Source organism: Cheilinus undulatus, linkage group 14 (genome assembly GCF_018320785.1).
Source record: "Cheilinus undulatus linkage group 14, ASM1832078v1, whole genome shotgun sequence".
NCBI lineage: Eukaryota > Metazoa > Chordata > Actinopteri > Labriformes > Labridae > Cheilinus > Cheilinus undulatus.
Window position 1 is genome coordinate 15,426,303 of NC_054878.1, and position 144,179 is coordinate 15,570,481.

A 144,179-nucleotide genomic window follows, 5' to 3' on the forward strand; every position below is an offset into this window, starting at 1 on the left:
ACTGTGTTATTCTTTTTCAAGCTTTGGATTTTTGTAGGAAGGGTGCAGCAGATCGGTCGGGTTGAGAGACAGAACACTAAAGGTATAAAACAGAAAATAAGAGAACTGAAGCACATGGAGCAGCCAGCAGGTGGAGCTGCAGAACAGCACATGTAGCCTCATTATTATTCTGCAGTGTGTTGATGAGTGCAGGGCTGAGAGTGCTGAACGTTTCTGAGCTCATTTACCTCTGAAACGAGTTTGTCAGATAAACAACAGTTGCCATTTTTATAGTTTTCCTCCCAGTGTGAACATGTGTGCTGAACTCAACACCTGTGACTCATGTGGCTCTGCTCTCTGTTACAGACTTCATTAGTAATTGATTGTCTCCTCGCCCATGAGTTTGTCTGGCAGCAGAAAGCTTGTGTTTGTTTTTTTATCATCTTTGCACTCACAGAAACTTTGAAACAGCCAAGAATCCAAAGGGGAGGTAAATGAAAACTTTCAAGGAGGAATCAGAAACCGTCAAGCTATGTTTAACAGAAACTGCCAGAGGAGATAAAAGGCAGAAACAATATGGAGATCTAGCCTTAGATGAAGTCTTGTTTATCATATGGTCACTTGTGTTTGAGTGTAGAGGCTCAGCTTGTCCGTCTTGGATCAGTTCGACATCGTGAACATGAAGGTGTTGAGTTGTGCCTGTCAAAACAAGCTGGCAGCCGATCACGCCGACCGCTTATCATGACGGGATCTTTTTCATCCAGAAATAAGACTCTGCTGGAGCAATGATTCATCCAAACAATGAGCCGTGAGCCAGCCAGCTTACTCCTCAGTCACATGTGATCAGAGTACTGTCTGAAAACAGTCGACTCAAGCAAGGATCAAACTGTTTTCCCTGATGAAACTCATCATACGGTGTGTTCAAATACATGGAGAGAGGAACTATTGACTTTGGGGTTTCAGTTTCTGTGTCTGCTCTTAGTTTCCTGAACTTCTTTTAAGAGTTTTTGATGAACAAGAGGTTATACACACAGTAACCTTCATGTCATATCAACCATGGATGCATTTACATTGTTTACAGGTTTAAATTCTAAGGCAGTTTTAAAACTACAGTTCTAGCTTCAAAGGACCTCAAAATAAGGTCGTTTTAGACGTGCATCAAATGTTATTACCATGTCGAAAGTTACTCCAGTGACCAAGATGTGTATTTTGAATGTAAATAAGGGATGGAAAAGTCCTTGAGGAGGACACCTACGCACCCTGGCACCCACAGCAAGGTCCAACCCCCTTAAAAAGTCCCAAAACATCTTCATTTCAGGAAAATAAAAGTGAAATGGATACCTATAGAAATATTTAGTCAATGATTTGGTGGATTACTGTGTGATAAAATGGCATGCAATAAGTCAAATGTGAAATTATTGATAAAATACAAAGATTGTGATCATAAATGTTTCATTGTCAGAAGTTACACCTGGTCTAGAAGCATGTTAGAATATTATGATGTGTTAAATCCGAGTTATGAGACTCCTCTTCTAGGAACTGATGGAGAACTGTGAGGTGTTTTTGGCTTTGGCTATGTTACCTGAAAACATGTTTCAAACTTTTTGTTTTTCACTAAGTATGATTGATTTGAGATTAATGGGGAGAGGGCCTATCTAGGTCTTTGGCTGGGGCCTCCAAACACCAGCTCTGGGTATACTAACCAGGTCCGTTTGAGTATCTATGGTGCAATTTTCCCACTACTCCATTTCAGATAAGGTTAAGGTGGATTTATGATCTGGACAGCCATACATTTATCTTATTCTTTGTTGTTGCTCTGCTTGTTTGTCTTTGTCTCTACGTCTTCCTCCTTCTTCATCTCCCTCTTCTCTATGCATCTCTCCTTTTTCCCTCTCTCTTTCTACATTTCTCTCTTTCTGTCTTCTTAGTTTTCTCTCCATGTCCCTCTTTCCTTTTTTCTTCACACTTTCTGAATATCCCTCTTCTCTCTTTATAAATCTTAGTTTTCTCTGCATCTCCCTCTTCCCTTTTTCCTGCTCTCTTTCTGCACTTCTTCTCTCTTCCTGTGTCTTCTTAGTTTTCTCTGCATCCTTCTCTTCTTTTTTGTGTCCACTCTTTCTGCATCTCCCTCTTCTTTTTCTGTCACACTTGTTTTCTTTGCAACCACAGCACATCTTTAGATTGCTGTTCAACATGGGTCTGGTCCTGTCAAGGATTCTGCCTCTTAAAGGGAATGTTTCCTTGCTTCTGTGGCTTTGCTAAATGTCTCTTAGTGCTGAACTCATAGTGAATTAATGTTGGGTTAAACCTAGACCTGCCCTCTTTGTAAAGTGTCTGGGGATAACTTTGGTTATTAATTGGAGCTATACAAACAAAGATGGATTGAATTCGTGCATGACTTAACTTCAGGAATATCAGTCTGAGCATTTAGGAGGCACAAGTGACTGTGAACCAGTTTCACCCTCTGTGGTGCAAATGGAAATAGTTTTGCAAGTGAAGATCACAGACAATCTATTCTCTGACTTCTTCTCTGGGAGTGTGCTCTGCTGATGTCTTTCGTTTTTCACTTCCGGTACCTGCGGACCAACTAATTGCAAAGCTCCTCTAGGATGGCACATCTGTACATGAAAAAAGGTTAGCTATGTCTCCCAGAGCAGTCTGAAGAGAATGGAGGAGATACCAGGAGACTTGCAGTTACATGAGAAGAGCTGGACTGTGCCCCATAGTTCATTCATTATCACAGAAAATCTCTACATGTACTTTTCAGGTTAAAATTAATCCAGGATCACATCTAAAACTCAGAGAAACTTGATTTTAAAAAAGTAGCTTAATTTCTGAGGTACAGTGACGGCCTGCGGACATGGACGATATAAAGATGAGTTCTCATGTGTGGAGGTTAAAGTGACACAGCGTCCCTGTGGTCAGAGCGTCTGTTAGTGAATTAGCTAGTGTTGATGCTGGACTGACAGTTAATCAGAGGTGGCATCAATTAAACAGTCCGGCTCGGGTTGCTGCTCCTCCGGGCTGGACGTTTTGCACGCCGATGACCCCTGTGACTCATACCTACACACATAAACAGACACAGTGATGGCATTATCAGGAGGCCAGTTAACCATCGCGCCACCCTGGACCGCTCCTCCCTGTGAGGTGAAACTCAATTATGGATGACCATCATTAGAAACTAGACACGCAGGAACACAGGTTTGCCCAGACTCTCTCACACACACTGATGTGCATGGCGTTTATCCTCAGAGACACCCAAGACTATTGAAGTGCTAATGGAGTAACACCATCCACTTCATTCTGAAACCACTGTGACCTCCAGGTGACCACCGCTGTCATTTTTCATACTGGTATCACTCTGGTTTATTAATATTGGCATCAAAATATGATACTGCCCCTGACTAATTACTGGACATGGCAGAAGTCATGAATACATTTACAGGAGCCCTGCTTTATATGGTTTTACTGTCATTGTATCTAAAAGTTGACGTTGAGGGCAGCTGCATCAGTGCTCTTTTGTTCCAACTTATCTCTCATCAGGTATTAACTCAGGGATTAAGCTGCTCTACACGAGCTGATGGCATATTGCAAGCATCTACAATGTACACACAAAGGTCTCTGCTTTCAAATGTAAGTCAACATGTGTCACTTTAAAGTGGATTAATCTGCATCCACTTATTGTAACAACTTCTGTAAAAATACAAGGGTTGTCATTGTAAATGCAAATAACAGGAGGTAAAAGGTTAAAGCTTTCTGGGGCCCAAAGTCATGGAGGGGCCCTTATTCATGCAATGATCAGGGGCAGTTTTAAAGTGAAATCCAAAATGGGATCTTTAACAAACTAGATATGTTGGAATATGTTGCTGAAAACATGTGAAAACACTGAGATCTACATGTGACTGAATTTTGAATTTAGACCATTAGAAAGTTTTTCGTCCCTGACCTTGCTGGGTTTAATTTGGGCGGGGCAAATATGTGGGCTGGTGATGTCACCAGCTAACAGTGGGGAATGACCCCACTTCTATTACTACACTACAATATAAAATCACAGAGCAGTTCATCTCAGTACAGCCTGTTTTAGCTGATATCACTGCCTTAAATGAAAGTTAACAGTCAGTTAAATGATGTTTTTTTGCTCATTGTGAGGTAAATTTACCAAATCTATCAGCCACAGGAGCCAGTGGTTTATTTAAAGCATCATAACAGAGATTTGAGCCAGAAAACAGACTTTATCTCTTTCTGGCACAGAGCCAGGCAGCTGCAGGTCAATGTAAGGTCAAGGGGCAGGCTAATGTCGTAAGTTTTTTTTCCTCCATTCAGATTGTAGCTTGTTTTTAATTTGAGGATATCGTATTTCTCCTGAGTGGGCGTGGCTTCAGATCATTCACCAGACACGCCCCACATGCCCACACCATCCTGGAGCAAATTTTACTGCCTCATTTTTCATGATTTTGAAGCTTAATTTTATAAACTTTGAAATGTTTTTCATGACTGAAGTTTGACCTGGAGGTTCATAATACAGTGGCCTGTCAAAAACAACAACAAAAAACTAAACCTAAATGATTTGGAGATCCCAAACAAAGACCTATTTGAGGCCCTTCCAAGAGTTCTAAAATCTTTTCAAAAAGTAGAAAATACACGCTCACTATTGGTGCACTCTTTTGCCACAAATCTTTCAAAAATAATACATTTTTCATTTATTTAACACCAGTTTACCACAAAACAATCCACCAGTATACTGATTCAACATCACTATTTGAATCTAAGTATAGGTAACTTTTTATGGAGACATTTTGGAGCATTTTGAGGGGTTTAGGCCTTAGTATTATGGACTTGGACAGTAAGGATGCTCCAAAGCTGATTGGAGGAGCCAGACTACAGGTGAATGTTAACCAGAAGGCTAATGGCACCTGGAGAGGGCCCATTACAGAATTCAAGTCAGAAGTCAGAATTTAAACCTCAAAATAGTTCCAATAAATTGTAATGATTTGGATATTTGTTTCCCACAAGGAATTGGAAAATGTCACTTGGGGGAGGGATGTCTGGGTTGGCTTGCTTGCTCTTGATAAGCAGAGGAAAATGGATTCATGTATTATTCTTATGTCTCCTATATTAAATCATTACCCTTGAAGCAAACATTCAGAAGGTTCAACATGTTTCTACCCACATTTATTTAACATATTCAATCTTGAACCTACTACTAAAAAACAAACAAAAAAAAAATCTGCCTTAAGAGGGGCTCTGTAAGCCTGTTATATCCTGTACAGAGTCTCAAGTCAGACTGGCTGTAACACACATCGCTCACTTCACTTTGTGTCTGAACACCTTGTTCCTACTTTAAATAAGACACATTGAGTCCACATCCAAACAGCTTTACAACCTCACATTCCTCTGCCAAGGTGAAAATATAAAACACAAGGAAACCTCAGGACCTGTTTAAATCTTCTTTACTTGCACCAGCATACATCCCTGTCTGTTCTGAGGCTTCTCTAATAAGTAACTAGAACAGCCCAAAGTATTTAAAAAACACTGAGGAAACAGATGAAGGTAGAGAAGTACCATGAGCATGTCCAGGCATGTGTTTGGTCCCTAGTAAAGCCAACAAAACCAATAAAACACACATGGATCATTAACTCCCACTCACCATAACTGTCTATAGAATCTCAGCTAATGGGACGCGACAGCCGTTAAAGCTTTACAGCAACTTAACGTACTTTTTCTCCAGAAGCAGGAGACCTGGAGCGATCAAGAGGAACCATCAGTCAAACTTCAAGTTTGGTGATGCCACAGGATAAAAGAAAAGATCATATGTAGGAGATAATTACATGCACTGCTCGTTCTGTAGTGTGTCAACATTTAACACAGACATTCATACACTGATGGCTGAGGCTTCTTACTGAAGGATAAAATCACACACTGACCGACTTCTCATATCTTTTTAAAAAACTTTTTATCACTTTTGTTAACTTTTTATATTTGTTTTGCAAACTTATTCAAAAATGTTGTAAACTTTTTCATTGTTTGTGCAAACTTTTTCATTTTGTTTTTTCAACTTTTTCATTATATTCTGACATATTTTTTGAAACTTCTGTCTGCTTCAAAAAATGTCAGAATTAGAGAAATTTTCTCAAAATATTCAATTGAAAAATTGTAAAATTAGAAAATATATATTCATTAAAAAAATTTCTTGTCCAAATGAAATTTTAATTTTTTTTTTTTTTTTTTTTTTAAGTGAAAAAAAAAGAAAACAAAATCTTTAAATCCAAATGTAAACTTGACACATAATGTTGTTAGACCTCTGGCTGATAAACAAGATCAATAATTCCATAAACTTCAGTAAAAACATTAGAAAATGTGTACATGTATTTTAAACAGTGTTTTGCATATTTTTTTTTCATTGTTATACACTTTTGAAATATCCATTACAATTGTTTTTAGACAAATTAACTAAAACATTTTGCCAAACTGTTCTCAAAGATCTTTTAAAACTTGTGTCAGATTTCAGAAAATATATCAGAGTAATTAAGGAAATTCTGTCAATGAATTTCAAAACAGTCAGAACATTTTGAGAATTTCTGTCAAAAATTTCCCAGTCAGAGATTTTAAACTTCAGTCAGGAACACTCTCGTCATAGATTTTGGATGTGGATATGCAGTTTTACTTGGTAGAGAAGGCTCTGCTCAAAGGATGCTCCCTGGGTTAGTCACAAGCGACAACCTCCGGTCCTGAAAAATGAAACCAAGATTATATTGAGGAAAAACCTCACTGCGCACTGATTGGCATGTCATATTTGATTGACAGATAGCTCGTCAGGCAGAGGCTATATTTCTATCAACCACAATGCTAGCTAGCTAGCTGACAGGAAGTCACGCTTAGTGGGCGGGCTGTTAGGTTGATCCAAAGTTCGGTTGAGACTGCGATTTCAATATAGAAGCCACCACAGATTGGCTTCAAGAGCAGTTTGAGTCTGCCTATTGTAAGCAGACGGCTGACGTCACACAGGAGTTGTCTAATTTACAGCATCTCAGCAATCTCCACCCCAGTCTCCAAAGGAGAAAGCTGGGGTGGAGGAGGTTAAGCTTTGCCAGCAGTAGCAGCGTGGTGCACCAGCATTTATGCAAACAGGGAATAGTGGGAAGAATGCAGTATTAAAATTCACCACTGTGTTGAGAGAGAGCTGTGATTGGCTGTGGGAGCAGGGAGGTGATAACTGGGATCAGCTGGCTGTCAGCTGACCGGGCATATGGCTACTGTGTCCTGCATGAACCAATCCTGAGCCTCATTTAACTTTCAGTCAAACTCCTTTAGAAACTTTGTTCATAATCCTTTGAAAAATAATGTTAGTTTTCAAAAAGAGAAATATAATATAATCATCAAAAAGATTCCAAACTTAAGTGAAAAATTTTTGAAGATTTTTTTTAATGTGAAAAATGACTTCAATGTTTTCTTTTTTAGTAAAATATTTTCTAATCATTTGTTGAAAAATTATGCTACAACTTTTTTAGGTGTTTTCAAGAACATCTTTTTGTAAACTTTAGTAAATGATTTGATGAAGTTTTTTTCAAAATCTTTTGAAACTCTTGTTGGTTTTATTAAAAAAAAAAGTCAAAAACACTGGTCAAAATGTTTGAACAACTTTGTCAAAGTTTCAGAAAAACTCTCAGAATGTTATTTATATATGTCAGATATTTTCAATCGTTCTTTTGATATTCGTAATCCCAAAGCAAAGATTTTTTTAACTTAAATATGTATGTAGAATGTTTTGTCAAAAATATTTTGAAACTTTGGCCAAATATCTTCAATCTTTTGTGTAGAATTTTGATTTTTTTTTCACTCACATAAAAATTTTTAGCTTTCATCAACAGTGAGCAGAAATTCTTCTTAGAATCCATTAAATGTGTTGCAAACCTCCACGTCTTCTGTGGTTTCTCCTCCCAGTCAAACACTTTGAGCTCAGTGGAAGGACATGAAAGTGAGTGTGTTATTGATGACTGAGTGTGACCTCACGGAAACGTCACAGTTTGACATTTCCGATACAGGCACAGCCTCCTCCAACAAAGCAATGTTGACTGCGGCATGTATGTTAGAGCAATGTTCCAGTAGCCATGGATACGTCTGTAGGTGTAACATGCATTATTAATACATTTTCCATACCCTGTTTGTGCAATTCTTATGCACATGCAGCTTTCATAATCAGGCCGACTGAGCTGAGCTCTGAATATGAGGGGGGGGGGGGATAATGGCATCTTCAGGATACAAACAGGCTTTGCTGTCATGTTACCTGCATGGCTGTTCTATTTATTAATGTCAGAACTATATTAGGAGTGTTAAATGCCCCAGTATTCTTGTAGGAATACTTTATTTATTTGGCAGACAGAGCAGCCGCTCTTGTTCTTGTCATTGTGCCGTTTGAGGTGAGTGTTTGTCTGATACTGTATCAGAGCTTACTGGTTCATATCAGTGTTAAGTAGCCAGAGTGGTAACTAGAGTGGGGGGACGTCTCCAGATCAGTGGGTTCAATCTGTCCTTATTGGGCACACACAGAACATAGGCCTTACACAAAGACACACATACACGATAAACAGAGTATCAGGTAACATCACCTTCATTATTCAGCAGCTGAGAAGAGCGCCACAAAGCGGCAACCAGATTCCTCTGCCTGTTTTCAGCACGCATGAATATTAATGATCCAGAGGGAGGGAGACGAGGAAAGACAAGTGCAAAGACAAGAGTGTGTGGAAAAGAAGACCTACTGTATGTCAGAGATTTTAGCTAGATTCATTAAAGTGGTAGGAAATGTTAAGTAAGCATGCTGAAGTGGCACCATCACAATGGACTGGTGAATAATTGTTTTGGGGCATTTCCACATGAACCAGTTGAACTTGACTGTGCCTGTTTTTTTTATATAAGGCACTTTGTCACATTGTATGCAGCTTTTTGTCAAAGCAAGGAGACAAGTTTTATTCCTAGAGATGGCTGCAAGCAACAGACAAAATACTCAAGTGCTTATCACATCCTTGCAAGATAATATCAGTGACATCCAAGTTAATCTGTGAGAATGTATAACTGGTTTCATGCCTGAATGTGTGAAAATAAAACAAAAAAACACCAGGAAGAGAATTGGATCCAGCTTTATTTTTACTTTGACTTTTAAAACAGTACAAAAACATTTTCAAGAGCAGTGTAAAATATACAAATATAACAGTATACAGTGCTTCTGTGCGTTCTGCACTTCACATTGGTTTGTGTAGAAATGAACACATCGAAGTTGCAGCAGAAAGTTGTCAGCAGTAATGACCAAAGCAGATTGCTACCAAAAGATGAGCTTAAGAGGAGTTTTGTATTTTTGGCACGGTAGCTAACAAAAGTCACTTCCTGTGTTGATGGTTTGCAAAGAAGTGCTGGTCATAGGTGAGGCATGAGAGGAACAGTAAAGGATTACCTTTTTTAGGCTCAGTTTTCAGTTGATTTTATCTGATGTCATGTTGTTCTGTTGTGTTTCAGGTTTACGTATCTTATATCAATCAGGAATGTGACAAGTGTTATCATTTTACTGCCTCTTAATTGATGAGCCAATGATGAGACAATGGGCAGTGACAATCCTAAAGGACATTACCCCCATAAAATTATCTGAACTTAGCACAAAAATTAAGGAAATTTGTGTTTGGTAGATTTCTTTGTTGTGACAATGCTTCTTGGGATGAGCAGCAGAGCTGAGTATGTGGGTTGGGCCCATGAAAAATATCCCATATCTTTGCTGCATATGCCAAGTGGCTAATTCTGCTGTTGCTACTGACTCTCGTTTTGAGCTCCTGGTACCCCCAGCTGTTGACCTGATCTAGATAGGGCCTGTGCAAAAGGGCAACTTTTAGCTGGTGTTCCACAAAACCAAGTTGTAACTTTTTTTGTACAAGCCGATGTACCATCTACAAACTGACAGGCAAGCTCCTTATGAAGGGGGGGATGTCAGAGACAGGCCATGAAGTGGGCGTCCCAGAGGACAGCACATTGTGCTCAGCGATGAGTCCAGATTTTGCCTATGGCAGCTGAGTTGTAGGGTCAAACTGTGAAGAAGTTGTGGAGAATACTATTTCTGCACCAACAGAGTAACATCTTTTGGTGGAGGCAGTGTGATGGTGTGGGGCAACATCTTCCTCACTGGAAAAGCAAGGCTTGTCATCATTATGGGTAAACTCAATGCTGAACAATCCACAGTCTCGGACCGAACTCAATCCTCCAAGATGACAACGCTCGCCCCCACAGGATGGGGTTTAACAGAGACTACCTCCAGACTGGGGGATCAGCTTGGCTGTGCTGTTAATGCCAGAGTGACCAACACAACCACGTTGGCTGACTTGAGACAAATGGGATGCCATCCCACAGCAGTGTGTGACCAGGCTACCAGCATGAGGAGGAGATGTCAGGCTGTTGTGGCTGTGTATGGTTCAATATGCCTTGTTTCTTCAGACTTCAACCACCCAGTCCACCTGATAAGAGCCAATGGCAGAATAAGCTGTTTGGCACTGGTAGACAGGATTTGGCAAATTTTTTCTTGGATGCAGCTCACATGCTCAGCTCTGCTGCTCATCCCACAAATGCATGATCCTTATAAATGTGAGGAACAGTAATCAGGCATCTGAGAAGGTAGGATGCATAAGGGAATATAACATTAGGTAACAGCTAATGTTTGCATTCACTTTCTTGCCTATACTGTTACTATATCATGGGGAAAATGCATGTTGAAATGTTCACCAGGAGACGGTTAAAGGTTAATATAAGCTTTTATCTAAGGTAGCATATAAGATTTTGTACTTTACCTAAGTATGATCTTATGTTCCTGCAGATTCACACTGTCCATTGTCTTTTCAGGTTCTTATACAGTAAATAGAAAAGCAGTGGTATGATAAAATACGCCTTGGTTATATGTTTTGTAAACCAGTATAACATTATAACATTTGAGTTACCCACCCTGAGCATGACATCAGAGTGAAATGGCCTCTTTGTTCATCTTAATGTTGCACCTTTGTTTAAACAGACTAGTGTTACCTGACTACAAATCTGCCTTCTAACCTCAGTCTTATATCCTTGTGCTATTTTATTTCTCTCTTGCTGTCCCGTCTATGATTCAGAAGTCCATGCTGGGCAGCTGGTTTTTATTCCTCTCTGTCTTCCCCTGCAGTGCTGCAGGAAGAAGTGGCAGGTTTAGGTCTGCTACTCGATGCTGGAGAGATGAACGTATCTGCACTGAGTTCTTTTTTGCTGCGTTTATACCTCCTCCAGTTGTCCCTCTGTCTCCTCCTGCAGCTGTCAGATCTCTCCTCCTGCTCCTCTCCTGTCTTAGACTTTTAATCACTAAAGTGTGTTGTCTCTGCGAGGGGAAGGCAGGAGGTTTAGACCCATTCACCAGGAGTCCTGGGGGTCCTGGTCGAGTCAACCCCACCCATGTCATCTTCCTGCTTCGTCCATCTTTCAGTCCCACATTGCGCAGGCGGGGCAGAGGTGCTGAGGGCGACTTCTGGGTGTTCTCCACGGTGCCGCGTCTGTCTTTCTCTGAGGCGTTAGTGTCGGCCCCCAGGAGCATCCTGGGAGAGATTCTGTTCTTTTCTGTGGAATAAAATGTCTGCAGCTTCTCCAGACGCTCAGTGATGCTCAGGTGATGAGAGTGGTCGTCCTGGTGACGGTTGTCGTGAAAGCAGTCTGAGCCGGGGTCTGCAGCCCCGTCTGACTGAGTTGTCCTGAGAAGATGCGTGTTTCTGATTGGTTTTGAAGTGCTGCTGTCTCTGATTGGCTCGGCTGGTAAGGGTACTTGGCAAGGGGCAGAGTCACAGAGCTGGGATGCGGAGCTTTTAGGAGGGGAAAGATGGACGAGTTCTCTGTCTCCAAATACAGACACTGAAACACAGAGACATCACAAACCTCACCAGCTGTACTATAAATGTGCACACGGTCTGTGGTTTTATGTCTATGCTTTACCTTCAGGGAACAGGGGCGTCTCCCTGGTGTCCAAAGTGATGCCAATCTCCTCATCGGTAGCCACGCCCTCTGCGGACAGATGGGCAGGTGAGGGGGACGGACGGCGAGGAGGAATTAAAGGAGAAGCAGAGTGAGGTAGTTTGGGTAGAGTTGGAGAGGGCGGGTGGTTCTCTGTGTCCTCCCGATGGTCCTTTCTGTGCAGGTCCTCAGTCCTCTTCCTGGTGCTCTGATATTCTGTCGTCTGTTGGGCTCTCAGCGGCCTGCTGGTCTTCTTTGAGCTCTTCTCATTGACTGGTTCATTCTAAAAAAAAGCACAGATTAGTCGCAAGAATTCAGATCAGATCATTTCCCAAAAGCATTCCTGCCGTTGCTTGTCACTTTTTCAGTCACATTGTAGATGTGTTTGCAGTGATGTCAATGCAACAGGGACATTTTTATGGACAGTGCCTCCTGCAGCAAAAGGATATACTAAGTTGAGAATGCTTCTAATATTTTAAATCTTCAGCTGAGTGTGAGAGAAATTATCTCCAGTTTGTGATGTACAAAACTTTTTAGAAGGCTTGAAGTAATGTTGATCCAAAAATCAAGATTATCCATCAGAGGTTGGTTTGCACTGAATTACAAGAACAAAATGTAACTGTGATTTATGCAACTTTTCAAACAAAAAAAAAAATCTCACTTTGGACACACCCCCTTCATCTCTCAGCCCCCTCTACATTTCCCTGACCTCCATTTCCTGTTTCACCAGTAAGTATCTGTGAGATGGAGATAAAATATTAGCATTTCAAAGTAATACAAGATGAGCTGCAGCTCAAATTTGATTGTGAATTGTCTTTAAGGCCAAGCCTGTTTGGGAAGTCTGTTTTTTCTACAGTTTTACTCTTGAAATGACAATCTGCTATTATGTCTCAAGAAATAGCAACCCTATTGCCCCATAAGGCAGTAGAGCTAGAAGTTCCTGAGTGTGAACACAGAGCTGAAAACAAACCCAGAGAGAGATATATTCCACTTTTTTTTAGAAAGTCGTTACTCAACATGATATTTACAGGCAATGTTTTGGATTTTTACCACAGTAATAATCAGAATTCCATACAGGTCATTCAGAAGGTATTCAGACCTTCACTTTTTTCTATTTCATTATAGCCTGATGTTACAGCCAAAAAAATAATTTTATTCCCATTAATCTACACTTGTAACCCTATAAAGGCAAAGTAAAAACAGAATTTTAGACATCTCTGAAAATGTATAAAAAATAAAAGCATATTGACGAGTTTTCAGACCCTTTACAATAACACTGAAAATTTGGCTTAAGTTTCTCCACCTTTTCTGAGATGTTTCTACACCTTGACTGGAGTCCACCTGTGGTAAATTAGATAAATTGGACATTATTTGGAAAGGCACACACCTCTCTATAGAAGGCCTCACAGCTAAAAGTGCATATCAGAGCAAAAACCAAGCCATGAGGTCAAAGGAACTGTCTGCAGAGCTCAGAGACAGGATTGTTGACAGTCACAGATCTGTGAAAGACTATACTGAAAGCTCCCAAGAGCACAGTGGCCTCCATAATTCTCAAATGGAAGAAGTCTGGCACATCCAGGACTTTCCCTGAACTGGTCACCCAGCTAAACTGAGCTATCAGGGGAGAAGAGTCTTGGTAAGAGAGGTGACCGAGAATCTGATGGTCACTCTGACTGAGCTCCAGAGATCCTGTGTGGAGATGGGACAAAGTTCCAGAAGGACAACCATCACTACTGGTCCCTGCTGATCTGGGCTTTATGGCAGAGAGGCTAGATGGAAACCACTCCTCTGTGTAAAACAGAGAAGAGGATGCTTGGCTTTCACATGGGGGTTTTTTAGAAATCCAAGCCTTCTAGAGAGAGGTGTGCCTTTCCAAATCATGTCCAGTCAATCTAATTTACCACAGGTGGACTCCAGTCAAGGTGTAGAAACATTTCAGAAAAGATCAAGAGAACTGGGATAAACCTGAGCTAAATTTAGAGTGTTTTGCAAGGTGTCTAAATATTTATGTCAATGTGATATTTTAGTTTTCTATATATTGCATATATTTGCAAAAACTTCTAAAACTCTGCTTTCACTTTGACATGATGGGGTACTGAGTGTAGATCAATAAGAATAAAAATAAATGTTTTGACTTTAGCATCAGGCTGCAACAAAAGAAAATTAACTGAAGTGAAGGGGATCTGATTACTCTCTGAATGCGCTGTACATCCTTAAATGATCACCGTGTTTGTTTAAAGATGGTTAAAGTGGTGTTGGTGAACGTTACCTGTTGCTGAGCCTTTGACTCAATAATAGTCCTCTCTCTCCATGTGTTCTTGCTTGGTAGACTCCAGTCATTGCTCTCCAGCTTCTAACATATCAACAATTTGTAGTTAAAACTCCACAACAGAACACCAGGAGTGTAACTTGTGATAATTGGAATCAGAAAAGTGGTGCTGGTTCAGGCCTTTGTGTGTATGTGTCGGAGAACGAGGTGTGAACCTTGCTGGCTTTGGCTCCTTTCTGGCTCCTGGTCAGCTTGTGGAGCAGCAGGTGATAGGAGGCCATGATGGCAGAAGGTCTGTTAGTTGTGAGTGTATGTATGACTTCAGAGAGGGAGTAACCCAGCGTCTCTGTCATGTAGGAGAGCACAGATGAGTTGAGATCTTCTGGACACAGTCTGGAAGTAATGAAAGAGAAAAACGGGAAAACAGTCTTAGATAAAGTGTGAAGAATGAATCAGAGAGAAATTTGAGCTGCCAATAAGGATTTGTTAGTAATTTTGGTTTGCTGAGCAGAACAAAGTTGGAACATTTGTCGGTTTATTCACTTCAGAAAAATGTAGCATTGCCAGGAAGAGCCATACATGATTACATTTCCACACTGTGTAAAGTGATAAAAGCCTTTAAGCTGTGCTATAATATACTAAACTGTTAGCCTACCAACCACAGAAATTTTCATTTTGTCAGAAAACTTGAAGAGATTTCCTTCTTGGTTCTTTGGCCAGAATTATAACGTTTTCTGAAGACTTTTAAAGAGCAGAGTCTTTGTGTCGGGCTCTACTCTTGTGGCTCAAAAACACCATAAAAATGTTGCTTTGAAAGGAAGGATATTTGTTTAAAAGAGAATGTTAATTCACATTACAAACCCATAAACCAGTGAAGCTGGGACATAGAAATATACACAGATTCAGGCTTTGCTGTCTGCAATGCATTCCAAAAAAGTTAGGACAGGAGCAAGAGGACACTGATGAAGTACAGGTAACAGGTGATGGTACTATGATAGAGTATGACATTAGCACTCTGAAAGGCTCAGTTCTCACACTAAGTGATAGTATGAGGTTCTCCTCTTTAAGAACATCCTACAGTTCAACATGTAATTGCAAAGAATTTGGGGATTTCACCATCTGTAGTCACATATCATCAAAAGATTCAGAGAGGAATCTCTGTATAAGTGGCAAGGCCGAAAACCGACACTGAATGCCTGTGACCTTCAATCCTTCTGGCAGCACTGTGTTATAAACTTTCATCATTCTGTGATAAATATTACCACATGGGCTCAGGAACACTCCATAAATCCACTATCAATTAACACAGTATTCCTCTGTGTCTACAAATGTAAGTTAAGACTCTACCATGTAAAGCCATACATCAACAACATCCAGAAACGCCAATGACTCCTCCGAGCCTGGGCTCATCTGAGATGGACTGACCTAAAGTGGAAAAGTGTGCTGTGGTCTGATGAGTCTACATTTGAATACTTTCTTGGAAATAGTGGTCATCAATCCTCAGGGCTTAAAAGAGGAAAAGGACCAGCCAAGTTGTTAACAACACAAAGTTCAAAAGCCAGATTCTGTGATGGAGTGTGGGTGTATTAGGTCTCACGCCATGGGTAACTTGCACATCTGTGAGACCAGATTATGTCTTTCTTTCAGGGACTTCTCTGCTTATTTCAGTAAACCCAAGCCAAGCCACATTCTGCAGGAGCTCCAACACTAACCTAGTGAAAGAGTGTGGGTGCTAGACCTGAGTAGCATAAAAAATGTACTGGAAATTATCCAGTGCCAAATACAGCAACAGAAATCCTACACTGTTGGGAAACTTATCATATACATCAAGCTCGAATGTGAAATCATTTCACTCTCAGTACCTCAACAGTTGGTGTTTTTGGTCCCCAGACACTTACAGAGTGTTCTTAAAGAAAAGATGACGCAACACAGTGGTAAACATGCTCCTGTCCCAGCTTTTTTGAAACATTTGCAGGCATTTTATTCCTAAAATACATTTATTTCCAAAAATCACAAGAAGAACATTGAATAGCGTGTCTCTGTGCTCTATTTAAGAGAATATAAGTTGACATGGATTTGCCTATCCCTGTACGTCTGAACGTTTTTGGAATTGGGATTTGTACAGAGATTGTTTTTTTCCTTGCTCCAACAGTCAAATCCAATCCTGATTTTCGTCTGTGTTCCTAAATTTTCACTTGTGCTCTTTCTCACGTTCTCCTTCATAAATCATGTTGGCATCAGGAATAGCTGTGTTAATTTAGCCTATGGCCATTAGGGGCCATAGGCTAGGCCAGGTAGCATCAGCTTCGTCAGTACCTGAAGCTTGCAAGTACAGAGCCTGGGTCTGCTGAGGGTGGCGATACTGTTTTAGCTTTGATGTGGTCGGGTAGGTAGGATAAAGAATTTCTTCATGTTGGTATGGTGGACAGTGAGATCTAGCATGTAGAGGGAAAGCTCTGGGACACCAGGGTTCACTGTTCAGTCTTCTGGGGTTTTAGTGGGACTAACTGAAAAAAAAACACTGGTGAAGGGGGCAAGCACGCCCATAAGGGGGGATAAAGGGGAGAGCTTTCTGAGGACTAGACAAAAGAGTGGTCCATGGAGGTCAACACAATCATAGTCCATTGTAAAGTGAAGCTGTGATAACAATATTTTTATTATTATTATTTTTTTTAAGATTTATTTTTGGGCATTTTTATGCCTTTATTAGATAGAGGAGGACAGTGGACAGAGTTGGAAACAGGGTCAAGAGTGGGGAAGAGACATGTGGTAAAAGGCCTCAGGGCGGATTCAAACCCCGGCCGCCCGCATACATGGGGAGCACCTTTAACCACTAGGCCATCTGCTTCCTGATCACAATATTTTTCAACTGAATAATAACCACTCCTATCAAAGCAACAAAAAATATTTTTTCATGCTGTAGCACAATAAAACTTTTTCAAAATATAAATCCCTTTTCATAAAACACATCCCTTTATTGGTGATTTTAACAGTGTGGATGGACACACTGAACTAAATGATTAGGAAAGTAATGTCAGACTTCATAGCTAGGAAATAATGTGCATAATTGTCAGGATGCCAGAAATTAAAGAAACTGAGAAAACTTTTTGGAAAAGAACAGAATAATTGTGAAAAGAGTTTTTTAAAAAGTGGAAAAAATTAATTAAAATAGTTAAAGTAAAAGCAAAAATGGGTGAAAATTGGCGAAAAATAGCAAAAAAGAGGAAAATTGGTATAAATTCATTAAAAATGGCAAAAATTGGCAAAACTATTAAAAAAAGAAGTTGCAGAAATTGACAACAAGTGGCAAAAATTGTGTGAGGTTGCAAAAAGAAGTTAGTAAATTTAGGCAACAAGTTGCAAAAACCAATGCAAAATGGTTAAAAAATGGCAAAAATAGGCATAAAGCAGCAGAAAAAGTGGCATCATTGAGCAAAAGTGGCTACAAAGAGGCAAAAAAAAAAAAAGAAAACTTGGGCCAAAATGTGGCAAAATGGGTGAAAAGCAGCAAAAATGAGCAAAAAGTTTCAAAAATAGGCAAAAAAACCCCGGCAAACTAAAGCAGGCAAGAAGTTTCAAAAACATGTTGTAGAAATGGGGAAAAAATTGTAAAAAATAAATAAATAAAAGTGTCAGAGATGGGTGAAAAAGGGTAACAATCCATTAAAAGTTCTGCAAAATTGCTGAAAGTGGCATAAATAGGTGAAAATTAGCTAAAAATGGAAAAATGCAGTAAAATGGCTAAAAAATGGCATAAAGACCTGGCAATAATGGAGGGTAAAAGCCAAGTACAGCAAATAGGTAATTTCAACACCAGAACCCAACAGTTGACTCTATTCATCTCAAACATGAGTTAACTGTTGGCCAGTATGCAACCACCAATGCTGCAGATCCGACACACATGCACCAATGGGGCAGTTTCAAAGGGGGAATCCCTCTTGACAACCCTGGTGAAGTGCTGGCTTTTTGATGCCCATTGGTCAGCACAGTGGACTTGTGGGGGGCAAAACTGATCACTTTTTCTTTTGGTATGGCACAAGTATCTTGTATTTTTTGCAAACTCTCAGGTTTAGGCCTACTGTCTCATAGTGTGTTTGTAGGCCATGTCAAACTGCATTCACACAGCAGATGTCTACCTGTTCTTATGACAGATTGTGTGCAGAGGCTTCTTGGCGTATCCCTCGTTGATCCACCTTTCCTCCATTGCAGCTCTCACACTCGGCCTCTTATCTGGGTCTGGCTCCAGGAGAGACAACATAAATGCTGCTGCACCTGCAGTAGAAACACAGTTAAAGCAAGCATTATGTTTGTATTCTTATCACAATTTTGAATTAATTGATTTCTGCATTTGATCTGGTGTAATCTCAGAAATCTTTGGTGATCATTGTCTGTAATCAGCTGATATACATAAACCCTATGCCTCTGGAAGCAGATGCACATTTCTCCATACTCCAAGGCCTGATTTGATCTTCTGTGGCATTAATGTCTGCAATGTAAAAACCATCATTTGTTTGTCCATAGTATCTCTGGATTGGTGCTGTTCATCTGATAGCTGCAGTGTGCTATGTAGGGTTTGTGTCTTCACTCACATTCACTTCAGAAGTATGTGCCAAAAAGAGAAACTAATTTCAATGTGACTGCTTCATAATTAAGGGGAATTTAGTTTGCGCCAGTTATGAAGTCAAAGTACAGATTCATAAAAAGTCAAAAGTCAAAACAACTTTTAAAGTGATTTCTGAATGGAGTTTCTTTTGATCCTCTCTGATGTGTTTCAGGTGGTGAGCTAACCCAACCGCTGGATAAGCTTTCACCGCACCGTGTCAAGCAGATTCTACATCTTCTAATCTGTAAATCTAGATTAAGTCAAAACTGTGATTGGATATGTAATGTTAAAAGTATTATTTTTAACCACTGAAAGTTACCAGGCCAACTTTTTAGTACCTCTTAACACTTGAGACAGCTTTATTAGTTTAAAGATCAATAAAAAACCTAAAAACATATCCATATCTGACCAGTACAAAGCAACAGATGATTGAAATTAGAGACCAGCTGCTGAACTTAGACTAAAATTTCCCCAAAGGAGTTCATTAAGAAGAAAACAATTCAGGGAACAGTGATTAATCAAGACAAGTTGGTCAGAAAAACAACTTAAGAAGTTCAGCTTCGTGCCAAAGCAGCCATGTGTCAGCCATGAGAAGCCAAAGACTCAGCTTACATCACATGAAGAAGTCTGAGTCATGGTTTGTAGGAATATGTCAGACAGTCATAAAAACCAGGGGACTCATTTTCTCAGTAGCCCTTGCAGCACTTTACACCGATGTGTGAAAAGGACACATTCTCCTCTCTGATAGGAAGAGACCAGAGGAGAAATGGCAAGGGGTCCAAGTCTTGAAAAGCTCTCATGACCTCTTCTGAGCTCTTCTTCACACCACTCTCTGGAGTACAGCAGACCAGCTGCCTTCCACTGTGTACTTTGTGCTCTCTTAACCTGAAAGTCTGGCAAAGTCAGCCATCGACCGGTCAAGTACAAAGAGCTGTTTTTCTTTCCTTTGATGCCATCCCAACAGGATTGCTGCAGAAAGCCCACTGATATCCACAGAAGGACAAGCAACTCTTCTCTTGCTTTAAGAAAGACGATATGAGCCCTGTTCTCATCTTGAAGCTGAATCTTGATGCCATAAGACTTTTCACTTGCTGAACCGTGGAAGAAACTTTAATGGACTGACCTCTGCTCACTCCTCGACCTTGTTGAAGATCACAATCTAATTACAAGTGATATGGGCAGATAGCCGTAAGAAGCATTTCATGTGCATTTGTCGAAAGCTGTTGCTGTCTTATTGTCTCAGCTTATGTGTGGCTGATTAACTTTGCTGTGTCCATTTATATCCTGTACAGTGCCTTCACCTACACAAACACTAGTGTGGCTGCTGTAGAATCAAAGTCACTGGGTTTCTGAGTGGTGAAATTACCATACTGAGTTGGAAGACGCCAGGGAGCTTTCCTTACTCTGAGTCCACCGTCTTTGAAGTCACATGTGAAGCCACATGTGATGCAGCCATTTTTAGACCATTAGCCATTTTATTCCTATGTTGAGTGTGATGTGGTTTTTACTTGAATGTGTGTCTTGGTATGGATCGTGCAGTCTGTGAAGATAGTTTTAACACTGAATGAACGTGTTACTTTCTAACTTCTATGCACTCTTACTTTTGCTGTACCCTGTTAAACAATGACAATAAAGGCTTTCAGTTCATTGTGACTCAGTGTGATTGAACTGAAACTGTATCAGAGACAGCGGCATTGAGAGAGGCAGGATTTCCCTTCAGGTGAACTCATTCAACCTGCCAGCCTGTGACACCGAGCCGCTGTGCGACAGCCAAGCGTGGCTGACAGTTTGACTCCAGATGGGGATTCCTGATAAACTCCACAGTCTGGTGGAGAATTCACAGAAACACAAACCCAGACTGCTTCATTCAGTTTGATCCTATCAGCTTCCTTTGCTGTTAATGATAGAGTTGAAGCAGCTTGTGTAAGATCAGTTCCCTCTGTAAGTAACTGGATAGAGCCCTGCTGGAATGAGTCCTAAAGTCTGGAAATAAATAAGCATTTTAGCACTTCTTCGTCCAATGGCCCGAAATCCACTGGATTTTTGAGCCAGTTTTCTGTTAGATGTCTGGCGCTCAAGAAGGGTTCCTGCTTTTTCAACTATATAAAATACATCCAAAAGTGTCTCTACTGTGAATTTTGAAGTTATTGTTACATCTTATGAAGATGGTTATGAACAAGAGAGAGAACAAAAGTTTTTCAGGGACATCATGCCATCATGCCAATCATGTAATTGAGGCTACTTATCTGACTTTCATTTGATGTCTTTTTCACACCAAAGCTACTCAGAGGCAAGCTTTGCAATTTGTTGGTCACACTGAGAAGAAAGTCTTTCATAGAAGATGTAAAAAATCAAAATAAAGAGTTGGAGGCCGAGTGGTGGTGATGGTCATGTCAGTCATCCCTGGTTTAGTTCCTTTATTTATTCATTTTCCATTGCCAGCCTGTCATCAGGCAAATCCATCTTTAAAAGCTCCACATCACATTGTTTGTGCCAAACCAAAACACTTCTGACCAGTCATCATTTGAGGAGAAAAAGACAGCGGCCATGGGTGGGGTTAAGATGTACTGTGAGCCATTAGCAATGGCTGCCCCAGTGTAGTTGTAGATATAGTGTAGCAGCAGTTTTCTCAGAACTGGACCACATTTTGTTATGAAATAAAGAGCAAAGAACAATACTGAAAGTTTTTCAAGTTGTAAAAGATGTTTCCACTCTTCTGCCAACCAGTTTCAGCCTGAGTTTGTGATCATTTCAGGCGGGGTTGAGTTGTGCTGTAAGCTGTGAATACAACAGCTACCACCACAGTAGCAACGAGCTTAAGTAGCTGTAGAAAAGTAGCAGATTAATCAGACTTTGACCACATTTCTTTATTAAAACAAGAGCAAAGAGCCACACTAACAACTTCTCTTGGCAAAGAAGATGTTTTTGCACATCCCTGATAGGTTTTAGCATGAATTTTAGCCACCGACATACTTCACCATTTAAAACACTACGGTAGCCTTAGCCTGTATAGCTCAGGTTAGCACTGGAGCATGTCAACTACCTCACTTTGTTTTGTCACTTTGATCGGCCAGTCATGAATGTGACAGAACACTTGCCAATTCACCTTCCAAGATTTTTATAAAAACTCCTGCCCCAGCTGGATGTGAAATATATTCATGCAATGGAGACATAAAGCAGTGTGGTGTGTCTGGTTACTAATTTTCAGCAGTAATTTGCAAAAACAAAGAAAAAAAAGCCATAGGCTTTTTGTGAATGGCTGGATGACGCTAAAGTGTGTCATCCCTGTGGAAGGCTATTTCAGTGGGCACAATATTTGATTCTAGTTCATAGCCACTGGAAAAATAGTTTTCTAAGTCACAGTTCATGATAAGAAGCTTAAAAATGTAAAGGTTAAAGATGAAGACTAAAAAACTATTTATTATTTATAAGGTTAAAAAGGGCTTCACAAAAACATACAGGAAAAAGCAATGATAGAATGAGGAAAACAGACTAAGATTTAAAATAACAGATTAATCGAGCAAAACAGACACAAAAAAGAGAAAATGAAAATAAGGGCATTAAATTACAAGTAAAAAAGTGACAGAGAAAACAGCATTTAAAAGGAGCAGCCAAGCAGAAGAAAAAACATGCAGCCATACTGAGTCAGTATGAAGTCTGAACGTTCATGTCGACGTCTCAGATGTCCGTCTGTGGCATTGATACAAACACTAATTTGATCTTGACACAGTTTCCCCACAGAGTAACAGGAGCTGTGTTTGTTTGTGCTGATGTGGAGCCATGAGTGTGACAGAGTGACTGTAGAGACTAAAATACAGTAGAGAGCCACTAAGGCTGCAGTGTGCTTGTTGAAAGATGTCAAGTGAAATAACAGTGAAATGTTTTTTCCTCTGATTCATGGTGTCATGCTTGGTAGTCAGCAGACAGAATCCTAGTTTGTGTTTACAAAGACATATTCACCAAGCTGATCAGGAAATCCTCTCTGCTATGACTGCATGTTTAGGATCTCTCATCAAATTTTCACATAGATTTAACCTAAAAACTTGAGGTGACTTTTAAAAATCGATGTCCACCTAGTGTGTCAAAAACCTTTGCATTTGGCCATTTTTGAAATTTGCAAGTTTCTGCAAATTTGAATCTTGATTCATGTACAGTTTTTTAGTGATTCAAAACATTAATTGCACCCTGAATTGTTGTTCTTTCTTTCTTTCTTTCTTTCTTTCTTTCTTTTCTTTTCACCTGCCAACAACCTCAGACTTCAGAAAAAAAAAAAAAAAAAACACGGATGTCTGTTGAAACCCTCTTGCTGTCTCTCCACAACAGGCTGCCCTGGTATGTGTTACAGGTGCAGAAAAAAAAATCATAAAACAAGGGAAACACTCAGGATGAAATCCTGGCTGGAATGAAGGTACACATTTGTTTATGGTTGTGAGCAGTGAAAGTAGGTACAATCCAGCTGGTGACCCTACCCCGTCTGCTCACTCTCATTGGTTGTTGTGGGTGCTACGTTGGAAGCACTACGACCTAGAATCATAAATATCAGACATGTTTGATATTTACGACTCAGGTGGCTTCAGGTGACACGATTTGGAGCAAAAAAACAATCGTGTTGACACCACACATGAGGATTATTAGACAAATAGTCGTTTGCGATGATGCTCCACTTGGGGTACGGCCCCACGAGTGCCAGGGAGGCAAATTTTGCTTTAAATCGGCCTTAATATCCTGTGATGTGTGGCCAGTCTTAAGGTACCATTCAGACAGGTAGTAGGGTTGCCAGGAGACCCTGGTCATGCTGTGCATGTCTCAAGTGCCTGAAAAGCCGCAGTCTCCTGGCATTTTACCAGGGTTAATACATACAGTAGGTGTGTGTTTTTCATATGTTTTATAGGGCTTTTGACAACTTAGCACATTATCATGAGAAAACCAGATTTGTAAACTCAGGACAATGAGATAAATACATCAAGTTCTCACCAAGCTCTCAAGAAAATAATCAAACGTCACCCATTATCACAGCAAAATGGAATGAAATAAAACATATGGAGTACTGCCCCAATAACTTCTTTTCTAGGCACACATTTGTGACTCACTGAAAATGCTCTGGGACCCCTTTCTGGGTTCCAACACACTAGTTGGGAACCACTGTTTGTGGAAAATTATGATGATGATAATCTTTTTTAAAAAAAGAGTGAAGTAAACCTCTTTCTAGGTTTGTTGTTCTCAGCTCTGTGTTCACACTCATAATGGTGCTTCCCTCAGCTAGTTTATGTTTCACTTCTGGGCCTAAATATGTTTTATTTATGTTTTTACATGCCTTTTTTGTATTATTTTGCGAGTTTTTCCTATTCATGCAGCTGGCCCTAACACCACATGAAGGAAGAGAGACAGCCCTACCTGCACAGATTTACTGTTTCTAGGTGCATAATATCGTACTGTCATCACAAGAGGACAACTCAGGGAGAACTGACTGACTCTCCAAACAGAAGAAATGACATTAATTGACTCATAAAGACAGCTGAATCCACTATAAGCACATGTCTGCCACTCTGTGTCTCACAGACACTGGCTGGTTAAAACAGGAAGGGAGGGGCAGGGGAAGTGTGGAGACAGGAGGAAAGGAAGGAGCTGAGGAATGGAGGAGTCCTGCCTAAAGAGAGCGTTTGTTTTGGTCTGAAAATCTGACCTAAAAGTCACACAGTAAGTTTATGTTGTTGGAGCAAATGTACTCCTTAATCTAACTTATTGTACACATTTAACATCTTTGTTTTTTTTGCTGAGATGACACAGAAGACAAAGAGAGACAGTTAATTAATGGAGTTACCTTTGCTGACATCAGTGGGGATGCTGCCAATCTCTCCGTTCACCATCTTCTGGTGCAGCTGTTTGATGTTGAACGGCTCCACAGTGAAGGGCAGAGTCCCAGTCAGCATGGCAAACATACTCACACCTCTGCACAACAATGAAGAAAGTAGAGAAACAAACAGATTTATTACAAGATAAACGGGTTCTTTAATTAATTTCATTCAACAAGGAGCAGGTGAAGCATGAAAGAGTACTAGAGGTAGCAGAAGTCATCAACAGATACCCTGCAGTTTCCTCACTTACATGGACCAGACGTCCACTTTGGGCCCATACTTCCTGTGAGCGAGAAGCTCTGGGGCCGCGTAGGCCGGACTTCCACACTGGGTGTTGAGAAGCTCCAGAGACAAAGACTCAGTCTTCAGAGTGTTACTGAGGCCAAAGTCTGTATGAAACATCAGCATTTCAACAAAGGAGCACATTTACAGATGTACTAATGACTAAGACAGTTTTCACAGCTGATCCAGCCAACATTTACATCAGTCAGTCACATGTCTTTGGAGAAATAAGGAATGTTGACATACCAACAATCTTTATGTTGTTATGCTCGTCCAGCAGGAAGTTTTCAATCTTTAAATCTCTGCAGAAGAAATAAAGACAAAGAGAGGGAGTGAGCTGTCAAGATGAGGAAATGTGGCTGACTCTGATCATTTTATTTATTTAGAGGAGGTTGAAAAAATATTACAGAGAATTGGCAACAGAGAGTAAGTACAGTGAGTAGTGTTTGCAGCAAATGAAGCACTTCTTGAACAACTTTCCTTCTCGTATTATATGAAGAGGAATGTGTAGTTACATTAATGTACACGCATAAAAGAAAGAAACATCAGAAACAAAAGAAGCAGCAAAATACACCAAAAAATCCATAACTACACACTGAAACATAAGTAAGGCATTAGTAAAAGTTCACTCAGCATCTATGCTTCATCAGTGTGTCATTGCTGCATTTGTAAAGGTTTGCTGCTATGGGTAAGGGGAAGGGTCATGAGAGCCTTACTAATGCATTCATTAAACTTCCATAGCTACAGTATGTTCATACATTTCATACAAGAGTAATGTGTTTAGATCAGGGGTTTTAAACGTGTATATTCCCCTGGTTTGGTCACTAGACTAAGGCTCATACTGAGCAGTTTACTCAGCCTTATGCTGTCATTGGCTTGTACATCTTGGCTAATTAAACACTGTGGCTGTTAAGCATCATCAGGACCAATGCAAGAAAATCCTAACTTAAATATCGACTCTTGTATAGTCTCATTAGTCTCATAGTTTCAGTTGTACACAGGACTTTGGACCACTCAGCAATGGTCCAGTTCTTTTTCTCTTTAGCCCAGGTTAGAAGGGCATAACATTGTCTGTGGTTCAGGATTGATTTGACACTAGGAACTTGACACTTGTAGTCCATGTTCTGGACACGTCTGTTTGTGGTGGCTCTTGACCCACTGCCTCCAGCCTCAGTCCACTCCTTGTGAAGCTCCCCTAAGTTCTTGGATCTGCTTTGTTTGACAGTCCTCTGAAGGCTGAGCTCATCTCTGTTGCTTATGCATCTTCTCTTACCAAACTTTTACCTTCTAGTCAATTTCCCATGAATGCGCTTTGATACAGCCTCTGAGAACAGCCTGCCATTTCCGCAGGGACCTTCTGTGGCTTACCCTCCTTGACAATAACTGCTGTCTGGACAGCTGTCAGGTCAGCCGTCATCCTCCTGATTGCAGTTGTGTATACTGAACCAGAGAGAGAATAAAGGCTTTGCAGATTGGACTTTTCCACAATATTCTAATAATATTTTAAGATAGTGGATTTTTGATTTTGTGACTTGTAATCTTAGAGATTTAAACAAAAAAATTCAATTCAGAATGAATGGAGGTTTAACTCTTTTAAGTAAATCATGGGAGAAATTCCTCCTTTTTAGTTTTAATAAGGATGTTGATTTATGTTTTGGCAAGCTGACACGATGTAGCTGTTTGTCAGGAGGATTAACTGACACAGTTGGTCAAGTTACTATGCATAGTGCGCAGAGGTCGTTATAGCTGCAAAGGCTGGACCGACATCATATTAAACCCTATGGATTAACTCACTTAAGTTCATATGCAGGTCAAGGCAGGTGAACAAATACTTTTGGCGATATAGTGTATGTGGAAAAGTGGGTTTGTCATTATGTCCACTTTAAGAAGGTCAACTTTCCTCACTAGCCTCACTTTCGTGAGCTCCGGCCTTATTCCTAGAGGAAGCTGTTTTTCTGCACAGACAAGCATTTTATAGTTTAATGTACCTCTCTACAGCAGCTGCTTTAATTTCAGAACTTCTGCAGTATGAGTTTCTCTGTATATTTATGGAAAACTGGATTAGACTGGACAAGACTGGACTCACAGTAGCACAGGAAACCGAGGCTAAATTTGGGCTCAAGCATTAAAATCACTGGTGAAAAATAGTTTTTATTTGCAGCTTTATAAAATGAACATTAAAGAGTCATTTGAAGAGCTCATATGTTCTGGACTCCATCCATCATGGTTTCTGAGTGAAGGAAACTTAAATTTCGCAGCAATTCTACATTTACTTTCCCTTATTCACCTATGTGAAGTCGCTGTTCACCTGGAAAAGTTGCCCGACTCCCCTGAAAGAACCCCGGCCTCACCACCAACCACACGGCCTGCTCTCAAACTACTGAGCTAAATGAAAATGTGCGGTCAGGAGAGAGAGATCCCCTATAAACTCCAGCCTGGGAATCAGCCACGCTCTTTTCATCTGCCCTCATCTAACCAACAGACACAAAATCCAGAAAACACCGCTCACACAACCCGAGACAAGTTCAAAGACAGACAGAGGAAGGAAAAGAGCGAGGGCAGACATCGTTATAAAGGAGAAAATGTATGTGGTGAGCCGGTTGGATGTGGGTGGCACGAGGTGTATTTAAGTGCAAATTTTCCATTTATTTCCACTTTAATCATCTCTGTGTGAGCCTGTGGTGAGAGCGTATGAATATGTGGGTGTGTGAGAGACAGAGAGAGGTGTCACTGACGGGCTGAGGGCGACGTCGTTGAGGGACTTCATTAGAGAGGAAGTCCATGATTTTGTGATGATGTGTGAATCATGGCGCCGGCGCAGGATGATGAGGTCATTGCCTGGTAATCACATTCCCACCTTCAGAGGAGCCAAGGTCTTAAACTAAAGCCCAGCGCGGAGAATAATGTGTGGATACAGAGAGTGAGAGAGAGTATGGAGTCTCCAACACCTACACAAACTAAATACCATTAAAATAACACCCTGAACCCTCACACTGCTCTGTGCCACCTTATTTCCTCTCGCTAAGCGTTTCCTCCTCTGTCAGCTGTTAATGCCCTGAAAACTACTCTGTGTGAGTCTGAGTGAACAAGGCTGACCTTAACTCCACTCTGCAACAAACAGCTACTGTGAGGGAGAGTTTTAGCCTCCTATGTCATAGGCATGTATTTAAAGAGAAAAAATATAGAAACATCTGTCATTCTTTTTTTTCATGCAGAGACAAAGTGACTACTGATTCACTTTTCCTAAATTGTGGTCATCTTTTGCATGATCCTTACACAATGCCTGAGTTGCCAACAGTAAATCTTAGAAAAGGGGTTTATTCTGTATATAAGGGGCATTTTAACTCATAATATGTGACAATGATGAAGGCTTTATGCTGAAACGCATCCATTGTTGGTCTTATGTCTCTTAACCTGACATGCCTGGCAAACTTTCACATGGGTTAGGTTTGGGGTTAGTGTTAGGAAAAAACAGGAAAATCTGTGGGATACAGTCCCAATCCATCTGGGCATCAGCCCATTAATGGTGTCTGAGAAAGGCAGAGCCTTTAAAAAGGTGAAGCTGGTTGGAGAAGATCAAAAACTTCCAACATAAAAAGCTTTCAGTGAGGTTCTTTGCTCTTCTTTTAAAGGGATATTTTTGCATTTTTTCAAGTTGGGTTGTATAAGGTACTTGGCACTTAGCAATAGCAGTGGCATTATCCTCCAGGGATTTCAGTGAATGGGCTGCATGGCGGCGCAGTGGTTAGCATGGTTGCAGCAAGGTTTCTGGTTCGCTACCAGGAGTTTGCATGTTCTTCCTGTGCATTCATGGTACCCTGGCTTCCTCCCACCACCAAAAACATGCGCGTTAGGTTAATTGGTGACTCAAAGGCTACGTTCACACTGCAGGCCTTAATGCTCTATTCTGATCTTTTCTCAGATCTGATTTTTTTGTTTGCCTGTTCACACTGCAGTCAACTTCCAAAGATCAGATACATATCTGATTTAGAACCACATATGAGAGCGGCCTGAATCTGATTAGAAAAGGTCAGATTCAATGTGACTTGTGCTGTTCACAATGTCAAAAAAATCTGATACAAGTGACATGTGAGCAAAACGTCAGATTCAGGTCACTTTTGACTGCAGTGTGAACATAGCTTAAGTCAGCCCTGCGATTGACTAGCAACCAGTCCAGGGTGTACACCCCCTCTTGCCTAATGAGGCTCCAGCCTCAGGGGGAGGCAGGGGTGCGTCTTATGCCCTACAGTACCTGGATGGACTGGGTAACGGGTTGGGAGACAGGGGCAGCGAACTGTGGAGTGTCATTTTGCAAAGTCCAGATGACTGATCTGTCATAATGGTGATGTTGTCAAAAAAGACCCAAACAGTGAGTTTCAGCTGTTTGAAAAATTAACAAGATTTTTCCTTCAGCATTTTAAAAGTCAGAAAGAAACTGATTCATTTGTCACCAAAAATGAAAAATACTATTAATGGATAACCAAAGACATGCAGTGTTAAATCACAGGCAAAAATTAAACACATTATCTGGTGCAAATGGCAAACAGTTTGAATATTATGCATGACAGAATGCCTTAAATAATGAGTAAGTAATCAGAATAACCATCAACATTGACTGTTGATTAACATCAGTAAACACACCATGATCTTGTTGGCCCAATGCTCATGAATTTTGATTCAGGAGGCTAAAACACTACTCAAACAACTGGCCTCCGCAATAAAAGAAATTTTTGAAAGGAATCATCCATTTATGGAAGGTGTAACAGCATGATATAAAAAGAATGAAAGTAATTCTCAAGAAAAAGACTCTTTAAACTGTAAGATGATAAAGAAATTCTCAAATGTGTCTGTTAACCATACTGCACATGGTTTGTGTGTTTCTAACCTGTGTACGATGCCGTGTTTGTGCAGGTGATCCACTGCAGAGAGGATCTGTCTGGTGTAGCGTCGCACCTCCCTCTCCTCCAGCCTCTTCCTGTCACAGATCCGGTACATCAGGTCTCCTCCGGCACACAGCTCCATGGCCATGTAGTAACTGTTCTCTGTCTCCAGGGTCTGACGCAGAGATTCATGTGTAGGTTCACTTATGTAACAGGAGCATGTATCCAGTAACCATGTCAGTTACAGTAAACATACACTACTGTTGACATGAGTAAATATGAGATACTGTTTACATAACATCATAGTAGACCATAGGCGGAGCTTACAGGGTTTGAGTCCTGGATGTGGCTTAAAGCCCTGAGTCTTTCAGGTTGGTCAGACAGTGTTTTACTGCTTAGTGTTAAGATAGATAAATGCAAAAAGGATAAGATTATAATAAAAAAATGAGATGTTCCGATTATGAAATGGAAATTTCTTTCTTGCAGCCAAACTAAAAAAACAGACAGTTTTTCTTAACTTTTAGCACCTTATATAGCACATGCTGCATGATGGAGAATACTTTGAATATCATATTAAATTTTAACTTTTTGTTACATTTCCAATATAGATCAATACCTAGAATCATAAATTTTGCTTCCTATGTTTTTTTTTTTTTTTAAATGAAAAGTTCCAATTGTAAACTTAACTTTAAATTCCCTCCTTAGCTATCGAATGCAACTTAATGATACAAAAAAAAACAAAAAAAAAATAAGGCAGTTGTTGCCTGATGTTTATTCATGTTAATAGGAAAATTTTGAGAACAATAATATTGATTTCAAATTCTGCTCTTTGTTTTTCTGGCTTAAACCAGTTCATTTTTGCCCAAATGGTGTATCAATATTTGAAGTCTAAATTTATATAGAAACTTGTTGAAACAACTGAATGATGAGCAAAAACATGAGGAAGCATGGACCCTCCTAAGTTTGGAATAATCCTTGGATATATGACAATTCAATATGAAAATGTGTTTCAGTTTTATTTTTCTACCTCCAGCAGGACGACGATGTGAGGATGTCGCACCATCTGATGAATCCGAGGTTCTCTCTTCATGTTCTTCAGCACGTATGAGTCCTGTCGAGCTTTCTTTTTGTCGATCACTTTTATGGCCACCTAAAAATAACACAGACACATGGGCACATGCAGATGTTACACAGCTGTTTACTACATCTAAATATTGATAGAAACTAAATTAAAAATATCACTTTTTTGAAAGTCTTCTTCTAAATTTTGCAAAACCTATTTGCTCTCACGTGAACGGGAACACGAGCAAACATTACCCAGCTTTTGGATCAGAAGTTGTTGTTTGAAAGAAATACTCAAGTGCACTTAAACATCTGCTTGTTTGGAGTGGTGTTTCTAAGACCACTGACTTCATTCATGTTTTTTTACTAAGCAATACATAAAAGGCCCACTTCCAAATAGTTGGGATGCTGTTTAGAACGTGAATACAAAACTGAATACAGTGATTTGCAAATCCCTCTCCGCCTATATTCAAGTGAAATACATCAAAAAGACCAGATGATACTGACAAGCAAGACAATACTAATGAATTATCAGTGATGTTTCCTCCTGGAGACCAAGGAAAGCATGGCTTCCCCTGTTTTTTGAGACTGTAAATGGCATCATAGTAACTTTCTTTGACAGACTCATTGGCTTTTCCTTGTTGTTGCTCCTATCTCATGTCTTCCCTGTTTATTATTTCTCTCTATGTGTGAAACAGCGCCCTTCCCAATGTTAACGTTGTCGATCCCTCCTCTCATATCTCAGGGGAAGCCAGTTGAAGTTTGCAACCCTCAATATTGAACATTAGCCAATCAGATGAGACCATGGTCATGACGCTGCCATGGTGTGATTAGTTGGGACTCTGCCCAGGGAAGCTAGCTGCCCTTTGGCTTCAAACCAGTAGCATGGCATCTGCATTCATTTCTGCAACAACTTTAGCCAAGAGGTCCTCATTCATCCAGGTCGTGGTTCTGAAAATCTTTGTCAATGCGGCAACTGGATCAAGTCCTGACTTAACTGTGGCTTTTCCACTGTGACTTTGATCCAAAACAAACCGTCCTGATTTACTCCATCACCAGTTTGGCTGCGTCCGGGTCTGCTGAGCTGTATCCAGAATGGTCCTGCTCTGGCGCGAGGTCCAAGCACACCCGCCCCGCCTCCAAGCGTACTGTGGTATCACAGTGTTCATCATCACTCAGGGACACCTCGCAGACATGTTTAAGTAGAAATAACTGCACCAGACTTTTAAATTCCTGCCAGATTACCAAAAGAAGAAGAAGAAGAAGAAACTTTAAAGTAGAAACAATGGGTTCTTTTTCTTCTGGGGAAACAAATCAATGCTTACTGAAGCGCAGGTATTTAATGTAATTGACTTAAAATGCTGTGTCGTGAACCGCTCTGTGATTGTATACCATTTTAGCATTAGGAGGGTGAGTTAATTCCCCATGAAGTCCGGTGTTGCCATTAGCTCAGATAAAACCAAGCCAGGAAAGAGGTGAACAACTTTCTAACAGTCTACATCAAAAATTCAGTCACACATAGATCTCAGTGTTTTCACATGTTTACAGTAACCTTATTCCAACACATCTAGTGTGTTAAGACACAAACTTTGGATTTCACTTTACAGGGACTTTAAGGTGACATTTTGCCTGGTTTTGAGTATGTAAATTATTCGAGCATGTCCAGCGCTGAAATAGGTTTGTGTCTTTGATTGCTTTAATGTACCTGCTGACAAGAAGAGCTAGAGAAGGAGCTAAAAGTGCATCTGGTTATGTTACAATTCCTCCTAAAGAGCAATGTAGTCTCTCACTTGGCTTACTCAGAAATTACCCCCATAGCAATGGCGTTTTTTTATCCACATTTTACATGTCCTGACTTTTATACAAATTGAGTTTGCATAAGCCAAAAGCAGTTAAGTCATGAGCCTGATTTCACCCTGTCAGCCTTGTAAATCTCCCCAGAAAAGGCATAAAAGCCTCAATAACAATTTTTTAAACTCAATTATTTGTCAAGAATATCCTCATGTCTCCAGCGCTTTGTGTTTGCCTATCCGCAGCCTTCAACTCCACAGGTGTCATACCTGTCCAAGGTTACCAGGGTTAAGAGGAGCAAACACCCCCGGAGATGAGTTTGGTCATTACCATGACAACAAGGTCAGGTACACATGAGCTGGGGTCAGGGATTCAGTGACCGATGAAAGAAAGTTACCCATACATTAACATGGGCTGTCTCTTTACTGTGCCGACATATACAGATCATTTAGAGCCATAATAGTGAACACAGGCGAAACATAGAAATATAAACACAAGGATGGTGATGTTTTACCTTTTTAGAAGACAGTCCAAACCATTTTTAACAAACTACAGAAAACCCCAGACTATGCTTAAACTGTGCATGGCATAGACTGAAAACAACACATAAAAAAGATCATGACTGCAAACTTTTCAGTCATATTTTCATTTTTTCTGCACGAAATGTACCCTAATTAGCATGTCAAATGACAGCTATAATGATGAGAAACATCAACTTTAAAATCAAATATTTGTTCCTGAGAAATCCCTTTAGCAGTCTAGTTATGAAGTAATTGCGGATGTTCTGTCTGTTTTTGTAGACATAAGAATAATAGTAGGTCTTTGTGTTCTTCTGACCAAAGTGGCTATAATTATCAGTTATAATCCACAAAGTACAACTTGTAACCGTGTAATCATAATCTTGCTAGTGTGTGATCTTTCCTGTGCCAATCTGTCGCTCCTCGGCTCTGAGGCATAACACTTCATTTCCTCACTCTCTTAGTCTCAGATCACAGAGAAAGCACCGACCTTCTCCCCCGTGCCGATGTGCAGCCCCTCCATCACTTTGGCAAACGAGCCTTTGTTGATCATTTTCCCCACCAGATAGGACCCCACCCGTTTGGAGTGGGGGAAGCTCCGCAGCAGCTCTCTGGGGACCTTCAGGGAGGGCAGAGAGAGACGATCCCGACCCAGCGCTGAGGCTTCCCACTGGGGCATGCCGCGCTCCTCTTCACCCCCTTCTTCTTCAGCCACCATGTCCTCCAGAGAGGGCTTCACTGCTGCTGCTGGCATCCCGGACAGGGCCCGGGCCCCATGTGGGCCCCCCTTACATGCACTTACGCAGAGTCAAATCCAAAAACAGTCTACATGGTGAACTCATAAACACACAGGTGGTAAAAAGTCATTTCAGGAGCAGGTGAGTCTTTGGTTCTTCCACTCTGAAGGTAGTAAATCCTTTGTCTGAAGTTTACCTCCTCGTTTCTTCTTCTTTTAGTTGATCTTTTATAAAAACTGGTGCCCTAAACCTCCTCTCTCACAGTCTAATGGTCCAGCATGTAGCACGGCTCCTCTCTGTTTCTCTCTCTGCGTCTCTCTCTGCCGGTTAGTGGATGATTAACTGTTGTGTTCTCAGGTCAGCTCCAGTGATGAGGACGACATTCAACACCGTAATTACCCCCCCTCTGCACACACCAAGGTGCACACAGACTCACAGTTACACAGTAACCACCACACTCTCTTTCTTTACTTCCTTTGGTTTCCTCTGAAATCAATTTTTCCCTTTTGCTCCTTAAATGAAGTCACTGATACAGTCAGGTAAGGATGGATCAGATCTGGTATAACCAGTGGATAAGGAAAACAAGAAGTTGGTAGGTGTCGACTTTGAAAGCCTTACATTTTGGGCCTTTGATCATCCAGTTTTCATGAATATGAGACCAAACTGTTTAGAATCTGACATTATCAAAGATCCCGGTAGGAACTTTTGGGTAGTGACATCTCTTCTCATTGTTAATCCTGTCCTGTAAGTGATGGTGTTATCAAACAGGGGCAGCAGGCGCCCCTGCAATATCATTGTCTTCAGCCACTGTTAACTCACATGCTAATTGTACCCATTTATCTTCAAGCAGAGCCATTCCCGATGAAGAGAAGGTAATCATCAGTGTATGGTTACAACCAAGAAAACTGCTACATCCAGCATCTTTTACTTACGTTGTTTATTTTTGTTGTTGTGTTTTTTTGTTTAGCCTCACCAGGATAGACTACTTCACATCTCAGCCTGCTGTCCAGAACGGGAAATAATTACTTACAAAATGTGTAGCGTTAAAAGGATGACTGCTCTTTAGGGTGCTTGAGTAATTTTCCCCAAATGCAGAACACTTTTTGTGTTTTAAATGCCCTGGAAGTAGCACAAAACCATTATTTTTTTCCTCCTTTTTTCCCCAGTAATTTTGCATCTTTTAAAAATTTCATAAACGACTCAGTCCCAGAACATATTTTTTCCTTTACAATCAATTCGGTCCTTCAGATTTAAGCTCTATGCCTATCTTCTTCAGGAAGAGGACTATTAGTCCTCAGAAGAGTTTTCAGCTACAATGAAATGCAAAAGAATTACAGATTTAAAACAAATTTACAACACGGATTTTGGTTTTGGAGTAGCACCCCAAAATTTAAGTGGCACAGTCTGGTTCCTAACCTATCATGCCATATAGACTGTTTCATATATCCATTGCATGGAAAGAAGTCCCATTCATCTGGGAAACCTCCCATATGAAGCATTTAGGCAGGGCAGAACTTTGCAAAAAATTCTCGGAAGGTGATTGGACGAATGCTCCGTCTCTCACATCCATTACAAGCCAATCAGAGCAACTAGACAAAATGAGGAAGTAGTTATGTGCAGCTCTGGTAGTAACCTGAGCTGGGCAGGCAGGCGCTGCTGTTATTGATGAATGGTGGAGCTTGAGGAGCCAGTCTGGAGAAGTGCAAAGGCATCATCTTTGCCTATTTAATTTAATAAAGAAATGTGGTCCACTTCTGATAAAGCTGCTGCTGTACTTCACCTACATCAGAGCTAGTTGCTACACTGGCTGCAGCCATTGCTACGAGTCTCCAGTTCAACTAAACCCCACCCATAGCTAACGCCTTGTTCTCCTCAAATGATGGTGCTGGAATCTGTTCTCAGACCTGGCACAATCATTTACAAGATAGATCTGCCTGGTGACGGACATGGAATCTGGACAATCCCTCTGGCTCACCATGAGACCCTGTGATCTTTTGATGTTGACTCAGTCTGAATCTTTGTTAAGAAAAAAACAGCGGCGAAAATAGCTGCAATTTCCCAAAGAGTAATTATAAATAACACAGCAACAACCAATCTTGATGGTCTTTTTTGTTTTTCAGGGTCAGATAGAGGCATCATTAGTTTCAGCCTGTTTCATGTACAGTTAAAACCCAGAGTTTTCAGTGCATCTGTTAAAGATGGTAATTAGAGGACATTTATCATTTTGCTTTCTTAAGGGTTACATGGAAAGACTGAGTTCACTCATATCTGCAATTGGATGCTTAAGAAGGCATGAATTAGGTTTGGCTAAGCTTAGCATAGCTTAGCTTAAAAAGAAATAGATGACACAAATGTCACAAAATCAACGTAAAACAACAGAAAAGTCCATTTTGCACTTTTTTTTGGTAAAATCATCTTATATCATACTTCTTATTTGCATTAGTGCACATTTGAGGCCTTCAGGTTAGGGTTGTTGATACTCTGTGTTAAATCTGGACTGAGCTGTTACTGTTTGACTGCATATTAATTTGCATTATAGGTTCTTACTAAGATATCCATGTGGAAATGAGTTTTGTTTCCTTAATTTTGTTGTCCTGGCGTGTGATAAAATTGTTGAATTGCTTGTGCCAAATGTGTTTATTTGAATTCAACAAATTTGGTGCTCAAAATCGACTGTTTCTGTGAGTTTGACTCATCCTGACACTATGTTATAAATCCTTGTAGTGCCTATAATAAAGTGAGGGTTACATTAACAACAGTTAAACTGACAAAAAGGTTAAAAAAGTCAAAAAAGAGGGGAGGCAGCAAGATAGTGTCAAAATCACCAGAAAAAGTTTAACAAACAAAGCATCATAAGAGCCAAACTGACAACAAACTGCCTTGATAACATTCATAAATCTCATTATTGACATTTCAGCAACATGTAATTTTCTTCAGTTAACTGTCTTGCAGGAGATCAATTATAGAAGAATCAATATATATGGTGATATTATCAATACCATGCACAAATGACCCATTATACATATATTATATTGTACCATACTGCATCTACCATACTGTAATGCAGTGTCACTCAACCCTGCTCAACCAAAGAGCCAAACTGTTGAAAAATACCTGCACAAGAGTCAAATCTAAGTGTTGAAAAGTGGCAAAAAAGGGTGAAAGTGGCAATAAAAATAAGTTGAAGGTGTCAGAAATGGTCAAAAGGGGGTGAAAAGGGGGAAAATAGGCATAAAATTGCAAAAACTTCTTAAAAAGTTGAAAAAACAGGGAGAAAAAGAGGCAAAAAGGGCAGAAAGTGGCAAAAATAGGTGAGAAGTGACTGAGAAAATGAGTTGTGTGCGGCAAAGATCATCAAAAAGTGGCAAATACATAGCAAAACATGAGTGAAAAGCGACAAAAAAGGGCAAAAAGCAGCAAAAAGGTGGGAAAAATGGGCCAACAGCAGTGAAGAGTGGCATTCAATGGCAAAAAGCAGCTTAAATGAGTGGCAAAAACAGGGATAATTGCAAATAGCAGGGTAAAAGTGACAAAAATGGGCAAAAAGTGGCAAAGGGATGTGGCAAAAATGAGCTAAAAGTAAAAGTTGATTAAAAGTGGCAAAAACAAGAGGACAAAATGGGCAAAAAATTGCAAAAAATGGAAATATATAGACAAAAATAACAGTTGACAATTAAGTTTGACAGTTAAAGGCTAGTGTGGGAAACAACTTGGTTAATGTGACTTGCAATGGATAATTTCTGAGGTCAAATTTTCCCTTTTTCAAGGTTTTCTGGGGGAATAATATTTCAAATTAAGTAACTAAAGAGCCACGCATTGAACAACTCTGCTGTAATGTATCGTGTTATATCATGTCACACAATTCCCACTCCTGTTGTTGTCATTCTCCTTGTAGAACTCCAAGCAAGAACATGAACGACGTCTCGCCCTTACATAAAAAATGACCCTGTTGCATCAGAGAGAGCTCAGTTCATTTTATTCTTGGGTAAAAACAGTAAAGTACATTACAGGTTTTGAAAAGGTTTCATTGACTTCTCAGCAAGAGATCAAGTTCACTGGGCAGAAATGTTTCCTCAAAGGATCACCCTCCTCTCTGTTGACCTTCACTCTTTTGTTTGACTCTGAGAGGTCAAAGGTCAGGCACTAACAGCAGATCAGCTCCTCTAATGCTGGGAGATTCTGTTTCTGTGTTAACCAGCCTTTAGTGGACCAGATATCTACTGCCTTACCATCAAATCTGGTTAAAATCATTCTGGTTTATATGATTTTACTTGGATGTGAGCTGATTTAATAACACCATTAATCCCAAATGAAACAAAGTTAGGTTGTGAAGCTAGCAGAGGATATTAATGAGATGATGACAGGATCACACTGGAAAAAGGGACCATGGCCACAGAGGCTTTTGTTATGACAGCGGTGATCAGTGGAAAGCAGTGGTGAGGTTTTGTGTTGATGAGTGATGGCCAGCATTGAAATATGTCTGCTTCTCTGCTACTGTGTGTATTAAAGAGTGTGTGTGTGTGTGTGTACGGCAGGGTCAGATTGCAGCGTGTGGATGCTCGATTCTTCCTCACTCAGCTGATGAAAGGAGGGATAGAGCCTTATATCCGCCGTGTAACCGATATACTCACACACACTCACACACCAAAACTTATGCAACCTTTAACTGAGAGACTGTAGCAGCCAGAGAAACTTCTACGGTTACCCTATTGTCTTTTAAACATGTTGGTGCTGGATGAATCGATTTATGCACAAACACATGGAGTTAAGCCATGACACTTTACTACTTTTCTGTCCATGCTGCTTAACATAGAAGCACACCCACCATGTTATTCTCATGATACAACTCACCATACAGGACTGACAAATCTATGTTTTCACGATTTATTAGTTTCACTGTTTAACAAAGACATGGAATTTAGGTCTAATGAAAAAATATGTCCCTTTACTTCAATTCTATAACGATAAAAGGCAAAAAGTTTTTCTTATTTTCTTAACCTTGATACGAGAAACTCCCTAATTTGTGGTAGTGTAGTTATAAGGGGTGGTTGTATAGATTGGCTATAACAGAGGCGTCATCACTCATTTTAATACATTACAGATGACAAAATTATCCTGCAACTAACTTAAACCAAATTGTTTTAATCTTGGCTGAACCTGCAGGGCTTTCCATAATCGTAGCTGTCAGCAAAACAGCAGTCTACTCACTTAATAAAGGCTGGCTACTTTTTTCCTATTGCTGACTTTAAAAAATGGTTTGAACAAGTTAAGACTATCTTTTCCTGTACATTTGAGAATCATTTCAACAGTTTATCATCCTGAAGTAAGATCATTTCAGATTTAAATTTATTTTCTCAATTTATTGTCCATTATTTGTATTTTTGTGCTTCTCATGTGAGTAAAGTAACCCACTTTAAGTTTCACTATCTGCAGTACCTAGCTTTGTCCAGCAGATGGCAGTGGTTGGCGCTGCAGAGCAGATCAGATTACAGCAGCAAGCCCACGAATGAGAAAAGTTCAACGGAAGCGCAAGTTAGGCAGGCTTTGCAGCAGAATAATGCTGTGCAGTGTTACAAATTAAAGATAAAAAGCTACTCTAATGATTCTTTTAAGTAAAACTTGTCTTCAGATGAGTTTAAAAGACCAGTGGGTGAAGGATTGCAGAGGATTCTCCTACTTTGTAATTCATTCTGTGGTGAGTGTTACGCTTCTGCCATGTAAACTAGCTAAAATAGCAGGGTCATTAACAAATGTAAGCTAGCTTGTTGTTTGTTTTTTTGTGTGTTATAAATGTGATGGCTTCCAGAAATGTAAGTCAACATTAAAACGTATGTTTATGTATTAAAACACATTAACAGTCTGCTGAAACAAGATACAATTTATGTTACTGTCTGGTGTAAAATGCCAGAGGTTTAGGCTAGCTGTTAAGAATACTTGATGTACAATCATTTTTTTGTTTGCTGTAAATTTGTGTTCTTTGAGATTCTTAAAAATCCCAGGCCTAGTTAAAAAATAAAAGATTGATGAAACACTGCCCTGCTTGTGCAGGTTTTTCCTTTTTTTTTTACCTGTTGATTTGAGAAAGAGACCGTCGTGTGACCACATGGGGAGGCGTGCCATGGAGTAGCTGAGGATGCATGCCAGAGCCAGAGAGGGCACATGGCGGGTATTCAGAGCAGCAGTTACCAGTCAGCGGACCAAGTTGCTTCAGTTTTCTTCATCTGGATGTCCAGATAAGCCCAAAAATACTAAAACACTGCACTGGTGGACAAAAGAAACATACTAGCCTGGTGGATGGACATTTTGACAAGTCATTCCATGAAGCAATACTTCTCTAAGGTCATCATATTTGGTAAAGTGCAAAAGGACCAACTTTCTACTTCTGCTAAATCACACACCTCACAAAGTCTGTTTTCTCTGGGGACATTTTTTAATCAACCGATCTCAGTGGTCAGAGGAAGACTATCAGGGCTCTATTTTCGTGGTGCAGCGCAGGGTGGCGGAGCGTGGCGCACCCCACGCAGTGGTAATTTCGTCCGGCGCACCACCGTGCGCAGCCAATTTGGCAATTTGGTAGACCGGGCTGCGCTGAGATGGGTGTGGCAGTGCACCAGGGGGAGGTGTCGATAGATTCAGCTTGGCACAGTGACAATTTTGTGCCAAAACACTGCGCGGAAGGTGCGCTGAAAGCCCGCCAGCTCCAACCTGGTCTATTCTCAGCACAGGCGAAGCGTGCCCGGTGTAGTGGTAATTTGGCTGACAGGCGCGCAGTGCGCACACATCACCAAAACCTCACAGGCAGGTTTCCAGAGTGTCAGGCACATTTCAATGCAATAAACAATCACAGCAACCACTATTTAATGTAACCGTCTGAACCAGCATGTACATTTGTATCTATATAAATTATCCCGTCACATCTGATGTCAGATCAAAGATGTTTGTCACGCGTAATTGAAACTCAACCTGATGGCAGCTGGGAGTGATAAAAACTAGCGAGTTCACATCTCTCAGCCAACCACAAACAGCCACGGCATCCGATACGGAGTATATATTCGGCTTCTCTCATCTCATGAAATTCAAAAGAAAAGAAAAAAGAGAGAGACGCTGAATAAATGTAAGTCAGTCGGTGTCTTAAGGATTTACCTGTGATTGCCCATATTTCTCTGTTTTAATCTTTATTCTTAACGTGATCTAAAAAGATGGAGTACATTATTCCAAGGAGGATGAGGAGGAGATACCGGGAGAGAATATATCACCAAAGGTTCTCCTATTTGTCGATGACAGAGCAGGAATGCAGGTGGATCACAAGCATGATGCCTGGATTAGACTGCTGCTGTGTTTAATGTAATTGTCACTTCATTTTGTACTCCTATTCATGACACAGGAACAGATTACATCTGTCCCGCGAGGTGGTCCACACAGTGACGTGCATCGTGGCCTCTGATGCACAGCCCAGTGGCCACTGTGTGCCTTCTTTGCTCTGACAGCTTTTTTTTTTTTGGCCCTTCTCCTTACATCATTGAACACATTTACATTGGGCAGCGGTTCTCAGAATATCTGGGCAAACTTGATTGACAATATTAGTAACTTCCTCCCAGGCAGTTTTTGCATCATCATCACGTGGAGGTCTGTTAGCATTACCATATATTCTGGTACTGCAAGCTTGGACCTCCCGGACCAGCACATCAGGTTCCTCCTGGGAGAAGTTTGGCCACCTGGAGCTGCTGCTGCTCTCTTCGTCCATGGTGGTGGCGAGGTGAAATTGGCACTGCGCCTTGCCCGCAGCGCATTTAAAGGCAAGGAGAGACGTTCATTTGATTGGTGAAGATTACACTCGGCTGTGTTAAACCCACTCACGCCTTCTCTCCTCCCTCTTTGCCACTTGCGCCGGTGGAGGGATGGAGGCGTGAGTGCGCCGGACTGCGCCATGCACGAAAATTGCAAAATGCCCTGGACACACCCCGTTGGCGCGGCACAGGCACGGCGCAGGGCAGGTGCGCTGGCACCTGGGGTATGCCGACATGAATACAGCTGTGGGCTGTCATAGCTGTGGGTGGAGCTCTTGGTTGGAGACTGGATGGGCTTATTTCACAGTTTGCAGGTTGGTATTATACTCCACTCAAATGCATGTCTAAAATACAGAAAAAGGTGGGTTGTCATATATATACCCCTTAAGACACAATTTGTTTTACTCAATAAATTAGCACGCTTGCAATAATCTTGCTTTTGGCCCACGAAAGGCGGTTTTTATTTTGTGTCAGCATCAAGCCAACAAACCAAGATGTAATTTCTGGTCCTTCAGTGAAAAATTAAGCCCTTGCCACCCCATAATGCACCTTTCACTGCTGATATTTACTAATGAAACAATGCAAATTTCCATTCCTTTTAAAACTTGGCACTAATAAGTGCTACTTATTATTATAACCTTTGCTGGTTATAACGTGAACTGCAATATATGCTTTTTCAAACTGACCTGAATCGTCCATAGTTGAATCAGTTTTAATTATTTTGTGAGGCAGCTTTTCAACAACATAGCAAACAAAACAAACACAAATTTGAATTTGACTAGTGGTACAGCCAGCCAGAAACAGAGGCAACCAACCATTAGTGATTCCAAAATGCTGTAAAAACATTAAAGCAAGCCCCTCCATGAAAATCATTCATTTCCCACCACCATAAAATCTCACATCTTAATATCTCTCTGTCTTCTTTCTGTGTTTGTGAACTCATACACCAGGAGCCCTACACTTCATAAACGGGGTCTTAAGGCCCTGGCGTGTGTGTGGGAGAAGGTGTTAACACACCCTCTCTAATGCCGGGGGAAAGGGTGTCAAGCTGAATTGGACGGACACAGAGGAAAAGAGGAAGAAAGTGTGATGGAGGGGAGAAGAGAGCTGAGCCCGTGCCCGACGACGTGACGGATGGATGAGGGACGGGAAGTGAGTGAAAAAGTAACGAGCACAGTGAGAGACGGGATGAGTGAGAAGGAGAGAAACCGAGCTTCACAACTGAAAAACAAAGTGAAGTAATAAGACCTCTAGAGGCTTTTTTATGATACCTCGGTGCTGCCATGCTTAAATGTTTAGCAGAGACTCTTTTTGTGCACCGTGGTTCAGGAAAGGTCACTCTCACTGCCAGAGACCACAGTCTATTTGTGTGACTAGTGCACTTTAATGCATATAAGCTGTTTCTAAAAGTAAGGCGATGTGAGTATGTTTTTGAGATTATGTCTCTTTGCATCTACACACATGCAAACATAAGCTTCATTTACATGCCCTACAGTATAATTATGCGTGTATTCATAGTCCTGTGTGTGTGTGTGGGTGTGTGTGTGTGTGTGCTGCGTTGGTGCACAGGAATGCTGGCTTGCCTGTAGGACTTGGCGAGCTCCTTGGCGGTCACATTAAATGAGAAGAGAAACCCCCTTCTGCTTCCTGCCTGTAATAAATGGATCCCCAGCAACCATTAAGGCATATTTTAACACCAAATAACTCCCCGAAACCACACGAGAACAGACGCAGGCGACCCCCACCCTCTCACCATCTCTCGCACCCTCTCTGTCTCCCACTCTGTTTCTTTCATTTCCTAATCTAACATATTGCTTTCATACAAAAAAACGGGGCTAAATGTTAGAATAAGATCTTTGTGGTGCCGCAGCATGATGTGCTTCACAGTCCTACTTTGTAGTCTGTTGGAGTGTTTAATGAGAGTTATAACTCTTAGAGTCTCTGTGAATACGCTGAAATGACTCTCTTTAAAGCTGGCCTTTCCGTTCTACTCCATCAACTGTTTTAATGTAGACATCTGAGCTCAGTTGTTGCACTATTTTTAATCATGCATCTTAAAAGGCTGAATTAAACATTTTTAAAGTAGGGTCTTTCTAGCTGTTTTTGCACCAAAGACTATGTCTGTATCCACAATTTTTGTTTTGAAAAAAAGAAAAACAAAAAACAGCAGAAATAGCTCACAATTGCTTGACTTAATGTTATGAAAAATGGTATAAGGTGATGCCATCACCTCTATTGGCCATGTATGTAAATCCTGCCACCAGGGAGTTCTCAATCAAAACAGTAACAAAAGATGAGAAGTAAAGAAATGCTGCTCAGCTCCGCCAATCTGAGCTTATTATGTCTTGTTTTCTTTAATTTAAGACTCTCTCCAATAAAAACAATTCTCCTTAATGTGTATTTACTAAACAATAAACCACTGATTTCACTTTGTGGATGAATTTTGCAAAATAAGGGAGAAAAGCTGTTAAAAGTGGCCCTACTAGTATTAGTAGTACATTGCTGGCTACTCACAAAGCAAACAGGGATCACTCTCAGCATCATAGGGGACATATTTTACCCTTTTAAGAAAAGTTTATATTGGTCTCAGAGGTCCCAAAAAACATGCCTGTAAAGTCTGTTGCTGAAAAATCATCCCAGTATCGGATTTTTGCATGTCTAGACAAACCCTCTGGGGGATTGGATTATTGTGGTACTTGAGGGGGCACATATATTTATTAGAGAAGCCTAAAAAGGGTTTTTTATATATGTTCCCTTTAACCAGGAGTGCCACTTTCAGCAGCTTTTCCACGTCTTTATGTGAAATCCACTCACATGAAACAAAAGCAGTGGTTTAATGTTTATTAAATACTTGTCATCACTTTATAGAGTGCAAAAAACCCTCAATTCTACCCAACTTGCAAATGTTTAGTTCAGCCACAGCATTGACTAAGGCTTGAAAGGATGGGGTTATGCATCACACTGGAAAGACACATAGAAGGTAAAGCTGATGGCACAAAATAATCATGGGTCATTACAAGTAAGCAGCATAAAACATGAATGAGATACAGCAACAGAACAGCACATTCTGGCAGCAGCAGTTCACACTTCCTTATTTTGCATTTTGCATTCCAGTCTATCCATGGAAATAATAAACTGTCTGTCGTGGCAGCCAACATGAAAGGATACAGCGACACTGCTATAAAAGATTAAAAATTTCTCCGGCTTAGAAAACTTGAAAATATTTCGGGAAATGTTGGTTCTTAAATCAACTCACCGTGTGGTGCGAATTACGCAAATTGAGTGAGTAATTCGCGGAATTCCCTACATGCTCAAAGTGCTTATTCACGAGAGTTGAAAAATTGGAACCCAGCTGAATCTCTCGCACCACAGTAGCCAACCAGCATGGAGATTTCCCAGTGACCTATTTAACAAACACCACCGGAGGATCTCCGAAGGACCAGTCTGGCGAGGAGGAGGGTCATTCATCCAGAAAATGGAGGAGAAACTTGTGGAGTCTGTCTGTCTGTGGCTAGCCTGAACCAGTGACACAATGTGCCTTTTCTATTGGCGCAGGAATAAAAAGGAGCTCCGTTGGAAGAAAGTGAGAGAGGAAGTCAAATTGCCTGGTAAGTTGTGAAAACTTCTATCACTTTGTCACAGCAGATACAAAGCAGCAATCCTCTCAGTGCAGTCAAGCTCAGCCATGTTTGTTGACAGCAGACTGAAATGCTGGATGTAGGAGAAGGAAGCCTCTCCCCTCTGGCCACTTGTGAGCACTTGCATACACATGATTTGACGCGTGAGTGGAGCGAGTTACTTGCTCGAATGGAAAAAAAGTGAGTATACTCCTTTGTTTGCACGTTCATATTCATGTGAATAGCCCATCATTCGTGTTTGGTGTGAACACGACATAAGGCATGTTTGGGCCAAAAATGGAGGCTGAGATAAGACATAGATGTTGTGAGTAAGCCCATCTGAGGGCAGCATCAGGTGGGAAGGAGGACTGACACAACCCGGTGCTCTGGAATGTCCTTGTATATTATCAGAGGCATGGGAAATAATCAGCTGAAAGAATAAACACCACACCTTTAGGGTGAGGTAGGGGTGGATGTGGCAAGTAAGCACAGCTAAGGGTACCATCCGGACAGGTAGGGTTACCACGAGCCCCTAGTCATGCTCTGGATGTGCTGTGGGCCTGAAAATCGCCAGTGGGCTCCTGGTGTATTACTGGGGTGAAAAGGTTTAGACAAAGGAGATGCCATTGAGCTTGACCTTGGCTGCCAAGTGTGTCAGGCTTGACTCTTCCACCCCTCTACACAACGCTGAGGAAGACTAAGTCGAAACGTGTCCGTTGTGCCTTGTTGCCTTAAATAAAACTACCAAAAAGGACATTTTTGAGTGCTGACACTTCTCCTTTCTTAGTCTTTTTCGTTGGGCACCTTAAAAAAGTGATTTTTTTGTTTGGAGGGTGCTCCTTCCTGTGCTTTTTCTTCCACCCCTCTAGCCTTGGGTTGTGGCACATCAGGCCCTGCAGTGAATTCTTAGCGCCCTACATGCCTATAACTTCCTGTGCATTACATACATAGATTAGCATTTTAAAATTATTGTCAACATTTCAGTGCAGAAATCCTACATGTTTTACCTTTCACTCAGAGATCATTAAAAACAGCATGGGGAGTGATAGGAAGTCCTGACAATAACTGCAGCAGATTCAGATCAATATTGTTCCAAAAATTACCAAAATACACGTTTGGAAACATTTGACACTGTATTTTCTCTGTAGGTTCAGTAGCAGACACTGTGTGGGTGTATTTTAGTCTGTGAAGCACTGCTTTAATGGGACTGAGTGAACTTCTCTGAGAGTAAAGACATTAAACTGTTATTAAAAGGATAAATGTGTTGCTTTCTGTTTAAAGGTCAGACTCTGTTACAGTAAAGACTCTTCATGAACCACAGTGGAGCAGGCTCCCACAAAACTCCCCACAGTACACCATGTTTCCTAACTGACAAAATGGAGAGGATCTAGCATTATAAGAACCCTGACCAATAATATAATTACTGACAGTTGTAATCAGCATCAATGATCTAAAAAACTTGGATGTTAAAGGAGAGATAAAGATGGCATAGTGAATATTTACTTTTCAATTATTCTAAACTTCCAGCAGTTAGTCCAGGCTTTTATTTTCCTCAGCCTATTGAATGATTATGCCTTTAAGCTGGACTAGCAACAATACAAGATGTCTTTGATTATTTTCAAACAAAGCTTGAGGACAGCAATGATAGAAAACGTTGCTAATTTAAAACAGAAAAAAAAATTGAATAGACAAATTTGGATTTTTCCAAAAAAATATAATTACAAATCAAGTTTAGCAGTCTCCAACCTTTTTGGGCCATAAAAAACAACACTTTCATGGAGATGCATGGTGCTGCATTAGTGAGCACATGAGAATCACCTGTCACAATAAACCTGTATTTTAAATAAGTTTTGTCTTTTAAATGCGGCTTTCTTTTTCTTGGCAGCTGTGGGCTTCACTTCTGAATCCTCATTGAGCCTTTTCCCTTTGTAAAGTAGTTCTCCCCTGATAGTTGTTTTTTACTTTTTTTAGCAAGCTTATGGCTTAATTTTTGGGGTAACGTGATCGAGACAGATGTCCTGACCTGATGCAAGAGGTCAAAGGGCACAGACAAATGATATAAGAGAAGAGAATCTGGTTATTTTCCAAATTAAACATCTGTCAGACTCTGATAGTCAATAATGTAATATAAAATAAGCTATTTCTTCTTTCTGCGAGGCCTGGTGGTAGGGGACGGCAGATGTTTGTGATCTGGCCTTGTAAGAAAATGCTGCATAAGAAAATGGAAAAGTCCTTCCATGATCACAACATTTATTTTCTATTCTTAAACCACTGTCCCTGGTAGGGAACCATGGGGTACGATGAGCCTGCGGATTAGTTAGACTTGACTTGGACTTGAGCTCAGAGATGAGAGACTTGACTTGGACTTGCAAAAAATGACTTGTGTGCATCTCTGGTATCCACTAAAGTCTTCCAGTGAAGAGAAAGATCACATGGATTAAGACATAAGTAATTAAAATGTAGTAGTTAACCCTTTTTTGCTGTTCAAAGTAAATATATCATGTTTGTTTTTTGGAGTGTTGTGCCTGAACAACTATTGAGATGTGACTTTTTACGTGTTGGTGCATTAGTAAGCTAACCTTGCAAAGCAGATTGATACGTCCGTTTCCTTGTTTTTCACTGGCAAGTCCATCTTGCAAAGCTCCTGTTTGAACTGTTTGGGCCCGGTTAGAAAGTGACAGGACCAATCAGCGACGAGGGGCAGTACTCACAGGAGCGGTGGAGTCGTGACGTAAGCAAGCAGCGACAAGAGGCCGGTGCAATTATGGCACAAGAGCTTAGCATGGATGCTGCTAAAGCAGCAGTTTTATCACAACTTGACGACATTTCTTCATTAAAAGAAGAACAAAGTGGGGCGCTGGTGGCCTAGTGGTTAAGGCGCGCCCCATGTACGCAGACAGCCAGGGTTCATATCCTGCCTTAGTCCCTTCACCCCCCCGTCTCTCCCTGCTCTCGCCCCTGTTTCCGACTCTATCCACTGTCCTCTGTCAAATAAAGGCACAAAAATGCCCAAAATAAATCTTTGAAAAAAAAATGAAGAACAAAGAACAGCAGTGAGTTGATTTCTTTTCAAAAACGACAAAAGACGGGGACTGACATGTCTACACACCATGGTTCGTGTTATTCCTCAGTAACTGCACACGCGCACCTACGTCACGTGTTTTGTTGCTCTGATTGGCCTGTAAAGATGTGACAGACAGAACGTTTATCCAATCACACTCCAAGTCTTTTTAAAATCCTCTGCCCTTTCCCAAACACTTAGTATTGAAGGCTTTCCAGATGGATGTGTAAGGTTATTAGTAAGCTACAATATGTGGCAACACTGTTAGCATGAAGTTGAGGCGCTTTAGTTAAAATGGTGTCAGTGGGTTTAATTGTGCCAGGAGACCAGAGTTTAGTAAATCCACTGGCTCAACCCCCCCGTATTTCCTGCAGTGTGGTTCAGTGAAATGCTCAATGGTTGTGCAAGGAGAATTGCGGTGGATTTGGACTTCATTTTTATCTCCAGTTTGCCTTGATTTTTGCAAATCTGCCTGTGTGAAGCATTGACAGGTTGACAATTCTGTATTAACCCAAGTTCTGTGGGATTTGCAGTCAATTTTATTGTTTTCAGACTTGATTTTGGAGTTGTTTGTTCTTTTTAGTGATGTTGAGCAGTATAGCCTGGTTTTGTGAAAATGGCAGAGTGAGTTTTGTTCATTTTAAACAGAATTTTGTTTTAAAAAACCTGAAACCCTTAGGCTTTACTGAAGACAAGTGGCCTTTAAAGTTGTACCCTCTATGTTGAGTAGAAGCCAAGATTTTGAATTGTGTTCCAAAATTTGACATTTGTGGGTCTTTTTGAGGAACACTGACCTTTACAGTTGTTTTTTTAATCTTTAAATACAATTTGGTAATGAATGTATTTTGCTTTGATTTGTTATTATATCAGGGGACATTTTTCAGTTTTACTACAACATAACCAACAGCACAATTTACCCCGACATATTTTCTCAAAGGCTCCATGGCCAGGGGCAAGTTTAGCCAAGAAACCCCTTTTTTCAGAGCCATATTTCCAAAACGGTTTCTTTTAGATCCAAACCAACCGTTCCCAGGGATGCCCCACACAAGTATATGCACAGGTTTTATTTATAGACATTACTGTCATCCTGTCACTGTTAAGGCACTTCAGGTAAAAACTGGCTCATCTTACCCCACTCTCTCCTACAGACTTTTATTAGAAGTGTTACAGTAAGATTACCAGTTAAAATTTGTGGTGATGAAATAAAGTAATTCAGTGGTCATATTGCACCTGAATTTAAAGCGATGACTTTATAAATACCAAAAATCAGAAATTAATTACAGACAATTTATTAAGCAGAAAAAATAAAGACCATATTCCCTGCCTTTCATTCACCGTGTCAGTGTTCTTAACTGTCTGTTTCGAAGCGATGGTGTTTTGGTTTTAACTGGGAGTCAAATGTGAAAACCCAGGCTGAAATCTGACAACATGCTTTCAGATAATCACTGATCATATTATGACTCGGTTAAGCCTAAACGTTTTAGTCTCTCCCTGTTTCTCTCTGGTCATCACCTGTGAGGGCTCAGTGCTGCTGTCCCTGTATGCCCTCTAGTGGATGTTATGGACTGATACAAGGAAACTGACAGCAACATTGGAGGGAAAAATCATTTGAAGACTCATGAAAGGGGTTTGATATTTTTTCTCTGTTACTTGTTGCTATTCCTTGCTTTTCCTTCCTAAACTTTCTGATTGTCCTTTAAAGAAAAAAAATATCAAGTTAATTTAGTTGTGCCTACATTCATTCAGAAAAGGTTTCATTTTCCACATTGTTAAGAAAACAACAAAAACAGTCAGAGCCATCCTTTTTAGTCATCATGAAAGTTAAATAATAAACTTGGATTTGTCTTAACTGCTTTGTAAGCTGTTGAGCGTTGCACTTTTGCTTTACTAGGCCTCTCTGTTACCACCTGCACAAACAGCTGAGTGAAACCAGTTTGCAGCACATTAACACTCATGGTGGAAAGTTTGTTGTTGTCAAAAAGGGATTTGGATAAATGTGGAGGATAATTAACTGAAGTCAGCGACACAGCTTGAGGAAATGTGAGTCAGCGGGACTGGTGCAGTGGTGTAAAATGATCAGAGTGAGGTTGTGTAACATAGTGAGGTGGTGCACAGCTGGAATTAAAGGAGAATGAACATGGTGGAAAAATTTAAATACCCAAAAGTGCCTTTACTTCGTATGCTTCAATTAAAAGTAGGTTGGTGATTTTTCTCTCCAGGATTTGCTCTTGTTGTGATGATGTCACCGTCTATTCCTCCATTATCTCTCCTCTCAGGATGTGGGTTAGCTGGCTGTCACTCCTTGATGACTTCATCCATGGCCGTGGCCTGCTTGACGTGTCACCATTCGTCAGTGACGCCCGCCATCTCTCCACGGTGTCATCATCAGTCAGAGCGGTGTGGCGCTCTTAGCGTGTCATCAGTCAGTGCCTGCGTGCTGCTGCGGTTCAAACCTCTCATGTTCTGTGGCCTTCACTGCAGAGACGCTGATTGGAAATGCTCCTCTGCGGTTTCAAAACAGACAAACAATGGCTGCTCTCTAAGACTTTAAGCTGTGCGTCTTTAACATTATACTGTGAAAGCAGAGGAGAGAGCAAACCACGGCCGCCCGCAGAAACATTTCAATGAGATCAGGTTGCTTCAAGGAGAAAAGGCACTCTGCAAACAGTCAGGGGAAGTTTGCTTTGTGAAAACATCCCATGCCAAGAAAAACTGAAATAAAGAAAGGGTAAAAACATTTAATAACAGCAGTAGCAAGCTTTGATTTAAGGCTGTCTTGAATTTTAACTCAAGTCTAGACACAGAGTGGTGATACTGGAGTGTTGATATCAGATAAACTTGTCTGCAGCGTCAGTTTTTATGCAGCAGAGCTGTGGTTACAAAGTGAGCGTAGATCTAGAGAATTAGATCCAAACTACTGGTATTTTTGAAACAACATTACGACTGAACACCATAATCATGGTCATAGAAAGTATTTTAAAAAGTCCGTAATCTAAATTCCCCCCGTGCCTTGAAACTTTCCAGAGAACCTTTTAAATAGTTCAATTTTTCGTCCTTCAAAATAAGGTCTGGTTATGTTTTTAAGGCATTTATCACACTGTCAGGAATGATTTTTGTATGGGAATATCAAATGTTTGTGTGTAATTTTTATGTACATTAGTTTTGCTTTAAAAAGGGTTCATAAAACAAAATGTTGGATCAGTTTAGATCTGTCAAATACAAAACACTGAAAATTTTGACAAGCTTAGAGAATTAAGTTTTGCATATTGAAAATATATAATAATCAACAAGAAAAGGAACCATACCAAACTAAAAGCAATTTTACTGAAATATCCTGCACCAAACTTACAACAGATGCTGAAAGATATACAAATCATCAATTAGAGTTACTCATAGGAATATATCGAATACTGTATGGAGGGGATAAGTTAGGAGATCTTTAAGAACCCATGGCTGGCAGGGTCCCAAAAATATTCTAACAGGCTGTTAGTGATGTCAGATGTATTGCATATAACTTTGTCAACCTATCATGATACAGGACACCTTCTTTACTCTTCACTAATAAAAATACAGTTTTCTTGTTCCTGTGGCTAATCTGCATTAAATTCTGCCTGATAGCACCATTAGCAGTCAGAGAACTTTGCACAGTGCAAACAGAGTCTGTGCAACCCTTGTACTTTCACCCTAAAGGTGACGATGCTGCTGTCACAGATACATCATCATGATGCTCCAGGCAGACACTCAGTTACGCAAGGGCTGTCCTTAATCAATGCCCACTATTAGCAGACCTTTGTAATTTGGCTTTGTAATACCCTTGTAATATAATTGGGAATTTTTAGACAAAAAAAAAAAAAAAAACTCTTTAGTGTGAATGTGAAAACAGATTTCTACAAAATTTCAGTTACACAAAAGCATGTAAGCTAAAATGAGTTACTGCATAAATATTCACCCCCTTCAAGTCAGTATTTAGTAGATCAATTTAAGTCCATTCTTCTTTGCTGAACTGCTCAAGCTCTGTCAGGTTGCACAGGGAGGGGGTGTGAACATCCCTTTCGAGTCCCACCACAAATTCTCTATGGGATTGAGGTCTAGGCTTTGACTCCAGAATATTCACCTTATTGTCTTTAAACAGTTCTTTATGCTTCTAGTCATTGTCTTTCTGGAAAATAAATCTTCTCCCAAACCATAGTTCTCTTATTGACTGATTAAGATGTATTCATTTATTTCTACCTTTACAAGTCTTCCAGGGCTGACTACTGAGAAGCACTGAGAAGCTGTCACTTGTGAGAAAGTATTTGGTTTTCACATGTTCTTTTATTCTTTTATTGACGTTGTTTTTTCTGTGTTTTTATTTTTTCTTGTTCCTTTTTTTTAACACTTTGTCCTTTTGATCAAACTATTTCCCATAAAGTCTAATTGTAATGTGGTGAGGTTTAATTATAAGCCCCTTGGGTTTTCTGCCTCACCCACACATTTTTTTCACTTCGCCTCATTGTGAAAGATGCATCAATGTCACAAAAACTGTGTATTTCATGTGTGCAAATAAATAAATAAAATAAAAAATACTGAGAACCATCCCCACATTATAATGCTGCCACCCCTGTGCTTCACAATGGGGATGGTGTGTTTGTGGTTATGTGCAGTGTTGGGTGTCTGCCAATCAAAGCATCTTGTCTGATGGCCAAAAAGCATCACTTTGGTCTCATCAGACTACAGAACATTCTCCCACTTGATCATGGAGTCTCCAACATGCCTTTTTTAAATTTAATCTGAATTTTCTTTACCAGTGGCTTCCTCTTCTACCATAAAACTTTAACTGGGGAAGAACCCAGGTAGCAGCTGTTATGCAGAGTCTCTTCCATCTCAGCTTCTGAAGCTTGTAACTCCTTCAGAGTAGTCTCGGGTGTCTTGGTGGTCTCTTTCACTAGTCTCCTACTTTCACGGTCACTCAGTTCATGAGGCAGATTTACACGAGCCATATTCGTTCAATTTCTTGATGATGATTTAACTAAACTTGGGGGATGTTCGGTGTCTTGGAACTTTTTTGTATCCATCCACTGACTTATACTTTTCAATAACCTTTTCTCTGAATTGTTTAGAGTGTTCGTTTGTCTTCATGTTTTTTTTTTTTTTGGTAATTTTTGGGGTCAAAAATGCCAAATTATATTGCCCATGATTAATAAAATCCATACCTTAAATGTATATAATAAATCTTTTAGCTAAGTCAAACTGTTGCTGTTGAGTTCTTGAATAAAAAAGTTTCATAGGCTGCCCAAAAGTTTACTGCGTGCAGAGTATTATGGATCTAACACACTCACACAAACACAATACATATCAGCAAAAATGTCTTTCCCAGAGTTTCAGTCCATCACACTCTCCTAATCCCACACAATCCTGACCGAGCCTGAAATGGGAGTTTGTGTCACGGTTGGTTTAGAGGTTTTCTACTGTCAACAAAAGCCTGACAAGAGAGAGAGAAAGAGAAAGAGAGAGAAATAGTGAAAGAAAGGGATGAAACCGAGCCCACCCCTTGGAGCTGAGAGGCGCTTCAACACCAGAAAGTGCACTCCCACTGCTGCTAATGTGGACCGTGTGTAGAAGTGCGTCCACGTGCACGCCTGTGTGAGCTCGTGCACATGTGAGTGAGTGTTTGTGTGTGTGCTGGAGCTGCCTGCTGTGCCGCTCCCAAATTGAAATGTGAAAGAAACGTGTTGGAAGGTGATGACAAGAGTGAAGTGAACCAGTCGTTTCCTGAAGGCCCGGGCCAGATGTGTCGCACACAGAGCCTCAGAAATCTGCTGCACATTTCTCTTTAATAACCAGGATATTTAACCAGAGGGGGGAGCAGGAACTTTGACTGTGTGCTTCTTACCTGTGTGCACAAATCTGTGAGTGTGTTATGTTTTTGTTTGCAGGGGAAATGTGTGTTTTAGAGCTGGATGGGATGTGTGGTTTATGACTTTAATTGGATGTTTTCAGACTGCAGCGCTGCAGAAAGTGAAGGAAGGAGAGGAGGAGCGAGACGACGGAGAGAGAGAGAGAGAGAGAGAGAGAGAGGCCTGACAGGCTGAAAGCCACACCTCCGATCACCACTCAGGACACACGCACGCACACACCAACTGTCTATTCCATACTGTACTCAGCTACTGACCACAATGCCTGCCACTTCCTCCAGGAGCAGACCCTGGCGCCTAGAATAACAAAGAAAATATTCAGCTCCATACCGTCTGATGTCTTAATATTTCCAAGCCTTCTGTTCTCATATACACATGATTCATGGGCTACAACTTAGAAATACAATCAGATCCTTTCCCACTGATCCCTCTGCTAGTTAAATAAAGAAACAGCGGGAGGAAATAGTGCAGGGGTGTCGCCGATTCTTCTAGGGCCATGACACTGAGGGTACAGCAAAAAAATTCACTGTCTGACATACAGTGTAGTGTAAAAGTGTTTCCCCCTCTTTGATTTCTTTTTATTTGCATGCATTTACGCTCAAATGTATCAGATCATCAAACAAACTTTAATATTAGACAAAGATAACCTGAGCAAATACAAAAGTCAGCTGATGGTTTAATTTATTACGAGAAAAAGACATCCAAACCTACCTGACCCTGTGCCAAACAGTCATTGCCCCCTTAACCTAAAGCCTTGCCAGCAACAACTGCAGCTTTTGCAACAATGAGTTTTTCACATCACTGTGGAGGAATTGTGGCACACTCTTCTTTTCAGATTTGTTTAATTCAACCACAACGAAGCATAACCGGCCTGTTTGAGGTCATGGATCAATATCTCAATCAGACTTAAGTCCAGACTTTAACTAGGCCACTCCAAATCTTTCATTTTGTTCGTTTTAGTCCATTCAGAGGTGGACTTGCTGTTGTGTTTTGGATCACTGTCCTGCTGCTTAACCCAAGTGCTCTTGAGCTTAAGGTCATGAACTGATGGCTGGAATTCTCTCTTAGGATTTTCTGGTAGAGAGCAGAATTCCTGGTTCCATCAGTTAAAGCAAATGGTTTAGGTCCTGAAGCAGCAAACTCTGATGAATCCAGATTGAAAGGGACTCACAGCTTCGAAAAAAAAAAAAAAAAAAGTTCAACTATTGTCTCGTCAATCCACAGAATATTTTCCCAAAAGTCTTGGGGATCATCAAGATGTTTTTTTTTTTTTTTTTTCGCAAATGTGAGAAGAGCCTTTGTGTTCTTTTTGGTCAGCCGTGGTTTTGGCCTTGGACCTCACCCATGGATACCGTTTTTGCCCAGTCTATTTTTTACAGATGAATCATGAACACTGACTGACCTTAAAGTTCTTTGCAAACTAAGTCTGCTGCGTAATCTGAAAAAAAGAAAAAAAAGTCACACCCTCAAACCTTTCATTTTGTTGCATTTCACGGCAACTATTTGTACAATGTGGCAAATTGTTTTGTACTGCATCGACAAAAAAGATTGAAGATGGTTCTTTGGCTCTTTCGCTCTTAAAAAACATAATGGATCCATCGTGACTGAGAATTTCATAGGGCACCAGCTCACACATCATATCACTGTGCCAAGTATGAGACACGGAGAGCAACATTTTAATTCAGTCTCTGTTACATAGTACAAACTTTGTCTATTTCCACATAATGCACAGGCAAATCACAGTGTTCAAAGAGAAGTTTCATTGCAGGAGAGAGAAGAAGAGGTCATCAGACAAAAACAATCATCATTATGAGTAATAAACAGGAGCTTCAATATCTGCAGGGTGAAGTCCAACAGTGTGCGAGTGTTGCAGCACATTGCATGAGCTCTTGTGACCAAAAGAGAACCCTGAACACTACATCACCACCACCATGAACAGGAGTGTCTGCACATTTTAAAAATATATTTTCACAATTTTAATCATACTTTAAAGTTAAAACAAGACTTTGTTATACCAGTTATAGTCAGGGGTGGGTATCATTTGGGTGTTAAATCAATACTTTTATACGGCGCCGGTGCCTGAATCAATTCCTTTGAGGGGAAAACATGTTGAAAGTCAGCGGGAGAATAAAAGCTTTCTCAGTATCATAAATGATTTGCAGAATTATCTTTATAAGATGCTTGTCAAACAGGAGATAAGAGAACTAAACCACTGTAATTTAACACATAATCACACAAATTTCATAACCTATTTCTTGCCTCTCCTAGGTTGACAGGGTATCAAAATGAAGTATGGATATCCGTGCTGTAATTCAGACAAGCAGGTTTCGGATGTTTTGGTACCAGTACCACGTTGATACCAGTTTTAAATACTCATGCCTAATTATAATACTTTTTCCTATTATTATAACTATTGTTCTTGATGATGTTTTCCATGCCAATAAAACCTGCTGAATTGAATGAATGAAATCAGGCAGAGAGAGAGAGGGAGGGAGCGGGCAAGCGAGGAGGCACACAGACACTGTTCTGAGTCATCTGTCACTCATTTATGTCGCTTGGACTGATGTGAAAAGCGCAAAAAATCAAACCTGCTTGGATAAATTATGACATGTGTCATGTTTCTTTTGGTCTGTGTGCAATCATGATGAGAACATTGAGATTTTTTGCTTCAAAATGAAAACATTTAAGACAATAAAAACAGAGTTAGTGTGCAAGGGCCTCTGTTGAGTCAAGCAAGCCTGCAGGTCTTAAGATGTTGTTCTAGATTCTTTTGTGACCTCCTGAGTGAGTCGTCCGATTCGCACTTGGAGTAAATTTGGTAGGCTGGTCACTCCAGGGAATGTTCACCTCTGTTCCAAGTTTTCTCCAATTGTGGGTAATGGCTCTTTGTGGTTCGCTGGAGTCCCGAAGCCTTATAAATGTCTTTGTAATCCTGTCAGACGGATAGATATCAATAACTATGTTACTCATCTGTTCTTGAATTTCTTTAGATGATGTGTTGGTTTATGGGATCTTTTAGCCTACGTCACTTTGTCAGACAGGTTCTATTTAAGGGATTTATTGATCCAACAGGTTCACTTAGGTTATCTTTGTCTAATACTTACATTTGCTCGATGATCTGAAACAATAAAGTGTGAAAAATATGCAAAACAATAAAAAGTCAGTCATGAGGAAAATACATTTATACAGCACTGGATGCCAAATTTGAGCAAGATTAGATGGACTGAAAACTGATTTAAGAGCATAATGAAACAATTATTCTCCATGGTAAATGGAAAACAAACACATCACTTGCTGATTTTGTGGTTTATTGTAATTCCATGTTTTTATAAATGCTGCTAAAGGCAACATGATACACAGCTGCTGATTGAAGCAATCCAACAATGTTTCAGTAAAGCTGGGATTCATCAATAACACATGCTTAAAGGATCATCTTTGATTACTGGCAACAAACGCAGCAAATAAAACTCTTGATGACTGTTTTTTATCAGCAGATAATTAGATGCTTATTCAAAAAAAAAACAATCCAGTTACTGGGAAATGTCTTGTTTTATATTTCTGTGATTTCAACAGAAGAGCTTTGCATCTCTCATGACAAAGTGTTAAAAACAGAGTTTGAGTTTAAAAAGTTATTGGCCTAACTATCGCAGAAGCAGATCCTGGAGAGGCAGACCAGGTTGTATCCATGCCATTTTGGCAATACACTAACATAATGTACAATGTGTCAGATGTGTTTTGGGTAACTTGCGTAACGTCAGCTTAGCCGACAGCAGCAGGGGGAAGTAACTTCCTGGAGTTTGTTGTAATGAGATGAACTGCGATGTGAGCAACATAATTAGAAAATTTAAAGACCCTGTAACATGAAAATGCATCCGTATTTAGGTTTGTTGTATGACAGGTCACTGTGTTGTGAATCCCTATTCAAATTTCAGTCTAATAAAACATCTCTAAGTTTATAAAATTAAGCTTCAAATCATGAAAAATGAGGCAGTAAAATCTGCTCCAGGATGGTGTGGGCGTGTCTGTCGAATGAGCTGAAGCCCACTTTGGGGAAATAGGATCCTCTCAGATTTAAAAAATGCTACAATCTGAATGTTGACCATATGAACAGAGTGCAGCTGACTGGCTCTGTGCCAGAGAAGAGGCAATAGCTGGGTTTCCATAACAGTGTTTAGCAAAATAAAAGCGATATTTCTTAAATTTCGATTAAGTACAATTGCGCTTTGAATGCATTTCCATTGAAGGGAGTTTTGGGTATAGGCCTTGCAATTCTCGTAAAATCTCATCTCGCGTGAATCCGCTGCAGGGAAGCTTGACGCTCAAAACCTGTTGCGTGTTGGTACGGTTTTGGTTACATCAACGGCGGTTGCCTCGATAATGTTGAACAAAAGACGAAGGCAACGGATTATAGTTCAGAGGTAAAGTCCGTATGCAGTGTACGAAATACCCGGCCACGATCGGGGGGTCCATCCTGACTAGTGCTCCAGTATCAGGCTGAAGTCTTACACAACATGCAGTATACAGGACCACAAGTAATGCATACACACACATTAAACACACATCACCCAGTCTAGCATCATTATCAACAAAGCTGCCCACAGCTGCAGGAACACAGAACAACTCTGCTCTGTGACCAAGTAGGACACTTCCACGTCCCTCTCGAGCAGGCACACGCTCACACATACACACGCATACATGCACATATGAACCCAGCCAACCGACGTATGGCAAAATAAATATTTCAATATGAAGCACAGCAGGTCTATCACAATCAATTAATTAAGTCTGGGTTTAATAGATTTTTTTGGAGACCCCAACTCACCGGTAGACGTGCTAGCAGCTGCCTCGCCAGAATTAGCTCGGGATGTCTCTGCTCCATCTTCATCACTGTTTCGGTTTAGTCTTTTAGATGTGAATCTAAAGTTTTCAAGCGAAGAACTTTGCTTTCTCTTTGACATATTTCGCTGAATTTAAGCACACTGAGTCCACAATTTCAGGAGAGTAACCAAAGCGGTAAGAAATACACAAGCTGTATGGCAGGGTTACGCGAGGTCATTGTCGCGGAGCATTTGAAACCGCGCCCCCCACGTTTGGAAGCTTTATCAGAGACGTTATTCTTCCGTATTCTTATATGTGAATAAATTCTTTACAATGAACTTACTTAAAACAAACATGACGTGCTTTCAAGTGGCATTAGTAGTGACAATAGCAATTAAAAAAAATGACATTATAAATACTTCTCAAGAGACCCCCCAAAATTTTGCAGTTGAGGGTTTCAAGGGGTCTCTTGTGTCAATTAAGGGGTCTCAGACCCCCCTAGACCCCCTGTATTTCGCACAGTGTCCGTATGTATAGCAAAAGCCATGTATAAGGGTAGAAGTATGATGTTAAGAAAAGTCTCGTCTCTTCTTATGTTTACACGTACAGCGCCATGTTGTCTTGGAGTGACTGGTCATGTGACACCATACGTCACGTCCCGTGACTTGTAAATGAGGAAAAAGTGTTTCCATTACACTTTTGTGATATATTTCTATATCAAAACGCCTGAAAAACCTCCTCATGAAAGTGTAAAAACTTTTTAGCAATATTTTAGTTTTTTTTTTTGTTTGTTTTGTTTTTTCAAAATTCAGGTGTTTCCATTACCAGTTTTTTATTGCGCTATTTCGATTTTGCATATTTCCTAGTGTAATGGAAACCCAGCTAATGTCTGTTTTCTGGTTCAAATCTCTGTTATGATGCATTAAATGATCCATAAATCACTGTAGATAATAGATTTGGCGAATTTACCTCACAATGAACAAAAAGAACCCAGCATTTAACTAACTGTTAACTTTCAATAAAGGTAGTGGCATCAGCTAACAACAGACTACTGATATGAACTGGTCTGTAGTAGTGTTGTTAGGATTGTATTGTAGTGTTAGAGGGGCGGGGTCATCCCCTACTGTGGGCACGTGATGTCATGAGCCCAAATATTTGGCCCTCCCAAATTAAACCGAGCCAGGAAAGGGGTGAAAAACTTTCTAACAGTCTGAATCCAGAATTCATTTACATGTAAATCTCAGTGTTTTTACATGTTTACAGCAACCATGTTCCAACATATCTAGAGTGTTGAGACAAAAACTTCAGATTTCACTTTACAGGGTCTTTAAGGCTTTGTCCACACGTGGGCAGGTATTTTTAAAACAGACGTTTGTCTGTGTTGTTTGACCTGCTGCACACACACTGTTTAAGTTTGAGCACAGTGTGAACATGAAAAGAGCAAACTTGTTTTCTCTCAATGTCTTGCTGAGCTTCCAGTGCGTGTGGGCCGGGGGCATGTGTGGAGAGAGAGACAGAGAGCGGCGAGAGGCTGGACCCTAGACTGTAAAAGGATTGGACAAACCCCGTGTGACATCAGCCATCTGCTTACAATAGGCGGACTCAAACAGCTCTTGAAGCCAATCTGTGGATGCTTCCATAGTGAAATCACGGTCTCAACTGAACTTTGGATCAACCTAACAATCCGCCCCCTAAGCACGACTTCCTGTCAGCTAGCTAGCTAGCATTCTGGTTGACAGAAATGGAGCCTCTGCCTGTCGAGCTATCTGTCAATCAAATGAGATGCGCCAATCGGCGTAAAGTGAGGTTTATCCTAAATAGAATCCAAATGATTGTGGTACAAAAACATTCACCCCCCGTACAGTGAGAGCACAATAAGACACTAGCTAATGAGACATGTTTGTTTTTTGAACCAGGCTGTAAACCTGTTTATTTGGGCTGGACGTTTCATGAACGAGGGGCGCAGAGGTTACAGGAGTGCAGGAGTTGATGCTCTGTTACATTGGTGGAACTACTCAAAATGTTCTGGGCTCATAATGGCGTCCCCCTCAGGTGCCCTAGGCGCCTTAGGCGAATGCCTATATCGCCTATGCCAAGAACCGGCCCTGTTGTGGCCTCTGTTTTTGCTTTTTTTGTCTAATTGTTACAACTTACCTCAGCATGTGTTACAACCTACCCTGGTAGTGGGGTAGGTTGTAACAAAGGATCACCATGTATTTGACATCACCTCATGAGGTCTGAGATATTCTTGCAGAAATTTGAATTGGTGCTATTTGAAGTAAACAAATGTTGGTACTTTGTATTAAAGTTGGAGAATTCTAACTCAAAAATTCAGTGAGTTAAAGTTGCTGAAGCAAAAAGTGTTACAACCATACCCGGTCTCCCCTATTTAGCATCAAATTTGTGTTAATTGACATTATTCCAGTAAATTTACTTCATTACATTTCTGTAATCATTTGTAGTAAATTTAAAAAATGATTCAGGCAGAGATTTTTCGAAATAAGGGTATACTTTTTCTACACTTCTGCTTTGTATGGTGCATACTCACCGTATTGATATGTCCTATACTCACCTCTGACCATTAGTTGTCAGTCAAAACAGAGTGAAAACACTCCATTAGATGTGTCTATGACACTTACTGCTATACCAGGGGTTCTCAACCTTTTCAGCCTGCGACCCCCAAAATAAAAGTGCCAGAGACTGAGGATCCCCACTGTACCTGAAGGTGGCTGACCACAGTCATGCACATTCAAGAATAGTCATGTGCAGCAAAATCATGGTTCATTGTAAAGTTAAGCTGTGGTATTCTTATCAAAGAAACAAATATCCTTTAAATTCATTTGTGCAGTGAGTAGCCCTATTAAAAATGTAAATCCTTTTATTAAAAACGGAGTAAAAATAAGTTAAAAATAGCTAAATTGGTTCAATAATTTCCAATTTAAAAAAATAGTTGAAAAGGTGGTGAAATTGGATTTTAAAAGTAGCAGAAATGGGTTAAAAAGTTTGATAAAAGTGTCCAAAATAACCCAAAAAATGGCAAAAATGGGTTCAAGTGGCAAAAAAGGCATATTAAGTGGTAGTGCGGCATCAGATAGTGGTAGAAATGGCATTAAAGTGCCAAAAATAGATGGAAAGATGGTGAAATGGGATGAAAAATTTATATTAACTGGCAAAAAGGGTTAGCTGGGGCAGAAATGAGAAGAAATGGGTTAAACTGCAAAAATGGGCATATCAAATAGTGAAATTTGGCATAAAAAGTGGTAAAGAGGGTTAATAGTGGCAATAATGGGACAACAGAGCCAACAATAGGTGGATAGTGTCAAGATTTGGTTTAGAAGTGGCAAAAACTTGCAGAAAAAAAGTGGTGGAAAGGGTTAAAAATTGAGAAAAAAAATGTGTTTTAAGTGGCAAAAATATGTTAACATTTGGCAACTTGGTGGAAAGTGGCAACAGTGTCATTAAACAAATGTTCTTTGTTTTTTAAGGCATCTGGAGACCCCATCTCATTGTCTCGTGGCCCCCAATGGGGTCCTCACCCCAACTTTGAGAACCCCTGCTCTAAACTCTGTCATAGTTTGACTTTTGTTTTTTTATTTTATTTTATAGTTGTATGTAGTAAGGGGGGACTAAACAATGTGTGTAACATTATGTTTTATATTGACCTGCTGTGAAGGGCCGGTCTGAGTCAAAAAACCCAGGGCTGAATTTCCTCTCCAGTCCAGCCCTGCATTTCTGGCTTGTAGTTTTCAAAATAAAAGCCCAGAAATGTACCTTGTTTGTACCAAATACTTTTATTCTGAATTGTTCCTGGATCAGTTCAGCTGTAAATTGAATCAAAGAACTTCTAAAGAGATTTACTGAGGTAAAACTTATGAAGACAGACAGGGCTGTGATGGCAGAAATACGCAGCCAACACGCAGAAAGCAGTGGCTGTGCAAAATGGAGCGGACATGTGCAGCATCGGCATGCAACAGACATGCACCCAGTCTGAAACAGGAATAACCTTGACAAGCTGATGGGCTGGCCAGACTCAAAGTCAGTCATCAGGCTGATCCATGGTGCAAAGCTTAGCCATGTCAGAGAATGACTGGACCAGCCAGTGCCATTTGAAGAGGAAAAAGGCTGCAGCTACAGGTGTGGTTTAGCTGACGCAGCTGCAAGCCTGTGAACAATGTTTTAGTGCTGCTAAGTGGAGATAAACTCTCTGCCTAAATTGCCTGTCCCAAAAAGGAGACATTTCTGGCTGCCATGCCATTTATTGCCACAACATTTAGTGAACACAGCCACGTGCCCACACTGAGCCCTGACAGGACTGTTATAGCTTAAGTTGCTGCGTGAAAACAACATTTTCTCACCTTAAACTTGTTCCACAGTTGGTGTAAATGGCCCTATTGTGTGTGTGTATGTGCTGCAGAAGAAGAGGTGCAGTTTGTTTGGGCAGGAGGAAGCTGCTATTGACATAAAAAGGTGTTGGAGCAGCACACGTTTAACTGCTTTGGCTTGTGCGTGTGAGTGAGAGAGTGTAATGAGAGAGTGTTTAGCTGTTTAAGCCCGCGTGTGTGAACATAATCGCCCATGATATACAACATTATGGCCGTTTCTTAATAGCAGTGTTTTAAGAACAGCCATTAATGCAGCTTGTAAAATATTCCCCAACACGGAGCCAAACACTCGCTTTAATTTTACCTCCCTCTCTCTCTCTTTTTACCTCACTCTCTCATCTCTCCTTCCCTCACCTCATTTGTGGGAGAATTTATTTAACTCGTTAAAAACAATTCTGTGAATATTCCCAGCTGAGTGACCGGGCTTCCGTTTTTTTTCTTTCTCTTTCCGTCTTTGTTTTTTCCCTCCGTTCTCTTAAACTTAACCTGTATAATGTTGTCAGAACTGTTCGAGAATGAAGTGCTAAGTGTTGCTTTTTATGGGGAGGAAACAGAGTGGAACAGCGGGTGTGTGTGTGTTTTTGGATGCCCACAACACACACACACATATTGACATGGACAAACATGCACACACACACAGTGAATTATCTCTGAATTACAGCCTGTTCAGTGATGAGATACACGACAACATCATTAGTGATTTCTGTAAGCTTGTGCGAGTTTCTAGCATTAGTGTGTGTTTGTGTGTTTTCAGGGTTAACATTGTCATTAATGCACCTCAGTGAAAATCTGTTCTCAATTGCTGTGGTGATTTCTGCTGTTTTAATTTGGACAGTAAAGGCGCTGCCAGGTCTACCCGCCGAGATGCCGTGACCACTCAGAAATGTTCGCTCCATTCCCATGCACACAAGCTTCACACACCACACTCACGCACACACTTTGTTCTGTGCATCGCGGCCATAAAAGCTCGGCTCGTAATTTGTTTTCCAAAATCATGATGTGTCATGAGCCAGGAGTTTTTGTTTAAAGGGTGTGAATAATGTGCAGAAAATTACTGAATAAAACTGTCTTTAAGAGCGCTGTAAAGATCAACCTGAAGCCATGCTTTTCTCTGTTTCTGCCGTACGACTTCTTTAAAATGCCGGTACAAGTGCAGTATGTGGTGAACATTTAGGAACAAAACTGTAGATCTGGAAGAACTTTTTCTTGAATGCACCACTATCAAGAAAACCATGGAGGAACTCTATTGAAATACTTCATATAATGTGTCAAGAAGGTCTCGAACACCAGGGCCTTCCATGGGTGCCACTGTAGGCAAAACAGCCTAGAGAGCATTCGATGTTTCTTATAGTTCGCTCTAAGGTCCTCAATTAGAAAAGTGTGCAGATTTGGGTGTAGAATTCCTCTTAGGACAATTATTAGTCCTTGGGGCACCATGCTATTTTTTAACCATTTTGTCTCTCCAGGACTTTTTGTCTTAAAAAGCGTGTAAAACATCAACCCTGTGGTGCACAGTCAAGCTATAAATGCCTTTTTTCCAGGACAACCCGGACCTTACATATGTGGGCTGGGACTGTAAAGACAAAAGCAAAACTAAGTTAAATCTGAAAGTGTTCTTAGCAATAATGATTAAGACTGTTTTTTGCGCAAACTTGTTCTCCCATCTCTTGGTGACTACAAGGTGAAAAAATATGTATAATATGAGAAAAAGACTCCAAAATATATAAAGGGGTATGTTTTTATGTTTAAGTTGCAAAGGAAAATTTAGTCTAAATTATTTTAAGTCGATATATTGCTGAAATACATCTAAAAGTCCAGGCAAGAGGACAAAGGGTTAAAAAATTGCATAGGGATCAGAGTTTTTAGGACAATATTAATCTGCAAAGAGGAACAAAAGGCTGACGGAGCTAGCAGCTAACTTTAGCCACACTCTACATTGCAACCTAGCCTCACATCATATACCCATGGATACGATGAGCCTGTGATGAGTTTGACTCTTTTCTGAGCCATTTGTCCCATTTAACCGAGTTGGTCAAACTCCACCTGGGAACATCCTTAGGCTAGACACAGTATATCGATGAGATGGTACTGATAAATGCCATAGCTCAAAACAATTATCATTTACTGTAAAAAACACATCCCTATATATTCATAGTTCAGCTGGCCTCACCCTCAGAATATGACATGAAGGTACATAATATGGAAAACAACATGCTTCTTTTGTAATGGTGTGAATTTTCAGGTCAGAGAAATCAAGCAATTACATTTTGTTTTTTGTCAGTCTGAAAATTGGCGTCGAATGAAATCAGAAAGACCACAACTGGAAGTAAAACCCTGCTGCAGTTCACTGCTGTGGATAACTCCAGCTGATATTTGAAGATTTGACTTATAAATTTGTGTATATAACATGTAGTCTTTATAATATGATCAAAATCTTTAGATTCAGGTTATAATGTAATCACAGATGTTTACATTCAGGTTAAATAAAGGATATAATCATATCAGTGGATAAAATGTCAAAATCCTTTCTTAGAACTAGAACCAATGTTAACAGGTTAAAATTTCTTAACTAAGACAATTAGAATGAAGTGATAAATTAAAGCTTGGATTCAAGAATACAAACGGGTTAAACGTAGGTGCAAGGTTGCCAAATTTATTATGAAAATTCTGCCAAGTTTTCAACCTGTAATTGAATCAAAACACAGGTGCTTCTGAGTTTTCTTTCTTCTTATACAGTATGCCTTTGGTTTATTTTGGGTCATGTGTTCAAATAACCCTTATTATGTGAGGGGAGGGTCTGAATCCCATCAGCACTAACCCTCTCCCTGCCTCCCGGCTCTCTGCGTTCTCAGCTGACAGCTGCTGTGAGCACCTCTGACTCTGCCTCAGGAAGAGATACGCTAACACAGGGTAGGATGGGAACTAAAAAAATCCCTGAAATGGCAATGTGCAGACACCTCAGCATAGGAAGCTTAGAATGCTAAACAGATATCCCATTAAAAATTGCATACGCCACAAAGCAATGACTTTTCAATTGATTTCTGCAGTCCAAACACAGCTGCTCTATCGTCATGTTGGACTGGTAGTGGAGTGTAATGGTAGTACTGGTTGTGCTCATCTAACAGTGAGGGGTCCTGGGATTCAAACAGAAACCAGATGGATGCTGGGATGGCACCTTAACAAACAGGAAATGGAATTATGGCCGATTATTCACACTGCTCGAAGCTTCAAATCTCAGCTTACAGATCTATCTTTGTTTTAGTCTGCTTAGTAAAAGGTGCATGTGTTTCTGCGTATTTGTGTGAATGTGATTGGGTATGGTGGGTGTTGGCCGTTAAACAGAGCTAATAAAGTCTGTTCCCTTTCATTAGTGCTCGTTAAATCAGCCTGGCAAGATTAGTTTGTGTTTGTGTGTTTAGGTGTAGCTGAGTTCGACTGTGTCTGTGTTAACTAGGTTAGACTGTTTGTGTGAGTGGGTATTCAATAAGCATGTGTTATGTTGTTAATAGCACACCTCGTTGGCCAGGCAAAATGAGATCGTTAAACTTGTGCACAACTCAGCTTGTGTACTCTGAGCTAACAAAGGCAGGTCTATATTTGTGTTTCTGTGAGGAATGCTTCACTTTCACACAGCTGTGCAGCAGCATGTAGATATAAGCAGCTCTGTTCAAAGAGAAACTGAACCCCCAAAACACTATCTCAGATGAAAACCTCTGTACAGGAGTATTTAGTAGTGTTTTGATCATTATTGGCCCAATATCAACATTTGAGTGCAAAGTATTGAAATTCTACATTTTGCTTGGAAATACAGTGCTGTGAAAAAAGTTTTTGACCACTCCAATGGATGCCATTTTTCCTAGTCTCTTTCTAATTGAGTGAGTGAGGCCTGCAGGTCTTTAGATGTTGTTCTGGGTTCTTTTGTGGCCTCTTGGATGAGTCGTCAGTTTGCTCTCAGAGTCTTTTTAGTAGGCCAGCCACTCCTGTGAAGGTTCACCACTGTTTCAAGTTTTCTCTATTTGTGGATAATGGCTCTCATCACAGTTGGCTGGAGTCCCAAAGCCTTAGAAATGTCTTTGTAACCCTTTCAGGCTGTTAGATGTCAGTGACTTTGTTTCTGATCCGTTCTTGAATTTCTCTAGATGGCACCATTATGAGTTGATTTTTGTGATCTTTTAGCCTGCTTCACTTTGTCAGGCAGGCTCTATTTCAGGGATTTATTGATTCAACAGGACTGGCAGTAATCAGGTCTGGATGTGGCAAGTGAAATTGATCTCAGCTATCCAAAAAAATGTGGTTAATCACTGTTAACTCATGATTTAACAAGGGGGGCAAATCATTTTTCACATAGGTAGGTTTGGATACCTTTTTCCCTGAATAAATGAAATCATCATTTAAAAACTGCGTTTTGTATTTACTCTGGTTAACTCTATCTAATATTACAATTTATTAGATAATCCAAAGCATTTAAGTGTGACAAATAAGAAAAAATATAAGTAAAATCAACATTGATTTTTATTATTTCATTGATAAAATCTTTAAGAATAGCTTTGCGTTTTATTTTTCAATTCAGAAGACCTTCGTCCTAACTTTGCAATACATTTTTTAAAATCATGATTAATGTAATATATGCATATCTCACTTTATTTTGGCCGTTGGTCATGAACATTAGTTAATAATGCAGCATGAACAGATATTAGTTGACAAAGTTTATCTCTTGTATCCAATCAATTCATTGCTGTCATCTGGTGTGCCTGCTGAATTAAATAAGAGATGTTTTTATTTAGCAGAGAAGTAACAATTGGACAAAGTCCAATATGTGTCCATGGACCACGAAATGTGATGCTTTTCGGATCTTTCCTTGCTATTTCTTTCTACTTTTAACCCATTTGTTGGAGCTTTTTACCTATTTTAACCGCATTTTATGCGAGACATTTTTGATGGTCCAATTTTGCCACTTTAACCCATTTTTGGGGTTTTTCTGGCCACTTCTTCTCAAACTATTATCCCATTTATGCAGCTTTTTGTACATTTGAACTACTTTTGCCTCTTTCTTGCTGCTTGTTGACCATTTGTTGCAACTTAAAACCAATTTTTAAAGACATTTTTACCATTTTTTGCCACTTTTAAGACAATTTGCCATTGTTTTCTTTCTTCTTTTTGCCAATTTTATTAATTTTTAGCCACTTTTAAATCATTTTTCCTGCATTTTGCCCATTTTTTTTGCCACTTTAAAGCCATTTTTGCAGCATTTTCCACTTTTTTCCATGTTTGCTACTTTGTTTGACAGTTTTTATTTACCCTTATCACTTTTCCTTTGCATTATTTCAGCTTTTTGCCAGTTTTAGTCCATTTCTGCCATTTTGACCTAATTTACGTATCTTTTCACCATTATTTAACTGTTTTGTTTAACTGTTTTTAAAGTTGTCTCACTTTTTTTGTCTTTATTTTTTGGCATTCTGACAGTTTTGCACATTATGGATTAGCCCTGAAGTCTGACATTACATTCTCAGTGGTTTAGTACAGTGTTCCTGTCCTCATCATTAACAGTATGGATAAAAAGGTAATTCTGTTTTAAGAAAAGGGACTTACATTTTGGCTTTATTCTACTGCCGTGTAAATAAATAGAATTCCTTTTTTTGTTGCTTTGATAAAAGTGGTTCCTCAGATTAAAAAATAAAATGTGGATATTACAGCTTAATTCTGTAATGGGCCTTGATTTTGCTGACTTCCATGGGCCCCCAATTTGGCAGGGTCCCAGAAAGCTCTCCCCTTTTCCCCATCCTTGTAGGTGGCCTTGCCTGCCACTACCTTCTGGTTGGACCTACTCTTACAAGAGAAAATGTTGTTTTGATCACTGCTCTGGGGATGTTTCAAAGTCTCTTCAATGTAATTTAAATTCAGACTCCTTGACTTGTGTAAAACAACACAACAACAAACAAAAACACTGACAAACAAACAAACAAACAAACAAACAACTGGAGTGATCACTATCAGTGACTCCTGTGCCTGATATTGACCAAACATGGATCAGGTATTTTGAAGGCCAGACTAGTTTCTGTGATCCTGTCGGTCTCCAGGAGGAGAGATGATGATCTGTTCACACAGCTGTGATCTCAGATGTGGCCATTTTAGCAGCTCCTAACTCAACACCTCGCCACAGGGTACACTTTATTAATACACACACACACACACACACACACACACACACACACACACACATGAATGGGCACCCAGCACCCCTCCCAGTCAGGCCTGGCAACTTTGTAGTTTCTCACAGCTCTGCTCGGTGGACTCATAAAAAATAAAGGCCAAAAAAATCTAACCTAGATACCTGCAACCTACCTAAGTCTTGCTCCAACTGGGTATCTCACCAGTTATGTGCTCTTTGACCTCAGTGTATCTGATCAACTGTTAGGGTTCAGCGGGCTTCCTCAGAGACAACAATCTAAACTAAAACTAGTTATTTCAGCTCAGTTTTCCTCATCAACAGCTGACACAAAGGTGAACTTCACTGGCATTTAACAAGAGACAGGGAGTGGTTTAAAGGGCTGTCTCAGTGTGCTTGTCTCATTATTGATAAAGCATGGTCAAATATCCCCGAGAAGTTGTCTGATTTGAACCTGGGTTAAAGTTATGTCCCTGACCCCCTCACTAAAATCATCAAAGCTCCCATTATGGCTCAGATTTATGCAGCAGTGGTATAAAGTTTGTGGATGCACACAAAAGATCACCATTTATTAACCTTTACCACCCCCACACATCATATGGACAGAAGTATTTGGCCACACCTGTTAGTTACTGAATTAGGGCATTTCAATCAGACCTGTTGCCACAGGTGTATAAAATCAAGAACTTAGCCATGCAGTCTATTAGCAAACATTTTTTATCCTAAATGTGAAGAGCTCAGTGACTTCAAGTGTGGTGCTGTGATGGATGCCACCTTTGCAATAAGAAGATTACTGATATTTCATCCCTGCTGGATATGCCACAGTCAACTTTAAGTGATATTATTGAAAAGTGGAAGCATTTAGGAACAACAGCAACTCAGCCACATAGAAGGACATGTAAAATCACAGCATGGGGTCAACTACTGCTAAGGTGCATTAAAGTCTCCAAGACTCTGCTGATTCCATATCTGAAGAGTTCTGAACTTACACTGGCATTAATGTAACCACAAAAACTGTGTGGTGGAAGGTTAATACGTTTCCACGGCCGAGCAGCTGCATGCAAGCCTCACATAACCAAGTCCAATGCCAACCATCTGATGGAGTGGTGTAAAGCACATGGACTGTGGAGCAGTAGAAATGTGTTCTGTGGAGAGAAATCCCACTTCTCCAAACCCCATCTCAGTCAGATGGGGTTTGGTGGATACCAATAGAATGTTACCTCTCTGACTGCATTGTGCCAACTGTAAAGTTTGGTGGAGGAGGGATAATGGTATGGGGCTACTTTTCAGGGTTTGGGCTAGGCCCCTTGTCTCCAGTGAAGGGTAATCTTCATGCTTCAGCATACCAAGACATTTTGGACAACACTATGCTTCCTACTTTGTGGCAACAGTTTGGGGAAGGCCCTTTTCTATAACAACATGACTGTACCCCAGTGCACAAAGCAAGGACTATAAAGACATTGATGAGTTTGGTGTGGCAGAACTTGTTTGGCCGGCACATAGCCCTGACCTCAACACCATCAAGCACCTTTGGAAGAGTCCAAGAAGAGTGGAGGGTGTTATAGCTTCAGAAGGGGGAGCAGCTCCATATTACAGTACATGTGTTTGAATATAATAATAATAGAAACTTTATTTCAACTAACATTGATGACAAAAACTGTATTAGTGTAGGGAAAACTCATTGTCATTAAAGTGAATTGAACTGTATCAGGTGTCAGCAGGATTAAGATGCTTGTGTGCCAACTAAAAAAGCCTCAATCATGAGTCAAACTTTTTACCATGTGTTAATGAAGGCGGATGCAGTTTGCCTTTAATTTAGTGCAACTTTTATGTCTGCCTTTAATGAGTCGTTCACCATGTGCGCCGATGTCGTATGTGCGCTCCGTCTTTCCCGTGGTGCTGCCTGCCTGTCCTCCAGTGCTAATGTGCTAATCTGCTGTTTAGTCCAACCAGATGGGCTCGTCTCTCCATAGTGGGGGAGGATGGGGGAGACTGGGAAGGAGGAGGGAGAGTAAAGGAAGTTACCTGCGGAGATCTCCCCTCATTAAAAATCCCTCTGCTGAAATTACAACCTCAGCCCCTCCTTTCCTTGGATCCTCGTCTTCCACCCTCCTTTCCCAGGATAGCTGAGGAACTTTCATAAAGCAGCGAGAGGCTCTGACACCCAAACTGTGTTCAACCATATCTCCATTTCACACTCTTTCCTTGTGGAGCATTTTAATCCCTTCCAAATACTCGTTTGAGTCCAACTAGAGCGAACGAACGACACGTAGCGTGAATGAACTCGTCATACTTTGGCATGCACATCACAGGCCTGTTGGCATGTGTGCTAACTTCTCATAAAACTAGCACATTCTTCACTGTAGATGAGAATAAAATGAGTGAGATGAAAGTGAGAGAGCCCTGAGAGTTACATTAATATATATGGTTAGAATTATGGTTTTAAAGGGTAGATATGAAAAGAAATCATGGAGACCACACATGCTATAGACGTCATTTATATACGGTCATACATGCACATGCTAACAGCTCTCTCAGCCATGCCCTCTGTACGTCTATCAAGTTCAGACCAGCATGCATGAGTGCATTTGACAAGCAAAGGGAGGTTTAAGAGCGAGGGCAGGAGGGAGGAAGAAAGGACAGGAGAGGCGGGAGAAAACAGGGAGACTTTAAAAGCCTGATTAAAACTCTTGTCCCTCATTACTTGTTGACAAAAAAGAAAAGAAAGAAAGGAATAAGAAGGGCTAGAGGAGTACGGCGCTGATTTTTAACTATGGAAACTTCGCCTTCTATCATGTAGGAGAAGGACCAAGCTGCTGAAAACCTCGGTATCGAGTTCTGAGCCCAAAGAGAAAAATGTGACCAAGGTTAACAGTGGCCGTCTCACACACATACACAAACCCAGACTCCATCTTTCATCACAAGACAATGATCTCTTTTCCTGGACTGTCTACACACTCCAAACCCAAAACCGCGGGACTAAAAATGGGTCCTTGTCATAGTCTATTAGGAGTAAATTTGCTGTATCCACAGGGTTGTTTCTCGCTCTTTCCCATTCCAAGCCCTTTCACCGTGTTTTGATTGCACGCTGGATTCTGTCCTCTCACCGCCTCACGGTGTTCAGGAGGATTTAGCTGCTGCTAGTAGCCACACAGCAGCCGGATCAACAGATAACATTATTTTTTGTTAAGGAGCTGGAGTGCATATGCATCATCAATGATCTGTTAAATTTACAATAACGCCTCCTTCTCTGTCTTTGCATCATCCTTCTTTTACTGACAGACTCATAAGTTTAAATCTATTGTATACGTTTTGAAATTATGCCCAGTCATAAGCACAACGAGCTTGAGTCATCATCACAGCACATAAATGTGGAACAAAAGAAACAAAAACACTCAGTCATGGTGAAATGTAAATGTTTTCCTTTGTGTGCTTCTAAAATGATACATAATTTCATATCTTTTGTTTTATTTTCTGTGTCAGTGTTGGGTAGAAACTTGCGGCTCTGTTGCCAAAGGGAAAGTTGATGTTGGACATTTCTGCAAACTTAGATTACTTAGAGAGGATAATGTTGGTGTCCAAAACCAACATTTTAAAGAGATTTTCTGACATGTTTGGAAATTTGCTTATTCACATTCTCATTGATGGATAGAAGAGTAAGTTTAGTGTGAAACCCTCTCCAACAGCCAGACAGCTTAGCTTAAGAAACAGCTAATTTGGTTCTGTTGGGGAACCAAAGAAAAGATTGCATTGTCTATCCAAAGAGTGTACTGAATTAGAACCCCTGCCTGGTGGTTACATGCTCTTGCAAAGTTTCCTATTGCTGGATGGTGAAAGTACGGTGGTGAGTACAGATGTTATTAGTGCTAAATCTGATCAGTTTATCCTTTAGTGAGAATGAACATATGTGCAAAGTTTAAAAAAAAATCCCTAAAAGCATTCCTGGGATATTGCATTCACAAGCAAAAGGATGCACAGAAAATCCCTCACTGCATTCTTGAGAAATTGTGTTTGCAAGCAGGGGATGCTAATGACCTTCATAATCTAGACCAGTGGTGGGCAACTGGTGGCTCGGGGGCCACATGCACCCCTCCTTCTCACTCATTAAAGCCCCAAGTTAAGTTCAAATAAAAAGAAACTGTAAACATGATGGAAAGGTGATAAATCTGCAATGAAAATAAATGCAGAAAAAAATCCAGCAACTATGTTTGATTACTGGTATTTGTCAGGGAAAGGTTAAATATATAGTTGGATGTGACTCTAGGTTTAAGAGGGATATTATTCTGGTTACTCATTGAGTGCTAATCAGTCAGTGCAGTGCCAGGTGTGTGTAACTGATTGGGGCCAGGTGTTGCAAGCTTATATACACTCTTGGGTTGCAGCATTCATTATCCCCCCACCAGAGGTAGTGAGGGCTGTTCCTTGTGGTTTCTTGTGTGTTTGTGACGAGAAAAGTCTGCTTAGCATTTGAGACTTTTTAAGGGTGGTTGCTGTTTGTATTAGTAGTTGTTCCAGGGTAGCTGTGTGTCAGTGCTGAGTGTCTTTTTAACTGGTAATTTCTGTTCCTCTTTTCTTACCAGCCTTGTTGCCTTTATATTTGATCTTTGAGTTCCTCCAGCTCCAAAGAAGTTTTAGTTTATGGTCAGCTGGGTTATTTCTTTTTAGCATTCAGTTTTGTTTTTGTTTCCCCTTCTCCTGTCAATCCGTTGCAACTTCAGCGTTTATCCTTTTAGGATGACTTTTCGAAACCCCTGGTCCACATTAGTGCCCCAATACTCCCCGTTCTGACAAGGCTCTTTGATCAGGGGTTATCAAAGTGTCTGAGAGTGAGCCTGCCCTAGGAGGAAATAATTCATCTGTGGACCCCCACCTCCATAAAAAACAAGATACTGAAAATGTGAAACATTTATGTCTCATCTTTTAACATTTTTAAATGTTTTATGTTTTTTGATATTTTGGTCTATGTATGTCTTTAAATATCCATCTTACCAAGGCAATCAGTTATTTAGTTTCAGTAATGAGTTAAGTCTGAATACTACCTTTTTATGCTTTATGCTCTGTTTTAGTGGGATCTGTGAGTTTGCATCTATGCAGTTGATGCAGGTTTGCATAACTGCAGTTCATCCTCCACCTTCAGCCTTGCCTAGTACATGCTAGACTTAGTGCTTTATCTCTGTATGCCCCTGGCGTTTACATATCCTTATGCTGTTATCAGCTTGTTCATCTCTGCAAATTAAACACTGTGGCTGTTGAGCATCTCCAAGACTAATGCAAGAAAATCCAAACTTTAATAGTCAACTCTATAGTATGGTTTCTGTAATAAATATAAATCTGTCCATTTTGCCCCACAAACAGCAGAAGTTAGCATCGCAAACTACCTTCTGGTTTATGGTTTGCCTCCCTTGAAGTCCTTGGGCACCCCCCGGGGAGGCCCGTCTCACACTTTGAAAAACAGTGGATTAGATGATGTCACACAGCAGTTGTGAATTCCCTCGGGGGACAAGAAGGGTTTTCTGCATAAAGAAACACTACCAAAGCTGTTTACAACTGTGCCGAACGTTTCAAGTGTGAAACTATAAACATTCTTTGTTTTTAAGCTACTTTTGTGTCCTGAAAGTTGTGAAATATTCAGGCAAAACACAGCAGCAGGCAGGCAGGTATTAAAAAAAAAAAAACTCAGTCTAAAGCCTGGATGAGTGGCATCACACGCCACTCATTAAGTGTTTCACACATCCATCTGGGAAAGCTCTCATACACAGCATTTGGGAAAGGGCAGAGACTTTGAAAAAAACTCGGAGGGTGATTGGACGAATGTTCTGTCACATCTTTACGTGCCAATCAGAGCAACAAAACACGTGACGTAGCCGCTAATGAGGAGAAAACTCCATAAAGAACTACATAACGTGAACCATGGCGACAGTAGACATGTCAGTACACGACTTTTGTCGTTTTTGAAAAGAAAACTCAATGCTCTTCTTTGTTCTCCTTTAAACGAAGAAATGCCGTCAAGTTCTGATAAAACTGGCACTTCAGCAGCATCCACACTAGTGTCTTCCTCCACAACTGCACCAACCCCTTGTTGCTGCTTGCTTGTGTCATGACTCCGCCATGCGCGAAAGTACTAATCCTTGTTGCTGATTGGTCCTGTCACTTTCTAACCGGGCCCAAACGGTTCAGATGGGAGCTTTGCAAGATGGATTCTCCGGTGAAAAACAAGGAAACCGGCGTATCCATCTGCTTTGCAAGGTTATGGCTCAAAGGCATAAGCATGGGAAACACTGTCAAAGCTAGAAAGCATGAAGTGCTCTGTCAGACAACCAGAGATCAAACTGCTAAGTGCATTCCCAGAATGCATCAAAACATGGTACCCACACTGAAAGATGGCGTCCATTAACATTTGTAGCATCTTCACTGGTCCTTGCTGCTAAATTGTGGAGATGAGTGCTTCATAAAGTCACAGTAGATGCAAAGCTATCACCAGTTGGGAAGTTAGCTAAGTTAGCACAAAACCTGGAAAAAATTGGTAACTTTGTTCCAACGTGTTTGTTGTATCTTGAGTGCCGCCTCACCCAGAATTAATAGAACTCAAAGGGACATTTTTAAGTGTTGAAGTCTGCCTTTTTTGGTCGTGCACCTTAAGAAATTGGATCGTTCGTGTGCGCTGCTATTTTGCCATGTTTTAGACTTCAGCTGTGCTGACATTTTTTGTGCTTGACCATGTAACAGATCAGAGTTTGTCCACCAAGTGTTTTCTTCTCCCCAGTAAAAGGCCTCTCGTTTGACTCAGCAGTTTGGTGTACTAGATGTAAGCATGAAATCGATTTGACACAACAGATATGCATAAACTTATTTCTATTCATGAAACATTATTTGCTGAAGCCCCATGTTTGTCAAGAGGGCCAGGCCAACACTGATATTAATCTGATGCATCTGTGCATCCCTAATTTAAAACTGGATACTACAGTACATTTAAACATGGCAGCCCAGAGTATAAAGGGGAAAAATGCTTGACCCCCTATGATATGTTTGCGATTTGAAGCCAGTTCTTGGCTGTGGGCATTAAATGGAAATTATGACCACGAAGTTGTTCCTAACAAATTTTGGTTGTAAAAATTTGGGTTAGTTTAGAGCAGTTTGAGCTGCTAGTAAAAAAGGGTTATTTTCCTTGCTTTTGAAATTAAATTCATTAGCAACATGGATGCTGATTTCTCTATTAGACTGCCACAGATTATCCATCCAATTACTGCTGTTTGTTATTGCCCACTCATTCAGTTTAAATAAGAGAAGTTATGCTGCAGGCTGACCAACCATCGGACTAATGATCCTCTGCAGAGCTTTGAAGCCAAGCACTTCATAAAGTTGATTTTTCCGAAACATTTTCAAATAAGTACCCTTATAAGAGAGATGTGCTTCATGCTGCGGGACCAGGGTGGATGAAAGCATACTTCAATCTTTGCAGAATAGAGGCATTACCCATTTGGTAGTAAGAAACCAGGCTGTGACTTCAAGGCCATATTATGGCTCCAGCTTCACAAGATGGTTGAGTATAATGTATAACATCACAGAAGCCCTGCTTATCTGCAGGTCTGCTGGTCTCTTCAGATGATTGTGTGAAGCTTTAATTTTGGACTGAAACAAATGTAGACAACCACATAATGCTAAGTACTCCTCCTCTTTTGCATTTACTCCTTAATGGTGAAATGTTACTATGCATGCTTCCTTTCTGCACCTCCATGCACCATACAGATAACACAGTACAGATAAATTAGTAAAGTTATACCTGGACAAAGACAAAAAAATATAAGATTGTTCAGCTGGTTATGTGACAGCCTGCTGTGATTACCTGCTCTAGTCGGAGCCAAAATAAAAGGGAAACCAATCCGTCATATACACCATTAACTGTTCCTACGAGCCCCATAAGACAGGTCTGATCTAATAAACCTTTAACTGTTGTTTACACAGGCATACAGTCAGTGGACATTTAACATGATAATAGCAGACAGTAATAACTGCTTTTCTTTGTCTTGGCTTGGAGCGTCTGAAACTTTGCTTCCACAGCAGCACTCAGTCAGGACAGATTTAGGAAAAGGACTTCTCATTCTGAGTATTTATACTGCGGCTTTATGTAATTATCCATTTGTTAAAGATGCAGTGTATGTGTATGGCATGTATGTTTACTTGTTAAAGAGCCACTGTCAAAGCTCCTTACTCCATCAAACAAACCCCAGACGTAAATCTTTGATCCATGTGGCTGAAACTCGGCTGGGTTTCATCACTCAGGTGACAGGGATAATCTGATTGTGAATGATAAACAGACAGCACTGAAGGAAAATATACACAGGAGCTATCAGGAGTGCAATGGAGTCTAAAAGTGCCTAAATTCATTTTTCTATGTCTAGGCAAACTGGTCGCCTGGCCAAACTGAGCAATCGGGGGAGAAGGTCCCAAGTAAGAGAGGTGACCAAGAACCTGATGGTCACTGGAGCTGTTTCTCAAAGTCCAGAATCCTTCCTCTGTAGGGAGGATCCTCCTGAGACAGGTCCCTTGGAGGCGAGGCTAGAGTCCTTCCTGGTAACTCTACATTTGAAACAGGCTAGTGAGTGTGCATGATTATGTCATAGGAAGGGTCGCACCTATATACACAATCAAGGCAAAATTGGATGGGCATGAACAACAACTGCTATCATATCATTATCACATAAACATATACTATAATTATAGAATTGAATCATATTCATTGATACTACTAATAACAGCTGAAGCTTGTGGATCTGAGAGTTTTAAAAACATTAATTAATCAGCCAAGTGCCAATAATCATCATTTAAAAAACTCATCTCCAAGCAACAAGACAACTAGCAAATAAACAAAGCAACAAACAAGGATCTCTCCCCCCGTACTGGTGTGATGCCAGCAGGTGTGGTCAGCTCTGTCCAGCTGCATCCTCGTCTGTCGGGTGTGAGCAACATCCTTACCGCCTCATAAACAAATCATAAAATCCCCACATGGGCCTGTAAGTGAGCGAGATGATGCTCAGATGGTCAGTTCATGTTAAAGATGAAAGAGTGAAACACTGGGCCAGCTGATGGTGAGTACAGTTACACACTCAGAAACGCACCAACAGCCCGCTTGTGCTCAAATGTGCGGTTTTGTGTGGTAATTAGAGACTTTGAGTGAAGGAGTGCCAGTGTCTCAGCTGGTGTGTGGGTGGAAGAAAGTCGACAAATCTTAATTGTCTAAAACATATGAATGATGAATGGATGACGGCTGCACAGATGGGCCTATAAACAGAGAATTGATGGAGGAATCAGGGCGTTTAATGAGAAGGATGGATGGGCAGATTTGGACTATTTTGACTTGTGTGCCCTTTTTTCTCAGCTGTATTTTTAAACCACAGACTAAAGTGGGGATTAAATACAAATATTCCGCTCTATAAACATCAGTCCAAGCCATACACCTTATAAATTCTTCAGCTTTTATATCATTTTTCTGTGAACCGTTTATTTGCCGCCTTGTCCCTCTTCAATCTGCTCCAAGCAGTCAACATCTGAGGAGTTTATTTGGAGCCACAATGACACGTGGCACTTTTGCAAGGATGAAAAATATCCCCCAGGCCTTAATATATGGCAAATGCCTGCAGTTGTGAATTGACAGAGTGCATAAAAATGCATGCTCACTCGCTCACATGCTTACATGTGCGACTATAATATGTTTGGAAGGAGCAGGATGCCAGGCCGTGCCCGTTAAAGGCTCTAATGTGGCAGTGGTTTCATGGTGGTTGGCACAGATCAGCAGGAAGAGGGCAAAGAGAGGGGGGAGTTTGATGGAGCAAGAGTAAGCTAAAAAAGAGGGTTGTAGTTACAGAGGCACACCACAGGCATCAAACACTGAGGATATATGAATTCTCTTGCTTTCTTTCTCGCTCAGTGTGTCCTCACTTTATCCCTCTCTCTCTCATTCACAGTGTACTCCTGTGGTGATCAGAGTGGACCCTTCCCTCTCTCTCCTTCCACTTTCATCCCATCTTTTCCTTTTTTTCTTTGCAAGAGTTAGGGGGGAATCCAAACAGTCCAACTTCCCCTGGTCTCATCTTTTATTAATCAGAACCTCAGCGGTGTGTCGGCGGGGAAGAGTGACGCACACGGGTTTGTGAGTTTAAAACACACGAGTAAAAAGCAAGAACATGCAAGTGACCGCTGACAAATGCCTCGGGGTGTTTCATATTTCCTGCGTTGCAAAACAGGCCACGGCTGAGCACAGCAGAGCGCTCAGTTTGTGCCTGAGTATGTGTCAAAGAGAGAGAGTGTCCCCGTCATTCATAAAGCCTCCCCTCTCTCTCTCTCTCTTTTTTCTTCCCCGGCTCACAGGCGGAGCAGAGCGGATATTCTGGGTGGTGTTATTCCAGGTGTGGAGTCGTTGAGGTCTCCATGCTGTGACCCTGTTATCCTGGGAAGAGGGAGAGTAGTCGAGGCATGCCGGGAGAGGAAGAGACTCTATATCAAAAACACATTTCACCCTGAGGCTGTATCACTGCAGCTATAAGACTACAAATAAAGAGGTGCGCATATAGATAAAGTAGACACACATGCACAGATGTTTCAGCATTTGTATGCAGATGTTCACATGTGGAGAAGTGTGAACTTTATTCGATGAATACACAAAACCTGCAGATGGACTTTATCAATCATTGGGAGAAGCTGACCTGTACATGAAGCAGTAGGGGCCAAACTTCAAAATTTAATCACCTAGTTATAAATATTAATAGTTATAAACGCTGAATGGGAAGTTCTGATACAAGTAAAACAGAGAAAAAAAAATCCACTTTTACAACTGTTGAAAAACTTCACTAGAAAAGCTTTTGATCATTTCTACATTTACAAAATGTTGTTGGATTGTCCATGAGGTTGGTAGTGAGTCAAAGTGGAGCAACAGAAATCTGTTTATGACATTTTTAAAAAATGGCTGCTCATTAGGCTGCCCTGACACCAGCATTTCAGACTCAGATAAGACAAAATCAAAATATATTGATGCCAGAGCCAAGGCTGCCCACAAGGGGATAAAGGGGAGAGCCTTTTGGGGCCCAAACTGTGGGTCCTTGGAAGCTAGGACAATCATGGTACATTGTAAAGTTAAGCTCTGATAACCGTATCTTATATTTAACCTGAATAGCAGAGAAGCATTTAAATAGAGGCAAAAATGGGCAGGAAAATTGTGAAAATCCGTTAAAAAGCGGCAAGCTTGTTTTGAAGTAGGTAAAATATGGTTAAAATGTGAGGAATAGAAATGAAAAGGGATTAAAGAGTGTCAGGAATAACTAATTTGAACATCAGAACCTAGCTAATACCTTTACACACTTTTCAGCTCAAAGGGAGGTAAGTTGTAAGTGGCATTAGCTAAGGGCCTAGCTAATTCTGTAGGTAGGCCCATTAATAGAAATGAATTCTTTATATGAAGGTCTGATTGAACGACAACAACAAAAAAATCTTCCACTTTTACATCTCCTGAAAAATTTTACAAGAGAGGTTTTTAAGTGGAGCGTTTGACATTTTTAAACTTACTGTCAGACATACAGCGCTCATTAGGGTTGAAATAACACCATAATGTGTGACTCAGATATGATAGCTGTAAAAATCAAATGATATCACGACCACAGCATCAGAACAGGGTAACTCAAAACAATAATAATTACCAAAATAGCTGGAAATCTCCTGCACACTGTCTAGATAGAACAATGTTTTCTCTTGTTTATTGCAGTTTTATTGAAGTTACTGCTAAAGATGTGCAGTTTCAAAGCTTTTGTATCTTCAGCACTATCAGTCATTAAGGATATACAATATCACCTGGATGATATCAGAATCAGGAGATAAAAGCTTTAGAGTTGATCATCTGTATAAGGAGATTTAAACATTTCTGTATCAGTGGCACATATCAGGATAATGTACGGATACGTTTGTGTAGCTTACCAACAGACCTACCTTTGCTGAAGTTTTTCCCCCCTTTATGATTCATTTAATTTTGTAATCATTCTTATTATTCCTTAAAAGGGCCACCTTTTCAGTGCACTGTCCATACAGTGATTTCTCCAAAAAAAATCAGGTAAAACTTGGTTTACTCTTTGTTAGATAAAGTATTAAAAAGGAATTCTCTGATTTTCATTACTAAGTGTATTTATTTAAAAAAAAAATCAACATCTTATTCATGGGAGATTAAATGTAGCCTTGTTTTATGTCTGTTTCTAAATATAGACACATAAGACAGACAAGTGAATTCTTGTATTGGACAGACCTGGTATGTTTTACAGTGAATGGGTATGAATATATTGGAATTCATCTATCAGCTACAGGCTGGCTCAGGCTATGTGATCTTTTTGGTTAGTTCATGACAGCACCATGTCAGACTAAGCAATGTAAGTCCTCCTGTCTTGGCCAGAATGTCCACACTACAAGTGACATCCCAACAGGTCATGGAATAATGACGTCACCACTGTCTCTGCGACTGTGTGCGAGTTCACAGGTCATCAGGTGTGTGTCAAAAAGGGTTGATAATAACTACAACAGAAGACTGGAGTGGTCCAGTAGCCTACTGGTTATGGAAACTGTGGAGGAGGATGGGCCTAAGCTGTATTGACTTTCTCAGGAGGCTCAGGTCCTTTAACATACATAAATCCCCAAGGGGAGCAAAAGTGAGGACTGGTTTAATGCCAGTCTGGTAAATGATGACACAAAGATGAGAGAAAACCTTCTCCTATTAGTAGGTGTCAGGACCCCAGTCATTGATGTGGGGTCAGGGTGTCAAACAAGACGACGATGCAAGAAAAATTCTGACATGTTAGTTTTCTTCAATTGTGGTTGTAGGTTTTTGGATGCGTCAGTGAATCAAATTTTGAATTTTATGTTGATTTCATCTTTTGTATCTTTTAACATTTCTTGTCCACTACAGCAGAATTACTGTACTACAGTTTGTTTTTCCTTCTGTTTCCACAAGAACAATGTGGTATTATAACATCCTTGCATATCAGTCATATTATTACATATGAGCCTGTTCTGATTGATTAAGTCCAGGTAGTTTTAAAGCTTTTATTTGGTAATGGACATGAATAAGGAAGAGGAAAACCCATCTGTGAATGAGTGAGAGGATTGCCTATTTCTATACAGATATTTTATATGTAGCAGGATGGCTGTCAGATAAAGTGATGAACAGTAAACTGCCCAAACAGCATTTTAAATATTGTTAACATTTTGAGTTTGAGCTTAAATGAAGAACAATCTGATTTTCTGTCAGCCTATCAAACAGTACTTACACATGTACAGGACAAGATCTGCAAAGATATTAGAGGTACCATTTTCTTCCATGAGAGGCCAAAACTTTTGAGAAAATTGGTTACGGACAGAAAACAACTATTGCATTTTGAAATCTCTGATGTAGTTTTTAAATGAATTTGATAGTAAATCTGATCATTGTGGGCCTTGGTGAAACCTTACCCTTAATTGATTGATAACTACATTTAATTGCCTGATACCTATGAGAGATTGGACAGAGGACTGGAGCTGCACTGATTTCACACTTAAGGTGTATCATCAGCCAATCATCTGACAAAAATCCTCCAAACTGATGGCCCATTTAAGCTGCAAGATTTCTGGTCCCTACGTCTGCTGAGCTTGATTTAGCACTCCACTCTTCCTTAACCTACCTGCAGGCTTCCACAAGGGTTTAAGATACTCTCTCATCTCTTCTCAAATTCTGCATATAAAATAAATCTGTGAGGAGTCGTAAGGTCAGAGCCAAGATGCCAAACACAAACTTGTTGTGCTGATGCAATAAATATTTTAAAACCTGAGTTTTCTGGCTGGCTTTTGTTATGCTAGAGTGTAGGGCTGGTATACATACATGTGCACAAATCAATTTTATAAATTACTACCACCAACTGCCACTGAAACATAGCCTATAATATGACATTTTTAGGCAGACATGGTTGATAGAGATGTGTGCGATTTACTTTAAATGATGGTGCATATTTCCTTAAGTTAGATATCTCCACTCTCAGTCAGAGTTTAATCTTTCTCTTCTCGTTTAAACCAATCAGATCCCCTGAAAGGATAAAAAATAGCAACTGGCACTTTCTTTGTAACAGAGTAATAAAATGTCAGATATACATGTGCATGGTTAGTGCGCTCTTTAACGCAGACGTTCCCTAAATACAGTAATAAAAGAGCATTCCTTAAATCTGCGCTGAATGCTAGTTAGCGCTGGGCTGAACGTTGGATGAAGGCAGAGAGGAGAGGCAGGCTTACCGAATGCTTTCACCGCCAAATCTCCGTTTTAACGACTTCGTTCTTTGATTAAAAAACGCCTAAACGGTTCCAGTTGAGCCAGAGAAAGAGAAAAGAAATAAAAACTGGGACTTCTAAGAGATGAAAATAACCGTTGTTCTGCAGTTTTAAGAGGCACGTGTGCTGGGGTTGGCCTGAGACGTAGGTTACGAGCTGCAGATGTTTGTATGGTTTTTTTATGATTGTTGTTATTTTCAAATTGTGGAGTTTCCGTGATGAGCTTTGCAATAGTGTGTGTTTGCATTAACATCCAGAGAAAGAGCATGAATACTGCAAGATTAATTAACCATATTTCTTGTTTTTAACAGCTCATTTTGCAGCCCAATCACAGGAAAGCTGAGCTGATTACATTATAAAGTACCTGAACATGCACACATAGCAAAGTCACACTAACACACCTGTATATGGAAGTATTCCCTGGCAGTAGACTATAGGAGGCAATCCAAATCTCTGCACACACAGTTCTTCTTTTTAATGACCTCGTGCACACACAAACACCAGCATTAACACCCACCATTCAGGTCAAACCAGTGCAGTTTTACAGGTTATGAGAGGAGAAAATGTTTTCACATTTGCTAGATGAAGAAAACCATAAAAACTGCACCTGCTCGCTCATTCTGCCCTCTGTACCCCCTCAGTCTGTATCTGAAGGCAGTGAGGTAATGAGATGCAATGTTTGGTTGCTGAGTTACACTTTAATACACAACACATTACATGTGCATTGTAACCCTCGCTCATCCGAGGCATCTTAAAATTATCAGCCATGTGAGCGTTTTGCACCTTGATCTAGACATTTGAGTCACACCTGCAGAGTTAACACTTTAAATCAGGACGTCACTATCACACAAATAAAGCCACATGAAAAAATGCTCCATGCAAAGACAATCAGGTGTTAGAATTTATCTTTCAGACGTATTATATAGTTCACATCTGCAAACAATGCCTCAGCTTCTAACTAACAGAGCTAACATCAGTCTGAGGGAGAGTCTAACAGTGTCTCCAGCTGACTCTGGTAAATATGACTGGAGCCGATCCTGCAGAGCTGTTCACCTCTGCTGACCTGATTTCAGTTCAAAGTCAATCACATACAGCACACGGCTACACAACGATTCAACAGAGCGTCATCGAGGACCGCTTCCTCCTTTCAGTTCATAACCTCACTTTGTAACGCAGTTGTTTTCACTTTAAAATCCACCCAGTGTCCTGCAGGTGTCACATTTATCTCATCAAATTTTACGCACGTCATTCGGCCTCGAACACTGAAAATCAGCCAAATTGGAGCTGCCTTTGGTTGTTTAAGTGGCATGGTTGGCCTTTTTATTTGTTGTTGCTGTAATACTAAACTAATCTTGAAACAGTAAGTCCCTAAATCCTCCTGCTACCTTCTTTCTTGCAGTGTTGCTCTGTGAGTGTTAGTTAGTCTGCATCTTACCTGCACAATACAGTAATATTGAGTTTATAAGAGACTATTGAGAGGATTTTTTGAAAATATGCATCAAACTGCATGTGTGATGGACAAGAAATTAAGTTATTTTACAGTGAACTGGAGGGATATTACACTTCCACTGAAATACAATTAAACACTGATCAGACATAAGACTGAAGGCACCTGTGTAGAGGTGAGTACTGAAATTGTACCAACACGTTTGATATACCAAGCTGAATCCCAACACAGATTTTGGTGTTTTATTTCTGTACTGCTCACTAATGTCAGAGCCAGAGATGCTTAACTTTCTTTGCACTTTCTACTAAGTAAGCAGCCCAATATTGCCCTCCGATGTTCAGAAACAGACATTACAGGCAACAGAAGCATTATCACAAGGGCAACAACAAAGGCATAGAAAGCCATCGCACACTATACTGTACTTTACTTTTGGTTCAAATGAAAAGACCATACCTCTACCTTATAATGATATCCAAAGGCAGATGACAGTGTAACATCTGCTACAATTAGCTTTTAGCTGGCTAACTTTGAGCCAAAGCCTGTTGCAGGGATTTAATGCATATAGAATGCAAAATTGATCTCCAACTGCATCTAACTATGAAAAATGTAATTTAGTATGATATGTTTACATACATTTTATAGATCCAGTATTAGTTGGACTAACACACTGACAAGTCTGTTAAAAAATTATAATCAAAATACATTTTCAGAAGATTAAGCTGCTTTTAATTTGTCATGTGAATATATTATCAGTGTTCGTGGTTATTTTAAGGGCTAAAATATTTCTGAAATTAAGTTCTAATTTATCTTTGCCATTAAAAAGGTGTTTTCAAATGGCATTGTTGACCAACACCTTTTTTTCTTACTCAATTCAGGCACTGTTCAGACATCGCCACCATTTTTAAAGTATGGATTAAACACTGGTATTAGAGGAACCCAAACAGTATCTGACCCCACACCTATGCAATCTAAAACAACAGTTCTACCATAAATTGTACTTTTTCAACATTTTCAACTTTTGTTGACAATGAAGTAAGCTTTACCTTATGAGGTCATAGTTTAATGACCTACGGAGATAGGATGGCTAACGCCTTAAGTTTACTTGGCTATTGCTTGGTATTCTATGTCATTCTGCTAAAGAGGAACTGTATTTTTCCTTCCATTATTTCAAGTTATTTTACTACTTTTTAAGTGAAAGACACTCCAACTTATTTCTCTAATAAATATACAGTTCAGTCAGGTCGCTATTTTTATCATGAGAGGCAAACATCACTTTCAAGTATTTTAAATTTTATCCAAAATCCAAACACTTTCAAACCTGAAGAACACAATCTTTAAATTTAAGAATTATTAAGGACTTCAGGTACCTGTATGAACCCTGTAATAGAACCAGTTACATTTATCCAGGTATATAAATAACACCCTAAATACAATTAGGCAACTTTGACAGTGAGCTCCTCCTGACATGTAAAAACTGTTATCCCAATCTAAGAACAGTTTTAATTAGGAAGAGTTGATCTACAAACATCAGTATTGATATGGGTCAATAGTGTCATGTTTTATTGTAGACCGCCATGTTTTGGGCATTAAGTTGAGAAAATATTGATCCCTGCTTGTAGATAGTTGGAAGTAACAGTAGAACTAAACACTAAATTTAAATAATTAGTATCACTATCAATAATTTATAATAAAAGGCTTTTTCTTTTTGTCTTGTGCTTTCTCTTCATCCCTCTCTCAAGTGTACAAGGACATACTGTGTGTATCATGTCACAAGAAACCTATAATACAGTTTGAAGGTCGTACACTGTATGCAAAGTAACGCTCAGCAATAAGAAGCAAAGTTTTGCTCAAAAATAATAAAGGATACTAGAACTTCTATATTTTAAAACTGGTAAAAAAAAAAAAATTCTCTACTTCTCTTTCAAAATGTAAAATTTTCCATACTATCAGTAACAAACATTATGAGTAGAGCTGTATGTGCCTGTTTAAAATCTGCATGGATAACTAGGATGCTTCCAAACATCCTTTTAGTCTGTCTCTTATAAAAAATGATTCCATGGCTGCTATTTAAGTAGGTCACATGAAATCACATATCAGATTTTCAGGATAAGAGGCCAGCAAATGCAAATGGAATTTGATGGACTCGAATATTGCTTATGGGCTGCGTGCACATTTACATTTAATGATGCAGACCTGTATTCTGTCATCATTTCTTCTTTTCCACTGTTGTTCCACCTCTCTTCTGTTTCCCAAAATGCATGTGCCTAATGGATATAAGATATGTTGTTAAAGCCATACTTATGGGATTGATAAAGCATATTTATAGAGAGTGAAAGTTTATTCTCAAACGCTCTCTAGTTTGATCTGATCAGAATAATGATGTGATAGTCTGCGTAGTGACAGACCTGGCTTAGCTCAGCAAAGCATTTTTGATCTCAGAATCAGAGGATGAATCCAACACCCTACGGGCCAGCAGCTTCAGGCTGTAATTCAGACTTTCACACAGTTCAAGTCATCTGAGTCTCTCTGTGTGTACGTGAACGTGCCAGAGCAGGAGTTCAACTTGAATAACATCCGAGACGCATAGAGGCCTGAATAAACGGCGTCACGACCAGAGCCGGCTCGTAAAAAAATTCAATAAATGTCATACATCCATCAACTTCTATCAAGCGCGTCAGTAAATAGCACGTTTTCGATGGAAGGTTAACTTTATGAAGGAGAGCAGGGGTCACTTCACTTGGATGAAGAGTGACTGTGGGCCAGCATAAGCAGGATCTGCTCCCAGGGGCCCCGGCCGTTTGTTTTGCAGTGTTGGCACAACTGTGCACAACCATAGAGTTCAGGCTATGAGTTTCCCAGTGGAGCCATACAGTGGATCCGGCAGAGCTTGTCTGGGATTTAGGCTCTGAGGATGGGCTGCAAGGGTGGCAAGTAGGGCTGGGAAACATATCTAGGTTTTTAGATGTATAGAATCTTTCAGAATCTCATGATTTCATTCCGGTTCTGGGGTCATGACTTGATTCAGAGTGGATTTTCAAATTAAATCAATTTCTGACTGACACCACACTCCCTGTGTGTTACAAAGATGTGCTCATTTCAGGATTCAGCTGTGCACAAAAGAGCTGCAAATTATTATTTGACATTAAAAATCACAATTCGTTTCGCTGACTTATAAGTCAGGTCACTCCTCCTCTTACCTGAGGATTGTAGAATCCACAGCGCATCTTGACACTGTCCTTTTGTGAGTACAGGAAGGGCTGAATACCTCACAGATCTATAGGCACAGGCAGGATGTCAGTATGTCAGACACAGGCATGTAAACAGATACTAATGCTAACAGCACAGCTAAGTCAGGTTAACACACCTCCTGCAGCATCTGTGTGAACCAGGGAACTTGGAGGAAGTTGGAGATGGAGCACAGTGGAAAAGAGCATCAGCGGGGTTAACTTTGCTCTGACTGGCTTCTGTTGAAAATGCATTTAGGATGTTATAAAGCGAGTTTAAAAGATTTTTGGACATTTTAAATCCATTCAGAATTGCAGAAATTGTCTACTTGCAGCTCTAACATGATTTTTTCAGCACCTCTACAAGCCAAATACCATTTATATCAAGTTTATTTTCATGAAAGGGCCATCAGCATGAATGCATAAATCACAATCAAGTAAGATCCATAATTAGTGCATTACATTTTTAAACTGCAATCAATCGCTTGCATCAGTGTCTCTTTCAGCACACTTTGGCTAAGCACCTACAGCATACCCTGCAGTTGAAGTGATGTAAAATAAGTCCACCGCTGCTCCATAATGTATTGTTTCACTAAAAAAAAACCCACAGACAAATCAGACAAGTCATCTGCACATTGTGTTATTGAACGTTTACCTTTTCAGTGTTACATATTTTCCTTTATAAAGCTGTGACAAATTCCTTTTCCCTGTGGCTTAGTACATGTCATATTGTATTATTTACCCAAAGTTTCTTTATTTTTAAAATATTTTTTTTTTACATAAAAGCAGGTCTGTATCCAAACAGGAAGTCAGTCCTCCTAGGTTATAGACCAGATTTTGCCAAACTTCAATTTAGATGCAGCCCAGTTTGAAATCTGAAAATCTTCTGGGGCCCATCAATAAAAAAAGAACCTTATGCAGCCATAACATAAAACTCAATTATTTACCTTTTATTTATCATGTTTTTGTTTCATAAACAGGGAATTTGCAGGGACCCCATACAAATGCTTTAGATCAGATGCATCAACATTACTTAGAAAGTGTTGACAGGGTCACCATAAATGAGCCACTGCCATTTATTTTGTTTTAATCAGGCATCTGCAAAGCCACTTACATTTTCTTTTCTAATATAAATCTCTGTAAACATGTTAATTCAGCAAAACCAAGTGGCATTCCAAGTGGCATTAATGTCTCAAAAGATGGTGACAAATTATTAGACACTGATAAATTCTTAAATTTGGGGAGTGTTTAACAAAGTGTCACCGGTTAATCCAACACCAGTTAAACCATGAACCGTGAAATGAGTTAAAACTTCTGTTTTATGAGCCTTATATAAATAATATGTAATCAAGTATTTTATGATCATTCAAAAATTAATTTAAATATCACATTTCTATGAATTTTAGTTAGTGTAAAGAACCTCTTGCAGTCTGCCTATAGTACCTCTGGGGTGCACCAGTGGGCTCCAGCTCACATTTTGGGAAGTTTTAAAAACAAAACAAAAAAAATTCTGAAAGGATTTTTTTTTATTTCTATTAGTGGACTTTAAACAGATGAGATTAATCACAATTAAACAGAGAAATTCTGAAAGTAATTGTGATTAAAAATTTTAATGCTGTGACAGCCCTAGTTAATGCTGGTTAAAATACAGATAGCAGGCCTAATGCTTAGTAAAAGATTATTTTTTTCCCAGTAAGAACCACAAGATCCCTGTAGATTTTCCTCAAGATGATCAGTTTGAAATGTTTAATCAAAATAGGGAATTATTGTTCAGTTATTTTATTGAAGAAGTACTTTTTTAGTATTTTTCCTCACACTGGAGGTTTTTGTTATGACATTTTCACATGCATGTGTCAAAATTGTTCTGGCTCTCGTAAAAGTGCAGATACTTCAAACTGAATCTCTTTTTGTTTATTATCTTATTAAAAATATAGACATTTATTATTTATCGTCGTTCAGATTAAGTATATTGAGATATACGGTATACTGTGTATTGTTATTTAGGTTTATATTGACATTAGGATTATAGCCCATATTGCCCAGCCCTATTGGCGAGAGTAAAGGCTACTCTGACCCTGGAATAAAAAAAGATGCCTGAAACTGCAGCATTTCTCTCCCTCAGGCTGCTGTTTGACATCACTTTTCCACAGTTTTCGCCCTAAACCACTTCAGGAAAGATTAAAAAGCTCATAACAAAAGTGTGGAAAGGAATCCCTCCTAAAGCCTTTAAAAACCACCTTTTTCTGTTCTACATGTAGGTCTCTTTTTCACACACACAAAACCCACACCTTCCCTACCGCTCATGCCACTTCCGCCATAAAAGCCCTGGCAGTGATCCACGTGCCCATTAGCACGCGCTAAATAACTGTTAACAATGTATTACCCAGACTCCCCTGCTCCGGCACTTCTCCCCTGCCCCGCGTCCCTTCAAAGCTCACAGGTAATTATGTCAAAGGTTTTTAATAAACAGCCTATTCAGTGCGCAGTGGGTTACGCCTGCGTTCACAGTGACATTTTTAAAACGACACCTGAAAGAGAGCCGTGCTGTGATTGGCTGATTCACACCAGGAGCCGTTAAAATAACTGGGTTAACGCGCACCTGCACGTCATTATACACTGTGGGATGATTAGCATACATGCTAGGCTACTACGAAAAATGGCGACGCAAAAATAATAATATTGATTAGTATCAGGCATTTTAAAATAATTTAATTAATATTATCAAGCTTTTTATTTTGCTGCCATGTGCCCGTTAAAAAAAAAAACATTTGTTGTGATTGAGATAGACCTCTACTTGTTAATCTAATCTAAGCACGATCTAAAAAGTTTAGCTTTAAAGTATAAATGTAGGAATCACGCCTCTAAGCCAGTTAAAGTAGAAATGCTAAAGCTATGCTTGGCTTATTTGTCAAATTGTTTATCCTCTTAAGTTCAGGTGCTGACTAGCTTAATTTCAGCTGCAGAATAAATGACAGACCGGTAGCCTGTGACAAAGCTTTTTAAATGTCTATTTCAGTGTCTGGAAGAAATAAATTCACACCAGAAATAAGGAAATAAAGCACTTCAAACGCACAGGATTTTTTTTTCCCCTGTCACTAATGTGCAAAACACAGCTTTGATTTTATTTGATAGAGCTGCCAGACTGGCATATTCATATTCAGCTAACAGACAGGTTTGGCGACAGAGAGCTTCCCACAGTTTTTACAGCCAAAGCACAGTTTAGACTCGTCGCCAGGCCGCAAAGAAAAAAGACACGCCATATTTCTAGAGGCCCAGTTAAAGCACATAGCCTACAATAAGATGTTTTGTCATCTTAAATAGAAAGATAAAGAATTTTGTGTCACTGTATTAGACGGTTTTAAGGAAAGAAATACTCTGCTGTAGTTACAGGTGGGCCTACCTGTTATATAGCCTACAGGCTAGGCTGACTTCCTCTGTGTTCTTTATATTCTGATTTTAACGGACGGATTGTATTGATGCTTGGCGGTCCTTCAAAATAAAATAATGACAAATAGAAAAACCATAATTCTGGATGCCCAGATAATTACAAGAAAATGTTTAGCCGTCTTAAATGCAAAGACAAAGAACTTTGTGTCGCCGTATTAGACAGCTTAAAGGAGAGGAATGCTCCAACGTAATCACGTGCGTACGTACCTTCAATAGGCAAAGTTTACTTCCTCTGTATTCTCTATATTCCGATTTTAATGGGCGGGTTTTCGTTGACGCGAGGCAGCCCTTCAAAATAAAACAAATAATGACAGAAATAGTAATACTTGTAGGACGTTATATAATTGTATAACTATCGCCCTTGTGTATGCAGTGTCACAGACGGGTGTAAGACTGCACCTGCTGATAAAATAGCCAATTATCTAAAAAATATATATATATCATTAAATTATATATTAAACCCCTTCTGGAAGAAAAATGCTATTTTGCAGCACGTGAAAGGAGTAAATCATAATTAAAGAAAACGAAATAGGAAAGTAAATGGCCTAATAAGACCCAAGGATAATTAAATGTCTCAAGGCCAATGACCTCAGAGTTTATAAAATACTGTATAACCTTCATACTGCGCAGCCTGTAATAGATATCCAGTCATAAATGGTGAAATCGAATAATAATTAGTAGTATTATTGTCGTTGTTGCTGCTACTGTTATTATTATTATTATTATTTCTGTTATGTTGTTATGTTTAATATTATTTTTTACTTTAGAAGTAAAAGCAGCGGGACAGTAGTCTTTAAAATCGGATTAATTAAAGTAATATTGTTGCTTTTACACAGGCTATGACAATTTTCTATATATATATATATATATATAAACCCTAATTTTTTTAATGAATATTATCTGTTAATTCGTATATTTCACTGTCCTTTATTTTTGTATTCATTAAAAAAATAAAACTTTTATTTTTGTCAACGTTGATCATCAACTGAATCTTCAATAAGCTCTTTTATTGTAAAGCACGTTTAAAAAGTATTATTCTAATAATATTATAGATTTGTCGCGTGAGGAGTAAGCCATTTAAGAAATATATTATAACATTTAAATAACATTTAAAAATGTATTTTTTGCTCATCTTTCTGTTCAAACAGGATTTCTCAAAGGTTATTTAAACGCTGACGTTGTCTCAATGCATGTCTTTATAATCTCTGTTTATGATTAAAGCCTCACAGATGAAGGGTTAATATTTTGCTCTAATTGTTCAGTCATGCAGCTTTATGTTCATGCTGAATCGAAAATGATCGCTTTTGTAAGCGGACCGTAGCCTATTGAATTCTCACGGAGTTATTAAGAAATCAGATATTTCTGAACCCCCACGGGAGGTAAAACACGAAGCTTTTGATCTGATAACCCACGGCGGATCTGGGCACAGTCCTTCCTCTTGACGTCCAATCATTTACACTGAGTTTATGCCAATAAACGATGACGACGTGTTGTTTATTTAACCAACAAGCCACGAGAGGCCTGATGGGCTCTGCAGTGATTTTAGCGGAGGAAGCAAAGAGGAAACCTCTGAAAATAATTAAAGCCTGATGCCTAATGGCACTTCACATCAGCAGATATACCCTGATGCAACTAAAATAAAGTGTATTTGCTAATTATATCAGAATAATGAAGACATCAACTGGACCATAAACATGAAAAACAAACATAATAGGTGCGGTCAAGTTTTGTGATTAAGAAACAGTTTATCGGCTCAAGACACCCACTGCCAACAGAGAAAACACGCACGCGCACATCCTGGCCGTGTTGTTTATTTATAGCAGGTTCTCTCCTCCATATGTTAAAGCCTACACACTGAAAAGCATTCCCCGCGTGACCGCAAGCTCATTCACGCGGCCTTGGAAGTGCGTAAAATCATTTCCAAACGTGCATGGAGAAAAAAAAAAATCCAACTCAGTTCTCAAACGATGGGGTGAATGTGTATAGATTATTCCAGATCACGTGATCTTTATCCACACTTTACCTCTCATCTATTCATTCACTTAATTAACTCTATTAGAGATAAATAAATGTTGAATCTGGCTGGAATTTTTTCACCACTGAAATTTGAAAAAAACTCAATCTTAAACGTATAAGATTGACTTTACATACTTCACTGAGTTTAACAATGATTTTAGCGGCATAAACAAATAAACAACCTTCACAATCAGAGTCAGTTCAATCGTCCATAAAGGAAAAAGGATGAACTGCTTTCCCTGCACACACACATTTAAAAACCTAAATAACGGTGAAAAACACCTGCACATTCATGTATCCTTCTCACAGCAGCACAGACCAGTATTTCTTAGGATAATTAGACAGGCTATTACATCAGCCTATCAATGCTGTAATCACATATTAAATATTTGTTGCAGGATTTTGTTGTTCCGGTAAAGCATCTGTTATTTATAAGCGTTGAAGTGAGGGACAAAGTGTGCGTTAAAGTCTTGTGTTTTACGCACACTTCAAGGGTGTGTTAATTTGTGTTTGTGATACTGTTGCGTGAATTTTTACCCTCTTAACGACGTTTAACAAAGTCTGGATAACTGATAAGACCCACACACACACACATCTCAAAGACTTCTGAGTGTATATTTTTATTTTCATGTTGAAGTTACCAGAGGAGGAAATGCACAAATCTGACCATATTCTTTCTATACTGACAGCTGATTATCTTTAGGGTGATCAGATTTAATTCCTCAGAGTTGTATTGACTGATAATAGCACGCGCTGACACACTGATATTTCCTCTGTGTAACTCAGTCTCCATGCTGTGACAAAAGCTTCTTTCCAGGCTGGAGCCACGAGTGTCCACGGTGCAGGAGGTACTAATGAGCAGATATGCAAAGCATGTCGTGTCGGTGTGTGAAAATGCGCGCAATGCCCCAGAGAGACCCTCCTCGCGCTCCTTGATTCAATCACGCGCTTTACTTTGACCACATAAGGCGGCACGAGCGGCCCCCACAGCGGGCGGGACCAGCCCAAAGTTCCGGGGGGCTGTGATCACATGTGATTGGTTGCTGTGCTCAGTGATTGACAGCTCCTCTTTCTCCGGCTGTGCTCTAAGCTCCGCTTGTTGACACTCTCCTAAAGTCCGCGCGGCTCTCACGGGTAACGGAGACTCTATTGCAGCTCGTGCCGGCTCGCGCTGTTTCCACTGCAGTCCGGCTCGAGGACGGAAAGACCTGGACTGTCACTGTGGATTTCATTTTTTCCCCCCCCCTACAGTCTTCCCGAGCTTTGAACTTTTCTCACTCCCTTGCAGCTCGTGACGCCGTCTCCCTCCTCTGACTCAGAGCGCGAGACATGGCAGAGAAGCGGAGGTCCCCGTGCGCGCTGAGCGTCAAGGCGCACGCGTTCTCTGTGGAGGCGCTGATCGGAGCGGAGAAGAGACGGAGGACGACCGGAGAGGAGGCCGTGTCTCCTGGGTATGAGGACGGGACTGATGTGTCCGATCTCACCGGGAGTCCGGGGCCGCGAGCGGACAGAGCCTGCACGAGCGACCGGGGGAGCGAAGCTGAGTGCGCGAGTGACGGATCCCGTAAGTAAAGAGAGAGGAATAAAGCGTATTAAAGGCTTTTGATAATAATATTAATAATAATAATATCTTGAATTAAGGAAAATTAATAAATTAGTGGGCCAATACTTATTCTACAGTGTAGCCTATCTTATTTGTTTTAATAAAATCACTAACCTTGCACAATTTATACTTTCGATTTAAATTTATTAAAGACGCATAGTCCAGAATAAACACAGGGATTTACACAGACAATATTGCACACAGAAGTAAAATGTTCGAGACTTTTCACGAGCTCTTTTCATTTCATTGTGAAAGCCCTCTTCTACTCTTTGATGGGGACAGGAAACAGCAATAAAAACCCCAGAATAAAAGCCCTGATGTCAGAAAATGATCAGGCTTAAGTTGGAGCCACAGTGTGGAAATGTGATATCATATCATGGCCCTGGTCTAGTAAATATGAGTGGTGTGAGCGTGACTAATGTGAGCCGCTTTATGAGTTGTGTTGCAATCATAAACACGCCAATTAGCAGTGTGTAAAGGCCGGGGAGGCTCGGAGAGGATGCTGGGAGCTCCAAACCCAGCGGCCCTGACAAATTATGATTTAAATCTGCAGCAAAATTAAAACACAAGCTGGAGGGCTGAAGATTTGTCTTTGTGTTAGGCTTGTTAGAGCCACGTCTGGTGCCTATAAATACCCCCACCGGTGACAAATAACAACAACAGAGGGACATAAACACTCCTGACCAATAAGCATGCCAGAAAATATGAAAACACTTCTGTTACCCATCTGTAAAATCATTATAGCTGCTAGAAAGACTGAAACAGAGTTCTGTTTAAATGAACGGTAAACATGCCATTTTTCTACAGCATCATAATAAACCATGTACAGGTCCTGTTAATGTGTGGCATTATAGCTCAGGAGGAAAGTATGAGGAGAAATCCTTCACTCTGAGTGTATGGAGAAGAGAGTGTGCATTTTATCTTCTAGAAATAATCCAGTAATAAAGTAGTTTACAGTTTTTAATTTATCTTTTCTGTTCTTTTTTGTAAAATATAGCGTGTTTTAAAGGCTTTATTCCAAATGCAAAACAAGCTCTAAAGCCTTGGTTACTCTCAGCTCTTTGTAGAAAATCTTCTTAGTGTTTACTCAGCGTGCTTTTGAAAATATAATGCATTCTGAATTGAATCTTTTGCATGTCGTCGTAGGAAAAGTCTTAGAGAGCAGCACCTCGGTTTGGAGGAATGTGATGCTTAAACGAGCTTCTTCCGTCTTTTGCAGCAGAGAGCGAGGACGCGCTCCTGGAGAGCCCGCAGCCTGCAGCTCCGTGCACGGCGCCGGTTAACGGAGAGGAGACCCGGGTGGACCTGCAGGGATCAGACCTGTGGAAACGGTTTCACGAGATCGGCACGGAAATGATCATCACCAAAGCAGGACGGTAAGGCTGATGAAACATGAAAATATAAATGCTGTGTTAGATTTTTATATAGGAGCTCCATAAGACTGCTGATGATTTAAACATCACAGGTCTACTCAGATTAACAAGGCCATCCTGAAATATGCATGGAAGTGTAAATAAAGATTAAAAGAGCCTGAACATAGTGCCTCAGACCACATTATTTACATTTACTATTCGATTTAGCGGAATTTATGATAAAATAATCCGAGAGATCGAGCAAAAAAATGCACCAAAAAGTGTGTTTTCTTTAACTTAATTTATATGTGGAGCTAATGTTTGTGTTATTCTTTAGTATTAATGACCGTGTGCGCCATATATCCAGGCTGAAATGTGTAAAGCAGATGATTTATTTGGCTTTCCTGTCAGGCGGATGTTCCCCGCTATGCGCGTCAAGATCACGGGCTTGGACCCACATCAGCAGTATTACATCGCTATGGATATAATCCCTGTGGATAACAAACGATACAGGTACGACACACACCTGCACAAACACACACTCCTGCATAAACAAGCCTGTGGTGGAAAAACGCACAGATCGTTTGAGGTCGTAGTTTGGATTTTAAAACAACTTCCTGTCCACAGTTTAAAGAGCAAAAAAAGAAATTAAGAAAGAAATAACGATTAAAAGCGAGCGAAGCTGTAAACATATTTTCAGCTCTCTGTCGGTACCCTCACGCGCATGTTTAATAGAAACAGGAGTAAAGCTGTTTTTTTTTTTGTAGCATGTAGTCTTTATTTAGACTCCATATAAAGGGATTCTTGGACAACATGACATTCTCAGTTGTGTAAGCCCGGCTGTGAGTCCACAAATGGCGCTTGGCTCGGCCGGTTTGTCACAGCGGTTTTGCTGTCCCTGTTTGGAGGAGGCCTTTTGGACGCCTCACCTCTCCATCCTGAGGGGTCAAACCAGCACATGTGGCCTTAATGCAGGGAAAACTGCGTGGATGCAGCCAAGTCTGTGCGTGACATAAACACTGTGGCTCTGTCATTTTAGACTTTCAACCGATTGGTGAACTCGATGATGGAGTGACAACGCAGAGGACCAATCAGTCAGACGAATTTTACTTATAGCTACAGCGCGTGCAACACGGGCTCTTTCATCTGTGTTCAAACAACACGATATGACATTTTAAGCACAGTGCAGCCGACAAGTGCATTATTAAAAGTGTAATAATTATATATATTTGTATACAGAATGAAGAGACTGTGTTTCACGTGCACGCAGCTCAGAGCTGAAGTCGCGTGCATGAAGGAGAGGTTGCAGGTTTTTAGTTTACGGTTTAACAGCAGGTGTTAGGCTTAGTTTCAGCCAGATGAGGGACTAATAAGCTGCTGTGTTTCTGCAGCAATTAGACCCCAAGCATATGATATTAATTCAGTTTTTTTTTTAAAGATTTAACTTAATATTATCTCAAAGAAACCTAAGATTAAAAAAAAATCTTAATTGATACTTTGATCTGACTTAAAGGGTAAAACATGGGTTACAATCTGCAAATGTATCTGCATGCAGTTAAAGCATGAGAGCGTGATAATTTAGTTTTTGATGGAATTATTTCACCATTTTTCTTCTGGATATTATTTGGCCCACTGCACACACCGCAATCAGTGACTCTCATTTTACTATTATTAATATTATTATTATTATTATTGTTGAACTAGTATAATAAGCATAATGTTTCGATGATAAAGAAATCACCAAAAACCACCCACATGCAATAATTGTCCATTATATGCTAAACAAAAAAAACACGTGAAACCAGTAGAAAATAACACATAAGAAGTAAAAAGATTAAAAGAGGAGAGAGTTAAAATGCAATGGCACTACCTAGAACGTTTAACCATTGCATTTTGAAGATTATTGAACATTTGACAAATTCAATACAACAGACATGCTACTGATGTTTTTACACAATTTAGATGGCATGGATGAGCTTTTCTGCATTTCTGAATAAATTAAATGGAAAAAATCCCAATAGTTGGTGTCTAGGATATTTTCATTATGGATTTGATTTTTATTAAAATCATTTTCAAGGTTATAAATTTGGAATTGTAATAATTATTTCTGTAAAATTATCCTGATATATATCAAGTTTTCAGCTACAAAATATCAAGATAGATTTTTGGCCCTATCAGCCAGTTCTAGCTTTTATTGAAAATATTTATATCTGTGAAGAATATAGAAAGTCATCTCTTTCGTTGACCTGTTAATAATTTAATATGGCAAAATAATATTATTATCATGTTTTTGGGCCCCTGTCAGCCGTGAGCCCAAAGAATCATCCTACAAAGCACATACAGCACATACAACGCCTCCTGTTTTAAGATTTTCTTTTCTTTCCCTCGGTGGCATAGATTTCAAAGTTATATATTTGTGCTATCTTCTCCCACAATGACCAGGAGGGAAGTCCTGGATTTTTGTTGTTGAAATTTCTTCTCAGTTCTTTAAGAACTTAAAAAGAAAATGAATGACTGCTTTGGGGATGGATACAGCTTGTTTTGGTATTTGGTGTCATTTTCTGTGATGCTCAATTGTGGAAAATTAGGGCCGATACCAATACTGATGTTTAAAATGATGATTGCTGATGCCAAATGTGTGATAGCTTCTTTTGATGTAAGACTCCATCTGTGCCAGCATCTCCTGTGTTTGACTGTGAAAATGGGTCAGTGTTTGTGCAACAGGTGACTTCTTCTACCAGTAAAAGAAGCTCATTTTTCTAATCCAGCAAATTAAATTGATTTGGCACAACAGATCAACACTGTCAACTGAAATCAATCAATGCCACATTATTTGCAGATAAATGATGTTTGTCAACAGGCTCCATACTCATTTATACCGACGCATCAGTGCATCACTAATGGCATTTCATCAGCAACTTAATTCTGCTGTAGTCAATAAAGGGGCTTTTCTTTTTTCACAGGATGTTTATGTGGGTAGTTATTGGACTAAGGGAAATTTTCTGTGCAGTATTGAAATACTCCGTCTATTTTTCAGTGCCTTTTTTTTTAAAGAAATTCTCATAATCACTTACATTGCTTAAGTCTGCACTTTCTACAATCACCACAGCCTTCTTATTGACTTTTTTGATGTGCATAAGGAATATGCTTAATTAAAACCACATTTTGGGCTCAGTTGATCATTTACCTCTGTGTGTGTATTATGAAGGTATGTGTACCACAGCTCTAAGTGGATGGTAGCCGGGAACGCAGACTCCCCTGTACCTCCCAGAGTTTACATCCACCCGGACTCTCCGGCCTCAGGGGAAACTTGGATGCGTCAGGTGGTCAGCTTTGACAAACTCAAACTGACCAACAACGAACTGGACGACCAGGGACATGTAGGTGCTACCAAAAATACTGGCTTTAGAAATATTTACACTGTCTGTGGTGTATTCTCAGCTCTCTCAGTCCCACTAATGGCATTTTAACTCCATTATAATTGGCACGTTTGATATAATTCTTCCTTATATTTAGTTTTCACCTTGAAAGTTTTGTTGTGAGAATGTGTTAACCTTTTTGCATCATTTTGCATTTACGTCAGGACTTAAATACAAAAAATACTTCTCTAAAATTGTCGCCAGCTTATTCTTTCCCCTATAATTTGGCTTCTATAAGTCTCTTATGTGATGTTGTAGATATTTGTATATGTTCATTTGATTACTTGTGTGCATGTTTCTCTGTCTCCACATATGAACATGCTCATTATGCAACAATCATGTTTTATAGCTTTTAATAGCAAAAAGCTGCTGTTGTGTTATTGAATCCTGAAGGAGTATTTTCTCTCCGTCTTTGATCAGATTATTCTGCACTCCATGCACAAGTACCAGCCGAGGGTCCACGTGATCCGCAAGGAGTGTGGAGAGGAGTTATCCCCGGTTAGAGCCGTCCCTGCTGGGGAGGGAACAAGCACCTTCTCCTTCCCTGAAACTGTGTTCACCACCGTCACAGCCTATCAGAATCAACAGGTAACACACCAAGTTAACGGGGATAAAAATCAATGCTAGATTGATTTCCTGGCTTCCAGCAGATAATATTGATTGTTTTGTATTGTTTTGATTTTATTTACTGATGTGTTAAGGTAAGGCTTTTCCACGCTGGAGATCAAGTCAGCTATTTTCAGACACAGGCTTTAAATTTGAAAAGTAAAATAAGAAATTAAAAAGGAAGAATCTTTTTCTTTTTTTTCCTGTTTTTTTTGGTAGCAGAGTGTTTTGCGAGGCTTATATGAGTTTGTTTTGTCTGTGCAACTTATTTAAGAGGATTTTTTTAGTATTTGTGTTTGATTTGTGATTAAAAGAGACAAATTTTCTTGATTTTCCCCAACAATTTTCAAAGCCCATTTCTTTAGTAAGAGACCTATATTTTTTTCAGTTTTTTTTAACATCAGATGAAGTCAATGTAAGCTTTGAAGTTAGTGGGGTTTCCAGGCCCACAGAGCAGCATGGCTAAAGTCAGAACATGATGGTGATGCCTATAAAAGTCTCTTTGGATGCGGGTCAAAGAGCTCGGCCTTAAATGCCACACACAGCCTGGGCAACCCCACAGCAGTAAATTGTGCAGATGCACATGCATGCACAAATTCATGTAGATGTGTTTGCAAAAACAAGTAGATCCAAGCGTTCCCAAATATATCCAACTCATACAAACATCCCAATTGGCAGCTAACTCCACACATTAATGTATTTATTTATAGATCTGATTGAAAGATTACAGAGGAAGAAAATTATTTTGGCTGCAGTTCAGTGTATGTTATCATGAACTTTGTAATAAAGAATATTTTGGAAATAATTAGAGTCTTATTTCACTTTTCAGATTACAAGGCTGAAAATCGACAGAAACCCATTTGCCAAAGGCTTCAGAGACTCTGGAAGAAACCGGTGAGTTCATTTCTGACCACAGAGATTTTCACATTATCCTGTGCATTAGGGCTAATGTGGGATGCATGGCTGCGTTATATTCTTTCTGGCTCTGCTGTGGTTTTTGTCACGGCTATTTCAGTCTCATTTTTATGGGGAGCAAAGCTATGTATTTATTTATTTTTTTCCTAATGGAAAAAGTGCAACGGCCTCCCATTAAATCTGTCCAAAATGAGGGAGAAGAAAGTGACTAATCTGAGTAGACGTGGCAGATATTATGATTTCACCCTATTAATGGGTGATGCATTTTTATTTAAATGTGCTAACTTTAAAGGCACATTAATTCCCACAATCTCACAGTTACAGGCTCATGCCTCGAGAGGGAAAAACCTAACCCCGGCTGCAAACCTAAATGGAGCGTCAGATTCCAGTCGGCCTCGGGAACATAAACATCAACAGCAAAATAATAAAAGTCAAGAGTGTCCTGAAGAAAATCTGTATAAACACATTTCTAAACATATATAAACACAGCATTAAAACAACACAGCAGTAAAACTCCAACAGGCTCCAAACAGCCACTCCCCTGAGGCCTTGCAGAAATCATTAGAGAGAGAGGGAATGTGTGAGACAGAAAATGTGAGGAGGAAGGTAGAGAACAGCAAACTGGATAACCCTGACAGCTGACCCTATAAAGCTAAACCCAGGAAGGCTGAAAAAATCTCCTTAAATATTACAGGAAGAGTTAAGCAGCTTGCTAAATAAACTTCTGCTCTGATAGGCTGCTTTGGAGCACACACTACCTCTCCGGGCAGCTTGTCTAAATTATCACCGTGGCTACAACCTGGCAGGGGGGAGGACTTTTATCCTCACGCTAACGAGGGGTAACAGAGCACTCGCATTACCCCGCCACAGCAGCCCTCTGCCCCACCTAGGGTAGAAGGGGGGGGACGCAGATTTTGGGGGGAAGGGGAGTCCCACCTCATAAATCCTTGCTGCGGCTTCCTGCTCCTTCGTCCTGATTCGCCCGTAAAAGCCGTGTGAAAGCAATTACCTCCGAGCACCCGGCTGGCAGCAGCCAATCGCAGTGTGGCGTTTATGCCCCTCATTACCTGCGGTCTCCATGGAGATGGCAAAAGAGGCCCTACGGGAGACTAAGATGGCCGCCAGGTGGTTGGAGTAATGTACGATTGAGTGAGGCATGCTGGGAGCGATGCAGCTGCATCGACGACTGAAGAATGCTTTAAATGATTTTATATTTATTACAAACACTAATATGTTTGAGTTAATGTGTGTTTCTGTATTACAGGATGGGGCTGGAGGCTTTGGTTGAGTCGTATGCATTCTGGCGTCCATCTCTGCGGACACTCACGTTTGAAGACATCCCAGGCATGGCAAAGCAAGGTACGGTTGACCAGCAAGAGTTTTCTGAATGCTAACTACAAGTTTACCTGTATCATAGAGTCAAAGACGGTAAAATGCCATAGCCAGTCTTCTACTAATACTGTTTATCTTCAGGCACCATGTAGGGGAAAATTACTTTGTAAAGGTTAGAAAAAGATAATGAGCATTTGTTGTCATGTTTTTGATATGAATGAGTTTAGGACAGTGTTTCTCAAATGGTGTGGCGAGGCACACTGATGTGCCTTGAGGCAAGTCTAGTCTAATTTGTACAACCACAACAACTTTAGATACTGTAACATGATTTAAAAAGGCCATTTGTATGCGTATGGATATGGTATGTCTGTTTTTTTAATAATCTGTTTTTATTTGAAGGAAGTCTTGTCATAAATGTTGAAACTACCCAACATTTTTGCTGAAACTAATTATGTCAAAGTTTTTAATAAGTGGAAATAGTTGTTTTAAGTAATCATTACTTGTGTATGCTGGGTTAAACTGGACTGTGAAAACTTTCCTATACTTAAAAATTCTGTTTAAATCCAACTAAAAACTTGTTTAACATGTTGATGAACATGTTTCATCATGTTCAGTATATCATCCATTGTGGTTGCCTCCTACAGGCAGGACTTTTTTAACTGAGTCAGTAACTCCACTCATGGTGCAAAAGTGTCTAATGCTCAACGGCATTTGGGGAAAACTATGCAGATAAAGGGATGTTTGTCACATAATCTGAGTACAATGGTGAAAAATGCTTAAAATAATTAAGTACTGTCTAATTTAAACTAAAAATGTGTTCAGTCAACTCAGAAAAGTAGAGCAGAGTCTTCAGTCTTACATTGCAATATGTAATCTTTGTACACTGAGTAGAGTAGTGGTGCCTGGAGAAGCTTAATTTATGCCGCACATCTTTTAAGTGGCCAATCCAGCAAAGGAAAACCTGATTGTGTTTAAACAAGATCATCTATTTAGTTCACCTAAAAGGGATTTTGAAGTTGGAGACTAAGTGGGAACACTCTGTATATTGTCAGCAGATATTAGCTTAAAAAGGTAATTATTGGTATCAGCAGATATTAAAACATTTCAGCTGATATTTACAACCTTTTTATTGCTATAAATGTTTGGTCTTTATTGGCTGTAAGAAGTTTTTTAGAGTTTTAGAATGGACCAACAGACTTAGAGTCAGCTAAGTCTTTTTCCTTTATCATCCTCATTCCTCAAACTTTAAAGAGTGTTTTGTTGCCCAAGTTTTAGCTTTGAATGACATCTATATGTCCTTATCAGCTAAAATGAATTTGTAAATATCGGCATATTGGATATCAGCAAAAGTCCAATAGCATGCATCCCTATGGTATACCAGCGTATAACCTGCACTATTCACCACTGATGCCAACCATCATCCCAACTATACATAGCTTTTGCTCAAGCCATTGCCCAAGCTAAGAACCTTGGAAATCAGATTTGGATATAATTTGAACATTCCCTTTCTTACAAATGCACTATGTGGAAAGTTTTCCACGTTGGACACAATCTTGCCACAGAAAACACAGAGCGCATGTAGGAGCAGGACCCTATTATAAAAATGACAATTTGATTTAACTTTACTGCAACATGAACCTGAGCGCAATAAAAGCCAAGATGGAAAATGATACATCGGCGACAACTGCAAAAAGAAGAGAGCAGAAGTAGTCGCATGCTGCATTCAAACATCTGCTCATCTGGACATCACACAGACTTTGATATCAATCTGACAGGTTAAAGCTAGTCTGTGTTGACTATTACATCAAGTACATATTTGAAAGGGATTTACGAGAAACGGTGACTGCCTTTCTGTTCTCTAAAAGTCAGTATTTTCTTGTCTGTGTCAAGAAATGTACTCATAGGTCATTTCCTAGAATGTTCCTATTTTTTTTAACTGATATCCTCATTATTTCACTTCCTGTTTCTTTGTCTCTTTTTCTCTAGGAGTCCCAGGAGCTCATGGAGCATCCCCTCACATTCTCTCCACGTCCCCGTGCTCCTCACCTTTCCAGGTCTGCCCTCTCAGCCCACCTGACTACACCTGCAGCCGACCCACACACCCCCTCCATCGCTACAGCAACGGTCCAGAGCCGTTCCCCCCTCCCAGGGGTCCGTCTGCGTACGATAGCGAAGGATTCTGCTCCCTGCCTCTCCCTGCTACTCAACTCAGCTATCTCACCAACCCGACCCCGCAGGGTTATGCCGGTCTACGCCTCCACACACCACCTTACAGTCTGTACGGTTACACATTCCCTCCGTCACCTCGCCTCGCTGCCAGTCCCGATAAAATGGCTGCTGCTGCCACTGCCAATCATCCGAGTCCCTTCCTTGGCTCGTCTCCCAGTGGGACTCTAACAGACAGTCTGGGCGTGCTCAGTGGAGGACAGCAGGGCTTCTTGTTTGACTCTCGGACTTTAGGGTTGGCAGGTAGCCAAGCGGGAGGTGGGACCTCGCAGGTCACTGCCCACATGAGCTGAATTTGACTCCAGACACAGAGAGTTGTCCTGAAAACAGAATGACTACAAGGAATGGGTGAAAGTCACTTTTTGTTCAGAACTTTCTTTAGGCATGAAAAAGAAGAAAAGCTGATGCCAGAAGGGAATATTTGAAAGTTCTTATGTAAAGCATGCTCTTTAGGACATGCATGTGCAGTAGGAGTGGACACTTAAGGGACAAACTTCCTGAAGCTTTGGATAGAAGTTCAAATGATGTGATGACGTGACTGGACTGGAGCTGAAAATGGACTGAGAGGAAAATGGGCTGGCCCAGGCACTCAATGCAAGCACTTCAAGCCCTGGCCAGACCCTGAACTGTACCTTCATTCAACATCGCCTTCTTGATCTTTAAGACTAAAACACTGAACACTGCTCTCAGACGTGTTTTACTTGGATTTATTACTTTAATTTCATCTGTTAAATTCTTTGTCCCCAAGTGGTGTCTTCAGTCAAGTCCTTGGTAAAACAAACACATAGCCAAAGTTTTTCTATAAAATGCACTACATGCACAACCTTTTGACCACTCAGACTTAAATAAAACTCTAACACACCGCCCAGAACCTGTCACATATTCACAGGATGACATCATGGCTGTGATGAGAGCTATGGGAGAAATTTCTCTGACAGTTATGGACCGTCAAGCTCAAAGCTGCCGACTGCGCTTCGTCTTCCCTGTCCGGTTTGATGGACGTTTACGTGACGCAGCTGTCTGGATGTCAGGCTGAGGTACATCTCTTCTTGTGTGACACAAACCTAACTGCACATGATGACTCTGTATATAGCGGAGGGGAGGAGAGATGTGTATATAAAGGTCTGTGTGACCCTTCGCACTTAAAAACCCAGATGCACCTGCTTCTGCTCTTTAGACCAGGTCAGGTACGCAACAGCAGACCCTGAACCTGCCTGAAAAAGCTTTCTTTGCAAACACAAGCGCTATATCAGCACGCCCTTTGGCCCGAGGACATTTACATGTTCTGTGACCTTTTTGAGCCAAATAAAATATCTATTCATGTCACACTGTTTCTATGGAATCAATATTTATTATTCAATGCATATTCTGTTCATTGTTTTTAAAGACAAAGAGGTTATAATTCCTATTAAAAAGCTTATATTTTATTAGTACTAGCTACATCTACTGTATGGGTGTGCATCTGTGTGCAAAGATGGAGTCAAGCTCTGAGGGCCAGAGAAATGAAAAATATTACAGGAAACAGGGGAAAAGAAAGCACAACACTTAAACTGTACATTCACCAGCATATGACACGCCATCTTTACTGAGTAATGATCGTGCAAACTAACACCTACAACTCTGCTGAATTGACTAGTCACACGAGGAAGGGTGTGCAGTGAATCTAGATGTGGGTGTGAGGGTGCTGATATGTGTGTGCGTGCACATTTGTGTGTGAGTGTGTGTGGCAACAGGTGGTTGAGTTGTCAGCGAGCGTGTGACCTCACAGTCTCAAAGTTCATGTCGATGCCTGAGAATTAATCCCCTCCCCACCACAACCACCACCACCTCCAGCTCCAGCTCCCCTCCAAAGTCGTACTACTCTGCTGAAAGTATAAGCCGGAGAGCAGAAACTGAAACTTTGTCATTTTAAACCGTTTCAACACCTGAAAAAGCACACCCAAGAAATACTGAGAGAAACACAGCTGATACAGAAAGGCAGATTTCTTTAACTCATGCTGGAAACTAAGAAAAATGAGGGCAGAACACCTCTTCTTGGACTAAAAAGCATCATCTATAAGGATGCAGAAGGAATAATCTTTGCAAAGGCAACAAAATTATCTTAAGTGTTCACTCAAAAACATACCGCTTTAACTTTATGTCTTTAGTGTCAAAAAAGCAACAGGAAACTAAACCTGAAGGTCATGACACTCCATTCTTCACGGGCTATTCAAGTTGTTGAAAAGAGCAGCTCGGTCAGTGGCTTAACATTTCAAATATGATTGATGATGCAGCAGCCCCTCCAGTGTCATTTCTGGATGTTGTCCTCTAGGTGATTGTTGGGTATTGGTGTTGACATCCAGTAGCGTAGTACGATGAGCGAAGAAGAGATGAGAAGATGATAGATGGGACAGATAAAGATTGGACTTTCAATCCAAGAGATTAGGGTTCAATGTCAACCTCTTAAAAGATGGGCTTGTTTTCAGTTCAAATGTATAAAGGTTAGGACATATGTTAGTTAAATCAATTAAGGTGACTGATGCACCTAGTCAGGGTTTGTTATAAAACCCAAGGATAACCCAAACTTCAAGTGGTGTGAGCAGAATCAGATTTATTGGGCAGTGACACGTACACAAGGATTTGACTTTGGTAAACTGTGCTCTTCGTGTATAAGAATTAAACATGAAATAAACAAGCAATTAAAAACATACTTTTAAGTGCAAGCCTGCGTAAGACAATAGTACAATGTTGAGTAGTGCAAAGGATGCTGAAATAAACATGATTATTATGTAACAGTGAAGGTAACAGGGTCATTTACAAACCTAGAAGCAGCTATTTTGTATCTTAAATTTGTTTGAATATTTTTTCCAAGTACAACAGCCTAAAAAAGAGAGTCTCTCACTAACAATCCAAACTTGTGTTTGCTTTGTGTCATCAGACCTGCCTATCAATTGTTGCTACCTTGACCATGGAGGCCCTAGCGTGTTAAACTAACACTAAAAGGGTACCAAGATCAGGGTTTCTAAAAATTTCATCCCCATATTTACAGTGCCAGAGACTGGAGACCCCAAGGGCCCCAGACATGGCACAAAATATTGAACACTGCCGTGCACATTTAAAAAGGCCTTTCCCAGCACAAGTGCTACACAAAACTAGAAAAGTACTCGGAGAGTGCAGACCTCCGCCATTAGCTCTATCTCCCAATAGTAAAGAATGCTTTAAAAAATTCCTGGATCCAGATGATGATCCAGATCACTCCCAAAATCTAATCAGTTCTTTCTTATGCCATTTGTGACATTTCCTGAAATTTCATCAAAATGCGTCCAAAACTTTTTGAGTTATGTTGCTAACAAACAAACAAACAAACAAACCCTGCCGATCACGTAACCTCCTTGGCGGAGGTAACAATACAACAACCTAAAAACACAATATTCTTTCATATCTTGCTTCGATAATTGGCAATTTGTCCATCTAGATTTGCAAGCCACACCATTGCTCCAAGCGTCCTTGATACCCCTAAGAAGGCTTCTTGGGTGTGCTAGTTTGAAGCCAGTGTGGTAAAAATCATACATATGTACAGATTTTCTATAAAATCCAAAATTTTTGTGTATTTTGCTTCAGTTTGCCTGTCCCCCATTACGTCACTCCTCCTGTATAAAACATATGCTCATTCCATCACCATGTTGAAGGGGAGATGGCCTTTGCTCTCAAACACACGCTAAAAGATGGAAACTCATGAGTCTGATTTTCTTTTATAACTGAGATAGAAAGTGACAGAGCCGTAATACGACTTGTTAAAACACGCCCAAGTGGAGATTTGGCTGGGATGATACATCTGCTCCACAATCCCTGATTTAAGTAAGCTCTCTTTAAAGCACTTCTCCATGCTCACATTAAACATGATCACACAGATGTGTCACACACTGGTGTAAGAAATTACTGTTTAATTGCTGTTATTTATCAGCTGTAGTTGGTGGTGCAGCATGAACATGTCTGACTATGTGTCTGTCTTGCAGCCAAACGGTGTGATGCTTTGTTAAAGTTCCACAATAAAGCGCACACTCTAAAAATGTGTTGACAAGTCAAAAGGCACAGTTTTAATTCTCCCCTTATTGTGTTGTAGGCCAACCACCGCATATACACACAGCCGCGCAGAGACGCTGAGCCATTATGCAGTTATTGTGGGGGGAAAACACTCCTTTCCTTGTGAATTCACCCTGAAGCATGAAGCATCTAAAGATGGGGGCGGTAACAACAGAGCATAAGTAAAGATTAGCCTTCTGTCCATGAGAGCTGATGAAAGTGCGCTGCAGTTTTTATGATGCACAAACTTTCAAGAGATCAGGAAACAATTCCACCTCGGTATGACTTTAAAATAAATAATGGTTAAATAAAGTTGGAAAATATATTACTTTGACATTACTTTTACTGAGCCAAAATCAGTCGGAGACTCCCAGCTGTTTTTTTAATACTTTTTTTTTCATTCAAGGAGGAAACTTTGTCAAAGTGCTGCTTCAGTGGACACATTTATATTACCATCCCTTTGATTAAATGCACTGTTTGTTATTCTGAATATTTAAGTCAGACCAGTGAGCGATGTGGGCCAGATTGGACAGACCTGTTGCAGGTGCAGAGTGGACAGCACACTCTGCAAGAGCAAGCAGTAATCCAGCAGGAGCAGGATTAAGAAAACAGTCACTCAGGGCTCTAGTATTATTTATGTTTAATAAAGGCCTGAAGAAATTTCATATTGCACAGGTGATGTCTGCATGTGTCTTTTAAAAAGCATCAAACCCTTGTATTATTGGGGTCACGTGCAAAATTTTCTTAATTAGTTTTATTTCAGCACAATCTCATCTTATGACTTTGGTTTCATCTTAAACAGAATACATTTTATGTATTGTCAATAATATATAAAATATACCATTTCAAACCAGTCAAACATTTTCTTTGGTTTTTTGGAAGGCCATCAGTGTCTTGTGACCTCCTGGGAGGTCGCAACCTCCACTTTGGAAACGACTGACCTAGATCCTCATATTCTGAAGCTCAAGGGTCAACAACCCAGCTGACTTAAACGGTATGTTTGAAATCAGAACTATATGTTATAATAGGATCAATGTATGATGCATTCATTCCTCACACACCTCTCTTATGAAATAGATGTCCTTTTTTAAAGACTAATACTTAAACAATAGAGATTGCATCTTTTTAAAACATGTGGTAACAGAGAACAAAGGTAAACCCAGCATTTATTTCACATAGGATTATTAATACCATTACTTCAATGAAAACAGACTAAGCAATTAAATGAATGAACAAGTGCTTACACTAGACAAGGTCCTGATACCTCACTGTAACGGCTGAGGTGTCCCAGAGGTCACATCTGTCCGACCTGCTGAACTTGTTCCTTCATTTGATCATTTTTCCTAAGTTTTCAAACCCACTAGTGTCTTTCCCTCTCCTGCTGTCACCGGTTTCCTCCTCACCTCCTCTGCCCCCCCTCAGTTGTCTCCTGTCACTCTGAAGGTGAGAGGTGCTGACGAGGGGAGCACATGTGAAGGGGGGGGACTGAAGGGGGGAGGAGAGCTTATTTTAGAACCCAGGAATGATTGGCTTGTTGTTCTGAGTGACAGGGGACGGGACCCCCGCCTGGTGCATCCGTACCACACACACACAACAAACACAGGCGGAAATACACACATTTATACACGATGCTTTTAATTCCAAGATGCATTTGATAAACTTTTCCTCTGTAGAGGTTCAAAGAGAGAGATTAAATCAATCTGAAGCTGCAGGTCTTCTCATGTATGCACAGACTCACTCCTGCGTGGTGTCAGTGGTTTAGCAATTCTCGGCTGAGGTGGGGACATTAACACTTGTGTACGACCAGGTGCCGACGTGACAGATCTGTCACGCTATCCGCCTGGAGGAGGAGGAGGAGGAGGAGGACAGCAGGGGAGGAGGCAGGAAAAGGGGCAGTATGAGTGTCTGTTTAAGATTCCTATTAAGTTAAACCAGTCGGTCCATAGCTTAGGACTGCACAAAAAAAATTAAATCAGCATAAAAATGTGTCTGATATATAACAAAAGCAAAGGAGAAAAGACTGCCAACAGTGGCATTACTGCACTAAGCCTAAAACCCAGAGGAGAAAACCCAGTGGTGTTGTGCAGGCTATACAGAGGTATACAGAGTATATCCACTAATTTTTCTGGCTGCATAGAGAATACGCTGTTCTAAATCCCCTCTCCTAGGACAGCAAAGGCTACTCAAAGTAATCTGAGTACACTTGTGTGTTGCTTTGAAATGCATTATGATGAATATTGAACAGTTAACCCAAAATGCCTAATCATGTGGTTGTCTTATGCTGGCCATGGATAAGAACAGGGGTTCTCAAACTTTTCAACCCTATAAATAAAGGTTCTAGAGACTGGGGACCCCGACTGTACCTGTGGGTGATTCAACACAGTCATGCACATTCAAGAATAGTCAGGTCTAGACAAGGCCACCCATAAAGGGGGATAAAGGGGTTTCTGGGACCAAACTGGGGGTCCATTGAGGTCAGCAAAATCATGGTCCAATATAAAGTTAAGCTGTGATAACCATACTTCATTGTTTTACATGAATAATAAACACTCCCATCAAAGAAAAAAATATCATTTTTTTATTCATTTGTGTAGTAGGATAAAGCCGTCTTTAAAATGTAATCTCTTCTCTGAAAAAATGAATTTAAATGGTTAAAAATTGGTGGAAAGGGTGATCAAATGGGATTTCAAAATTAGCAGTGGATTAAAAGTGGTAAAAATCTGATAAAAGTGGCATAAATAGGTGAAAAATACTAAAAATGGGTGAAAGTGGCACAGGCATAAAATGCAGTAAAAAAGGTTAACAATGGCAATATTGGTTTAAAAGTTTGAGAAATGGGCAGAACATGTTGGTAAAATGGGATTAATAAATGGGAAAATTGGTTTAAACTGGCAAATGGGGTTAACTGAGGCAGAAAAATAGGCAGAAAGAGGCAGAAATGGGTTAAAGTTGCAAAAATTGGCATAAAACAAAATGAAATATGGTAAGAATGTGTGTAAAAGGGGTGATAGAGGTTAATAGTGGCAATAATGGGTCAAAAGTGGCAACAGTAGGCAGAAAGTGGCAAGCATTGGTTTAGAAGTTGCAAAAATTAGAAGAAAATATGGTCAAAAATGGCCTTAAGGTATAAGAACTGGGCAGAAAAGGTTGAACATTTAAAGTTTAAAGAAGTGGCAGAAACGTGATTTAAGGGGCAAAAATGTGTTACAAGTGGCAACAGCTGGTGGGGAAAAAGGGACACATACACCTAAGGCCCATTTTAAGGTTAACTAATTTAAAACGATTGTATATGTACTTGTTTGTAACGCATGGTGGTTATCGCTTGTAGTATGGGCTGTTTATAGGAATAGGGGGCAAAAGTAAGAACCACTTCTCCAGGTACCACTACACCACTGAGAAAAAAACAAAAAAGAGTTAAGGAAGAAGATCTGAATTGATCTTTTTGTAATCTGGTCCTCTGGTGGTGCAGACTAAAATTTACAGGCTTATGATAAAGGTACGACAGGTGCGATCAACTACTGATGCATCCTTGGAATGCAAAAGTATATATGGTGTGTCTGCTCTGCAAAAAGTGCAATCAGCCCAATTATTTTCCCAAAATGTACCATTCAATGCAACTTTTTTCTTAGAAAATTATATTTATATAGATTGATTTTTTTCCAAGTAAAATGTCCATTTTGCAGGTGGGTCATTGCAATATAAGGACCTTAAACTTTCATATGATCCAAGCCAAAAACTAAATAATACATCAATATCTGTTTTGAAACAATGGCAATCATAAAATAAGTCCTAGATGCCCAATATCAGGCAGATTCATGCATTAAATCACAAAAATTGCATTGTCCTTGTATTGCATTGTCCTCTTTTGTAAACTAAAGCCTTACAGAGGAATGCTCACCCCACTGTGAGGAAACTCAACATCTCAAGGTTACGTGAAGCATCAATTAAATTAAAGGCGGATTTGGCTAGTATACCACTTCTTTCCTTTTCTCATCAGTATGTCATCACAGCAAATTTCCCAGGCCTACAAACCACAGTGTTTAATGTATCATCTTGACTTGTAATATCTATAATTATCCAAAGCAGACTGCACTCTGACTTAATGTTAACATTAGCTGCACATAAATATTTGCAGTGCTGCCAAAGCATCTCATCATGACACTGAATATCCCCGGAGCTCTGAGGCATCAAATCAAAGCTGAGAGGCATCAGTCTTCACTTCACAGCGCGTTTGCATGTGTGGCTGTGTATTCATGCCAGCTCAGGCTTATTAATATAGACATACACTGCACAAGTGAAACACCAATGACAGAGAGAAAAAAGCTGATTACTTTGTCTTTAAGCATATAGTTGAAATATTTGTATTTGTCATGGTAATTCTTAATATGACAGAAGCCAAACAAACACACACTAAAGAAATTCAATGATGTAAGAAGGAGATCCGTGTGTGCACCCACACTCACACACAAGTGTTTATTTCACTTGCAAGCCTTCACTTGTTGATTATAGTGCTGAATACTACAAGCAATTACAAGCATGTATGACCTTTGCAGCTGAGCATTTACACAGGCAGCTTCAATTTGGCACATGGACATGAATTACCATTATCAGAAGTGCAGCCTTCAAAAACAGTCCCACTGTACTGACATAGGACTTAATAGATAGACTTTTTCAAGAAATACAGATTCTAACACTTGAAATACAAACACCAATTCCAAAAGAGTTGGGACGCTGTGTAAAAGGTGAATAAAGACAGAAAACAGTGATTTGCAAATCCCTTTTAACCTGTATTCAATTTGATACACCACAAAAACAACAGATTTGATTTTCAAAATGATGAACTTTATAACATTTTTGGGAATACACACACATTCTGCATATGCACATTCTGCATGCAGCATATTCTAAAAAAGTTGGGACAGGAGCATGTTTTCCACTGTGTTGCATTACTTTTTCTTCTAACAACACTCTGCAAGCATCTGGTATGAAAACACTAACTGCTTAAGTATTAAAAGTGGAATTCGTTCCCATTCTGTTTAATACACAGTACTTTGCAGAACTTTTAGGCATGTTTGGGCTAAAAATTGAGGCTGAAATAAAGTGTTTAGTGGTGCGAAAGCCTGCCTGATGTCACCATTCAGCAGCAAGGAGGATTTATACAACCCCAATCATGCTCTGGATGACCTTGCATGTCACCGGGGGCATGGGAAAATAATCTGCTGTAGAAATAAAGTCTGCACCTTTAGGGTTTAGAAAGTGGTGGATGTAGGGAGTAAGCATGGGCTAGGGTACTGAAAAGTTTGTAGTAGGGTTGCCTGAGACCCTTGGTCAGGCTGTGGATGTTCTAAGGGTCTGAAAACCACCAACAGTCTCTGGGCCTATCACCAGGGATACAAAAGTCCCAGATATAAGAGATGCTGTTAAGCTTGACCTTGGCTGACACTGACTCTGCCCCCACCTCCAGCTCAAATTATGGCATATAAGGCCCGTGATGAATCTTACATGCCTAAAACGTATGCACATGACTGTACACCTTACATTGCTCAACAGTATCAGGCTTCTGTTGTAAGCATTTTGTGTAGATAATGTACCACACATTTTCAATGAGACAGGTCTGCACTGCATGCAGGCTGGTCTAGTAACCTCACTCTTGTTCTATGAAGCCATGCTGTTGAGACTCTTGCAGAATGTGGCTTGGCATTGTCTTGCTGATATAAGCATGGCTGACCCTGAAAAAAGGCAGGAATGAATGTCTGAATGGAAGCATGTTTCTCCAAATCCAGTATGTACCTTTCAGTATGAATGGTGTCTTCATTGATGTGCAAGTTACCCATGCTATGGGCACTAATACACCCTCACACTATTACAGATGCTGGCATCTTTACTTAGCAACCATCTGATTGGTCCTTTTCCTCTTTAGTTGGGAGAACTTGACAGACATTTTTCCACTTTTTCCCTTGCCACTTTTCCCCTTTAGGTCAGTCCATCTCAGATGAGCTACAACCCAGAAAAGTTAGCAGCACTTCTGGATGTTAGCTTCTCATTTGCATGACCTTATTTACATTTGAAGATACAGTGGCGGACTGTGTTGACTGACAGTGATTTTCCAAAGTGTTCCCAAGCCCATGTTGTGAACTCCATCACAGAATGATTTTTTTCTGCAGAGCCACCTGAGGGGTTTAGGCCATCGTTTGATGGTATGATGGACTGTAGAGATTCCCTGCAATTACACGTTGAGGAAAATTGTTTAGAAACTCTCAGAAACTGTGGAATGTTAAAGGTGTTTTTGAACATCCACAGACTTTGCTTGCTCCCATCCCAACTTTTGTGGAATGGGCAGCTGGCATTAAATTCATGCTGTGTATGTGTTTAGAAAAGAAAAGAAAGTTCATCTGTTTTAACACACAATATATTGTGTTGGGGTGTTATTCAATTAGATTAAGGTTACAAAAAATTTGCAAATCACTGTTTTAATTCACATTTTACACAATGTCCTAACTCTTTTGGATTTGAACCATAACGAAGGCATAGAAAAATGCAAAGCTGGAGGAAAACTGCTGCCTTCCAATGTTTCCCATGAGTAGCATGTTGGTGTCTGGCATCTACAAACAGTGAGTGTTGGAGAAAGTGGAATGAACCTGTTTACCATATCTTTCCTTTCTGCTTGTCTTCCCTCAGGGAACTGGCTACCCAGAGCTCTCAACACTGAAGTTAGCATTACCATAGAGGCCAGTTATGTGGTTTTAGCGTCCTGTGTGATTGAAGTGCACATTAGCATACAGGCCGACTGCGTGACCACGTGGTCGAGCGTGCTCAGAGGGGAGTTGTGGCTGGCTGAACGTGATCCAGCATATGAACAGGAGAGTCCACAGGTGAGGTCATGCTGGGCTGTGACGAGAAAAAGTTCCCTGGAGCACAAAATAAGGTTTGGCACAAAGTGAGCAACTGTCAGATGCAAAAGAGAGGTCTGTTTGTATCTGATGAGCAGGACATTTGAATTACAAATGGCGGTTTAGATGAACTTATTTTGAAAGAAAGGGAAAGTTGTGAGTTTGTTGAGGACAAAAGTACAGTGGCTGGTGGGGCAAGGAACTGCCACACTCCAAAAGATTTTCAACAGGAGAAACATGCTGCAAATTCTGAGTCAATGTAAGTGCCTTGAAGGTCACAATAAAAACCCACAGAATTAAACATGTGCCGTAAAAGACTGACACTACAATTACTACTAAATACAATTCGAGTAAAACACAAAGCAGCTGCAACAATAAAACTAAGAAAATTAAGTCCTCACAAGAGAGGTCCTCCATGCCCGTAGGGGGGAGCCTTCTTTGAAACATATTTCACTGAGAGAAACCTAAAGGGGAACAAGTTTTCAGGTGTAAGTGGGGAGACATAGCTGGTGAGCGATTAAGAAAAAAACCCTATCACAGCTCTCTGAGTTTGGCACAAACTGATCCATGACCTTCTCTCCAATTCCTGCCATGCCTTTTGCCTTCTTGGTGCCACAGTCCTGGTCTGAACTGCTCAACCCCCCCCCCCCCCTGCTAGCTGGGTACAAACACCTCACTTAACCTGATGTTCAAAGCACAAACACTGTGCAGAGTTAACTAGCAGCACTGCTAACTGCAGTACAGTTAAGATGAAAGATGTCATGCACATAGCAGAGAGGGTTCTGCAGAAAACCTGTCAGTACTTTTAGCACAAACCATAAAAAATAATAACTGATTCATCAACTTAAGACCACTTGGGTTCACTGTTTTTCATAGATGAATCCATTTTCTCATCTCTTGTCTGTGATCCAGTCTCTGTTCCTCTCCAGGCCCATGCTCTACAGCAGGGGTGTCAAACTCAATCACAGCAGGGGCCAGATTCTGGATTCACAACCTAACAGAGTTACCTTTTTAACTGTAAACTGTCAACCTTGTTTCACCAGTAATAAAATATGAAAAAAGCACTGATAATAAACAATTTTGACATTTAAAAAGTTAAAATAGATAAGTTTGAAGACTCACTATCTGAGAAAGGTAAATTTATTAGTTCAAAAAGGCCAAAACATGAAAATGAAATTGAAAAAATTGTTTTTGAAAGGCAAATGTATTAGAAAGAAAGTCAAAATCATGAGTTTAAAAGGTCAAAATATGAAATAAAATTTGTAATCATGAAATTAAAAGTCAAAATATGTTTCAAAATTTTAAATTGAGAGTCTAAAAGGTCAAACTATGGGATTATGAAGTCAAAGTTTGGAGTTGAAAATATGATGTAAAATACAAAACAACTGGTTTAAAAGGTCTAAATTTGACTTAAAAATTAGAATTATGAATCTTAAAGCTCAAACTATTACGTGAAAAGTCAAAATTTTGAGTTGAAATGCTCAAAGTATGAAATAAAAAGTCAAAATCCTAAGTTTGAGTCCTAATTGCGAGATGCTAAATTGAAAATGTGAAATTAAAACACAACTAATTTCTTTTCTTACATTCCTGACTTCTTATCTAAATATTTTTACTCCTTAACGAAGATATCTTGAATCATCAAGGATAAGTTCACATTTTCATACCTGAGGAAAACTGCAGACCTCAGACTGATGGGCCACTTATAACAGAAATATGAGATAATCTTACGGGCCAGATTTCCACAGTTACACGGGCCGGATTTGGCCCCTGGGCCTTGAGTTTGACACCTGTGCTCTATAGCCTTGGTTCCCAAGTTGGGGTCCGGGACCCCCCCCCCCCCGGGGGGCGCCAAAGATCTTAGGGGGGCATGAGGCTTTATCTAGAGCTTATTTGTTTATAAGATGGGGAAAGGGCTCAACTTTAGATATTAATAAACCCAGACAAAGTTTTAATCCTGGTCCATCCTGATTTCAGGACTGTGCATGACTATCGATCGTAGTATGAGCAGTTTTGAGTTTTGTTTGTGTGCCATAAACATTTCAGTCGCACAGTGAATGCTGAGATTAGACCAATGTCTGAGTTCAAAAATGTATTATCAGAGGGCGGGATATCAGAAGCAGAAGGAAGTTCTTCCTGGCAAATCACACCCTGTGAACTGCAGCGTCAGAGGAGCGCACTTGCAGGCGGGGCTGGACTCGCCTTTTTTTTTGGAGCCTTCCACAGATCTGAGCCTGTCAACAGTCCTGTCTCTAAGCTCTGCAGGTAGTTCCTTCCTTATAGTCTTCCCCCTATCTAATCAGGGTTATCAATGCTTCATTAATGCATCAGTCAAGCATCTACAATTGGGTTCATAAAATTCCATAATTTTAGTAATGCTTTGTAGGTGAGGGCTTAAACTTGACTAATAATAATTAAAGTTTTAAGAGTGTGTAGTTATTTTAAAGGTGCACCCTAAAGTTTTTTAGCTGAGAGTGCTCTGAAAGAAGCAACAAAAACAGTTGAAGCTTATAGTGTTATTGAGCTCGAGCTTTACAGGCTCTGTAATAAAAAAGGTAGCTGCCAGTTCAACTACAGAGTACAGACACAAACCAAAACAGAGTTATCACCTAGTTTCACCCATATCCCAGAATAATGTTGTAACAGAAGCGGTAGTATGATGTTACTTTGGCACAGTGGTCCAAGGCTACTCTTCTGTCATCTATAAATTAACATTTTGTGATCTTACAACTAATAAATTCATCTCATCCAGCACACTCTTTTTGAATTTGCAGCCTCTTTCTCCAAATGTGAATCTTCTGTACGTTTGTCCTTGTCAGCCACCGTACTGGAGGACTCTGTGAGGCTTCCTGAGCAGGAACTCTGTAATGATCTTAAAATATGTGTCAACACTCAAATTGTATTTCAGAGAAGATGCCTGTTAAGATATCAGGATTATTTTCAGCACTGGTATCAAGCTTGCATGTCGTAGTGTTTCTCAATTTAAAGAGCCAAAGATTTATGGAGGGGAGAGGACAGGCCTGAATGCTGGAGCGAAGACGCTGCTGCTGTTCCAGGAAGTGCACCTGTGCTGTGGTGGTGGTGGGGTGGGGTGGGGGGGCTTCAGCTGGTGACAAGTGGAGGGTGGGCGTGCTGATGGTGCTGCAGCCTCAGCTCAGCTACGACTGCGTGACCTGTTAATGGCCTGGTGGGTATTTGATGACAGTTGCAAGAATCTGAGGCTCAGGGTGTCCTTTACAGCCGTTAAATCTTTGTCATCAAATCTCCCCTCGCTCAGCTGATTTATGGTCTGCGTATTTCTCAGTACTGCCCCACTAGACACCACATGATTCTGATCTCAGATCAAGTGTTGAGAAATTATAATGACACTATATTACCTGTAATCGTCCTTGTCATCAGAACGATTGTGACACTTCTACGGATCTGAAGCGTTAAAAAGACAAACGGAAACAAACATCCACTTGAGACGACACATGTACACGCTTCATAGTTTGTATATAACGCTGCGTGTTTATGTGGGACACTGAGAAGCTCTAACAGACTGAGTGTCGAGCCAAAATGTAAGAACAAGCTCTGCTATGTCGTGTAAATGTCTCTCACTTCTTTAACCATGTGATCTGTGGACATGTCTCTTACGAGCCATCGGGCAAACACAGAATCAAACGTAGGACAGATATTCACAGCTGCCTTAGGCCCAGGATTTAACGGCTGCTGAGGAGGACGTATAGAGTTTGAATGGACATCTGACCTATCCACCTGCTCAGCAGCACCACCACTATGAGAAGAGGGAGAAACTGGAACAATGCTAGTGTGATCTACCACAGTTTTGATGGTAAACCTACGAATTATGCCAATGCAATTGTCAAAAAGAACAATACCATTCATGTGATTGTTTTAGCCTCCCTAAAAAGATTTTTTCTCCTGCAATCACCAAATCCTGTTGATCCATAATCAGCATTAACCCTTGTGCCCTTTTGGTCATTTAAATTATACTTCCTGCGTTCATGTTGGCTCTGATCATTCCCCTACCTTTTAGTGATGGGTTGTTCGTGAACAAGTCGGTTCAAAGAGCCAGCTCTTTTACGTGAACGATAACAGCCGGATCCAGTTTGAGAGCCGTTTTATATTATTATATCTATTTTTCATTTTTCATATAGATTGTGTGTGTCTTTGTTTTATTTGATTGATTAGTAGGTATGATCTTTTATCCTCTACCACAGCCACACCATGCATTAAGAACATGTGTTTGGTGGTGTAACATTAATGTTTTATGTCAGGTGTACCATACATCCCAGCCAGTGGGTAGATTTCATTTGACCCACAAGGTGTTTTGGAGAGAGAGTACATTTTGAGTTTCAGCTGGAGTAAAATACCTGCCCTAATATCACTCATATGTAATTACGTTGCTAAAATTGGCAGGTCAAATGAAGCCAAACTGGTGCCTGAATGAAGAGCCGTTTGGGGGCTGAAAGAGCCGACTCTTTTTGCTGAGGTGAGCCAAATGATCTGGATCACTGAAAAGAGTCCAAATTCCCATCACTACTGTCTTTATATTAAGAAGACAATGGTGTTTTATGTCTTTTTTTATTAAGTTCAGAGTTCTAAAAAATTGTAATCACAACAACTTTCTATGTTGTGATTACAATAGACAATGGAATCCCTTTTGATGGATTGACCTCCTCAGATAAACTCTCACATGCAAGCACATGTAAAAGCTGAGGAAACAGGGAGCAAGCAAATCCCATGGCCTTGTTTCATTGCTCTGATACATGCATGAGGCAGCACAGGGTTTTTAAAGTCCCTGTAAAGTTTCAATAATTCTTTTTTTCCCAGTTTGTTGTATAACAAGCCATTGTTTAATGAACGACCAGGCTAAATTTCAGTTGTGGAACAAATCTGTAAGTTTATAAAATTAAGCTTCAAAGTCATGAAAAATGAAGCAGTAAAATCTGCTCCAGGATTGTGTGGGCGTGTCTGTTGAATGAGCTGAAGCCATGCCCACACAGGAGAAATATGATCCTCTAAAATACAAAAAGAAAAGTTACAGTCTGAACTGAGGGAAGCACTCATGCCATTAGTCTGCCTCTTGACCTTTTGTTGACCTTAGAAGAAGAGACAAAGTCTATTTTCTGACTCAAATCTTTGTTATGATACTTTAAATGATCCATAGGCCACTATGGCTGATAGATTTGGCAAATTTATAGTTGTAATATTAGAGCTCAACAGTGTGGTTCAGGAAGTAAAAAACCCATTAATTTTGTCCATAGCAGGTTTGTTTATTAGCCATGTCATCAGAGGTATCAGTAGACTTACCAGGAACTACCTGGGAGTGAAGTGATGATGTATGCTCACGTTTAAGACAAATCTCTAGTCAAGATAAAACATAGTTTATCCACAATCTCACGCCAAAAATACTACAGCACTCACAATTCTTGAGTGCCACAACGACGTCTTTGATTGGAGGGGCCTCTAGTTACCATGGAAATGTTTACTGTACCCACAGCGATTATGGTTTGAAAGCTTGAAAAACTACCATTAACATCAAACTAATGATTGCCATGGATTGTGGGATATGTAGTTCCTCCTTCCTTGTAAACACGGTCTTTACTTTTGCTTCACATTTTGCTGAAGTTGAGCAACATTGCAATGTTTTAACCCCCAGATATTCACTGTAGCCAGCTTTAACACCTTGCGATTCAAATGTTTCATGCAGGTGAGTTTTACCTGTGGCTGTTAGTCAGATACCATCTTTGATTATGGTCGGTAGAGATTAGGACGACATGGTCAGCAGCGTGCTTGTTACTGATCCTCTGCAGACGCTACTGGAGGTGACTGACAGGGTCATGTCTGCGTGTATGAGTATATCTTCAGTGTGTCTATGTAACAAAAATAGTGCCTCTTCCTGGGCCCCCCGCTCTGACACTCTGCTACTAATAGGGAAGGTGCGTGTGAGCGTCCGCGTGTGCGTTTGTGTGCGTGTAGCCCTTGTCCGGCCATGGCCCTGTCCAAGTCTTAGCATGCTCATTTATAGCCAAGCAGCCCATCAATCTTAATAGAGGAGAGAAGTGCAAAGAGCCGATGAAACGCCAGACATGATCAGTATTCAGTCACAGGGGGTGAGATGAGAGGAGGGACCAGGGAGAGAGAGAGGAGATAAGATGGAGGAGGCAGGGTGAGGGAGCACGGGGGGGGGGAGTGAAAGTGAGGAGGGAGGGAGTGTGGAAGAAGGATGGGGTGACAAAGAGAGAGGTCGCAGGTTGTTTATCCCTGTAGGTGATAATAATGATGTGAAACTCCCTCTGTTCTGTCTGTGTAACACTATCAGAGTGACGGCTAAGGACGCATGGAAACTGCCGAACTGACCGAGGGGAGATCTCTCTATTGCACAATTCTTTATTTCCTATAAAAAGAGGTCCAAAAGTTTAACAAGCATCTTCTGTAAATCACATGCTGGCCCTTAGATCACACTGGCCAAATAAGCCTGGTTCTGTGTCTCTGTGAGTGTCAGTGGAGGTTTGGGGTCTGCTCAGAGGTATGAAATGGTGAGAGGATATTTGGCGATGTGCTGTGAGACCGTGCTGACACAGGACACTGCGTCTTCATACAACAACAGAGCCGTCGCCTTCACAGGCACGAGGTGTGAGAGGGTTCACCGAGTGTGTATTAACAGACTGGCACCAGACATGTTCACCCGCTAACATTACAATATGATAAAGAGTATCATGGAAGCTAAGAAGAGCTCAGAAGTAAAACTGCGAGTTAGACTGTGAGCAAAAGTCAGGCTAATAATAACTACAGTACATACAGTATGAGTGTAGGTATGAATATTAGCTCTATTAATAGACTTAACGCCTGCTGCCTAATATACAGAGACTCTAATGCTACACCGCAGTAAAGTTTGAACAGAAGTAAGATGCATCAGGGTTTTCCTGACTTAAATTGAGGCAAAGTTGATCCTTCTAGCCTTTCTAGGGCCTATTAAAAATAATACGCCAGTAAAGACTGTTTAAAGTCATACCACTGAATCTCAAGTCAAGTGAGGCCTGCAGGTCTTTAGATGTTGTTCTGGGTTCTTTTGTGACCTCCTGAGTGAGTTGTCATAGTCGTGTTAGTAGGCTGGTCACTCCTTGAAAGGTTCACCACTGTTACAAGTTTTCTCCATTTGTGGCTAACGGCTCTCACTGTGATTTGATGGAGTCCCAAAGCCTTAGAAATGTCTGTGTAACCCTTTCCAGACTGATAGATGTCAGTTATTTTGTTTCTCATCTGTTCTTGAATTTCTGTCCATGGTGCCATGATGTGTTGCTTTTTTAGATCTTTTAGCCTAATTGACTTTGTTAGACAGGTTCTATTTAAAGGATTTCTGGCAGTAACCAGACCTGGGTGTAACTAGTGATATTGCCTTACGAAGAGAACCTGATTTATCTCCTCACATGTGATGTATTCACTTGTTGGTCCATCCAGGATGATAAATCCTGCTCTCATCAAAGCAGTTCAAATATTTAAAGTCTTATTCCTGTTCTGTATATTTTGCCTGCAGGTCTGAAAGCCAGCGGCACAGAGGGCAGAGCAGTCAGCTGAACCTGCAGAAGCCTCCAACAGCTGTGAGAAACCATCAGATCTGCCATTCCTCACACTTCAACAGCCAACGAGAGTTCGATTTATGACGGCCGGTGAGGGGGGAGAGAAAGAGACGAAGAGAGCGAAGAACGGAGAGAAAAGGACGGACGGCAGAAAGAGACATAAACAGAGAGAGAATGAAATAAACAGAGAGGAGAGTAAAGGCGGAGGAGATGTGATAAAGCAAGCAAAATGAAAGAAGAAAGAAAGAAAGACAAACAGACAGAGAGAAGAGTGACAGGGAAAGAACAAGATGGCTGACAAGGATAGAGTGAAGGACAGCGGGAGGAGTGTTTGGAGCTGAGGAGAAAGGCAACAAACTCACAGATCAAACTAGGAGAAATACATGAATTAGCACGCCTACATATGGTAAAACATGAATCACAGATGGCACTTCTCTCTGATTCAACAAAACACACACAAGGTCAGGTGATTTAACCAGCATTTCTCTAAAACATATCAGCTCAAGGTAAGGGCTTATTCAGTGAAGAAACACAAGCCTGAGAGATTTGCAAAAAAGGGCAGGGTACTGAAATAAAAGACCAAGGTCTGGTGATCTGGGATTTTGGAGATCTAGAAAACATGGACAGAACTGAAGAAAATGGAAATAAAATCATCAGATACTGTTCACAGGCGCATCATTCATTGTCTTCGGAAGAGGTATTCCCACAGGATATAGAGATCTATGCCTGCTCTGCCTGGGAAGTAAACGATGAAACACAAGCCCAACATGCAACCATTAAGGTTGTCCATTCTCAGTGGAGCCAGTTGGTGAAACTCTTACCAAAGCCGTTCAAAAGCATCTTTTCCACTAAGATAAGCTTTTTGTCTGGTTCTTTGCTCTTCTATTAGTAAAGAAATGTCCATTTCTGATAAAACAGCAGCTACCCATTTCATCCTCTAAACTACACGGTAGATGTGGAAGTAGGAAAAAGGTTGTCACTGTTGTCATTTTTTTTTACTGATAACAGACTATATGACTAGAAAAACATTCTTTAATTCAGTGGAAAAGACATATTTTTAACCACTGATCTTTTTGCACTGAATATCACTACAAATGTAAAATCACCGACCACTTCATTAGGAACACCTTGCTAGTACTGGTTGGGACCCTTTTGCCTTCAGAACTGCCTTAATTTTTGTGGCACAGTTTCAACAAGGAGTTGGAAACATTCCTCAGAAATTTTGTGTCATATTGACATGATAGCATCCCGCAGTTGCTGCAGATATGTCGGCTGTACATCCATGATGTGATTCTCCTGTTACACCACATCCCAAAGGTGCTCTATTGGATCGAGATCTGGTGGCTGTGGAGGCCAATCACTTTGTGATTGGTGCATTATCCTGCTGGAAGTCGCCATGAGAAGATTGCTGGACTGCGCTCATAAAGGGATGGATATGGTCAGCAACAATACTCAGGTAGGCTGTGGCATTTATACAATGCTCAGTTAGTACTACAGGGCCAAAAGTGTGCCAAGAAAATACCCCCCCCCCCCCCCCCCATCATTACAGGTTGGCAGGTTATACTCACATTTAAGCAAACTGAGTGATGATATTCAGCACAGGACTGTGGACATTAACCTGTAAGAAGGCTAGCGTTGTTAGCTCTGTTTAAGTTAGCCACAACCTTTAAACCAGCTTTGTTTACCTACCTCCACTGTGATTTCCAAAGTGTTTTCTTAACTTAAGACTAGTTAACAAAATGCAGTCATAATTTGCATTCATGGCAGAATATCACTGACTGATGAAATAACCCAAATAAAGCCAAAGTATTCCAACTTTTAACCATTAAGTAGTCACAACCACTGAGTTGTTAACTACAGAGTGAAGGTCTTTTTACCAGTGCAGGTGAGACTGACCTCACGTTGACCTCCAGGTAAAGAAAATGATCCAACCTGCTGCTGAAACATGAGGTTTATTTCCTTCTACAGCCTCCAAATCCCCCTCCCTCACCTCCACCGCCTCACATTCACACATTTCCTCCTGCCGTGTTCTCCATCTTGGTTTTGCTTGTCTTGTCTGCGGTGGGTTGGTGGTGTGGAAAGCTTCGTTTATTTGGTCTTTTAATACAAGCTGACCCTGTCGCCTCTGTGTGTGTATTTCTCCGTCTGCGTGCACGGACTGGAAGTGTGAGTCCAGATAGCACTCTCCCATGACAACTACATCAACGACCCAGAGACGGCGTCGACAGAAGACCACACTGCACGGCGAAAACACACACATTAACACACATGAACGCAAATAAACTCTAACACATACACATAAATCTAACAAAAAAGTAAAGAAGAATATATATGTCTGTGTGAGAGCGTGAGCCTGTTTGTGTGCGTTTTGGTCTTGAGGAAATCTTCAGCATGTGTTGGATGAATCCCCGGGGTTCACGCTCTGCTCTGATTGGCTGGCCTGGCTGCAGTGTTTGTTTCCACAGTGACAGGGCTGTCACTGCCTCCTACCACCCAGGTAGAGCTGTCAATCACGCTGGCTCACAGCCAACACACACAGGCTTCACTGCAACCAATCACAACACAGATCCTGTTTAGGCTTCTTCAAATACATTATTGTCTCATTAAAACAGGAAGAAATTTGAACTTTTAAACCAAAATTAGACAGTTTAACATCCAAAAATGTTTACAAATGTTCCGCTTCATGTTGGAAACTTCAACAGAAAATATTAAGAATGACTTTAAATGATGAAATAAATGAGTTTTAACATTTAAACAGCCACCATTTAGTCACAATTTGGCCTTTTTGTAGAAAATAAAGAGCCAGTCTTTAATCACTGCCTAGTTGTTGCTGTTCATTCTGAGTTTCTTCATACCGTAAATCACATCATTACCTCCTTACTGCTCATCTTATTTATGACAGAAACGCTCCAGAGGATGTTTCCAAACACAGCTGACTTCAATTTCATTCATATCCCTCCTCATGCCACAAAATTAAGAGCACAGTTAACTGTGACGGTAAATACAGCAGTTGTTGATGTGTTTATCGGCAGCGGCTGGGTTTGGGATAAAATTGTCATTTTGCTGTGAAAGGGATGCAATTTTAAACAGATAAAAATGAAAATACTTATTTTAATGTTGGATTTATACATTTTTTGAGTACGACAAGAATGGTTGTATTGCAAAACATAAGCATTTACCTTTCTAACTCTAATGTGCCAGAAAAATGCTGAATAAGTAAGTGCAATAAGCTCCGCCCCCAGCTTGATCCCTCCATGCTGCCTTCATGCAATGCACTGCAGGTCAGAGAGAAAAACACAAGTATTCTGCCTTTAAATGGTAGTGCCACAAATTGCACAAAACATCATTACCAGTCATAAAGCAGAGCAAAATAATTCCTAGAAAACTAAAGTTTTTTGTAATCATAAAGTGGGTATTTGTGGTTAAATAATAAGCTATTCTGTGTCATCATGTGGGATATTCAATAAGAAGATCAAATTAGGGATAAATGTCTTCAATTATTAAGTTCAAACTGAAATCCACATTTTGAGATGAGCTCCAGCTTTTCTACTTAAATTTGTACAAAGGCAGATTTTATTCGCACGCAGATGATGAGAAGGGTCATAAAGAAACAAGAAACAAAGCCCAGTCTACTAACTAAGCAGTTCTGAGGACCTTTTAGCAGAAGTAACACAGATAGAAGTCACCATGCTGCAAAGCAAAGACACAAGACTAGATTTGCTGAGTGTTCACAAAAACTGACAAAAAATATCCTGAGAGAGGATCAGAACAGAAGAGTTGGAGACTTTGTTTTTATTTAACTGAAGAACCATAATGCAATTTTTTAAAGTGTCAAGTAGAGAGAGAATAAGAGAGAAAATGGACCAAAAATACAAAGTAAGCTGGAATGCTGACTTTCCCTAAATAGAGAATAAAGTCCTCCTGCAGCGCCGTTACTGATCCACAGCTAAGGAAACGTCTGACTTTGTATGAGGGGTGTAACACTTCATGGTTCAGTTCGTACCTTGGTTTTTTGGTCACAGATCGGTACAGGTTCAGTTCATTGACAAAAAAGGAACAAAAAAGTCCCAGATTTATAATTCTAAGCTTCCCTAATTTATCAATAATATTTTTTAAACTAACATTAGTGCAGCTTAGCTTGTTCCATCTGGTGTTCTTTAGAACTATGCAGAAAGTTGGTTCAACCTGTGATGAACTAAACATGAGACAAAAAAGAGGAAAATAAAGGCAAATATGCAAAATAAAAAGCAAAACAGAAATAAAACAATAAAATGTAAACATTGTAAAAAGCAAACAAGACTGTGCATTTTAGAGCAGTGTATCATATTTATGATTATGAATTGTGCTGTTACACAGCTGTTAGTAAAAATCCACTGCAGTTGTTAGTGAAGAACAACAGACTAGCTGATGTAAACCCAGGGGATGGGATGTTGCGATTGAGCTGGAGCAGAGCACTTAAAAACACACTTGTAGCCTGTTTTCTACTACAGGCCCATGCATAGCCATTAAAATGTATTAGCATCTGCAATATTCTAAACTCTTTCTGCTTTCACATCCGGAGGCTTTTTAAAAACAGCGCAGAGACGAAGAGGGGGAGAAAAACCCAGCAGGTCTCTCTGCTCTGCAGCTCTTTCTACGGGGGCAAACTTTTCTTTATGTTTTCTGTGAGGACACTCACTCTTGCTGCTCATTGAGGCAGGTGAGGCAATCATTCACCTGCAGACTCAGGTGTGGGGCTGATTAGCCTTGATGATGACCAGGTGTGGGAAACATATGCTATTGAGCTCCAGCTCTCTTTGCTGACTCATTAGCTGACCTTCAGAGATACTGAGAGCATTTCTCTGGGTTTTGTCGTGGGTGTGTTTTCATGAAAGAGTTTTAATTTCTATAAGTAGTCTTAGTTTACCAGTCACTGAAAGATGCTTGTGTATTAATGCTGAGGGTTTTAACTACCTTTTTTAAGCTGATCTAGTGGCCTTTGCGTGTGATTTGAGTTTTCTAAGGCCTGTCCACACAGGAACCAATTCAGGTGTATACGCAAAAGTTTTTTGTCGTATCTGGGTTTCTTCCACACGGAAACGGCATTTAGGGGGACTGTAAATGATACTTTTTGAAAACAGGTCCCACAGTGCATAAATCCATAAACGACTACCATTTCCTCTCCGCATCTTTCTTGAAACGATTACGTCACATATAATGTAGCTCTCTTAAGGCGCCTGCACAGGTCCGCCAAAACAATCTTCTCTCTTTTCGTGCATTCCCAGCACAGAGTTACAGCGCCACTTACAGGCTTGGCATATGCATTACATCGTTTTCAGTCGCTTTTTGGTGGGTCTGTGTTTACACGGATATTTCCTGAAATGATTCCATCTTTACGGAAAACTTTTTCGAAACCAAACGACAATATATTGTTTTCACCTCCGTGTGGATGAGGCCTAAGTCTTCCAAGTTGTTTCAGTTTGTTGTCAGCTGTTTGGCAGCAGTGGTTTAGTTTTTTGTTTGTATTTGCCCTGCCAGAATTAAGGCCTTTGCACACTGGGTCTGTTTGTTTCGTCTGAATTTTTCGCATGTCAAAACATAAAATTGACCTCATGTTTTCTACTGACATTTGCACACTCACGCCAAAATTTTCTCCCGTCATATATTTTATCGGAACAGATTCAATTTTATGTGAAATTTCGCATCGCTGCAAGACATTTAAATGGGTGACTGATGATTCAAAACGGTCACCACTGATTCCTCCTCACTTGCACACAACTGCCGTACCCTACTCCCTTTCTCTCTCTCGCACTGAAACCTCACCTCAAACACCGTAGTTTGCCGATGTATCATGTAGTTATCAGCCATGGAAATATGACAGATAAAGGCACACGTTGAAACCCACCTACAGGTCATAACGGAGATTGAATTAAAACTATCCATTTCTCCTATAAACCCAGCCAGGAAAGCAGTCTAAATGTCTTTGCACATTGATTCTGTTATTTTCAGATGCAAAATCTGAAAAAAAAACAAAAAAACAAACCTGTTACTCACTCAAACTTGGCTTGCTGAATCTGTTGCGTTTTATTTGTATTTATTGGGGAAAATTCATAAAATGTGGCAAATTTTTTTTGTACTGCAATGAAATTAAGCAGCAGGGATGATCTTGTGGCTCTGTTGCTCCCCTGGATCCATCCATCCCAACAGAGACTTTATACAGCACCAGCTTGTATGTCACAGCTGTATAAAGCTGGAGGGATAGAAATTTTTGATTCAGGCTCTTTTAGATGGCTGTGAAAACAAACCTATGTCTTTATCTATATATTTTCATGGTTGGGACAAAGAGAGAGAGGAGGGTCAGCGGGGTTGAGTGAGCGAGAAGGAAGCAGCAGGCGTTGATCTGAATCATCAGTCACCCATTTAAATGACTTGGACTTATGTCAAAATTCACATGAAATCAAACCTATCCTGACAAAAAAATGACATTAAAATTTTGATGTCAGTGTGAAAACGTCATTAGAACAGGAATTTTATTTTTTAACCTGTGAAATTTCAGATGAAAAAAAAAACAGACTCAGTGTGCAAAGGCCCTAAATCCAAACTCCAGGGTTTTCACATGTTTACAGCAACCATATCTCGTGTGTTAAGACACAAATTTTAGATTTCACCTCATGTGACTACATGAACTACAGTCACCGTTCAAATACAGTTATTTACAGATTAGCAAATCTTTTTCTGTTAAATGCCTTAATCATCTCATTAAAACACGTGTTAGCGTTACTATCTGTTACTGACAGGAGGGTTGGTGAGAAAGTGTAATTTCAGTCGGCTGAGATGTTCTGTGGTTGACTACAGCCCCAGATTATTTTCCTTTTCACGCTGACTTCATGTCTCAACATCAGACAACTCCGATTGTTTCAGCTTTGTGGGTTGTGTATGTACAATGTGAGATCTTTGGTGTAACACAGATCAGAGAGCACAGGAATGAGGAAGCTGAGGTTTGACCTGCTAAGAGAACAGGACGGTCCTTCATTTTTAGATCAAATGCCGATGCAAAAATGTGTTGTTGTTGTTGTTCTGCCAGCAAATGTCCCAACTCTCTGAAAGTGTGAAAGTGTGACTCCACCTCTTTGTTGCTCAGTGAACATGTTAGTGTGATGATGTCGGTGTTAACGTGTGTATTTGTTTTGTGTTAATCCTCGTCCTTGCTCAGCAGTCACACACACTGCTGTACACACAGAGCAGTTTGTCCCCTGTGGCCTACAGTAGCTCCCTTGATGTGTTTTTACCTCAGCTGAATACAGTACAGCTATTTTTCACTGTAATCACTGATCAATAATAGTGATCAGAGTAAAATCATCAATACTGCTCCATCTGCCAGCACTTAACCAAAGCAAATAAACACACTGGTGTAAGCTGGAGACAAACAACATGGCTAAATACCTTTAAAGAGGCTTCACAGCTGACATTTACAGCTGATCTATGGATGTTTTAAATATCTAACATGATCTTTTTTGGCACAAAGCATGTAAACTAACACATAACAGGCACCTTTATGCACACGTGTGTCTGTCCACAGTATGAAGCCATCATTAATGCGTTGAGCCGGATGTTTCTGTGACCTCTCTTTTTTAGGCGTGACCCCAGCAGATGACCCAGGAGAGGGATTAGTCTCTGATTCAACTAATTAACCCAAAGCACAGCACAGCAACCAGACTGAAACATCAGCTACTCACACACTAACACCCTGCACCGGCTATAGTGAGACTTTAACTTTGATTATTCTCTCATTTCGTCAAAGATTGTGTTGGTGTTCTCGAATTAAAATGCAGAATGACTTTCCAGTGACATTTCTGACCTGCAAAATTCCTCTTCATAACCCAAAACCCTCTCCACTTTAAGATCTGTGCCAAAGTTTTCCACCTTGACCCGTCAACTAACACCCCTCTGGCCCTAGCTAACCTCTGTGTAATCCCCATGAAGCCCAAACAAGTGTGTTATGACTGTGGGGTTTGTAGAAAGGAAGCAGATAGGGTATCCACAGGAGTTTAACATGGACAAAAACATCCACAGTGAAACCTGTGGAAAAAAGCCTTACTATAACAGCCGTATACCTGAAATACAAGCCATTCATAAGTCACAGTGAGAGAAATATAATGAGTTATACTGGTAATAGCATTAACTGTGTTAAAATGGTAAAGAAGCTAAAGTTTGCAAAGCATTAGGAGAAGTGCAATTATGGCATGGACAGAAAATAACTCTACTTAAGGATTTCTACTTTGTATAGATTGTGCTGAAGTGAGAATTAGTATGTCAGCCTGAACCTAGGCAGTGGAACTGCTCTGATTGGCTACGGAGGGAGCGATTTCCCAGCTGATATTTGCTAAATACTTTTTTATGAACATATTTTCTATTAACAAAGCATTAATCATTACTAGCAATGCAGTCTGGGATGTAAACAGTCAATATCGCGGCGGGCTCATCAGGGAACTGCAAGAAAGATCGAAAAATGGGTTGTACAAGGATAAAAAGACGCACAATATCAGAGTAACTGGTGTGGATTTAATCTTTAAAGAACCTGTAAAGTGAAAATAAATCTGTATTTATGTTTGTTGTATGACAGGTCACTGTGTTATGAACTCCTAAATCAAATTTCAGTCTAATAAAAAATCTCCAAGTTTATTAAATTAAGCCTTAAAATAATGAAAAACGAGGCAGTAAAATCTGCTCTAGGAAGGTGTGGGCGTGTCTGTTGAATGAGCTGAAGCCCCGCCCACTCAAGAGTAATACAATCCTCTCCGATTAAAATAAAAGCTGTATTCTGAACGGAGGAAAGCACTCACGCCATTAGCCTGCCTCTTGACCTTTTGTTGACCTTAGAAAATGAAATAAAGTCCGTTTTCTGTCTCAAATCTCCATTATGATAATGATCCGTAGACCACTGTGCCTGATAGATTTATCAAATTTACCTCACAATGATAAAAAAAAAAGCATTTAACTGACTTTTAATGTTCAATATAGCAGTGACATCAGCCAACAACAGACTGTACTGAGATGAACTGCTCTGTTTTTTTTTATTGTAGTGTTTGAGGGGCGGGGTCATTCCCCACAGTGGGCCCATGACATCATGAGCCCACATATTTGCTCCGCCTTAATTAAACCAAGCCAGGAAAGAGGTGAAAAACTTTCTAACAGTTTGAATCCAAAATTCAGTCACATGTACGACACTGTGCAGAAGTTTTAGGCATGTTTTGGCTGAAATTTGAGGCTGAAGTAAGGCATGTAATGGCGAGTAAGCCCACCTGAGGGCCCCATTGGGTGGCAAGGAGGATTGGGACAACCCTGGTCATGCTCTGGATGTCTTTGGACATTACCAAGGGCATGGGAAAATAATCTGATGAAACAAAACAAAAACCACAGCTTTAGGGCAGAGTTATGGATAGATGTGGCGCTTAAACATAGCCTAGGGTACTGTTAGGGCAGGTAGGAGGGTTGCCACAACCCCCTGGTTGTCATGTTCTAAGCACCTGAAAACTGTTGGTGGTTGCGGGGCGTATTACCGTGGGTGCAAAGGCCCAGACAAAAAAAAAAAATGCTGTTAAGCTCGACCTTGGCTTTACATGTCAAATGTGTCGACACTGACTCTGGCTGCCCTCCCTCCTCTCTTCAGCCCGGGGTTGTGGAACATCAGGACCAGTGAAGTACCGTTGGTGCTCTACATGCCTAAAACTTCTGCACAGTACTGTAGATCTCAGTGTTTTCACATGTTTACAGCAACCCTACTCTAACATATCTAGCGTGTTAAGACAAAAATTTTGGATTTCATTTTACAGGATCTTTAAGACCCCAGAAAGTCAGCCAAGTTCCAGGCAGGCAAGATAACTTTCTGTAAGTGCTGTGAAGGCATCAAAAGTGTCATGAGAACAGCAGAAACGAGAGCTTTCAGAGGAAAGAACAAGCTTGTGTCTACGATTTACGGTTGAAAAGTTATTCAGCTCTGAATTACATGTCTCTTCTTGTCATATACGACATCACCGACCTCAGAGCTAAAAAAAAGTATGCAATATAAAATTAAGCATAACTTTGACTCAACGCCACAAAAGTCGACAAAAACGTGTTTTGTTAAGCCTGAGGATGCAATAAATACACATCACCATAAACACACATCCTGGATGTCCATATAAGTAGTTGTGTATTATTCCCAGCAATTCACCAATGATGTGCCTGAGGCATGGATCAATGCCACGTGAGCTATAAGGGTTGTACACTTCTGACTGTTGAGGGGGGGGGTGTACATGTTCAAAGGAAAAATGATCATAACCCTTTATCTATCAGGAACAGAAAAACTTCAGTGAGCTTTTCAACCCCTTTTCTCCTTTTTTTGCCTGAATATTTCAATAAAGCAGCTTAAAGATGTGTTTATTTTCACACTTTGATCACTTGGCGTAGTCCTAAAGCACAAAAAGTCTTTTTGGTAGAAATTCCCTATGCAGAAATGATGCTTTATCTTTATACTATAAAATGATGTCACAGTCACACACATATGCATGAGTTATCACACATCTCTATTAATGATCACACTATTCAGAGCTGAAGTCCAGTATGTAAAATATCCTGGAATGGGTTCAGATGATGACACTTGATACTCCACTTCTACACACATGCACTTAACTTGACACTTTATTTTGAAGGTTACCGGGCAACAGCTTCACCAAGCTTTGATTTTTAATGAGCTGCCGTAAACGGCGGCGGGACTGAGACTTTTAATTTAGCTGGCGGAAGTTACAACGTTTATCTATAGATTTATGTGACACATGTTGACTCCCATCCTGTTCACACCTCCCCTGCTCCTATATGTGGGTGCACACATGAACACATTTGGAGAGTTGACCTGATTGTTTTGGTTGAAGGGATTTAATTGATGGACTAAATCTTTAAGTAATCCAAGAAATGAATGAACATGCACCTTTTGAAAAAGAACAAGCCTCAAGAGTGACAGGAAACACATCTCTGTTGATCACTAGCTGCTGTTTGTTCTTATCTTCTCACTGAGACTTATGAGTTCCTCCCTGCAGCTGCAGCCTCTCCTGGCTGTGTGATTCTGATAACTCTGACGCAATGAATGCACGTCTTTGTCTTGATTAGTGTATAGAAAGCATATGTGTGCATTTGTTTGAACCATCTATCAAGGCCAGTATCTGCACAGGTGTGAAGGTGTGAAGGAACTCGCCTCCAAAGTGTGTGTGTGACCTTGTGTGCCTCTGAAAGAGAAATATAACACACACACACACACACAGTCTTATATCACAGTAAACATCTCACATTTTTGTCTCACACTTCTTTCATTTGAGAGTTAACTTTATTAATCTTTACATCATCTGTGCGCCTTTGCTGCGGCGTTTCACACCTTGAAGACACGTCGAGTCAGATCCTGATGAAGTGTTAGTGAGAGTTTTTGTATTTGATCATTTCTTTTCAGGGCGTGTGGTGGTCACTCATGTGTGCAGTCAGGGAGAGGGTCCGAGGCGGGGGAGGGCAGAGAGGACAGAGAGGGGTGAGCTGGTTATTACAGGCATCCAGAGAGCAGGACAGATGGTTAGACACTGGTCAGAGTTACGCAGCAAAAGGTTGTAAAAGAGCTATGGGAAAACCATGTGTGTGTGACACAGAGGAACGCACACGCTCTCACAGATGCTCACATATGTACAGCGTCACACTTGTGCAATCGTGCACATTTGCAGAGGAAAAGAAAGGGTCAGAGGCAAAAGGAGGGACAGTCAAAGAATTTGGGGTTGTCCACGTACATTGATGCATAAAGCCTTATTTCACAGCAGATATGTCCCTTTTAATTTGTTCCTTTAAACTGCATTTCTTACAAGTTAAAACTACAGATTGATTTTTGAAGATCTTGCCAAGGGTTTGCTCAGTTCTTAAACAAAATTTAGAAGCCAGTTACTGAATTCTTCAACCTCATGACCTTGATGATAACAGGTCCAATGGGGCAAGAAGTATTGCCCCAACTTGTTGGTAGCTGCATTATAATGGAGCCAAAGTATAATCAATTATTGCTCACTGGTATAGCTTGTGTAAATACCCACCATAGCCTGACCTTTTAATGTATTTATTTTGGATTATAATGTAAAGAAAATATGTTGTATGTATTTTTAAACCCATGCATCCATCTTCTTCCTCTTATTTGAGGCAGGTCAACCTAGACATTCCTCTCCCCAGTGACACTCTCCAACCTTCTGGGGGATCTGGTTCCAAACCAGACAGGATATCTAATCCCTCCAGTACATGCTGGGTCGTCCCAAAGTCTGACTCTAAAAAGGAGGAGACTCACATCCTTTTTGTGGAGGGCTTTATGCTATACACCTACCAATATCTTTGATCGATGCGCTGATCCAACGTTATTTTATTTCCATCCCATATGAAGAATGCAAAAAAGGGAGGTGCTGTAGGATCTACACGGTGCAAAATCCACCTGGCCAGTTCGACGGCTACGTCTGGCCCATGTATTTGAAACACAAGAACATCAAGGAGCAGGGGCTCCTCTCTTAGAAACAAGTTACTCTGTCCACCTGCAGGGTCTCTTCATATCCTTCGTCTGTGTTAGTCATTGTTAGAGGGCAGCACAGTGTGACATAAAGACCTAATAAGAAAAAAAAAGTATATTTGTTTATTCAAATGATTTATAAATGTAACAATAATTAATAAATGTAACTAAAATGCACTTCATTTATCAGGTTTGCTTTTAAAATATATATCACACAATTAGCACTAATTTTCAGCGTTGCACACTAGCTGAACGGGGTGCCAAGCTGTTACACAATACCGACTGTACCTACACCAAAAGTTATTTTGAAAACAACTACAACCACTGGTTAAACTTTTGCATTACCAGTTTACAGTGGCTAACATGCCGCTGAAGTTCTGCCTTAAAATGAGTCTTCTATACGACAGTCTAAGAGCTGTATAATAGTTAATGCATTCATATTGTTACTCCACCCCTGCAGCAAAGATGACACAACATAATCAAAAAGAACAAGGAAAACACGTCTTTATCGATTACATGCAAAAAAGAACTGAAGATAAAAAATTAAATGCTGAATGGGAAATCATCATTAAAGCCATGTCTCCGTAGTTCAAGACTCTGTCATTTTTTCCTAAGGTTACACAGAGTAATAGGCTTCAGCCTTATTGTTGCCTTCAAAGGATTCACCCTGCATACACAGATGTCAGCTAACATGAAGACTGCACATTGTAGTGTAAAAGTTTAAATTCCTGTAAAAGTCTGACACAGAGCCAGGCAGCTGTGCTCTGATCAGAAGCCTTTTTAAAATCTGAGAAGATCGTATTTTCTGGTGAGTGGGCGTGGCTTCAGCTCATTCGACCGACACGCCCACACCATCCTAGAGCAGATTTTACTGCCTCGTTTTTCATGAATTTGAAGCTTAATTTTATAAACTTGGATGTTTTTCATAACTGAAATTTGGCCTGGTTTTTCATAACACAGTGGCCTGTCATTCAACAAACCTAAAATAAAGATTGTTTTCATCACTTTATGGGGTCTTTAAATCAAGAAAAACTGATAAGTTGCTGCTTGCCACACCAGCCTGTTGGCTTCTGCTTAAAACTAAAACTATCAGTGATTATTGTCATTCTCTTTCAGCTGCTGTGCTAGATAAGTAACTCCATTGTTTTAGAAATAGTTACAGTTTTTGTGAAAGCCTCCTGCATCAGGGCCAGCTTCAGTGTTACCCTTCTGTATACCTGTTTCCTTGCAGGTTTCTTGTCTGCTCTGCTTTACTCAGCTAAGCTCCTATCCAGTTAGACCAGCTTGAGGCATTAATTGGAAGTTGGCATCGCCAACACTGCTAGTACTGTGTTTACTTGCAAACACCAGAAGCCCGTTTTTGGCCTTGTTAACTAAATTGTGCTTATTTTGACTGTTTTCTTAAATTAGACCTGCTGGTAATTAGCTTGCCAGTTGAAGAAGACTGCACTCTTTCCCTCTTCCTATAATGATAAAACACAGACAGAGCTTCCTCAAACTTAAAGACAGCAAAATAACCTCAAGAAGCATCAACAAAGTTTTTCCCCCCCTCTGCTGTCAGCACCCTCAGGATCCGGGTGACACATCAGTTCACTGGAACCACAGACAGGCGCCAAGGACGAGCCTAATCTGCTCACTCATCTCTCTCTCTGCTCCTCTGCTTTGGTCTGACTCACTCTCTGTGTCTCTCTTCGTATTATCTCTGCACACACCGAAGTTTACACTCACACCTGCAGCGAGGCGAGACTATCCAATTCGGGGATCTTCACGGAGGCAGGAGGACTGATGAGACCGGCTTCATCTGTTTCATCTGTAACCACTTTGTGTGTGATGATGGTCACTGTTGGTTTGTGGTTCTGCTCTGTTTAGACTCGCATGCTACCCGTGTTTGTTTGAGTGTGTGTTTGTTTACAGCTGTGGTTGTATGTGTGTGATGTTAACATCAGGGCATATTAAACAGCAATGCTGACAATAAGTCACCTCTCTGTTATTTTAAGGTTTTATCAGGGCAGGAAAGGTTACTCTAAGGTCAGGATAACTTTGTTTAAAACATGTGAAGACTCTGCAAACTGCACCAAAGAGATTAAATAAAGAGCATAGCTTTGATTGGAGTGATAGTTGCAGTCTACTGTTCACAGACAAAAGAGCATCATTTTTTAGACTATCAAATATATTTGTATTTTAATAGCTATGTGTTTTGATTTAAAAACTAAGTGCCCTTTTTACAGATTTTATTGTCTCCATGCTAGCGATAGTTGAAGACACAAAAGTAATATCTAAAGAACCTTTGGAGGCATTTTCATCACATTTGGCACAAACATCCACTCTGACTTAAGCATGGAGTGATAAGATTTTGAAGGTCATTGAGTCTTATCTTTACTCCTTGCTTGTGAATGCCACATTTTAAAAACAGTTTGAGGAATTTTCTCCAGACTTTGCACAAAGTCTTTAGAGGAGTTAAGAGAAGAGAAGAAGAGGTCAAAGGTCAAGATAACATCGTGTTTTTTTTTTAACCATTACTTATGATTTCTATATCTTATAATCACTTTGAGGAATTTTCTTCACATTTTACAGAAATTTCCACCAGCATTCTGAAGATAAACTAACTAGGCTGAAGGCCTTTGCACACTGAGTCCGATTATTTCGTCCTAATTTCACAAAAACCACCTTAGGTGTTTCTCCTTGATCCATCACTTTCACTCATCAGGCACCTCGTGGAGGCGTCTCATTGCCACACATTTGCCTTGTTTGCCGGATTGTCTCATTTGCTGATCCACCAGTGTCAGTTCAACTCTGTAGAGTCAACTGATCTAAGCTCCGCCCACTTCCACCCCAAATGTGATTGATGTGTGGGCTGAGTTCTCCATCATGCCCTTGGGCATAGTTTTTCAATGTGTTTTATATGACATGTTTGGATGTTGCCTGCTGTATAGTGATCCCTGCTGTGGTTCCTTTGCTCATGTTTCTGCTGGATTATTGTTTTTGATGTGAGACATTTGCACCATGAGTGAAGTTATCCACTGAGTTAGAGTTACTGCCTGTGACCTCAGGTGCTCCTAATAGTGTTTTCTTCATCAGTATGAAATGCTGTGCTATGAGGTTGACTCTCTCCTTTGTTATTTCCAGAGCAGACCCACTTTGCCACAGATTTTCAAGAGTTAATGCAGCTCATATTTTAAAATATTTATGCTTTTAAAAGTGTCTATTAACTATATCTAGTGTGGACCACTAAAGACACTTTTCAAGTGTTAATTTTAACTCATTATAGGTTCAGTTAAAACTGAAAGATCATATTTTGATAACAGACTCCTCAGTAATACTCAGTACTTGAGCACAATAGTCAGGTACTTTTTCCACCACTGGACTTCAGTAAATTTCTAATCTAAAATTCCAGCTCCTGTTTAACAAGAATTAATGTAGTGATACAAGTGGAGAGAAAAACACATTTCATAAGAATGTTTAACTGTATGTTTCTGAATACATCCAGTTATGTGACTGCAACTTTGAGAAACAGAGGCTCACAGTCTCCCATTGCCTGTTGACTCACACATAACTTCACTGAATGTGCTCTGTAGATATAGCAACTGAACATAGTCACTCCACAACATGTCCCCCTGTCAATAGCCAGCATATGAAGGCACGGTTTACCCAGCACCAGAATGATGTACAGTCCTGCTAATTATGCGGATACACTCACTGAAAAGCTGCTCAACATAACCCAGCTTCACCCTGAAGAATCACTCCAAAATGTTCTCTGATGTTAGAGGCATTGAGTGCTTGTTAACATTTAGACTCATGACAAACAGACTCTTTCTCTCTGTAAAAGCAAGTAAGCAACAAAAAGTCACACATCTGATTGAAGTGGTCAAAAATATTTAATAGAGTCACAATCTAAGTGGATCCTTGCAACAGTAAGAATGTATGTAGATTTTTGTGCAATATAAGGTCTGCTTTATCTTTCCTAAACACTGTTTGACCTTGTACGTCGTGTGTAAAGCTATTAAGACTAGAAAATCTTTAGTACCTTCCTCCTTCAGTTGACAAAGATAGAGAGATTAGAGGTGAAAAGAAAAAAGAATGAAAAGCCATGTCAGGCTGATAGGAGACTTAATAGAGCAGTACCAAACAGAGACACTCCCTTCTTTCAGATAAAGGCGCTGCCTGTCAGCAGCCTGATCTGAGCGCGCTCCGTTCCCACGACCAGCCCGCTGCAGGAGGCGCTGCTGGGAAGGACACGCCATAAGGACGCCAATGTAGCATGAGTGCCTATCCCAGTCAGACCAAACTACTGAGGATCGTGCATGTGTGCATGTGTGACTGGCTGTGATATCATCTCCCTCTGCTGCAGTTACCCACACCTTTCCATCCGGTTTAGACCCATGACCAAATAAACACCATCCACCCTCTGTCTCCTCATCTCCAGCCCCCCTTGCTACACACAGACCCTCACAGATAGCAGGCTGTATGCCTGTAATTGAAATAAAATGGGGTGTGAGCAGAGGTTATGACCTGCTGGTTCTGGTGATGCACAGTTAACCCTGCTCAGCCAAAGCAGTTACGGTCTCTTTCAGTTTCACTTTCCCACTCACATTCCCACCATTTCTCTCTCACATCTTTTCACATCTCTGAGTTTTCATCAATGTTTATTTAACAGCTAATAAAAATATTGCTCTGTCTGCACAGGGATTACTGCTGGATTTCAGATGAACCCTAAAATTCACCCTTTCTCACTTGCTGGGCTTGTGTGTTGCACAGCGGGGAGGAGCAGTTTAAAATCATGTGCATGTCTTCGTCAAACAAAAACATAAAAGAGGAATCTTTCATTTGTCTAGCATGTAGAGCAGAGATGTTTTTGCTGCAATCTTAGCTGAAAACGGTCCAACAGAAACTTATAAGACGAGTCCATTCTTTATTTATCCACTGAGAGGGTCTAGATGTCTATAGACTTATCAAGCAGTAGCAACGTCTTAATACTTTAATTTCTACTTTTTTTTATGCACAAGGTATTCAGACCTCCTTCACTTTTGTCTTTTTGGAATTCTGGTAATCCAAAAAACACTACATTATTCTGAAATAGTTCCCCTTTTTATTCAAAACTGCAGCTTTTTTTCAAAGTTGCTGTACTGTGAATGCATGCGAATACTCTTAAGGAAAGTCCAGAGGAAAAACAGGAAAAATGTCAGCAGATAGAGATCCATCAGGAATGAACAGGGGGGTGGGTTTCAGCCGAAGCTGGGGGACATGGGGATCCAAAGTCACCTGGTGGTGCAGGTGTGTAAACTATAAACCCTGGAGAACTACTGTGGGGACCTGGTGGGACTTCAGGACCGCTGAGGTCTGCCTCTGCCTTCAGTCTGCAGCACTCATAATCCAGAGCCATATAATCGCTGCTGTTTTATGGACCCCCTTAAATTTAAAAAATTAAACTGAGAGAACAGAAGAAACAAATAAAGTCTACATAGTGGAATGGCACAACTTCCATATGAGCTCTCAGACCGATCTCTCCATAAGGGGCTACTCTGATCGGCATCTCGTGACAAAAACCAAACGAACTGTTATCATTACAGCAAAATACAGTCATGGATTAAAGTATTGTTTTTCCAGAAAATACACAATTTCTCCCAGAAATTGTTGCAATTACAATTTTTTGGGTATACACATTTATTTCCTTTATGTGCATTGAAACAACACAAATATCAAAAACATTCAGGGAGAAATGGTGTATTTTCTGGAAGAATTCCAGAGGTGCCAATACTTTCATCCATGACTGTAAAACATGCTATAGGTTCAATCATGTTGAAGGCTCTCTTGACGTTAGCTCTACCACAGATCTGACGCTCCTTCTCCCCAGCAGCCTTCCTCTTATTTGTTTTCTCTCAGTGCTAATCTAAATTCCTCGTGAACACCTTCAATCACACGGCTGATGATGCGTGCACAGCTCCCTCCCTGATGACACCGTCTCATACACACTGTTCCTGGCCTTGACCTTTGACTGCATCTCCCATAATTCCAGTGTGTCTGGATCCCACACACGCTGGCCTCGGAGTGCTAACAGATAAATCCAGTGAACCTTTACTTACACAAACAGGAGATCTTTATGCTAACACATGCAGAGTATTTAGAACTTACCAGAGTTTATTCATCTGTGTCTGTTTCTGATTCTCTTTGCATGTTTATCTGCACACATCTACAGTAGATCTAATCTTTACACAACTCATGTATTTCTCTTAAAACCAAAACAGTGATATTAGCATGCATTACCGTGTTTGTGTGTGGCCGTGCTCTTTCTCCCCTCTGACAGTTGTATTTAATCTAGCAGCATGACTACGACTCCCCTGACTGCTGTAGGCGTCACGCTCTGTAACACCGCTGAGGCTCAGACCAGGAAAAAGGAGAGGGAGAAAAAGTGAGTATTGACAGAGGAACATCATTAACATTTTCAGTACAAATTTCAGAAAATCCTCCTGTTCTTTAGGATGTATTCCACATTTGCAAATATTCTGGATTAATAAGCTCTGATGCATGTCTGAAAAATCACATGCACCAGGTTCAGACTTCTCATTTTGAGCTGGCACAGTCCAGTTTTGTAGCTGGACACAACCACAGTGGAATATATGGGACAACGTCATGTTAAACCCTACTGTGATTGAGCTTCGGCTTCTGTCTGCTTTGCAACTGCAAGCCTATGTCAGAGGACATCGGATCTGCAGAGACTAATCATGGCTGTATGACCCGTAAAAGAACTTGGATGACTTTTCAGGGTCTTTAAAGATTAAATTCACACAGGAAGATCCAGTATTGAAAGTCTTTTTATCCACTTTTCTCCAATCAATTTTCAATCATTTATTGCTCCAAAACAAGCCATGTTGTTTTGTTTTCCCAAAATGCTTATTGATGGGCTCATGCTGTGCCAAACTGCAAATGCTTGAACACGATCATAATGGAGACAGCCTGAATGGTGCATAATGGAGAGAAAGAGAGACAGAGCCTGTGATGTGGCCCTCTGTGTCAATGGTACTTTAACATTTAGCAGTAAAACTCACAATAATTAGCAAGAAAAACAACTTCAAGTGTCATAGATAGGGATGTGCACAGTTAAACAGTTAAAAATAGATTTATCAAATAAGCCAGTGCAAGATTTATGAGCCAGTTAAACTACTTACCTGTTATTTCTTATAAACACATGCTTGAAATCCTGGTCTATAAAGCTCTTTTAAAATGTAATGAACCTCTCACCACTAGAGGTCGCTGTAGCTTCAGGTAAAAGCTGCTGCCTTCCTGTCTGAGCTTTCTGCACTTCGCCGGTTGTAAATATGAGAAGCTCAGGGTAGCTTAACCGTAAGCATGGAGTAGGAACAGCGTGGTATGACCGTTTTTTTAAGTAGTAAGTAAGTAGAGTAGTTTTACTTCTCAACCAAAGTGAAAAAAGGCCACACATAAAAGCACGATATTTATCTACAAAGAGGAAAAAAGGTTGATGGAGCTAGCTGCTAATGTTAGCCATG

The 144,179-nt window shown here is 40.3% G+C and overlaps 2 protein-coding genes across 3 annotated transcripts; one reads left to right on the forward strand and one right to left on the reverse strand.

The window, feature by feature from the left end:
• Positions 1–11,107: 11,107 nt before the first annotated feature.
• On the reverse strand, positions 11,108–92,174 carry LOC121521046 (hormonally up-regulated neu tumor-associated kinase homolog B). The gene is made up of 13 exons (XM_041804761.1): positions 92,092–92,174; positions 88,832–88,931; positions 88,665–88,741; positions 30,890–31,012; positions 29,868–30,037; positions 25,229–25,284; positions 24,951–25,089; positions 24,667–24,794; positions 18,379–18,514; positions 14,458–14,635; positions 14,243–14,326; positions 11,956–12,256; positions 11,108–11,874 (listed from the first exon to the last, which is right to left on the reverse strand). The coding sequence occupies exons 3-13, from the start codon at positions 88,689–88,691 to the stop codon at positions 11,108–11,110; spliced, it is 2,109 nt and encodes a 702-aa protein (XP_041660695.1). The 5' UTR covers positions 88,692–88,741; positions 88,832–88,931; positions 92,092–92,174.
• On the forward strand, positions 91,059–106,933 carry tbx18 (T-box transcription factor 18). 2 transcript variants are annotated; one of them, XM_041804764.1, is made up of 9 exons: positions 91,059–91,131; positions 95,443–95,718; positions 96,977–97,133; positions 97,521–97,622; positions 100,318–100,489; positions 100,949–101,116; positions 101,964–102,028; positions 103,314–103,408; positions 105,368–106,933. In XM_041804764.1, exons 2-9 carry the CDS (start codon positions 95,484–95,486, stop codon positions 105,898–105,900), a joined length of 1,527 nt encoding a protein of 508 aa, XP_041660698.1. In that variant the 5' UTR covers positions 91,059–91,131; positions 95,443–95,483; the 3' UTR covers positions 105,901–106,933. The 2 variants fall into 2 exon arrangements, with proteins under 2 accessions (XP_041660698.1, XP_041660697.1); XM_041804763.1 differs by lacking the exon at positions 91,059–91,131 and having other exon boundaries at positions 95,276–95,718.
• The last annotated feature ends 37,246 nt before the right edge of the window (positions 106,934–144,179 follow it).

Excerpts from the sequence above, each read along its gene's own strand:
- LOC121521046 (XM_041804761.1), bottom strand. The coding sequence starts at position 88,691 with ATGCGCTGTGGATTCTACAATCCTCAG. Across the intron at positions 25,090-25,228 it reads TAACAACATAAAGATTGTTG|ACTTTGGCCTCAGTAACACT; the intron begins GTATGTCAACAT and ends TGTTTCATACAG. Across the intron at positions 11,875-11,955 it reads GACGCCCCTGTTCCCTGAAG|TGTCTGTATTTGGAGACAGA; the intron begins GTAAAGCATAGA and ends TCTGTGTTTCAG.
- tbx18 (XM_041804764.1), top strand. The coding sequence starts at position 95,484 with ATGGCAGAGAAGCGGAGGTCCCCGTGCGCGCTGAGCGTCAAGGCGCAC. Across the intron at positions 101,117-101,963 it reads CAGCCTATCAGAATCAACAG|ATTACAAGGCTGAAAATCGA; the intron begins GTAACACACCAA and ends TTCACTTTTCAG. Across the intron at positions 102,029-103,313 it reads AGAGACTCTGGAAGAAACCG|GATGGGGCTGGAGGCTTTGG; the intron begins GTGAGTTCATTT and ends TCTGTATTACAG.